At 38.4% G+C, this 124,563-nt stretch overlaps 2 protein-coding genes across 5 annotated transcripts in view; both read left to right on the forward strand.

Annotated features, from left to right (window-relative positions):
- PRRG4 (proline rich and Gla domain 4) overlaps positions 1-5,140 on the forward strand; it is a 19,545-nt gene extending 14,405 nt beyond the window's left edge. For both annotated transcript variants that reach the window (XM_055549259.1, XM_055549258.1), the window contains exon 6: positions 857-5,140. In XM_055549259.1, coding sequence (XP_055405234.1) covers positions 857-1,091 — 235 coding nt within the window. In that variant the 3' untranslated portion in view covers positions 1,092-5,140. The remainder of the gene's footprint in view (positions 1-856) is intronic.
- Positions 5,141-28,159: 23,019 nt separating this feature from the next.
- On the forward strand, positions 28,160-110,517 carry QSER1 (glutamine and serine rich 1). 3 transcript variants are annotated; one of them, XM_055549261.1, is made up of 13 exons: positions 28,160-28,294; positions 58,753-58,865; positions 59,267-59,428; positions 62,352-66,047; positions 81,836-82,158; positions 82,942-83,058; positions 83,657-83,790; positions 85,200-85,417; positions 90,090-90,227; positions 92,366-92,463; positions 100,708-100,860; positions 105,556-105,651; positions 106,907-110,517. In XM_055549261.1, exons 3-13 carry the CDS (start codon positions 59,332-59,334, stop codon positions 107,045-107,047), a joined length of 5,211 nt encoding a protein of 1,736 aa, XP_055405236.1. In that variant the 5' UTR covers positions 28,160-28,294; positions 58,753-58,865; positions 59,267-59,331; the 3' UTR covers positions 107,048-110,517. The 3 variants fall into 3 exon arrangements, with proteins under 3 accessions (XP_055405236.1, XP_055405235.1, XP_055405237.1); XM_055549260.1 differs by having other exon boundaries at positions 28,162-28,294; positions 81,830-82,158; XM_055549262.1 differs by lacking the exon at positions 100,708-100,860 and having other exon boundaries at positions 28,162-28,294; positions 81,830-82,158.
- Positions 110,518-124,563: the final 14,046 nt, after the last annotated feature.

The raw sequence follows: 124,563 nt of genomic DNA on the forward strand, positions 1-124,563 counted from the left end.
TCTTTGGCTGGTGTAGGTGACAAAACTTTGTGAAAAATGGTGGAACTTGAACTAAGCCATTTTTTTTTTTTTTTAATTAAAAAAATTTTTTTTCTAATTGTTAGGCTTGCATCCATGGAGATCAATGGGGAGTAAAGATGCTACCTTGGCAAGGGCAGAGAACTATAAAATAAAGCAAGGCTAGATTAAGGGAGGCCTTGAAAAGTAGGCACAGGAGTTGGAAGTTGATTCAGTAGAAAATAGACTTCAAGTTAGACTTTTGTGGAGAAGAATGATGGGATGGAAGTCCTGCTGAGGAGGGATGGACCAGGCAGCAGGCTGCTGGGGTAACAGAGGAGAGAGATGGGCATCCACTGATGTTATTACCTCTGTGGCATCAATTTCTTTAGCTTTGAGTTGTAGCGCCTTTCAACAAAGCCTGGATTTGGTTTAACACTATACTTTTGAGAAAATTTTAATTCAGGAATAGGGGAAAAAAATAATTCATGTGTTTTGGGTCCTTGTTACAGTATTCCAGACTCTGCTTAGATGCCTTACATAATCTTTCTCAATCCATAAAAAAAATCTCTGTTGATGTGGCTATTATTATTCCCATTTTACAGAGGAAGAAACCTGAGTTAGGGTACCTTGCCTTTGGTCACATTGCTATGAAATGATAGGATCCTGTTTCATACTCATGACTGACTTCAAAGCTCTTGGTCTTCCCACTAAACCAAGACTCATTCAGAGTTTATGGGTAAAATAAAACTTGTTATATTAATAAAGAAGGTTCAGCTTTGATCTAAATAGTTGGATTCTTAATATTGCTGTCTTAACCTAAAATATTGCCTTTCCTAAACCTCAATGCTCTATTTAGTTCTTCAGACATCTATGTAAGAAGGGGCAGACATACTCCTTCCATCATCTTCAGAAGACCAGAGGAGGCTGTCTTGTCTCCATCGCCACCTTCATTGGAAGATACAGGATTACCTTCTTATGAACAGGCAGTGGCATTGACCAGAAAACAGAGTGTTTCACCACCACCACCTTATCCTGGGCCAGCAAATGATTTTAGGGTATTTAAAAAGTCTATGTCACTCCCATCTCACTAAGCCCTCATTGTCTTGGTGATATAGGACATTCACATTATTTAAGTGGTTCTTTTCCCTGAACCAAAAAAGACAGGTCAATTCAGCTGTTTATGGCAAACTGTAGAGAATAAAGGAGAAATAAGCATGTGTTCTCTGCCACGGGAGTTCTGTCAGCATCTTTAACCTGAATTTTATCTTTATCAGCTGGATAAGGAATTTTGTATCCTTGCAGTTAAGAAGAGAGCACTGTTCTGTTCAAAAGAATCTGTTACGGATGTCACAGCTAGAGCTGGTGAACTGTCTGTATCCTTTGTACAGAAAATGTTGTGGATTTGTTGTTGTTGTTGTGTTAGTCGCTGAGTTATGTCCGATTCTTTGTGACCCTGTGCACTGTAGTCCACCAGGCTTCTCTGTCCATGGAATTCTCCAGGCAAGAATACTGGAGTGGGTAACCATTCCTTTCTCTAGGGGATCTTCCGGATCCAGGGATCGACCCAGGGTCTCCTGCATGGCAGTCAGATTCTTTACTGTCTGAGCCACCAGGGAAGCCCCATAGACTTTTTGTATTGAACACTAAAAGAAAAGAAAAAGAATTTCTAATTGTTAGATTATTCCAAGTTATAATATTGGACCTACTCTTTTTTAGGATTTCTTTTTGGTTGGAAATACTTTACAGAATCTGACATGTAAATATAAATCATAACCTTAACAAAATCAGTTTTTTATCTTTATTGCATAGCATTCACTATATTTTGCACATTTTAGTCATGAACTGTTACTATCAGTCATACTTTAATATGGGGGGGGGCAGTCAATAGTTTTCTTTAAAAAATAAACATTAGGGAGTTACTTCTTCAGAGAGAACATGGTTGCAATGGAAAGGATTTGCAAGGGTTGTTATACCATGAAGTAGATTATAGGCCTCAAATCTAGGAATGGAGCTTGATAAATTTGTGCATATTACCGACGAGTAGACATACCCATTTTCATTGCTAAGCTATCTGTATCTGACTATGCATAACTATTAATCTGGAAAATATTTCAAAGTTTATAAATAATAGTTTGAGAACCTAGAAGTAACTTACTTTTCTGCTATCAAAATAATATTGATTAAAGTTACCAGCAATCCCTTGCATCTTTTAATGTCTGGATACAGAAGATCATAGGTAATAATTTTGACCTATAGTTTGTATCTTCTTCTAATTCTGTATGTGACCAATCTCCCCTTACAAACATAATAAGAGTATAAGCTATAAACTTCTGGAATGAATGTGTGTGCACAAATTTATTTAAGTGTATGTGTATGTGAATTTGTTTCCTCTTTGCAGGAACTCAAAAAATAACATACTCCTGAGAAATAGAAAATTCTGTTCTTTATGCTTTTGCCAGGCATTGCTTTTTTCTATGTAATACCATTTATAAAATTGTATTTTGTTTTATAATTTTTAGAGAGATGAGATTAAAACTCACATGCATTTTGTAGTTCCTTCCAAATTAAATGTTTAAAAAGTATAAATCATTACACTGTGTTTGAGTGTATATCTCTCTTTTAAGACAGTGTGATCTTAATGCAGATGAAAGAAAGATCTTAATCATTACAGACTGCTAAAGACTTTATGTTTGTTATTTTCAGAGTCTCTTTGGTTACTTGTTGCAAAGAAATCATCTGGCAAAATTTGTTGTTGTTGTTTGATATTTCATTTTGTTTTAAATTAATTTTTATTGGAGTATAGTTGCTTTACATTGTTGTTTCAGCTTCCACTGTGCAGCAAAATGAATCAGCCATACATACATACATACATATATATATATATATCCCTTCCCTTTTGAACTTCTTTCCCATTCAGGTCACCACAGTACCTTAAGTAGAGTTCTCTTACAGTGTTCTCATTAGTTATCTATTTTATACATAGTAACATTTAGATATAATTAGGAAAAGTGGTCTTTTTAATGCCACCTACGTAACCTATAAAAATTTTACTATTAGTCATATATTGGCTTTACATAAGCACTTTTCCTCATATAACTTTGCCCTTATTTTAATCCTCTTTAAAAGATCAGAGGATCAGAGGCAGGACTTCCCTGGTAATCTAGTGGTTACGACTCTGCACTTGCAATGCAAGGGGCATGGGTTTGATTCCTGGGCAGGGAACTAAGATTCCACGTGTCACACGGCCAATAAATAAATAAAGCAAGCAAGCACCTAATGCTGGTTCTGAGGCTAATTAGGAAACAAACAAAAAAAAAGACTGGAAGCAAACTCTATCATTTTAGCAATCACTCTAAGGCATGCAAGGAGAACTTGCCCCAAATCTAACATGTTGGTAAGAGCTAGGTTTAGAATGAGCAAGCACACTTTTCTCAACCCTATCTTACACCTATAGAATTACACTGTCTCAAATTATAAAGTATAGACAGTTCTAAGTCTGTATGAGAAATGTATAGACATTTGTCATTTATATATAAATGTATATAAGAGCACATATTGCATATCTATGTTTTCTCACACATTTTTTTCTTAGGATGGATAAAAATATAAGATATAATTTATCTTTTATTGAATCACAATCTAAAATATTCCATGAACTTGTTTACTCCAATTGACTCACAGAAATCTTACTGTAAATCCAGCTTCAGGGCCTGTGACAACCCATCACGCAGCAGCAGCAGAGATTTGTCATATGCCATCACTTACTGTAAAACTATTGCTCTAACCTGAACAAATCTGGAATTCATCAAGATTATGAAATAACTGGTGTTTGTTGAGAATCCAATGTTGAGAATCCAATCCATACTTTAAATATAAAACAGAAAATGTGATAGAATCATAACCAACAAATACTTATGATAATTAAAAGGAAAATATTAATATAAAATTATTGACATGTATTTCTGTCCCATTCTCCCTTTTCTATTCCTTTTGTATTTTTGGTAGTGGGTTTTTTGGTTTGGTTAATTTGTTTTTGTTTGTGCTTCTTCCCTGAGTAACTGATTAGTGTTAACCATTAAATCTATCTTGACACAAACTTTATAGTTAATTAGACAGTTTTCCCCTCTATTACAATCAGGAAATGAATGTAATATGGGTATGAAAATGGAAAGTCACACAATCGTGTCCAACTCTTTGCGACCCCGATTGTAGCCTGCCAGGCTCCTCTGTTCATGGGGTTTTCCAAACAAGAATGCTGGAGTGGATTGCCATTTCCTTCTCCAAGGGATCTTCCCAACCCAGGGATCAAACCAGGTCTTCCGCATTGCAGGCAGATTCTTTATCATCTGAGCCACCAGGAATAAGACTAGAAAAAGACAAATACACATTTATAGGGTTCTGCCTTCAATAGGATAGATAATTCTACACAGAATATTCTCTTTATAAGATGAAAAAAATCAAAAAGAGCACAAACTATGTGTCAGAGTTTTGCATTTATTAATATTATGCCCTTTGAGTAAATACACAGAGTTCAGTGAAAATTCTCAGAACAATTAAAAACTAGAGCAATAGTGTTCTCTGTATCTGGTTTCCTGTTTGCCTATAAAATTCTAACAGTTTTTTTCTATTTCTCAGATAAGTTATGTGTATGTGTACTTTTCCTATACATACAAGTGAAGTTTTTAATGAGAAGAAGTTTGTCAGTGCTGTTTGAAAGCTTAATTTCATATTATTCGTACTGTTTTTATTCTAACTGAATGTATTAGTTACTGGTTGATTTGAAATATTGTATGTGGCATTTATACTACTAGAAGAATGTCTAGAATTTCTGTAATTTTTTAAAAACTAGATTATTTTGTAAATCCTACCTGTGTAGCATTTTGGAACATGTATGACATATATTGATACCTTTAACCTTCCGTATTGTGTTTCCTTCAGCATTTTTTTGTTGTTTAAAAATGTTTCCTTAACAGTTAGAAGTTTAAGGCAATTCAGTACTTATCAACATTTTCATTTATCTGAAAAAAGCAACTCACTTTTGAATGCATTTTTTCCTACATGCTTGATTATATTTTGGCTTTAATGGACTTCCTATTACAGATATTTTTTATAAATGTGAATAAACTTTATGCTAAGTAAATATTTGTTGCTTGTTTCACTGTTTATTTGAAGAATGTTTAATTCTTATTCTTCATATAATGGCATATAATTATGTGAACAATGCATTGCATGTTTTCAAAACAGTGTTTACAGCATGGTATTTGCTATATCTGTCTTTCACCTGGGGGTGGTAACTTTCTATTTAAACAGTTTAATTGCAATTGTGAAAGTGCTATTTTCCTTAACGCAATTTTAATATTTAATATATTGTTTGAGGCAAATTTATAATATATTACTGCTTAAAACTGAATTTACTTCTGTGACCTTTATCTATACATAAATTAAAAAAAAATTTTAATATAGTAAGGTTATACTAAATTATAGGAGTAACAGTACCTCCAACATAAGAGAAACACATTAAGTAATACTATGTATCATACAGATAAATGAACTCTGTTTTTTATTAAATATTACATTATGTTCAACATTTAGTCCTCCTTAAATTTTTTATCCAGTTGATTAATACATAAATGTTAATACTTTTGCTCCTTAAAATTACTTTAGTCAAAGGAATGAGAAGCCAAACTAGTGACTAGGAGAAAACATTTGCAAAAGATACATCTGATAAAAGACTTATCCAAATTATACAAAGAACCCTTAGAATTCAACAACAGGAAAAGGAACAACCTGATTTAAAATATGGGCAAAAGACTTGAACAGATACCTCACCAAAAAAGATGATTAGGTAACAAGCATATGAAAACATGTCCAACAGCATATCATTAAAGAATTGCAAGTCAAAACAACAAAGAGATACACACCTATTAAAACGGCCAAAATCCAGAACTCTGACAACATTAAATATTGGTTAGGATGTGGAGCAAAATGAACTCTCATTTACTGCTCATTGGAATGCAAAATGGTGCAGCCACTTTGGAAGACAGTTTGGCAGTTCCTCATAAAACTAAACATATTTTTACCATTTGATCCAGCAGTCATGCTCCCTGGTACTTACCCAAATGGGCTGGAAACTTAGGTCCACACAAAAACCTGCATATGGATGTTTATAACAGCCTTACTTATAATAGCCAGAACTTGAAAGCAACCAAGTTGTCCTTCAGAAAGGAAATAGATAAATAGTGGTAAATTTAGATAATGGAATATTATTCACCACTAAAAAAAAATGAGCTATCAAACCATAAAAAGACATAATGAAAACTTAAATGAACATTACTAAGCCAAAAGAGCTAATCTCAAAAGGCTACAAGCTGTATGATTACAACTATGACTTTCTGGAAATGGCAAAATTAGGAAGATGTAAGAAGATCAGTGGTGTCAGGGATTGGGTGAGTGAATGGGTGTGGAGGAGGAATAGGTGGAGAATAGAAGATTTTTAGAGCAGTGAAAGTACTCTATATGACATGGTCGTGGTGGATACAAATCATTATACATTTGTTAAAATGCACAGACAACTCCAAGAGTGAACCATAATATAATAGACTATGGACTTTAGGTAATAAAGATGTATTAATGTCAGTTTATCAGTTATAATGACCGTGTACCTCTATGACATGGGACATTGTTAGTGGGTGAGGTTGTTCATTTGTGAGGATGGGTTATATATGAGCTTTCTATATTTCCCATTCAATTTTGCTCCAAACTGCTCTAAAAAGAAAGATTATTAATTTAAAAAATACTTTTAAGACTAAAAGTTTCCTTAGGACCACTTGAAAGTTTTTTTTAAAACACTTCCTTATATTCTGTTGAAGAGTAGCAGGAAAAAGTGAATTCTTTTACTTAACGCTTTTATGTTATAATTAACAGTGAAATCTATAAGTAAAATTTCAAGGAATTAAAAAATATACCCTAGATTTTGACTGCTGTGACAAGATAGTGAAACAGACACAAACTCTAAAAAACAAGGTGAGATAGCCACATTTCATCTAAAGATAGAAACTTTCCTAACAGCTTAAGAAAGAGGACTTTGAGGGCTAAGATCATCGAGATTTGGAAGGTAAGGGTGATTAGAAATGCCCTTACAAAGTTAATGCAGGATTGTCAAGTCCATTACTGACTCGGCATATTTTTCTTACTCTTGGGCGAACTCCGGGAGATGGTGAGGGACAGGGAAGCCTGGAGTGCTGCAGTCGATAGGGTTGCAAAGGGTCGGACATGACTTGGCAAGTGAACACCACCACCACCAACAAAATGAGCTGGAGGTTAGAGGCCAACCTCAGCAGCAGGAGTCACTTGCAGCTCCTAGAAGCAGCCCGCAGTTCCTAGAAGCCACCTGCAGTTCTGGCCACATGGGATTGTTGCTTACTTCATCAAGCCAACAGAGAGATCTATAGATGGTGTCTGCTAGCAAATAAAGCCTTATATAATGTAACATAAATACAAGAGAGACATCCCATTATCTTTGCTACATTCTGTTGGTTAGAACAAAGTCACAGTTTCCACCTGCACTCAAAGGAAAGAGATTCTACAAAGATGTGAATACCAGGAGAGGTCATTGCGGATCACTTTAGGGTCTTTCCGCCATAAGCACCTATCACACGCCAATTCCTAGGCCAAACGCTTTCTCTACAATCTTTGATTTTGTACAACCACGTTAAAAGTCTCTCAGTTATAAAGTGTTAGGTTAACATGAGTTAACATCTAATCGGCTTCCCTGATAGCTCAGTTGGTAAAGAATACTCCTGCAGTGCAGGAGACCCTGGTTTGATTCCTGCAGAAGGGAAGGCTACCCACTCCAGTATTCTTGGGCTTCCCTTGTGGCTCAGCTGGTAAAGAATCTACCTGCAATGAGGGAGACCTGGGTTCGATCCCCTGAGACCCTCTGGAGATGGGAACAGCTACCTACTCCAGTATTGTGGCCTGGAGAATTCCATGGACTGTATAGTCCATGGGGTCCCAAAGAGTTGGACACGACTGAGTGACTTCCACTTTCACTTCTACTGATTTTATTCTTGCTTTTGAAAACTTTGTAACATCTCATTATTTACCATTTTCATTGATCTTTTTCATTTTCCAACAATTCCTAGCATTATATAGTTTTAAACAAATTATCAAAGGTAAAAAGAATGAGAACAATTTGAGAAATTGGTCCTATTCCTCTTAGCAGGTTAAGATACAGCCAAAGGAAAAGTAGCTGAAAAGAGTAGACCAAAAAAAAAAAAAGAGTGGATCAAAACCTTCATCCTTACATGCCCTTGAATGTTTACTCTCACATATGATTTATAATTTAGCTAATTGTGGGTCAAAAAAATCATTTTTCTTGGCATATTGTGGATATTGCTCCAACATCTGGCATCTAATTGCTGTTAAGATTATAATAATGCTCTGATTCCATTCCTTGACATATGATCACTTATTTCTTTTTTTCTCCCCTTAAACATTGAAAATATATTTTCTTACAATTCTGGAGGCTAGAAGTCTGAGATTAAAGTGTCAGCAGAATTGATTTCTTTGGCAGCCTCTCCAGCTGGCTTGTGGGTTAGACATCTCTGCTTTTACAGATACATAGTCCTCCCTATTCTGTGTCCTAATCTCCTCTTCCGGTAAGGATACCAGTTATATTGGAGTAGGGCCCATCCTAAAGACATTGTTTTAACTTAATTACCTCTTTGAAGTCCCTATTTCCAAATTCTATCACCTTCTGAGATATAATACAAAGGGTTAGCATTAAAAGTATAAAATTTTAACATCTGAAATTTTAGGAGGACACAGTTCAGCTCCTAACACTGCTCTCCCTGCTTTTGTCCTTGTTTCCTAAAGTCTAGTTTCCATCCTCTGGAAACTTTGAAATTTTCTTTTTATCCCTGGTGATCTCAAATTCACAGTTCTGGGTCTTTTCATTTATTGTTCATGGCATCCAATGCCTTCTTTTAATTTGAAGATCTATGCCCCCGAATTCTAGAGAATTTTCATGTGCAATTTTTTGCTTTCTTCTCATTTGTTTTCTCTACTTTTTGTGTGATTCCTAATGGTTGAATATTGGACTCTCTGGACCGATTCACTATTTTCAATTTCTTTCTCCAAGCTATTCTTTCTGCATAAGTTCTTTAACTTTTAATTCTATTAAATTTAATTTTTAATTTTAGATTGTCATGTTTTTAATCTCCAAGAGCATTGTTGGGGTTTTTTTTACAATTTTTTTTTACAATTATAACAACTTCAATGGTGTATAATTTACATGCCATAAAATGGTGCCCTCTTCAACTGAGCAGTTCCCCGAGTTTTAACAAATGAAGACATCCATGTAACCATCATCCCAACTGCAGAAAGTTTCCGTGCGTCCCTTTACTGTCAATTTCTTGACTTTTCAGCCTCAGGCTACCACCAATCTACTTTATAGATTAATTTTGCCTATAATTTTATGTACTAAATCAAATAATATGATATATATTCCTTAGTGTCTGGTTTCTTCTACTCAGCAGAATATTGTTGCATAAGCCAGTAGGTTATTCCTACTTATTGCTGAATAATATTTCATTGTACTAGTATATCACAATTTCTTTCTTCACCTGTTGATAAGTATTTGTGAATAAAGCTACTGTGAACATTCATCTGCAAGTCTTTGTGTGGACATATAATTTCAGTTCTTTTGGGTAAATACCTTGGAGTAATACTGCTGGTAATAGGTGGGTGTATGTTTAACTTTATAAGAAACAACCAAATTGCTTTTCAAAGTGATTGAACCATTTCACATTCCCAACAGGAATATATGAAAGTTCTGATGGCTCCACATCCTTGCCAACACTGGCTCTTCACAGTCTTAATTTTACCCATTCTGGTTGGGTACACCATGTTATCTCATAGTGGTTTTTTTTTAATGTTCCTTTTTTTTAAAAAATGGAGGATAGTTGCTTTACAATGTTGTGTGTTCATTGTGTTTTTAATTTGCAGTTCCCTGATGACTGATGATATTGGGTATCTTTTGAAATTTGTATGTGTGTGATTATCTTTTTATATGCTTATTAGCCATTCATATGGGCTTCCCAGGTGGCTCAGTAAAGAATCCACCTGCCAATGCAGAGGCGAGTTCAGTCCCTGGGTGGGGAAGATATCGTGGAAAAGGAAATGGCAACCAACTCCAGTATTTTTTTTTTTTTAATTTTGAATTGGAGGATAATTGCTTTACAATATTGTGCTGGTTTTTGCCATACATCAACACAATCAGCCATAGGTATACATATGTCCCCTCCCTCCTACACCGTTTGACTCCTCTAGGTTGTCACAGAGCACCTGATCTGAGCTGCCTGCATACAGCAAATTTCCACTGGTTATCCATTTTACATATGGCAATTCATATGCTTCCATGCTACTCTCTCCGTTCATCCCACACTCTCCTTCTGCCACCTGGGTCCACAAATCTGTTCTCTGTGTCTGGGGTCTCCATTGCTGCCCTGCAAAGAGGCTCATCAGTACCATCTTTCTAGATTCCATATATAGCATTCTCTAGGATCATCAATTCTCTAGAATCAAGAACTTTAGCATATAAAGTATGAAATGCTATTCACCACACATACAGTACTTGTCCTGGAAAGCAGCCGCCCACGTGCCTGCGCTCAGTTGTGTCCGACTCTTTTGCAACCCCATGGACTGTAATGCACCAGGCTCCACTGTCCACAGAAGTTTCTGGGCAAGAATACTGGGGTGGCTTGTCATTTCCTACTCAGGGGGATCTTCCTGACCCAGGGATCGAACCCACGTCTCTTGCGTCTCCTGCACTGGCAGACAGATTCTTTACCATTGGAGCCACCTGGGAAACCCTAGTGTTAATAAGCAATATTTGTTTCTCTCTTTCTGACTTTACTCTGTATAACAGGCTCTAGGTTCATCCACCTCATTAGGACTGACTTAAATGTATCCTTTTTAAGGCTGAGTAATACTCCATTGTGGGCTTCTTGGTGGCTCAGTGGTAAAGAATCTGCCTGCAATGCAGGAGACAATGCAAGAGATGTAGATTCAATCCCTAGGTTGGGAATATCCCCTGGAGGAGGGCATGACAACCCACTCCAGTATTCTTGCCTGGAGAATCCCATGGACAGAAGAGTCTGCCAGGCTACATCCATAGGGTCACAAAGAGTCAGACACAACTGGAGTGACTTAGCACGCATGCAATATTCCACTGTATATATGTACCACAACTTCTTTATCGATTCATCTGCTGATGGACATCTAGGTAGCTTCCATGTCCTAACTATTGTAAATAGTGCTGACATTAGGGTACATGTGTCTTTTTCAATTATGGTTTTCTCAGGGTATATGCCCAGTAGTGGGATTGTGGGGTCATATGGTAGTTTTATTCCTAGTTTTTTTAAGGAATTTCCATACTATTTTCCATAGTTGCTCTATCAATTTACATTCCCACCAACAGTGCAAGAGGGTTCCCTTTACTCCACACCCTCTCTGGAATTTATTGTTTATAAGATTTTTTTACGATGGCCATTTTGATCAGTATAAGGTAATTTTGATTTGCATTTCTCTAATAATGAATGATGTCAAGCATCTTTTCATGTGTTTATTAGCCATCTGTGTATCCCACTCCAGTATTCTTACCTGGGAAATCCCATGGACAGAGAAGCCTGGTGGGCTATAGTCCGTGGGGTCGCAAAGAGTCGGCCATGACTTAGTGACTAAACACAACAACAGCCATTCATGTCTTCTTTTATCAAGTATTCATTCAAATCTGCGTCCATTTTTCAATTGGTTTGTTTTCTTCTTCCTTGTGAATTACACGGATTCTTTCTACAGTCTTAATGTAAATCCTTTATCAGATATGTATTTGGCAAATATTTTGTCCTGGTCATGGCTTGTCTTTTCATGTTCTTAGGAGTGTCTTTCAAAAAGCAGAAGTTTAAAATTTTGATGCAGTCTAATTTATCTGTTTTTCTTTTATGTTATTTCATATGTCCTGTCAATAAATCATTGTCTGTGCCAAAACTGTAAAGATTTCCCTCTGTTTTCTTCTAGACATTTTATAGTTTCAACTTTTACAGGTAAGTCTAATTTTTATGTAGGTATGAAGGTAGGATTGACATTCATTTTCCTCCATTCAACTATGCAATTGTTTTAGCAATTGTTTATTTAAAAGGTTGTCCTTTCCCCACTTAATTATCTGAATTATCTTGGAATCTTTGTTGAAATCAATTGATACATTCGGGGCCCTCTATTAGGTTTCATTCACCTCTGTCTATCCCTGTGCCAATACTGTACTGTTTTGCTCACTATAGCTTTGTCGTCAGTCTTAAAAAGAAGTAGTATAAGTCCTCCAACTTTATTCTTTCCCAAAATTACTTTGGCATTTTCATGTATATTTGACTTATTTATTTATTGGCTGTGCTGGATCTTTGTTGCTGCGCTGGCTTTCCTATAGCTGCCAGGAGAGGGGGCTTCTCTCTAGTTGTGGTGCACGGGTTTCTCACTGCAGTGGCTTCTCTCTTTGCAGAGCACAGGTTCCAGTGCATGCAGGTTTCAGTAGCTGTAGCTCTCGGGCTTGGTAGTCATGGTTCCTGGGCTCTAGAGCATAGGCTCAATAGTTGTGGCACATGGGCTTAGTAGCTCTGAGGCATGTGGTATCTTTTCGGACCAGGGATCGAACCTGTGTCTCTTGCATTGGCAGGTGGATTCTTTACCACTGAGCCACCAGGGAAGCCCCACTATGTATATCTTAGAATTAACTTGTCAACTTCTAAATCAAAGTACTTCTGGAAATTTAGAATTGCATTAAATATATAGAAAATTTTGAAAAGAATCACCCGCAATGATTATGAGTCCTCCAATCCATAATATATTTTTCAAGCTATTGGAAATATCTCTCAGCAACATTCATAGATTTCAGTATGCAAGGGTTGCATATGTTTTGTTAAATTCATCCTTAAGCAGTTCATGTCTTTTTACGCTATTCAAAATGCTATTTCTAAAATTTAATCTTTCAACTTCTAGGTATGTATCCAACAGAATTAAAAGCATATTCACATAAAAACTTGTATACAAATATTCATTGCAGCACTTTTCATAATAACCAAAAAGTGGAAACACTCAAGTGTCTACCGAACTATGAATGAATATGCAAAATGTGGCATATCCATGTAATCCACTATTCAACTATAAAAAGGAATGAAATACTGATCGATGCTACGACACGGGTGAACCTTGAAAACATTATGCTAAGTGAAAGAAGTCAGACACAAAAGACCACACATATCACATGATTCCATTTACATGAAAAAGCCCAGAACAGGCAAATTCATAGACAGAAAGTAGATTAATGGTTGTCAAAGGCTAGGGGGAGGAGGGAATGAGAAGAGTTTGCTATTAGACATGAAATTTCTTTTTGAGGTGATATAAATGTTCTAGAATTAGATAGTGGCATTGGTTGTACAACTTATGAATATACTAAAACCCATTCAATTGAATACTTTGAAATAATGAATTTGTGAATTATACCTCAATTTTTAGAAACTGTATTTTCCAACTGTTTATTGTTACTGTATAAATATATGATTATTTTTCATTTATTGACCTTGTATACTGTAATCTTGTTAAATCCAGTTATTCTACTATTCCTTACAATTTTCTATGACATAATCATGACATTTGCATATAAAGAGAGTTTAAACTTTCTTTTTTTTCATCACCTTACTGTGCTGGGCTGAACTACCAGTATGCTGTTAAGAATGATGTGTTTGAGAGTTTGAAAGTAAATGTAATAAACGTTAGCATGATATAGCGTATTCGTTCTACGATTCTTTAATCTACTTCACGTCAAAAAAGCTAAAGCAAAAAAACACTGAAAACTATGTTCCCAACACTGTTCTAGGCATATATTGTTATTTAATTCTCTCATTACCTCTATGAGGCAGGCATTATTACCTAAGTAATAATTTACAGGCAAATATTTTACAAAAGAGGAGACTGAGGCACAGAAAGGTTAAGTTGCCTACTCAAGTTCACACAGTAAGCAGCAGAAGCAGTAACTGAGAGAAGGCAGCCTGGCTTCGGTCTATGCTCTTGGAAGAAATGGAGTAGCCATCATGGTCAACAAAAGAGTCCGAAATGCAGTACTTGGATGCAATCTCAAAAACGACAGAATGACCTCTGTTCGTTTCCAAGGCAAACCATTCAATATCACAGTAATCCAAGTCTATGCCCCAACCAGTAACGCTGAAGAAGCTGAAGTTGAACGGTTCTATAAAGACCTACAAGACCTTTTAGAACTAACACCCAAAAGAGATGTCCTTTTCATTATAGGGGACTGGAATGCAAAAGTAGGAAGTGAAGAAACACCTGGAGTAACAGGCAAATTTGGCCTTGGAATACGGAATGAAGCAGGGCAAAGACTAATAGAGTTTTGCCAAGAAAATGCACTGGTCATAACAAACACCCTCTCCCAACAACACAAGAGAAGACACTATACATGGACATCACCAGATGGTCAACACCGAAATCAGATTGATTATATTCTTTGCAGCCAAAGATGGAGAAGCTCTATACAGTCAGCAAAAACAAGACCAGGAGCTGACTGTGGCTCAGACCATGAACTCCTTATTGCCAAATTCAGACTTAAATTGAAGAAAGTAGGGAAAACCACTAGACCATTCAGGTATGACCTAAATCAAATCCCTTATGATTATACAGTGGAAGTGAGAAATAGATTTAAGGGCCTAGATCTGATAGATAGAGTGCCTGATGAGCTATGGAATGAGGTTCATGACATTGTACAGGAGACAGGGATCAAGACCATCCCCATAGAAAAGAAATGCAAAAAAGCAAAATGGCTGTCAGGGGAGGCCTTACAAATAGCTGTGAAAAGAAGAGAAGTGAAAACCAAAGGAGAAAAGGAAAGATATAAACATCTGAATGCAGAGTTCCAAAGAATAGCAAGAAGAGATAAGAAAGCCTTCTTCAGAGCTCAGTGCAAAGAAATAGAGGAAAACAACAGAATGGGAAAGACTAGAGATCTCTTCAAGAAAATTAGAGATACCAAAGGAACATTTTATGCAAAGATGGGCTCGATAAAGGACAGAAATGGTATGGACCTAACAGAAGCAGAAGATATTAAGAAGAGATGGCAAGAATACACAGAAGAACTGTACAAAAAAGATCTTCATGACCCAGATAATCACGATGGTGTGATCACTGACCTAGAGCCAGACATCCTGGAATGTGAAGTCAACTGGGCCTTAGAAAGCATCACTACGAACAAAGCTAGTGGAGGTGATGGAATTCCAGTTGAGCTATTCCAAATCCTGAAAGATGATGCTGTGAAAGTGCTGCGCTCAATATGCCAGCAAATTTGGAAAACTCAGCAGTGGCCACAGGACTGGAAAAGGTCAGTTTTCATTCCAATCCCAAAGAAAGGCAATGCCAAAGAATGCTCAAACTACCACACAATTGCACTCATCTCACACGCTAGTAAAGTAATGCTTAAAATTCTCCAAGCCAGGCTTCAGCAATATGTGAACCATGAACTTCCTGATGTTCAAGCTGGTTTTAGAAAAGGCAGAGGAACCAGAGATCAAATTGCCAACATCCGCTGGATCATGGAAAAAGCAAGAGAGTTCCAGAAAAACATCTATTTCTGCTTTATGGACTATGCCAAAGCCTTTGACTGTGTGGATCACAAGAAACTGTGGAAAATTCTGAAAGAGATGGGAATACCAGACCACCTGATCTGCCTCTTGAGAAGTTTGTATGCAGGTCAGGAAGCAACAGTTAGAACTGGACATGGAACAACAGACTGGTTCCAAATAGGAAAAGGAGTACATCAAGGCTGTATATTGTCACCTTGCTTATTTAACTTACATGCAGAGTACATCATGAGAAACGCTAGACTGGAAGAAACACAAGCTGGAATCAAGATTGCTGGGAGAAATATCAATAACCTCAGATATGCAGATGATACCACCCTTATGGCAGAAAGTGAAGAGGAACTAAAAAGCCTCTTGATGAAGGTGAAAGTGGAGAGTGAAAAAGTTGGCTTAAAGCTCAACATTCAGAAAATGAAGATCATGGCATCCGGTCCCATCACTTCATGGGAAATAGATGGGGAAACAGTGGAAACAGTGTCAGACTTTATTTTTCTGGGCTCCAAAATCACTGCAGATGGTGACTGCAGCCATGAAATTAAAAGATGCTTACTCCTTGGAAGGAAAGTTATGACAAACCTGGATAGCATATTCAAAAGCAGAGACATTACTTCGCCAACAAAGGTCCGTCTAGTCAAGGCTATGATTTTTCCTGTGGTCATGTATGGATGTGAGAGTTGGACTGTGAAGAAGGCTGAGCGCTGAAGAATTGATGCTTTTGAACTGTGGTGTTGGAGAAGACTCTTGAGAGTCCCTTGGACTGCAAGGAGATCCAACCAGTCCATTCTGAAGGAACTCAGCCCTGGGATTTCTTTGGAAGGAATGATGCTAAAGCTGAAACTCCAGTACTTTGGCCACCTCATGCAAAGAGTTGACTCATTGGAAAAGACTCTGATGCTGGGAGGGATTGGGGGCAAGAGGAGAAGGGGACAACAGAGGATGAGATGGCTGGATGGCATCACTGACTCGATGGACATGAGTCTCAGTGAACTCCGGGAGTTGGTGATGGACAGGGAGGCCTGGCGTGTTGCGATTCATGGGGTCGCAGGGAGTCGGACACGACTGAGCGACTGCTCTGATCTGATCTGATCTGATTCTGTCTCTTCATAGAGTGTATTTTTAGCTTTTGTTTCAAGGTGGAGGGTGGGGGAGGGCATGTAAGCTTTTGTTTGGAAGGATCACAGTTTTATTTTCTTTTTTCTTAAGCCCCAGCCCTTGTTTTACCCTTGTATTGGTAACTTTGGGATTGTCCCAGTTCTGATCTCTTTAACATGTTTTCAAGATGTAGCTTCACTTCTAGCACTTTTAGCAACATTCCTTCACCCTGCCTTGTCCCCTTAACCAATTCATAGTTAATGAGAAGACTGAATAACTAAGACTTGGGGACAGTCACTTATCAAAGGACATAGAGTCATGTATGTATGTGAGAGTTGGACCATAAAGAAAGGTCAGGGCTGAAAAATTGTTGCTTTTGAACTGTGGTGCTGGAGAAGACTCTTGAGAGTCCCTTGGTTAGCAAGGAGATCAAACCAGTCCATCCTAAAGGAAATCAACCCTGAATACTCTTGGAAGGACTGATGCTGAAGCACCAATATTTTGGCCACCTGATGCAAAGAGCCAATTCATTAGAAAAGACCCTGATAATGGGGAAGATTCAAAGCAGGAGGAGAAGGGGGCAAGAGAGGATGAGATGGTTGAATGGCATCACCAGCTCAATGGACATGAGTTTGAGCAAGCTCCAGGGGATGGTGAAGGACAGGAAAGCATGGCATGCTGCAGTCCATGGGGTCACAAAGAGTTGGACACAACAGTGATTGAACTGAACTGAACTGATTAAAACTCAAATTACAGCACTAAAATTAAGTAGTTATATCAAACAATAGAATAAGAATGTTCCCCCAAAGTGGAACAATTTGGGTGTAGGTAGTTTAATTGGGAGGCAGCAAGAAAGACAGAAAAGGGAGAAAGGTAGGACAGGAGGACAAATCAATGGCATATTATCAACAGGAAACAGGGGTCACTCGTGTAAAGACCACTCTCAGAAGGATGCAAAATACCTCCCATAGCAGTCCTCATGGAAGCTGGGAGGCTGGAGTACTTACCAGTGACTTCCATTCTTCACTGATTGAAGGTTTCTCCTGATGGGGAAATGCAAATTCCTCTACATTCTAGGGAGCTCCAGGGAGGCCTAAGAAAGCCGAATGTAGAAAGACACGTGGCTGTGTCCTGTGTTAGGTTGCTCTGTGCACAGCATAAGTCAGCACTGTCTCAGAGGTGAGCCAGGGGACTGCGATGTGGGCACCAGAGGAGTCTGCTACAACTTGTCAGGACCCATGGTTTCCCTATGAGTTTCTGAAGTTGTGAGCAAGCAGCCATGTTACATGACTAGCCAAAAAAAAAAAAGAAATGAGTATGCATAAATACAATAAAATAAGTATATTGAATAGTCTGTGCTGACTTTTTAAATTACAAAAATGTTCTCTGAGTGTGTGTGTGTGTGTGTCTACGTGTATAAACCTATGAAGGTACTATTTTTGTTCTTTTTTTATTCTTATTCTTTTTCCTTTTAATTCTTTAATTTTTTTTTTTTTTTTTTTTTTTTTTGCCACTCCATGCAGTTTGTGGCAGAGAAGGCTATGGCAACCCACTCCAGTACTCCTGCCTGGAAAATCCCATGGACGGAGGAGCCTGGTAGGCTGCAGTCCATGGGGTTGCTAGAGTCAGACACGACTGAGCGACTTCACTTTCACTTTTCACTTTCATGCATTGGAGAAGGAAATGGCAACCCACTCCAGTGTTCTTGCCTGGAGAATCTCAGGGACGGGGGAGCCTGGTGGGCTGCCGTCTATGGGGTCGCACAGAGTCAGACACGAATGAAGCGACTTAGCAGCAGCAGCAGCAGTTTGTGGGATCTTAGCTCCCCGACTAGGGATTGAACCTGCGCCAGTACCGTGGAATCCAAGATCCTAACCACTAGGCCATTAGGGGCCTCCCAGGACTGTACTTCTCATGTTCTCTGTTTGTTTGCTTGTTATTTAATTAATTTTTCTTGAAGTATAGTTGCTCTACAACACTGTGTTAGTTTCCACTGTATAGCAAAGTGAATCAGCTGTATCTATACATATAGCCCGTCCTTTTGGGATTTCTTTCCCATTTAGGGCACCACACAACACTGGGTTCCCTTAGTTATACAGTAGGTTCTCATTACTTATCTATTTTATACACAGTATTAATGGTATATGTATGTCAGTCTCAATCCCTCAGTTCATCCAGATGTTCTTATTTGCAGAACAGATATAGAGACACAGATGCACTTCTCGTGTTGATACATTGATGTCCCGTTCTGGCAGATGTGGGTGGAATGGGGTAGGACATTACGAAGGACAAGGGAATGTTTTCTGTGACTTTGGTCATTTACTCCCTGCTTCAGATTTTTGTGGCTCCTTATTGTGAGGAAGTATACTAAAGTAATTAAATGTTTGGGTATTGGGTCAGTTGTGGGACTATTTAAACATCAAAATAGATAAATATGGTAATGGACTATAATTTTGTGTTCTAGGACTCCCAAGATCATCCTCATATTCAATGATTTGCTGCAAGAACTCACAAGGCAGTGAAGTTGCTACACTGATGGTTACAGTCAGTTAAGATGAAAGGATATAGATTAAAATCAGCAATGGCAAAAGGCACATAGAACAGAGTATAAGCGAGGGAGATGAGGTAGAGCTTGAAGTTGTGCTCTGCCAATGGGGTCCTGGCGGACATTCGTCACATGAAGTACTGCCAATCAGGGAAGCTCACTTGAATCTTGATGTCCTGGGTTTTGGGGGGAGGTTGTTCACATAGGTGTGGCTGACTCCCTGGTGACCGATCTTAATTCCCTAAACCTTCAGGAAGTCAAGCTGATTGTGTGGTCCAAAGCCCCCACCATAAATCACACTGTTAGCACTACTCACTGGTGTGGTCCAAGGCCTCGGGTAAATAAAACCACTCCTGACAGGCAGGACATTCCAAGTGCTTAGAAGTTATGGCTCTGGAGCCTGGATGCTAAGTCGCTTCAGTCGTGTTCCATTCTTTGTGATCCTATGGACTGTAGCCTGTCAGGCTCCACTGTCCATGGGATTGTCCAGGCAAGAATACTGGAGTGGGTTGCGATGTCCTCCTCCAGGGGATCTTCCCAACTCAGGGATGGATCAAATCTGCATCTCTTACATCTCTTGCATTGCAGACAGATTCTTTATTGCTGAGCCACCAGGGAAGCCCCTGGAGCCTGGCGAAGGTCAAATCTTTCTTTGGAATATACAACATTTGGACAACCTGAACCTGCTGAGTTCATTCTGCACAATGCAAATCCACTGAGTAAAAAATAATTCATGAATTTATACTGAAATGGATAAACAGATAGATGGGTTGATAAACAGGAGATAAGGAAAAGTTCCTTTTTATAGAAGAATGATAACTAATGATTATGAAAGAAAAGATGGATTTAGAAAAATCACAATTCAGTAACTATAATAATAATTGCTTCAATCAAGAATCATCAGGTGGACTTCCCTAGTGGTCCAGTAGTTAAGACTGCATGCTTCCAAAGCATGCAGTCTTAACTACTGCAACGATCCCTGGTTGGGAAAGTTCTGCATGCATGCCATGTGGCTGAATAAATAAAGGTCAACAAAATTGAATATATCACTTTAAAAAAATGACTGTAGAAGTGTGTGCATGTGTGATTACATTTTTAAAAAGTCACCAGTGGATGCTATGGTGAGTTGATTGGTGGTTCCCCCAAAGATGTGTCCCTCTACTAATCCACAGAACATGTGAATGAGACCTTATTTGGGAAAAGGGTCTTTGGTGATGTCATTAAGTTAAGGATCTTGAGACGAGATCACGCTGGATTAACCAGGTGGGCCCTAAATCCAAAAACAAGTGTTCTTATAAAGGACAGAGGAGAAGACAGACATATAGAATGTGAAGACAGAGGCAGAAATTAGAATGAGGGAGCCAACCTAAGGAATGCCCTAGAAGCTGAAAGAGGCAAGGAAGAATTCTCCCCGAGAGCCTCCAGGGGAAGCACACAGCCCTGTAGACAGCATGATTTGGGGCTTCTGTCCTCCAGAATTGTGACACAAAAATATCTATGGCTTTAAGCCACCCAGTTTGTGATAATACGTTGCAGCTCTCATAGGAAACTAATAGAGATGCTGAAACCAGCGGTGAAGGAATGATGCTTTGGGAGTTTACAGTCTTAAAGTGCCAACAAAATATTACTATAAAAGAAAATATAACCACTCTTTAGTGGAGATAGGAGCCCCTCGTGGCTCAGACAGTAAAGAGTCTGCCTGCAGTGTGGGAGACCTGGGTTCGATCCCTGTGTTGGGAAGATACCCTGGAGAAGGAAATGGCAACCCATTCCAGTATTCTTGCCTGGAGAATCCCACGGACGGAGGAGCCTAGCAGGCTACAGTCCACGGGGTCGCAAAGAGCGACTTCACTTTCCCTTCACTTTCACTTTAGTGGAGGTACCTGGCAATAGCACTTTAACCAAGCTTATTGGGTTCAGCAGTCAAATATAGCTGGTTTGAAGCTCCACTTGTATTAGCGTCAATTTATATTAGTTTACATGATTTGGGCAGTTAACTTCATTAAGCCTCAATTTCCTGTAAAATGGAAATAATAATAATCAATACCCACAGTGTAAGAATATTTTGAAGATTAAATATAGTTATAGATATACTATAGTTTATAGATGAACTATAAAAAGCCCATAGCACAGGACCCAGCACATTCATATTTAGTACATATTGGCTACACTTTTTTTTCTTCCCCAGCAAAAGCAGCTGGACTTTATTGCAGGAGAACTCCAGAGGAGCAGGCTAAGTGAGGGTCTCTGCAGAACTCCATTGGCTGAGCAGGACTGACAGGTCTTGGATCTGTCTGGAAGACGGGAGAGGATCTATTCTGCAGGTTGGACACCCAGGCCCCGCCTACTTGGGGCCAAGGTAGGAAACAGCCTTTCCTGTTTTCCCCAGGGTCTCCAGCAGAGTGTCCACACTATGCTCAGAGGTGATGCAAACCTTCTTGTTGGATAGGTTCTTGTTCTCCTAGCTCGTTAAGGATATGAGTGACGCATTAGCGCAGGCTTCACTGGTCATGTCCGCGGAGAACTCATGCTTTGTTGGAACTGAAGAGGTGGCGGCAGTGGCATTGGCTTTCTGGCTCTCTACATTGGTTATTCTGATGAAAGTAAAAGTACAAGTGTTAGTTTCTCAGTCTTGTCTGACTCTTTGAGACGCCATGGGCTGTAGCCTGCCAGGCTCCTCTGTCCATGGAATTCTCCAGGCAAGGATACTGGAGTAGGTTGCCATTCTCTTCTCCAGGTGATCTTCTGCTCTAATTTACAGAATGAGGTTTAAATTTCCTGTAACCTATTCAGGGAGATAAAAGATACCATTCAATGATCGACTTGATCAGACCACACCCCTGTCTTTCCAGCCCATACTTAAAATGGGCTCTAACCCCCGACCTCTTGGTCTCCAATTATTCAACCTGGCTTCTTCCAGACCCCTATCAGCTAAACTATAGTCACAGAGCTCAAGAGATCATCTAATTCATAGCTCAGACCACTTCCTCTACCTGCAAAACTGATGATCAAGTAGGCTTCCTGAAACTCTGCTCACTGGAAGGAATGTGACTCATCGCTGTCTTTCAATGACATCTGTGGCTTCCAAAGAAGCAGGTATAAATGCAGCTTTTCTGACCCCATTGCTGTTTCCCTGGAGTGTAAGACAAGCAACATAGATAGCAGCCAAGGATGGTTGATAGGATCTAAGCCTCAGAGAAAATGACAGTGGGGCTCACTTCATTTCTGATTGTTTTTTTTTCTCTTTTTTTCTGCAGGATCTTAGTTCCTTGACCGGGGGCTGTGGCCACGAAAGTACCAAGTCCAAACCACTGGACCATCAGGGAACTCCCTCATTTCTGATGTCGTAATTTAATTTCTGATGTTGACCTAAGAGAGTGAAATCAGTTCTCCCCCAGCAAAAACAGGATTATAGTTCCCCCTTCCTATGCCAGAAGAGAAAGGAAAAATGGAAGATTAAGACTCCTCCCCTAATCAACCCAACTTGACCACAAAACTTGACCTTCTTGTATCTTTCTAAATAATGGTTAGTCTTTTTGTAACATTAGAATATATGGACTTACTGACTACATTTCAAATATGTCAACCCCCAACACCGCATTTCCCCACAAGCTAAAAAAACAAGGCTGTCTCAGTGGAGATACAGTTTCATTACTTCCTCCCGCAACTGAATGCCTCTATTAACCTAAAACAATCTGAACCCTGGGCTTCAGTTTCCTCAACAGCAGAATGAAGGTGATGAACTACTCTAAGCTTCCTACCAGTTTAAATACATGGTGATTTTCTAATGGGATGGGAGGAAGGTGGGAAATGTGAGGAGAGTGTCCATGGACACTTTTTTCTTTGGTCATGCCTTGCAGCATGTGGGATCTTAGTTCCCTGACCAGGGATTGAACCCTCATGCCCTGCATTGGGAGCACAAAGTCTTAACCACTGGACCACCAGATAAGTCCATCATGGACAGTTTCTGAGACATCACTAACTTATAGACAATAAAACTCAGAAGGAATTGAAGATGTGGGTGGGAGAGGAGGAAAGACTTTTAAGTGTAGGATCTTAATTCATCTTGCAACCAAGTTGCCTTTGTTTCCAGAAAAAGAGTATGTAAATGATTAAATGGAATTTCTGAATAGGTATTTAAAAAATTGTATTTGGATTAATTCATTCAATAAATATGTATTTAGAGCCTAATGTCAGGTGTAGCACTAAGTACCGAGAATAGAAGGATGAATTAAACACAACTCCTTCCTTTAAGGAACTCGTGATCTGTGAGAGAAAGTAGCAGATATACAACTAATCATAATGCAACAAGATAGTGTTAAATACAATAAATGCAATAGGCACCATAGAGCAACTGAAAAGGAAGCAATTGGTTTTGCCTTGGAATGATGAGGAAATGTCATGAAAGACATAACAGTTGATCTGGATCTTAAATTCCACAGGCAAAAAGTGGAATGAATATTTTTATTTAAAACAAGAACAACAAGGCTCACTGTTGACTTTTCAGATCAGATCAGATCAGATAAGTCGCTCAGTTGTGTCCGACTCTTTGCGACCCCCATGGATCGCAGCACGCCAGGCCTCCCTGTCCATCACCAACTCCCGGAGTTCACTGAGACTCACATCCATCGAGTCAGTGATGCCATCCAGCCATCTCATCCTCTGTCGTCCCCTTCTCCTCTTGCCCCCAATCCCTCCCAGCATCAGAGTCTTTTCTAATGAGTCAACTCTTCGTGTGAGGTGGCCAAAGTACTGGAGTTTCAGCTTTAGTATCATTCCTTCCAAAGAAATCCCAGGGCTGATCTCCTTCAGAATGGACTGGTTGGATCTCCTTGCAGTCCAAGGGACTCTCAAGAGTCTTCTCCAACACCACAGTTCAAAAGCATCAATTCTTTGGCGCTCAGCCTTCTTCACAGTCCGACTCTCACATCCATACATGACCACAGGAAAAACCATAGCCTTGACTAGACGGACCTTTGTTGGCAAAGTTATGTCTCTGTTTTTGAATACGCTATCTAGGTTGGCCATAACTTTCCTTCCAAGGAGTAAGCATCTTTTAATTTCATGGCTGCAGTCACCATCTGCAGTTATTTCGGACCCCAAAAAAATAAACTCTGACACTGTTTCCACTGTTTCCCCATCTATTTCCCATGAAGTGATGGGACTGGATGCCATGATCTTCGTTTTCTGAATGTTGAGCTTTAAGCCAACTTTTTCACTCTCCACTTTCACTTTCATCAAGAGGCTTTTTAGTTCCTCTTCACTTTCTGCCATAAGGGTGGTGTCATCTGCATATCTCAGGTTATTGATATTTCTCCCGGCAATCTTGATTCCAGCTTGTGCTTCTTCCAGCCCAGCGCTTCTCATGATGTACTCTGCACATAAGTTAAATAAGCAGGGTGACAATATACAGCCTTGATGTACTCCTTTTCCTATTTGGAACCAGTCTGTTGTTCCATGTCCAGTTCTAACTGTTGCTTCCTGACCTGCATACAAATTTCTCAAGAGGCAGATCAGGTGGTCTGGTATTCCCATCTCTTTCAGAATTTTCCACAGTTTCTTGTGATCCACACGGTCAAAGGCTTTGGCATAGTCCATAAAGCAGAAATAGATGTTTTTCTGGAACTCTCTTGCCTTTTCCATGATTCAGCAGATGTTGGCAATTTGATCTCTGGTTCCTCTGCCTTTTCTAAAACCAGCTTGAACATCAGGAAGTTCATGGTTCACATATTGCTGAAGCCTGGCTTGGAGAATTTTGAGCATTACTTTACTAGCGTGTGAGATGATGAGTGCAATTGTGCGGTAGTTTGAGCATTCTTTGGCATTGCCTTTCTTTGGGATTGGAATGAAAACTGACTTTTTCCTTTTAGTGCTGTCTAAATAAGACTTAAAGTGCTTCCCCAGTGGCTCAGTGATAAAGAATCCACCTTCAATGCAAGAGACACAGGTTTGATCTCTGGGTCAGGAAAATCCCCTGCAGAAGGAAATGGCTACCCACTCCAGTATTCTTGCCTGGGAAATCCCATGGACTGAAGAGTCTGGTGAGCTACAGTTCATGGGGGTGCAAAAGAGTTGGACAAGACTTACAGACAAAACAACAAGAGCAACAGATCAGATTTAAACAGCTGGGTTGGGAATTATTTGAAAGATAACATGAAAAGTTTGCAGTGTTGGGAGTATGTTTTCAGCAGGGAAGACGACATTCTTCATGTAATATCATTCAGTTCAGTTCAGTCGCTCAGTCGTGTCCGACTCTTTGCGACCCGGTGAATCGCAGCACGCCAGGCCTCCGTCCATCACCAACTCCTGGAGCTTACCCAAACCCATGTCCATCGAGTTGGTGATGCCATCCAGTCATCTCATCCTCTCTCGTCCCCTTCTCCTCCTGCCCCCAATCCCTCCCAGCATCAGGGTCTTTTCCAATGACTCAACTGTTCGCATGAGGTGGCCAAAGTATCATTAATTTTACCAAAAAGACTGTGATGTTTTATGATGTTATTTGTAGACATGTTGTAACATCAGAAATATATTTGCATTGACTTAAGGTAAACTAAATTTCACTTAATGGGCAAATAAACATCACATATGGTGACAGAGTAATATTATTTTAAAAATACTAAAATTTTCCCTTAATATTTTTTCTGATTTATGTGACATAAACAAACTACATAATGGTGTGAGGGACTATAAAGGTTTTATTGCCACTTGTTTGATATTGCCTGCGTAAGTTCTGAGTACCAGTTGTGAGTATCAAACTGCCATAAAACATTTATAACATGCCACTCCACTTTTCATACAGACAAAACTTTAGTGCTCAGAAAAATACTTATAACTTTGCTTTATTTATATAGATTACAGATCTCCAGTCAGAAGTAAGAAAAATAAATGTTGTATGGAATATTTGTTACTTCTCTGCAGGGTCTTAGGTTATCTGGCAAATTCCTTCTCCAAAGAAAACCTCAGAAAATGCATACTGGGATTAACATAAAATCAGCAAAGTCACTTGTGTCCACACATTTGAATTCATTTGTAAATAACGACTACTCTCTTCCTTGCTTCCCCACCCCGGGACAGGACTGCAAGCAGCACAGGTGACGAAAGACTTACAAAAAAAGGAATGAATAGGAACAAAAGGATGTAGGTGCCAGGAGGAAAACAGAATCTTCCAGGACAAAATTAATCTCAGAAGGAACAGCAGGTCCAAAACCAGGGATTACCGAAGTTTAAATTGCTTTTTGCATGGTGATCAGAGTTAATGTATCAGATTTATTGTCTTCTACGATGCCTGTCTGATTTGTTTAACTTTCATGTTAAGCTTGAGGGACAGATTTCTGTACTAAGCACATAAATAGGTGTTAAACCTGTATTGATTTTTTAAAAGGGTGATGGTCAATCAACTTCACTGTTATTAACTTTTACTTTATGCCTTAAGGACCAAATAGTGGTTTCTATGATTCTTGTTTCACTACTCATAAGTTACTAGAAGAAACAACAACTCTCACATACAATAGGGAACTGCAAATAATCTTTAATTCCCCTCCTCCCCCAAACAACCTGGACGCCGGACAGGAAACGTTTGGATAGAGTCCTGCTGAAGTTCCAAGCCTCAAACAAAAAACTCCAACACAGTTTGTGCACACTGAGTTTAAATTTATGGTAATTAAAGTCATCCAGATGGCGGCTGTATTAATCAATGAAGGGGCAGTATTCATCTTGGGACAGAAGATTCTGAAACCCAGAATGAGAAAAATCCCCAAGGTGGGGGTGGGGACAGTTAATAAGAGCCCCCAGGGAAAGGTCCTTTCAACGAGGGTTGGAAAAGAATACGTTTGAATTTGAATCTCTTTGAATATAAATCTCCCCTAACAGCAGGAAAAGGGTCCTCTAGCCCAGCAAGCTTTGGGCAGGAAGGGAGTAAACGGAACTGTAAAACAGTCTGCTCAGCTGTTTCTGGTTTGGGACGAGGCGCAGAGAAAGGAGTCGCGATCTGAGAACTGAGTATTTGAGTCACTCAAAATAACTCGAAGGGTCAAATAACGAACTCCAGGCAAAGCGTTGACAAGCCTCCCCCGCCGCAGCACCCCGCGCCGGGTTTCCGCTGTTTCCCCCTCCCTCGCGGAGGACACCCGGCAGGCGCGGCCCCTTCCCACGCGGGGCGCGGCGAGCGCCGACGGCTTCCCCTGGAGCAACCGAGGGCGGGAAGTCCGCGGCTCGCGGGCTAGGGCTGGCGGCCGCCCTTAGGATTCCCGGAGCTGGCCTGGGCCGGGCAGGCCTCAAGCCTTCTCCGCCCGGGCTGGCCTTCCAGAGGCGGCGGCGGCGGCAGCAGCAGCGGAGGAGGAGGCGGTCTCTGGCCCGCGAGCCGCGAGCGCGGGGCGCCGAGGGGAGGCGGGGCGAGGCCGCGGGGCGGAGGCGGGGGGGGGGGTGGTGGTGGTGGCGGGAGGTGCATCCTGGGAAATCCACCAACATGGGGCACAGCCACCGCCGCCGCCGCCGCCGCGAGTCCCGGCCACGGATGCCGCCGCTCCCCTGACGCCCAGCTGGGGCCTCGCGGCGCACCGCGGCGCGGCGCACCGCGGCCCGGCTCCCCCCGGCACAGACCGGCCAGCGCGCCCTCCGCTCGCTAGCCCGCGGCTATGTGAGGGGGCAGCTCCCTCCGCCGCCGCCGCCTCCTCTTCCTCCCCCCGCCCCCTCCCTCCCCTCCCGTCCCCCTTTCACTGGGCCCTAGAGGAGCCCCCACCGCAGCTCGCCCGCCCTCCGCCGCCCCCACGATGGACAGGAACTACGCGACCTCCGGCTTCGCCGACCCGCCGCCGCCGCCGCCGCCCGCGCCCCCCGCCGCCCCCTCCAGCGCCGCCGCCGCACCACCCCCCGCCCCCGCCTGGGCCTACGAACCCCGAGCCGCGGCCGCCGCCTCCAGCAGCAGCGGCAGCGGCGGTAGCAGCCCCAGCCTCAAGGCCAGGTAGGGAGAGTGGGTGGCGGGGGGTCCTGGCGGGCCCGGAAAGGCCGGGGATGCGTTTGGGGCCTTCGCCCCCGTGCAGCACCCCCCGAGGGTTCGGGTCGGCGGGGAACCCCCCCCTGCTCGTCTCGTTGCCCTCACCCTGCCGGGAGAAGCGGCTGCTAACTCCTGTGGGGTGGTTTCGGGGTGGGTGGGGGCGCCCGATGTGGGATTCGCATCTGGGGAGCGTGGGTAAAAGGGAGGCTTGGGCGGGAGTCGTGGGTCCCCGTCGCCTCCGCGTCCTGGGCTTCCACATGGTGAAGTTTGGGTTACTGGCTGAACTCGGCGATCAGGGAAACTCGGAACTCGTGCCGGGGGGCCAAGCGGGCCGCCGAGGAGTTCGGGGCAGTGACATTCCATTGTATTGTGACGGACAATGTGGTCTTGGGGGCCCCGGCGGTGAGCGTGAGGGTGGGGGAGGCGGGAGCGCAAGAGGCGCGGAGCCGAGTCCCTGACATTGGGGGACCTGGGGCGGGGGGGTGGTCTGTGCTGCTGGAGAATCCCGGGGACGTGGGGGCCTGCCAGGGGGCCCCGGGGATGCGAACGCTGCGCCTGGGCTGGGTGACATATGTTCGCAGTGGTGGCCAAGATGAAGCTATTTTTCTTCCATGCGTTCAAACTTACTCTTGGGTGTCCTCCTCTTAACAACAGCAGGAAGTAAGGAATCTCTCTTTGCCTTCTGTGTTTTGGGGTGACTAAGAGTTGGGAAGAAACCGGAGGAGGGGGGCGGTCAGTGAAGGCCGTAAAGGTTGAAGAACCGAAGCATGCTTCTCCATCTCGTTTCTGAAGCCCCGGCTCATTATGTAGCGTGGGGTTCAAGAGTTCATCTTTGCTCCAGCATGACCAAGGGAATCTAAAATGTTGACTCTTACTAGATGTTTAAGCTCGCGGGAAATGTGTAGTAGTGCTACACTGTGAAACGGTCCATTTGAATGATAACTGGAAGGCGTGGTTTGGTTTGGAAGATTTGGGAGCGGGGTGTTTTAAAGCCACCTCTGCCGAACAATGCAGAAATCTGGTAGGTGCAGCTTCTGATTACAAGGACCAGGGAATCCTGGGTTGCTAATGACTTCATCCTCAGCTACCAACAGGAAGCTTCGTGGCTTTATGATCTCATCAGATTTTTTTTATTATTGTCACAACAGAAGTGAACTTTTTTTTACTTTATATATATTACAGTATTCTAGGTTTTCTTCTTTTGTAGAAGTTGCACGTTCAGGATTTGGAAAGTATGTGCGAAGAGTAACTGGTTTTTGTCTTAGATAGTACCTTGGGATGATTGTTGAGAGAATGAGAAAAAATTCGTTCAAGAAAAGTAAAATATGCTTTCATAGAAAATTTAATGTCCTTTGTTCAAAAGAGATGGGGTTAAGAATATAATAATGTGATGTGCCAGTGTGGAGCTAAATGCCGAGACCTCGCAGAAATAGTCATAATTTTGAACTATATACAGTTTAAGGAGTTCATGAAAAATGTTTGGCACTTTTCCTTTTTATTTATTTATTTTTGGTGGTAATTTGACTTATCATTTTACAAGTAGCTTTTGCATATATACCATAATTTACAAATTAAAGTTACTTTCTCTTCAGTGAACAATGATAGGTGTTTATGCAGCATAGTTTATGTTTTAAATGACAAATGTTTTATTAGGTACGTGAAATAAATGCTATCTAGTTATTTCTGTTGTTTCTTTTAGCAGAATACTTCTGAGGCAAGGAACTAAAATCTACTTGTCATATTTTCCAAATGTTATTTATCAAAGTAACAAAGAATGACTTCCCAAACACATTTGAAAACAGTAAGTAGATTTATTTGGAACACATAATCTAAAAGGGATTTATTTTGTTTATTGAAAACGATTGATTCTTAAATGCTCAGCCCCTCCCCTCTTAAAATATATTTTGGGGGTGGAGTTAGCTAAATTATAGCATAGAAAATGCAGGCTTTCCCCCTCCCCCATGAACTCGCTTTGTTAACATCTTGTGTTAGGATCAGGCCATCTGTACAGGGCTACACACACTTCTTAATTGTACCTCATTTTATTCTGTGCGAGTGCTCTCTTCAGTTATATGAAAAATACTGAATCTGAAATATGCCCTGTAAGTCTGTAAGTATTGTGTGTTTTCAGAAGACTGTTCATATTTTTTATAACATTTTGAAAAGCTGTTTCATAATTCATGTATCAGTTGAATGTTTTTGTTCCCCCTTGTGGCAGTTTTTCTTGAAGGTGCAAATGAATACTGGTTGTGATGATGTGATGTGGATACTTATCCGCAAGGAGTTAGCCTGTCTGTCACCTTGTTTCCAGTAACCTATTCAGAAGCTAACAGATGGTAGTGACGTTCAGTTGTTACTGATATGGGATCTAACATTCTACTTTATGTCTTTACTTGGTCCTGAAATGAAACATTTTCATCAGCTGATAGGAAATAGCATGGTAAACATTTTTTCATGAGTTCCAAAATAACACTTTCTTGATATAACGGCTCCACAAGATACTAGGTATTTCCATTGGTTTAACAATTGAAAAATAAAGAGCTAATGGTAAAACTCTAGCATTTCACTTTAAATAGAGTGTATAGAGATTTCTGAATGTTTCTAAAATAGTTCTTGCTGGGTACATGGAAATTTCAGGGATAAGACCTGATTGTATATACATTTCCATTTGTTTGTCCTCTTAGTTTTAGGGACCAAATAAGCATATATCTTTATCTGTCACCATGTGGTTAGAAATGTTCTTTGTGGGGCTATTTTAGATACTCTAAATACCTTTGCATGTTTTTGGTTATAAGATAATCATCAGGAAGCTACAGACCTGCATCTTTTCTCTCCCTGACATTTGTGTCTTTGTACAGAATTGGAAGAGCATAGTTATGATAGATGTTGTGTTGGTATTTGAATATACACCAGAAGATGACTAAACAGAAATATTTTGTTTTAAAATAAAATTATATTTGTTTTGCCTTTTTGACTTGAAACAGTCTTTTTTGCCACCAGTTTTTAGAATTTCCTAAATAAATTATAAATTCATCCTGATTTTAGTATGGATGTAATGAGTGTGATAGGTTGTCCTTGCAAAAAACAAAACAGTGGTTAGTTTCTCCAGAAGTGGTCAGCTACTATATTAAGGACATTTTGTGTGCACGCTCACTTCCTTCAGTCCTGTCCGGCACTTTGCCACCCTATGGATGATAGCCTGCCAGACTCCTCTGTCCATGGGATTCTCCAGGCAAGAGTACTGGAGTGGGTTGCCGTGCCCTCCTCCAGGGGATCTTCTGGACCCAGGGATAGAACCCAGGTTCTCCGCGTTGCAGGCAGATTCTTTACCACTGGGCCACCGGGGTAAGCCCAAGGACATTTTGAGTAAGTTTTAAATCTAGCATTTTCCTCAAGGCTTTTGGGATAAGACCTGAAAGATCACAATTTGTAAGGAGTTGAGACAATCGCAAAGTAGTGAAAGGTTATTTGGAACAAACGTCTGTTGTTCGTAATTTCCCATAGAAACAATGTTGTAAGTAATTTGTAATATTGTAAGTAATGTCAGTTACTGACAACTTATTTGTGCTAGCTACTGTTTTAAGTGATCAATGCAAACACTATTTAATCCTCAAAGTAATCTTTTGAGGTAGGCATTGTTTATACCTTCTTTTTTAAGAATTGGAAACTGAGACATAGTGAGATTAATAAACTTACAGCCACATAGCAAGTAAGTAGTGGAGCAGGGATTTAAACCTGGGCATGTTTCATTACTGAACTGGACTACTTAGATAGTCCGATACTGTAATCTGCCTATGTAATGGATTAATGATCGTTTATAACTGGCCTGGAATCCTGACCATCATTAATATTCGTTCTTTCAGTGTTCTTTATCATTGTTGTCCATCTTTTTTCCTAATTGAAACATACTTCCTTTCATTTCCATAGCACTGTACTTTCTGACTTTCCTCTTTCCTCTCTGGGCTGCTGCTTTTTCCTGTTCTTCACTAGTTCTTAACTCTTCTAATCTCCACATACTGTTTCCTTAGGGTTTGGGGTTGATAGGATTTCTTGTCCATTCTGCGCTTTGTCCTAGGATATCACATCCATGCCCATGACTTAAAATACCATCTCTAGAGATGCCCATATACACATCTAAAGCCCAAACCTCTCCTGAGCATATAGTTGCGTATCCATCTACCTCTTCGAGCTTTCATTGGCTACGTAGCAGGAATCATCAGTGATGAGCTCATACTTTCCCCATCCACCCCACCTCTGCTTCTCTAGTGAAGCCTTTCTCAGTCACGCCTCTGTCCATCTAGTTGCTCAGGCCAGAACCCGGGAGTTGTGCGTGCTCTGTCACCAAACCTTGCTGACTTTTGTTTCATCTCTTAAATAATGTCATGGAATTGTCTACTTGGTGTTTCTGCTGCTCCAGCCTGATCCAAGCCACTATTATTTTTCTCTTGGATAACTAAATAATCTTAAATCTTTCCTTTCCTTCCTTCAGTTCATTCCTTTATTTTTTTTTAATGGAAGTATAGTTGATTTGGGGTTCCCTGGTGGCTCAGATGGTAGAGAATCTGCCTGCAATGTGGAAGACCTGGGTTCGATCCCTGGGTTGGGGAGATCCCCTGGAGGAGGGCATGGCAACCCACTCCAGTACTCTTGCCTGGAGAATCCCCATGGACAGAGGAGCCTGGCTGGCTGCATGGGGCTGAAAAAAGTCAGATGCAGCTGAGCACCTAAGCACAAGCACATGGTTGATTTACAGTGCTGTGCCAATCTCTGCTGAATAGCAAAGTGACTCAGTTTTACACATATATACATTCCATTCTTTTTTAAATATTCTTTTCCATTATGGTTTATCCCAGGAGATTGGATATAGTACCTTGTTATTTATCCATTCTAAATGTAATAGTTTGCATCAACCAACCCCAAATTCCAAGTCCATTCCTCTGCCTCCCTCACTTCAGTTTGTTCTGTTCATAGAATTCAGAGTGATTTTAACTTAATTTAATTTTTGGCTGTGCCGGGTCTCAGTTGTGGCACTTAGGATCTTTCTTGCAGTATTTGGGATCAGTTCCCTCACCAGTTATCAAACCTGACCCCTTGCATTGTAAGCGTGGAGTCTTAACCACTGGACCACCAGGGAAGTCCCAGAGTGGTTTTTAAAAACACAAATCTACCAGTTTGATCATGTTGTTCCTTTGCTTAGTACCTTTCCTTTGCTACTCCTACACCTTAAGGTCAAGGTTTTAAAAATCTGAAATGTGTTGTATATGGTCCGGCATTTACTGGTCCATTTAAAATTGCTTGGGTCATCCTAAATTGCTTTCTACCTAAAGCTCTCCTACACCCTGTCCCTTCCACCTATCTCTCACCCTTTTTCTATCTCCCAACCTGACTTCTTAAGGTATTTCATGTTAGAAACCTCCTGCCTTTCAACCTCTGCTCCCTGTTGTTCTGTGCAATGGTATATACATACTGTGTTTCAGCAAAATTCTTAGAAATGTAATTACATACCTATATGCTGTTTAGGTGGGGCTTCCCAGGTGGCTCAGTGCTAAAGAATCCACCTGCAATGCAGGAGACAGAAAGGATGCTAGTTTGATCCCTGGGTTGGGAAGATCCCCTGGAGGAGGAAATTGCAACCCACTCCAGTATTCTTGCCTGGAGAATCCCATGGACAGAGGAGCCTGTTGGGCTGCAGTTCATAGGGTCACAAAGAGTTGGACACAAGGGCTTTTGATGACAGACAATGGAGTTTAGTCTCTACGGCTCAGTAGGGAGCTTTGGAATTCGGATTTTTAACAGGCATGGTGATGATGATAATAGCAGCCCCAAAAAAGAGTTTTGATAAGATTAAACTGACAGTCAAGTACAGAATGCTTGAAGAAGTATCATTTCACTAAGATGTGAGGAAAGAGCACATGTAAATGTCCTAAGGCCAAAACAATTCTGGTAATTCCCTTTTCTGACTCAGTCTAACCCTAGATCAGTGGTTGTCAAATTTAAGAGTCCTTCAGAATCACCCAGCGGGCTTGTTGAAAGACAAGTTGCTGGATCTAACCCCAGAGTTGTTGAATCAATAAATCTGAGGTGGAGCCCAATAATTTGCATTTCTAACTAGTTCTTAGGTGATGCTAGTGATGTTTATCACCTTATCACCCTCTTCTTGCCATTCTTATCTCTGCTTAAAAATCATCTCTTCGTGAAGGTGTTCCCTTACCACAAAATCTCAGTGGCCCCACCCAGTTTGTCTTTTCATACCGTTCATGGGGTTCTCAAGGCACGAATGCTGAAGTGGTTTGCCATTCCTTTCTCCAGTGGACCACATCGTGTACGAACTCTCCACCATGATCCGTCCATCTTGGGTGGCCCTACACAGCATGGCTCATAGTTTCATTGAGTTAGACAAGGCTGGGATTCGTGTGATGAGTTTGTTTAGTTTTCTGTGATTGTGTTTAGTTCAGACATGAAACAACTGACTGGTTCAAGATTGGGAAAGGAGCACATCAAGGCTGTATATGGTCACCCTGCTTATTTAACTTATATGCAGAGTACATCATGAGATATACTGTACTAGATGAAGCACAAGCTGGAATCAGGATTGCTGGGAGAAATATCAACAACCTCAGATATGCAGATGACACCACCCTTATGGCAGAAAGCGAAGAAGAAGAAAAGAGCCTCTTGATGAAAGTGAAAGAGGACAGTGAAAAAGTTGGCTTAAAATTCAACATTCGGAAAACTCCATCACTTCATGGCAAATAGATGGGGAAGCAGTGGAAACAGTGAGAGATTTTATTTTTTGGGGCTCCAAAGTCACTGCAGATGGTGACTGCAGCCACAAAATTAAAAGACACTTGCTCCTTGGAAGAAAAGCTATGACCAACCTAAACAGCCTATTAAAAAGCAGAGACGTTACTTTGCCGACAAAGGTCTGTCTGGTCAAAGCTGTGGTTTTTCCAGTAGTCGTGGATGGATGTGAGAGTTGGACTATAAAGAAAGCTGAGCACCAAAGGATGGATGCTTTTGAACTGTGGTGTTAGAGAAGACTCTTGAGAGTCCTTTGGACTGCAAGGAGATCCAACCAGTCCATCCTAAAGGAGATCAGTCCTGAATATTCATTGGAAGGACTGATGCTGAAGCTGAAACTCTGGTACTTTAGCCACCCGATGGGAAGAACTGACTCATTGGAAAAGACTCTGATGCTGGGAAAAATTGAAGGCAGGAGGAGAAGAGGATGACAGAGGATGAGATGGTTGGATGGCATCACCAACTCGATGGACATGAATTTGAGCAAGCACCGGGAGTTGGTGATGGACAGGGAAGCCTGGTGTGCTGCAGTCCGTGGGGTTGCAAAGAGTCGGACACGACTGAGCGACTAAATTGAACTGAACTGAGCATAAGATATGGGAATTTTAGAGATGTTTACTGAGTGCCTATCATGGCTTTTGGAGCTTGGAATATATTAGTGAGCAAAACCTAGATCCCTGCCCTGATGACTTTTAAACTGGGTATGTGGAGTGAGACAGATGATAAATAATAAACATAAAACTTTGTAAATTTTCTGGTATTTTGGTAAGTGATACGAGAAAACACAGGGTAATGAAGAATGGAAGGTGAATGAGGAAGGCAATGTAGATTTAAATCACAGTCTAATTGAAACAGTGATATTTGGTAGTCTTTTGAAAAGAAGTATTTTACATTGAGAAACAGTACTTCAGTAAGAGAAACAGTACTTCAATGAGAGGTTCCCCCCACCCCCACCCCCAGTGATGCAAGTGAGACTACAAGCTTTGTTTAAAAACATATTGCCTACTCTTTTGCTAAACTTACATACAAAATGTCTTCCTTCTTTGTGAAATGTTTATCCTTTGTTGCTGCTGCTGCTGTTCTAAATTTTAGGAACATGCTAGATGACTTATTACCAGGATGTTACACAGTTTCTGAATTTCCCTTGGGCCAGTCTAGCTAGGCTTTTTCCCTCCTAGGCCTTTCTGCAATTAGGTTTTTTTTTTCTTTTTGTTCAGTAGTAAGCATGTGTTCAAAAATGTGTAGAGGTACTATATAACCTGAAGAGGTAAATGGGAGAGCATGGACCTAGTTTTAGCATATCCATTCATTTTTCTTTCGTTTTTTTTTTCCTAGAATCATGACCACAGATTCTCCGTTGACCTCTGTCTCTTTTATCTCTGAAAAAAGCATACCATTTTCCCATTGTTCCTTGAACAGCAACAAGAATGCTCTTATCTTGGGGTCTTTGGGCTGTTTCCTGTACTAGCACCACTCTTCCCTCTGATAGTCTGTCTATAGGGTTTTCTCCTGCACTTCTTTCGGTTCAAAATGTTGCTTTGTTAGGCCCCTCCTTGGTTCCCCTGTCCCCATCTGTACTCCACTTTATTGCTGTGTTGCTCAGTACCCTGCTTTAAGTTTCTTTGTAGCACTTGTCAGTCCTTGATAGTAAATATTTCTATATTGTTGTTTATCGTTGACTCCTATCCATTAACCCTTGGATGTTTCTTGACAATCCAAGTTGAGCTGTTTAGTCCTCCCCCCTTCCCTCTGCCTTCCTGAAAATATCTGTCACCTAATAAGTCTTAAATAGATATTGATCTAATAAAGAATATAGTTAATGCTGGAATACATTCTGCTTTGAGTTATTATCTAATATCTCAGAGTTTAAATTTGGCCTCCGTAAACTTACATTTAATGTAACATTAAAGTTACATTTAGGGATCCTGACCATGTAACTTACCCTATGTTTGTAGGCCTATAGGATATAACTAAATATAAAATAATGAAATTTTCGTATGACTTAAATGCCATCATTCTCATTACTGTGTGATCACTGATCCTATTTAAATAACTTGGGACCCGATTTATCTGACCTAGTGAAGCATGATAAACACAAAAATGTGGATAGGCTAAAATACTTTTGCTTGGATCTGCCTAAATTAGATGGCTTAACATTTTTAAACATTTCTTATATTGAGCAAACTGAATGTTGATCTGTTAGAACAGCTGGTACTATCCCCTTTTAAACAGACATTAAGTTATTGAAATAATTTGGTTTGGCTAAAGCTACATAAATAAGGTTTATTGGACAATGCCAAAGTAAGAGTATGAATCATTTGAAAGGATAGGGTTTAAATAGAACAGTGGCGATACAAAAAAAACAAGAGATGGTCTTTTGCTGTTAGTATCTTTGTATTACTTTTTAACAAAAGCAAGTTTGGGCCCAATGACCCTGACTTACAGCATAGAAGATGATGACTCCAGACTTGCTATTAAAAGCTAATCTAGGGCTCTCCTGATGGCTCAACGGTAAAGAATCTTCCCGCCAATGCAGGAGATGGGTTCCATCCCTGGTCTGGGAAGATCCCACACTCTGCTGAGCAACTAAACCTGTGTGCCACTGCTAGTGAGCCTGTGCTGGAGAGCCTGGGAACCGCGACTGCTGAAACCCATGCACCTTTAGAGCCCATGCTCTGCAGCAGGAGAAGCCACCGCAATGAGAAAACGGCTCATTACAACTAAACAATAGCCTCCACTTGCCACAACTAGAGAAAAGCTCGTGCAGCAACAAAGACCCAGCATAGCCAAAAAAAAAAAAAAATTATATGTATTTTTTTTTTAAAGCTAATCTAGTATACCAGCCAATTAGCATAGACCTATTGTGTGTACATCTTTTGTCCACTCAGGGCTTCCCTGATAGCTCAGTTGGTAAAGAATCTGCCTACAATGCAGGAGACCCTGGTTCGATTCCTGGAAGATCCGCTGGAGAAGGGATAGGCTACCCATTCCTGTATTCTTAGGCTTCCTTTGTGGCTCAGCTGGTAAAGAATCCGCCTGTATACGGGAGACCTGGGTTGGGAAGATCCCCTGGAGAAGGGAAAGGCAACCCACTCCAGTATTCTGGCCTGGATAATTTCATGGATTGTATAGCCCATCGGGTCACAAAGAGTTGGACATGACTGAAAGTTTTTCACTTTCATTGTGCACCTTGGGTTTCCCTGGTGGCTCAATAGTAAAGAATCTGCCTGCCAAACAGGAGACATGAGCTCAATACCTGGGTTCAAGCCCTGTGTTGGGAAGATCCCCTGGAGAAGGAAATGGTGACCCATTCCAGTATTCTTGCCTGAGAAATCCCATGGACAGAGGAGCCTGGTGGGCTACAGTCCGTGGGTTCGCAAGAGTCTGACATGACAGCGACTAAACAACAGCAGCAAACAGTTGTGCACCTTATGGACAATTAGCATCCTCATAAAGTATACTTCAGAATGAGTTTGTCTGTTATTCAGGTTTAATGAACACGTTTATTAACAAATTTTAAGTTACTTTAGCTTGTAAATTATGACACTGGAATAACATTTTATGGTATCTTTTTAAATTATTGTTTCAAAATATATACCTTTTCTCCAGTGTTCATTATAATTTCTTCTTCTGTATTCGCCTTTGTTTTGGACCAGGGATCTGTAACGTGAATTAGTAGAAGTTGATTTTTCTCTACTACAAACAGCAGCGGCATTTTTATTATGGAACATTTTAAACCAAACACATTTTAAAGCTATAATGAATCCATATGTATCCATTAGCCAGCTTCTACAGTTTTAGGACATGATCACTCTCCTTTCATATATGTCCATACCAACTTTGTCTCCCTACTTTGTATTTACTTTGTTTTATTTCAGAGTGAATTTCATGCCTTGTATGTGTCTCTTTCAGCCATATGTATGTTTCTGAAAGATAAAGGCTTGAAAATTTGTAACATAACCATAACATGTAGGATATTTTAAGGCAATATATAAATATTCTTCTTTGGTATCTGAAATCAATCTTAAAATACTATAAATAATATTGTACAATTGCAGTTGTATAAAATACTAGTGGTTTTATTATAAGTTTTTGGTTAATGGGCTTACAAATTTCGGGAAATTTCCTTAAGAAAAAATGTTGAGCATCTGGAAATTTTCTGATTACTTTTTAGTAAAATTTATAGGGCATGCCTGAAACTAACACAATATTGTAAATCAGCTATACTCCAATAAAAGTTTAAAAATTTATAGCAAAAGAAGAAATAGTATCGTATCAAAATGAAAGTTAAAAGTTTGGATTTTGATTCTCCTGAAAATCCCTTTCCCTCCTCAAAAATGTTGTTTATGGGGTTCTTGTACTAAACCAAAGATGTACAAATGTTTGTCTACAAAATTGTTCACAAGTGTGAATTATTGTGTGTGTCTGTAGAAAGTATATATACACTCTAGAATTAAGTGTATATCTTCAGGAAGAGTTTCCTTACTTAATGCCAGAAATCCTAGACCATGTTAATATTAGTGAACAAAATTATGATGATTAAGAATTCAGCTCTACTAGTTTCTCAAACACGGAAGAAATTTAACTTGGTGTAAGGGAAAGACACAAACAATAAGGTACAATAAAGAAATTAAAAATATTTCATAGTACTTATATGTTTGAATCATGGAGACATGGATTCTATTGTGTAGTATAAGTAACCAGCTCTGTGTGTTCCCTTTCAATAATCCCTTCCTAGCCTGAAATGAGAGGACCCACAGTCATTTTTGTCTGCCTCTTAAATGAATGTTAATTTCTGGACATTACAGATTGTTAATACACTGCAGCAGTTCAAATCACAAAATAATTTGCTTTGACAGATGTTATTTCTTTTAAAAGAAAAACATTCTAGAAAAATATTGGGATTGGAAAAAATTGGACCTGAAATGTTTTCTTTGTTCAAAGGAAAAGTCAGTAATGCAGGTGATGACAGAAATAAAAAAAGGAAGATGGGATGGAATATTGGAATTGTGTCCAATCAGGTCTTGGTGACTCTTGTCATCACACAGATAGCCAACCACATGCCACATTACTGTCACATTCAATTTATTTCCCGACTGAAGAAAAAGCGGAAGCTCTGAGTAGCCTTGACTTTGGCATCGTCTCTCTTGGGCATCTGTTACAAATGCCAAAGTCTGTCTCTCTTTGTTGTGGATAATATTTGGAACTGGTAGATTGGTCTTTGAATATGTTCTACTGCTCCACTAGGCAGGAAATACCATACTACTTATTTCACTTTCTTAGTGAAAAACAGATATACCTTCTATTTAACAAATGTATCATTTATACAACCTGCAGTTGGATTTTTTTGTAAAGATCATTAACAATGTATATAAAATTAAAACATTTACTTAATTCAAGAAATCATATTTGATTTAACAATAACTGGTACAAAGGACCAGTTGTACCTCCTTTATACCAGTTATCCGTCGGAGTCCTGCATGAAACATCATTTCTCTTAGATGATTCATTTGAGACCACTTCGATGGTGAAGGGCTCAATAGTATGGTTAGGAGTAGAATTAAGGGAACCAAAAAGGGATATTGAGACACTGAGTGAGTAACGGCAGTGTGAAGCCACTTCTAGGCCTATGAAGGGACACCAGTTACTAGAGCCCAGATGGAACTGTAGTTGTGAAAAGATGCAGCATGGCTGGAACCATGGTTGTGATACAGGGAGGGAATGGACAGGTAACACGCAGGCTTCTCTCTTCTGCTTTCTAATCTCCTACAGAACCTACGTCTAATGGCCCCTGAAGAGCCAAGGTGATGCAGTATACAGAAATTATGTATGTAATGAGATAGTCTTAAAAAAAAATTAAGGCCCAAAGAAGCTGTAAGATGATGAGCTCCAATCATTAGAGATAGTGATTGCAAGCCATTTGACTCCTCCAACACTTTCTAAAAAAAATTAACAGTTTTATTAAGATTTAATTTACATACCATAAAATTCTCCCACATATTAAGTATACAGCTCAGTAATTTTTAGTATATTTATATGACCAGTGTCACCACAGTCTTACTGTTTGAACATTTTCATTACCCCCAAAAGAAACCTCATTCCCCATTCTCAGCCCGAGTCCTAGGCAACCGTTAATTCATTTAATGTCTGTAGATTTGTTTTCCTGGACGTTTAGTATAAATGGAATCATAAAATAAGTGTTCTTTTGTGTTTGGCTTCTTTGCCTAAGCATAATGTTTTTGAGAGCCATCCCTGTTAGAGCATGTATCGGGACTTAGAAGTGCTTATAATGGAATAATATTCCATTGTTTAGATATAGCTTGCTTCCCAGGTAGCTTTAGTGGCACAGAACCTTCCTGCCAGTGCAGGAGACATAAGAGACGCAGGTTCGATCCCTGGGGCAGGAGGTTCCCCTGGAGAGGGAAATGGCAACCCACTCCAGTATTCTTGCCTGGAAAATCCATGGACAGAGGAGCGTGGCAGACTACAGTCCATAGGGTTGCAAAGTTTCGGACATGACTAAAGCGATTTAGCACACTTTTGGTTATTCCCTAGTTGATGGACATTTGGTTGGTGTCACTTTTTGGCCCTTGTGAATATTGCTGCTGTGAACATTTGTGTAGAAGTATTTAAATGAAAACATGTTTCATTTTCCTTGTGCAGGAAAATTCTACCTAGGAATAGAATTGTTGGGTCATGTGATAACGGTGTTTCACATTTTGAGGAGCTCTACCAGCCTTTTCTAAAGTGGATGTGCCATTTTACATTCCAACCAGCAACGCACGAGGCTTCTAGTTTCTCCATATCCTTGTCAACATTTGTGATTATACCGTTTTTTTGTTGTTGTTGTTCAATTATAGCCATTACTTTCCTGAAAAGTTTACTATTTTTAACACAGAGTTGTCTCTTCTCACATGATACTCTGCAAAGTCAGGTTCAAAGGAAAAGAGGTATCTTCTATCATCAACCACCTTATTATTTTCACTTTTTTTAAACTAAAGGACATCACAGTGGAATTATTCATCAGTTAGTAGCCAACTTCATTAAGCTCTACATCCCTTAACACTTGTTTTTAAAGCAGTTTTTAGTGAAACTTGGGGCTACTTATATATAGTAATGTTTGTATGAGAGGGTTGTTATGACAATAAAAGGTCTATTTGAGTTTAAGATTTCCTTTGTTTTCAGTTTTAGTTTGGGAACTGAGGGAAGTTTTGTAGCACGTAGCAGCTAGAGTCACCTTTGAAAAGTGTTATTTCTCACCCCCTTGCTTAAAATCCTTCAGTTGTTTTCCATTGCACTTGAAATGCAATAGAACCCAAACTCTTTATTGTACCGCACAGGCTTGTCGTGTTTGCCTCTGCCTGGGGTCACACAGAGCCGGACACGACTGAAGTGACTTAGCAGCAGCAGCAGCAGCTGTCTCTCCAGTGACTGGGTCTGCTGGCACGCTCCCCTTCCCTCAGTGCACTCAAAGCATGTTGGTCTTCTTTCAGCTGCTCTATGTACCTAGCTTGCCCACCTCAGGTCACACACAGCTCTTTCCTCTTCTTTTCCTGTGGTTCGGCACAAGGCTAGCTTACTGCCTGTCCCCTTTCCATGGAGACCTCTGCTGATTGCTGTGTCCTCCGTAAGTGTCCCACTCACTTCAGTCCTCAGCTCATTTCTCAGGGAGGATGTTCTTTGGGCAATTTCATCCAATTTCGTGACTTCAAAAATACCCAGATGGTAGTAATACCCAATTATTGTCAGCTTAGTTTTCTTTCCTGAGTTCCAAGTGGGAATGTTCACTGGCCCTGTTCCCACATTAACTCTTACGAACACCTCCTGTGCTGTGCTTAGTTGCTCAGTCGTGTCTGACTCTTTGTGACCTCAGGGACTGTAGCCTGCCAGGCCCCTCTTTCCATGGGAGTTCTCCAGGCAAGAATACTGGAGTGAGTTGCTGTTCCCTCCTTCAGGGGATCTTTCCACTCTAGGGATTGAACTCAGGTCTCCCCCATTGCAGGAGGATTCTTTACCATCTTGAGCTACCAGGAAAGCCCAAGAATATTGGAGTGGGTAGCCTATCCCTTCTCCAGGGGATCTTCCTAGCCCAGGAATCAAACTGGGATCTCCTGCATTGCAGGCGAATTCTTTACCAGCTGAGCTATCAGGGAACACCTTACCTCAAATTTAATGCATCCTCTGTCAGACTCCTTCAGATTTGTTCAGCCTTATGAGTGGTTCCCCATCATTCATGGTTCCTTCATCTTCCCCCACAAATTGTTGTTGGCCAAGTCTTGTCAGTTCTATTTTTCAAGAGTTCTTAGATGTCTTAACTATTTCCACTGTTCATTCTGTCCTTATCACTTTTTAGCTAGATTTCTGCAGTAGGATCTTGGCCTTTCTACTTTTAGGCTTCCTCTGTTCTTCACAGTGCTTCTCAGATTGTCCTTCTAAGAGTGATTCCCTCCTCCTGGTATATGGCAGAGTTGAGAGTGTATAGTGTGAAAAAATCCAGAGATGATGCTGATGAGCGTCCCTGGTTAAAAACCATTCTTTTAAAATACGAGTGTAATCATTTAGCACTGATTAAAATTCTTCAGATGGTCTTCGTTCCCTTGAAGATAAATGTGAGATTCTTATGTTGACATGTAATATTCTATAGTATGGCTCCTGTCTGACTCATAATCCCCATCCCTAGTACAACCATGTAGAATTACTTAAAGGTCTAATGTATCATCTTATTTACATTTCCAGGTCTTTATATTTGGTGGTGTTTTCTTCCTGAAATACTCTTCTTTCCTTGAATAATTTCTCTTCTTTCTTTCAGTACTCACGTGTCATTTCCTAGAGGTAAGCCTTATATTATGTAATGTTTGTTCATTTGTTTACTTAATGCCTTTTTATTTCTGTGTCTTCTAGTGCCTAGCATAATGCTTGGCAGTCATTAAATGTCAGTTGTATAAATGTATACCTCATCTTTTAAGTGCAGTAATAATAGCATTGATAGAATATGATGTGCCAAACACAATACTGTGGTAAATTATATATATATATATGCTGTGTGTGCTCAGTCATGTCTGATTCTCCGCGATCCAGTGGGCTGTAACCTGCCAGGCTCCTCTGTCCGTGGGATTCTCCAGGCAATAATCCTGGAGTGGGTTGCCATTTCCTACTCCAGGGGGTCTTCCTGTCTCAGGGATCGAACTCATGTCTTCTGTGTCTCTTGCATTGGCAGGTAGATTCTTTGCCACTAGCACCACCTGGGAAGCATATATGTATATACATATACATATATATATATATATGCTTTATCATTTACTCTTACAACCTGGAGAGTAATGAATGTGCATGTTGTTATTCACCGTAGTTTACAGTTAAAGAAACAGAGACTATCTGGTTAGCCTTAAGAATTTGTAAAGTACGGACATACAGAGCTGGATTTGAATCCTGTGGCTTATTTGCAAAGCTTGTGTGTGTGTTTCACAGCTATTACCAAGTTGTTTCATGGTTCATTAGTTTATTTTTCAAATTCACAATAAATAACTCCTTAATAAAGACTGATTCTTATGCTTCAGGTTTTTTTTTCTTTTTAAATTCTCAGGCTACAATTAGCTAAAATTAAAAAATATATATTTTATCTGACATATAGGTATGAGTGGGACAGACATGCTAGACAGAGTTCTCCATACACAGGTAACTCAGTGAACTCAGGGTTATCACTCTACTGTTTTGAAGATAGATTTTATACTGAAGAATACTGTGTGGGGCTTTCCTGGTGGTCCAGTGGTTAAGAATCCACCTTGCAATGCAGGGGACACAAGTTTGATCCCTAGTCCAGAAAGACCTCACATGAGATGAAGCACCTAAGCCCATGCTCCACAACAAGAGAAGCCATTGTAATGAGAAGCCCATGCACCGCAGTTAGAGAGTAGCCCCTGCTTACTGCAGCTAAAGAAAGCCTGACACAACAATAAAGACTCAGAACAGCCAAAAATAAATAAATAAAAATTAAAAAAAAAATACTGTGTAATAGATGAAGTAAAAATATTTAGTTTAACTCAGATTATTAGAAATACACAGAACAGGGTCTTCCCTGGTGGTCCAGTGGTTAGGACTCCATGCTTCCATTGTAGGGAGTGTGGGTTTGATCCCTGGTTGGGGAACTAAGATCCCACATGCTAAAAAACAAACAAAAGGAATACACAGAACATTAGGCTTCATAAATAGGAAAACTAGGATTCCATATGCTTTGCTGAAAGTCTTGACATATGTTATTTACAGAATCAGTACTGGAATCTGGGCCCCCTAACTTCCAAACCAGGGTTCTTATGTTTCTCAACTGGAAAAGTTAATACCTAGACTAAAACAATATTTTCCAAGTTAAAAAAAAATCTGTTTTTGTTATATTAGAATATATATATTTTCAATGACCAGGTTCTTTAACACAGAGAAGAAAATAATGTGACTACTTAAGGAAAAATCATTCATTCACTCTTAAGTAACTTATTACTTGTGTGCAAGTACTGGCTTGTTTACCTGGGATTTAACATATTTCACAGAACTTTTGCTAATTGATTTTAAAAGTTGGAATGTGTTTTATTTCTTAAGTATTATGGACATAAGAACATGCTACCCAAGGAGAATGTTCTTAATATGGGCTTCAGTAATTAAATTCATTGAATAGTGGCCTGGTTAGATCTCTGCTTTATATTGAAAACTCTCATACAATGCCTAGAATTAATAGAAGTCTCAAAAGTATTCGAGTTTTTTTAAGAAAGGGTTGATCTACTGGCTTAGTCCTTCATTTTTTATTTTCCAAGCTTTATCAGGATGCTGGGCAATCAGGTCAGGCAATCAGAGGTGATTGAGCTGTAACTTAAAGGTGATTCCTTTTCTGAAACAGAACATAGATTGTAATTATTTATGAGTTATCTACGATGTGCCAGATACTATTTTGGGTGCTGGGGTTATAGCAGTGAAGAAAGCAAAGGCCCTGTCCTCATGGAGTTTCATTTTAGTGGCTAATAGGCCAGCTAGTAAATAATGTCAAGTATTTATTAGTGCTCTGGAGAGAAAGAAAGCAAGAAAACAGAGTCAGGCAGTGTGGAAAGAGGACAGAGGAAGGATGTTGTTTTATATCAGATGGTCAGGGAAGTCTTCTGTAAGGTGAGGTTTGAGCAGAGATCTGAGGGGAAATGAGGTAAAACAGCTTTTTATGTTTAAGGAGGAGCAGCCAGAAGACCTGTGTGGCTGGAGTGGAGAATAGATAAAATTGGAGGTTTAAGGGAGCAACAGTTAGGTAACTTAGTGCATTGAGAATTATAAGAACTTTGGCTTTTACTAGAGTGAGATGGGAAGCCATTGGACAGATTTAAGCATAAGAGTTTTCATGTTTTGGCTTTACTTTTTTTTTTTTTAAACAGTATTGAACTTACAACACTGTGAGTTCCAGGTGTACAACATACTGATACAGTATTTCTGTACATTCCAAAATAGTTACCATCTGTCACCACACAGAATTAATATATTATTGACTATATTCCTCATGCTGTGCATTTCATCACTATGACTCATTTATTTCATAATTGGGAATTTGTACTTCTTAATCTCCCTCGCCTGTTGCACTCATCCCCCCTCAAGATGTACAGATGGCCAAAAAACACATGAAAAAATGTTTAATGTTACTCATCATCAGGGAAGTGCAAATCAAAGCACAGTACAATATCACATTACACCTGTTAGAATGGCCATTGTCAAAGAAACAACAAATAATAAGTGTTGGATAAGATGGGGAGGAAAGGCAGCCCTTATATGCTGTTGGTGGGAATGTCAGTTGCAACTACTATGGAAAACAGTATGGAGACTGCTCAAAATATTAAAAATAGAACTATCATAGGACTTCACTGTTTAAGGGAGTGACTCAGCTGAGAGTGGGGAGTGGGAAGAGTTAGGGCAGAAGCAGAGAGACCAGTTAGGAGATTATGATTATTCCTTGCTTGTTAAAAAAATGATTGAAATTTGCATGGATATATGGAAATAAGGCAAAACAAAAAACCAATACCAGAACCTCCTGATATTTAAATTATCTTGATCTTTATCTTACTCGTAAAAAGGTTTCCAGATTTGACTATGGCTTACAGCTTTTTCTTAGTGTAGACTATATTTTTGAGAGCCCTTTTTAAAAAAAAAATTTTTTGGCTGCGCCTCTCAGCTTTTGGGATCTTAGTTCGTGACCAGGGATTGAACCCTGGCCTTCAGCAGTGACGGCGTGGAGTCCTAACCACTGGACCACCAGGGAATTCCCCGAGAGCTGTTTTAGAGTTTCAGGTAGTACGGGGTTCCCATATACCCCCTCGCCCAGTTTCCCCTATTATTAACTTCTTATATTTTTATGGTGCATTTATTACAAGTAGTAAACTGATACATTGTTATCAACTAAAATCCATAGTTTGTTCAAGTTTCCTTAGTTTTTGGGTAATGTCTTTTTTGGTTCTCCAGGGATACCACTTTACATTTCTTTAACGTTATCTCAGTAGATACTTCTTTGCCATCATAATTTCTCAGACTTTTACTTGTTTTAATGACCTTTATATTAATAGTTGTGAGAGATACTGGTCAAGTATTTCATAAAATGCCCTTCTCTTGGAATTTGCCTAATGTTTTTTCATCATAATCAGAATGGAATTGTGGGTTTTCCAAAGGGAGATGGCAGAGTAAAGTGTTATTTCATTACATCGTAGTAAGAGTACATCTTATCAACATGATTTATCACTATTGATGTTGATCTTTACCAACTGGCTGAGGAAATGTTTGTCAGGTTTCTACACAGTAAAGTTACGGGGTTTTTTTTTTTTTTTTTGGTCCTCTTTTCAGTACTGTCCTCTTTGGAAGAAAATTGCTATGTGCAGTCCATTGCACATAGCACATTGCTGTGTGCAGAGTGTGGAGTTATGGTCTACCTCCTTGAATGTAGAATTGCTGCACAAATTATTTAGTATTCTTCAAGGGAGATTTACATTTTGTCCTGTTTCTATTTATTTAATTTTATCAGCATAGACTTGTAGATATATATCACTTAATTTTCTTCGGTCAGAATGTTCCAGCTTTGGTCATTGGGAGCTCTGTCAATTTGCCTCTTTGTCCCTTTCACATATCCCCATAAATGTAAGGTTTTTTCCCCCTCTCTCTGTTTGTTTGGTCAGGAAGAAAATGCAAGGATGCTCAACATCTTTAGGTAAATGAAAATCAAAACCACAGTGAGGTACCTCTTCACATATACAAGGATGGGTATTATAATAAAAATTAAAAAAACAGACAATAACAAGTATCAGCAAGGGTGTTGAGAAATTGCAACACATTAAATGTTGTTGGTGGAAATGTTAAATGGTATAGCCAGTTTGGTTGCTGCTGTTCCTCAAAATGTGAAACATGGAGTTACCATAAGACCAGAATTCCACTCCTAGGTATATACCCAAGAAAATTAAAACTATCCATCTGGACAAATCTTTAATGAATGTTCGCTGTTGTTGTTGGGTTGCTAGGTTGTGTCTGACTCTTTTCGACTCCGTGGATGGCAGCAAGCCAGGCTTCCCTGTCCTTCACCATTTCCTAGAGTTTGCTCAAACTCACGTCCGTTGAGTCACTGATGCCATCCAACCATCTCATCCTCTGTCATCCCCTTCTTCCTCCTGCCTTCAGTCTTTCCCAGCATCAGAGTCTTTTGCAGTGAGTCAACTCTTCACATCAGGTGGCCAAAGTATTGGAGCTACAGCATCAGTCCTTCCAGTGATTTCCTTTAGGATTGACTGGTTTGATCTCCTTGAAGTCCAATCTCTCTAGCCAGCACCTCAGTTTTAAGGCATCAGTTCTTCTGCACGTAGCCTTTTTTATTGTCCAGCTATCACATCCATACATGACCACAGGAAAAACCATAGCTTTGACTATACAGACCTTTGTTGGCAAAGTAATAGCTCTTCTTTTTAATACTTTTCTAGGTTTGTCATCACAACCTTGTCTAACTCAATGAAACTATGAGCCATGCCATGTAGGGCCTCCCAAGACGGATGGGTTACGGTGGAGAGTTCTGACAAAATGTGGTACCCTGGAGAAGGGAATGGCAAACCACTTCAGTATTCTTGCCTTGAGAACCCCATGAACAGTATGAAAAGGCAAAAAGATAGGACACTGAAAGATGAACTGCCCAGGTTGGTAAGTGCCCAGTAGTTTACTGGAGAAGAGTGGAGAAATAGCTCCAGAAAGAATGAAGAGGCTGAGTCAAAACAAAAACAACACCCAGTTGTGGATGGGACTGGTGATGGAATTAAAGTCTAGTGCTGTAAAGAACAGTATTGCATAGGAACTTGAAATGTTAGGTCCGTGAATCAAGGTAAATTGGAAGTGGTCAAATAGGAGTTGGCAAGAGTGAACATCAACATTTTAGGAATCAGTGAACTGAAGTGAACTGGAATGGACAGATTTAATTCAGATGGCCATTGTATCTACTGCTGTGGGCAAGAATCCCTTAAAAGAAATGGAGTAGCCCTCATAGTCAACAAAAAGAGTTCGGAATGCAGTACTTGGGTGCAGCCTCAAGAACGACAGAATGATCACTGTTCGTTTCCAAGGCAAACCATTTGATATCATAGTAATCCAAGTCTATGTTCCAACCACTGATGCTGAAGAAGCTGAAGTTCAACGGTTCTGTGAAGACCTACAAGACCTTCTAGAACTAACACCCCAAAAAGATGTCCTTTTCATCATAGGGGATTGGGATGCAAAAGTAGGAAGTCAAGAGATACCTGGAGTAACAGGCAAGTTTGGCCTTGGAGAACAAAATGAAGTAGGGCAAAGGCTAACAGTTTTGCCAAGAGAATGCACTGGTCATAGCAAACACCCTCTTCCACCAACACGGAAGAAGATTCTACATATGGTCATCATCAGATGGTCAATACCAAAATCAGATTGATTATATTCTTTGCAGGCAAAGATGGAGAAGCTCTATACAGTCAGCAAAAACAAGACCAGGAGCTGACTGTGACTCAGATCATGAGCTTCTCATTGCCAAATTCAGACTTAAATTGAAGAAAGTGGGGAAAGCTATTAGACCATTCAGGTATGACCTAAATCAAATCCCTTATGATTATACAGTAGAAATGACAAGTAGATTCAAGAGATTAGATCTGATAGAGTGCCTGAAGAACTAACTATGAACGGAGGTTTTTAACATTTTACAAGCGGCAGTGAGCAAAACCATCCCCAAGAAGAAGAAATACAAAAGGCAAAATGGCTGTCTGAGGAGGCCTTACAAATAGCTGAGAAAAGAAGAGAAGTGAAAGGCAAAGGAGAAAAGGAAAGATACATCAATCTGAATTCAGAGTTCCAGAGAATAACAAGGAGAGATAAGAAGGCCTTTTTAAGTAAACAGTGCAAAGAAATAGAGGAAAACAATAGAATGGGAAAGACTAGAGATCTCTTGAAGGAAATTAGAGATACCAGGGGAACATTTAATGCAAAGATGGGCTCAATAAAGGACAGAAATGGTATAGACCTGCCAGAAGTAGAAGATATTAAGAAGAGGTTGCAAGACTAGAAAGAAGAATTATACAAAAAAGATCTTCATGACCCAGATAGCCATGATGCTGTGATCACTCACCTAGAGTGAGACATCCTGGAGTGCAAAGTCAAATGGGCCTTAGGAAGCATCACTACGAAGAAAGCTAGTGGAGATTACGGAATTCCAGCTGAACTATTTCAAATCCTAAAAGATGATGGTATTAAAGTGCTGCACTCAATATGCCAGCAAATTTGGAAAACTCAGCAGTGGTCATGGGACTGGAAAAGGTCAGGTTTCATTCCAGTCCCAAAGAAAGGCAATGACAGAATGCTCAAACTACTGCACAACTGCACTCATTCACACACTAGAAAAGTAGTGTTCAAAATTCTCCAAGCTAGGCTTCTTCAACAGTATGTGAACCGAGAACTTCCAGATGTTCAAGCTGGTTTTAGAAAAGGCAGAGGAACCACACATCAAATTGCCAACATCCATTGCATCATAGAAAAAGCAAGAGAATTCCAGAAAAACATCTACTTCCACTTCATTGATTACGCTAAAGCCTTTGACTGTGAGAATTGCAGCAAACTGTGAAAAAATATTAAAGAGATGGGAATACTAGACCACCTTACCTGCCTCCTGAGAAATCTGTATGCAGGTCAGGAAGCAACAGTTAGGACCAGACATGGAAGAACTGACTGGTTCCAAATTGGGAAAGGAATACATCAAGGCTGTATATGGTCACTTTGCTTATTTAAGTTACATGCAGAATACATAATGCAAAATGCCAGACTGGATGAAGCAGAAGCTGGAATCAAGATTGCTGGGAGAAATATCAATAACCTCAGATATGCAGATGATACCACACTTATGGCAGAAAGTGAAGAGGAATTAAAGAGCCTCTTGATGAAAGTGAAAGAGGAGAGTGAAAAAGCTGGCTTAAAATTCAACATTCAGAAAACTAAGATCATGGTATCCGGTTCCATCACTTCATGGCAAGTATATGGGGAAACAGTGGAAATAGTGACAGACTTGATTTTCTTGGGTTCCAAAATCACTGCAGATGGTGACTGCAGCCATGAAATTAAAAGACGCTTGCTCCTTGGAAGAAAAGCTATGACCAACCTAGACAGCCTATTAAAAAGCAGAGACATTACTTTGTTGACAAAGGTCTGTCTAGTCAAAGCTGTGGTTTTTCCAGTAGTCATGGATGGATGTGAGAGTCGGACTATAAAGAAAGCTGAGCGCCAAAGGATGGGTGCTTTTGAACTGTGGTGTTGGAGAAGACTCTTGTGAGTCCTTTGGACTGCAAGGAGATCTAACCAGTCAATCCTAAAGGAAATCAGTCCTGAATATTCATTGGAAGGACTGATGCTCAAACTGAAACTCCAGTACTTTGGCCACCTGATGGGAAGAACTGACTCATTTGAAAAGACCCTGATGCTGGGAAGGATTGAAGGCAGGAGGAGAAGGGGATGACAGAGGATGAGATGGTTGGGTGGCATCACCAACTTGATGGACATGAGTTTGCACATGCTCTGGGCGTTGGTGATGGGCAGGGAAGCCTGTTGGAGTTCATGGGGTCACAAAGAGTCAGACATGACTGAGCAACTGAACTGAACTGAGGTTTGTCATAGCCTTTCTTCCAAGGAGCAAACGTCTTTTGATTTCATGGCTGCAGTTACTATCCACAGTGATTTTGGAGCCCAAGAAAATCAAGTTTGTCACTGTTTCCATTGTTTCCCCATCTATTTGCCATGAAGTGATGGGTCTGGATGCCATGATCTCAGTTTTTGAATATCGAGGGGTTTTTTTGTTTTTTTGTTTTTTTTTTTAGTTCTACGAGTTTGTTGCTAGCAACCCATCTCCCTCCACCCTCATGCATGCATGCTCAAGTCATGTAACCCCATGGACTGCAGCCCACCAGGCTCCTCTGTCCATGGACTTTTCCAGGCAAGAATACTAGAGTGGGTTGCCATTTCCTTCTCCATTGAATGTTGAGTTTTAAGGCAGATTTTTCACTCTGTTGTTTCACCTTCATCAAGAGGTTGTTTAATTCCTCTTCGCTTTCTACCATTAGGGTGATGTCATCTGCATATCTGAGATTATTGGTATTTCTCCCAGCAATCTTGATTCCAGCTTGTGCTTCATCCATCCTGGCATGTCACATGATGTGTTCTGCATAGAAGTTAAATAAGCAAGGTGATAATATACAGCCTTGATGTACTCCTTTCTCAAGTTGGAACCAGTCAGTTGTTCGTGTTTATCAAGGTGTAATTCATAATAGCCCAAAAGTGGAAACAACCCAATGTCCATCTGTTGATGAATAAACAAAATGTAGTAATTGTGCTCTGTGCTAAGTTGCTTCAGTTGTGTATGATTTTTTGTGACCCTATGGACTGTAGTCTCTGTCCATGGGATTGTCTTTGCACGAGTACTGGAGTGGGTTGCCATTTCCTCCTCCAGGGGAGTTTCCCCAGCCAGTTATTGGACCTGTGTCTCTTAGGTCTCCTGCATTGGCAGACGGTTTCTTTGCCACCTGGGAAGCCCAATGGAATATTATTCAGCCATTAAACAAAGTACTGATATGTTCATGTTGTAACAGGATGAACCTTGAAAACATGGTGAGTGAAAGAAGCCAGTCACAAAAGACTGTGTATAATATAATATGATTCCATTTATTTGTGATGTTGTGAGTGGGCAAATGCATAGACAGAAAAGTTAGTAGTTGCCAGGGGCTGGGTAGAGGACGATATACAGGAGGTAATGCTAATGGGACAGGTTTAGTTTTGCAGCACCAAAGTGTTCTAAAGTTGGATTATGGTGATGAGTGAATCACCAGATATTTAACCCCAAGTATTTAAAAGAACTCTGAAAAAATAAATAAATAAATAAAAGAACTCTGATTTGTACACTTTAAAAGGGTAACCTTTTATATATCAATAAAAGTGAAAGCGAAAGTTGCTCAGTCGTGTCTGACTCTTTGCCACCCCATGGACTATACAGTCCATGGAATTCTCCAGGCCAGAATACTGGAGTGGGTAGCCCTTCCCTTCTCCAGGGGATCTTCCCAACCCAGGTCTCCTGCATTGCAGGCGAATTCTTTACCAGCTGAGCCTCAAGGGAAGCCCATATATCAATAAAGCTGTCATTAAAAAAAAAAATTAGAACAAAATATCAAAAATGAGATACTTAGGGATTTATAATTTAAAGAATTATACAGTAAATGCTACAAAAAAAATTCTAAGAAGAATTAAAGACCAAAATAAAGAGATACACTCATCGATTAGAAGGCTCAGTACTTTTAAGATGGTAGTTTTCCCCAACTGATGTATAGAGTTCATGTACTGTTTTTTTAAAAATTGACAACTGACTCCAAAATTTCTCTGGGAATATATCGCATGGCCAAAATAATTTTGAAAAATAACAAAATTCCAAGATTTGTACAACCTGAATCATTTATCAGACTGTGTGTTATTGACCTAAGAACAGACACTGATCATTGTAACACAGTAGTTAAGAACAGAACCACAACCATGGCTAGTTGACTTTTTTGGACATGGGTTCAAATAGGTTCTGTAGGTAAAGAATAATCTTTTTATTTTTTTCTTTTGCTTCACTGTGCAGTATCTGGGATCTTAGTTCCCCAACCAGGGATCAAACCAGTGCCTTCTGCAGTGGAAATGCAAAGTCTTAACCACTAAACTACAAGAGAAGTACCAAGAATAATCTTTTTGATATGTAGTACTGGCACAACTGGATATCCAAATTAAAAAAAAAAGAATCCCATGCTGTACCTCATACCATGTGTAAAAATGAACTCCAAATGAATCATAGACCTAAATGGAAAAATTAATACTGTAAGACTTCTTGAAGAAAATATAGAATACATTTTTGAGATATTAGACTTGGCAAAGATATCTTAGCTATGACATCAAAAGTACAATTCATAAAATAAAAAAGTTGTTTAGCTCTTCTGCAATTTTAGGAAATTTTAGGAAAATGAAAGCCACAGATTGGGAAATAATGTTTACAAAATATGTTTCTGACCAAGGATTTGGTTCCAGAATATATAGGCAACTCCTAAAACTTATTAATAAGAAAACAAACAACCAAAAAAAGTTTGAGAAAAATAAGTTGAGTAGATAGTTTACCAAAGAAGGTTTCTGATGCTCAACATTGTTAGTTATTAAGGAAATACAAATTGAAATCACCGTGAGGTACCACTGCACACCAATTAGAATAGTAAAAATTTTTTTAAAGGAAAGGAAAACAAAGAACTTACAATACTTAGTGCTGCTGAGGATGCAGAGTAACTACCAAACATACATCACTGATGGGAATGCAGAAAGGTGTAGCCACTTTAGAAAGCAGTTTCTCTAAGGTTAACCAAGTTTCCAAGCAACTCAGCCATTCCCCTCCAGTGGTGAAATGAAATGAAATGAAAACTTACATCCAGACTAAAACTTAGGTACATATTTTTAGCAACTTCATTCATAATTGCCAAAGCAGAAAAGAACTCAAAGGTCCAGGAACTGATGAGTGAATTTAAAACCACCAGCAACCTTTGGTACATCTATATCAGGGAGTCATACTCCACAAGAAAAAACAATGACTTGCTGGAAGTGGGCACGCTCTTTGCCTACAGAATGTCAGCTTTTTCCTTTCCAGTGCTTTGCGCCTTGCTGGGAAATTCTGAGAGTGAAGAGGAAGTCATCCGGGACATTGCCAGACAGCTTGCCCAAATAGCATATGGAATCTGCCCAGGGCTCATGGACGACCCGGCTGTACAGATTAGGAATGAGAGCCTGTCAGAGGAGGACAGGAGTATCTATTTGTTCAACAGATACAAAGATTTAGTTATGCAAGATGAGTAAGTTCATCATTCATGAACAGATCTTCTGTACAACATGGTGCACGTTGTTAACAATACCGCATTGTGCGCTTTAAGTGGGCGGCTCTCATGTGAAGTGCTCTTACCACAGTAAAATCAGTTGGTTAGAACTTTAGCCTGGAAGAAAACATTCACAATACACATATCTAACAATATGGATCCAGACTATATTTTAAAAACATCTTAAAACCCAAGATCGCTAACAACGCAGTTTTTTTAAACAGCCAAAAATTTGGACAGACTTCACCAGAGAAGCTAAAAGAATAGTCACATGAGAAGATGCTCCTCATCATTAGTTATTATGAAAATGCAAATTAAAACACAATGAGATACCACTTTACCTACCTAGAAAGGCTAAAATTCAGAAGACTGAAAAGATCACGTGACAAGGATGTAAAGCAAAAATGTAATGTTGATTAATAACTGATGCTAATGTAAAATGGTACACATACCTACCTAACGACACAGTAATTCCATTTCTAGGTATTTAACTTGAAGGAAAACATGCCCTCAAAAGACTCGCATACACATGTTCATAGCAGATTGATTCATAGTAGCATGTAACTAGAAGCAATCCACATGTTCATCTGTAAGTGAACGGATAAACATAATTGTAGTATCTTCAGATAATTTAAGCAAAAGGAATGAACTACTTATGTATGCAACAACATGAGTGAATCTCAAACATTATGCTGAAAGCTTTTAAAGCCCTGTACAAAAGAGTATAGACTATGATTTGGGACAAGCAAGCCTAAATTTTAGTAACATTAGGCTTCTCAGTAGTTATCTGGGGCCAGGAGAGAGTTGAAAAATGGATTGACTGCAAAGGGACATGAGAAGCCTTCTGTTGTGATGGGAATGTTCTACAAGTTGGTTGGGATTATGGTTATACTGGTGTATACGTTTATCAACAAATGTGTACATACTGAATTGTACACTTAAAATAGGTGCACTTTATTGTATGTAAATTATATTGTACCTTAATAAGTTGATTTTAAAGTTTAAAATAGATTTTAAATTAATCCTAAAATTGAATCTTCAAACTAAAGCAAAATCTAACTCCTATATATCTAATTAATAACATAGCCATACAAGTAATTTACTTAACTTTTGGATCAATATTCTAACTGTATATACTTAATGGGACATAATTTTTAGACAAAAATATATTGTGAACAAATACTTTTACTTGATGGTTTTGTTTTTGGTAAAGGCTGTGTTAAAGTATTTTTGGATAAAACTAATAAGTAAATCTGTGAGTGTAAACTGGGATTCTGACTGTAGGAAAAGGAAAATATGTGTGAAATGTAGGAAGATGAGGAATGCTATATTGGATTTGAGTGAAAGTTGTCATTATGCACTCATCATTTTAAAAAGACATATATTTCTTAGCTTTGTCCACTTAAGGGGCCTAAAAGCAATGACACCTCAGGCATTGAATATACTTGACACACAGATCTTGGTTTCAAAATGTCATTGCCCACTAAAAGACTTCTTCTAGAAATGGTTGACTTCATGTCTGGTACAGAATATAAAAAAACAAGATGAACCTGAAACATCTTGTGCTGGAAGGTAAGAAGGTGTCAGAGCACCATGGAGGACATGTGACAAGGAAACAAGATTGAGGGGACAAAGTGAATATCATGTAGATAAGAGAGAGAGCAGGGGGAAATGCTCGTTTTTATAGAAGAATGCTAACTTTTAAATATTGAAAGTACTGTAATTAGAGCACTACTGTTCTAATCTCCAGTGCAATAATTAAAGATCATGAACAGTTGGTGTCTGAAACCATTAGCTGTTGGGACAAGGTATTGACACTGGCTTAAAAGTTAACACCTGCCAATTGTATATTAATTCTGAAGAGAAGAAATAACTACATTCAGAGGTCTGACACTTCAAGTTTATTGACACTGGCTTAAAAGTTAACACCTGCCAATTGTATATTAATTCTGAAGAGAAGAAATAACTACATTCAGAGGTCTGACACTTCAAGTTTAACATCGCCAGTAATGAGACAAACTGAGAGTATGTGTGTCCTCATGAGATGCAACGATAATTACAAAGCATCTTTATGTACTTCTCATGAAGAAGCAATCAGACAAATCTGGTATTTGGGATAGTACAAGTACATTTCAAGTACATTCAACTGACTTGGATTCCTCAAAATAAAAAAAAAAATCCATGTCATGAAGTCAAGGCAAAAGGGATCTGGAATTAGGGGCAGAGTGGAGACACTATTCTAAATGTAGAGACATAAACAAATATAATATTGAATTTTGATTGCATCCTACAAACAGCTTTAAAATTGTAAACATTTTGATAACTGAGGGACATTGGAATCCGACCTCTGTGTTAATCACATGCAATAGTGACAGCATTAAGTTTTCTTCAAGTCTGGTAATGATATTTGGTTATGTAGCTGAATGTCCTATTCCTAGGAGATACCACTGAATTATTTAAGAATACAATTTCATGACATCTGCAAGCTATTTTCAGGTAGATTAAAAGAAAAGCATATGTGTTATTTATAAAGATAAAACAAGTATAACAAAATGTTAGCAGTCTTCAAATCTTAAGTGACAGGTATATAGATTATTCCTTGTTCTATTTCGGTTTTTCTGTGGGTTTAAAATATTCAAAATAAAAATCAAGGGGAGAAAAATACCTTGTTCTGAATTACTCTCAAAATGTATAAGCTTGAAATTTTCGAGGAGAGTTACTGGGAAATAGTGTTAATTACCAATTCATTTGAACTATCTGATATTCCAGAGAATGTTAGAGGGACTTTAGAGATGATCTTGTCTGGGTCCCTTATTCATACAGGTGAAGAAATGAGTCTGACAGTAATAGAGTCACTTACTGAAATCATATGGTAAGCCAATAGTAGTTGTCCTATTTTCCAGGATATTTGTTGCTTTTCCCACTGTGCCATGTTATTATCTCTTCCCCTAAAAGGACTTAGTTGGAGATACAGTTAAATTAAGAAAAATACAATGGATCATTTTTTCTTCCTAGTATGTCTTCAATAATTTCCCCTGCATTTTGACAGTGTTATGAGACCATGTTTGATCTCTTGATATATAGGTCAGGAATTTAGTGAAAGATGTATGCTTCTTTTGATAATTGCCTTCCTAGAATTCTTTTGATCATCTGGTTTGAGCCGTGTGTTTTTTGTCATTTATTTTTTTTATCCTCTAGTTTAAGCTATGAAGAAGGACATCCCTCAAACTCTGAAACAGACCTCCTTCAGAGACAGACTTTTGCAGCCTCTCATCAGCTTCCTGGATATGCTGCCACACCTCAGCCAACTGGTAAAAATTCTGCTGTGAAATATACCCTGAATCGGGGTGCATTTAGTGAATAAGAAGGAAAATCAACTTTCACATGTTGGGTTATGAAAGTGTACAGGACAGAATGGTTCCATGGGAAATGTTAGAATGAAAATGAGATTAAAAGCTTTGTCTTTTACTAATAGGAAATAGTTATATAGTTAATTAGTAGGGAAATCTTTTTTTCCTGCATCTCTATAGATTTTAAATTATAACTATGCTTAAGCAAATTAATACTTGTTTGCCATTCAAAATGAAGCAGTTTAGGGTTGTAGTACTTAGGGCCTCAAATTTCAGAGATTCCTTTTAAAAATAGCATCAGGAATATCCTTTTATGTTAATATATATTTTTACTTTGGGATACATTTTATCTTCAAATGTAGGTCTTTCTGGAATATTTGATACTAGTGTGAACAATGCCAGCACTAACACAAAAGAATCTTCAGTGATGAATTTTCTCTCTGCTGTTGAATCCCGAACTGCTCAGGCTGCTTCTTCAGGAACTACTCTTTTACCACAATTCAGGGCCCCATCCTGGCAGACAGGTGATTCTTTGTTTTCAGAATTTTTAAGTCCTATAGAAATCCTGCTAAAAATTCAATTTTTATAGTCTTGTCATGATGGTAGTGTGGCTGAGAGTGGTGTTAATTATTGATTTTCCAGTGAACTTTAAAACCTGGAATTTTTCACTATTTTAAAGTGGATAAAATTTAAGAAACTGTTACTAGCAGAAATTCAGTTTTAGCACTCTGTTGACAACTAACAAGTTGAAGAAGGTAGGTAATTGTTAAAAGGTAAATCCTAGATATAAAGTTTTTACCTGGCAATTTAAGTAGTCACTTATTTACTTGAGAGAAGAAAAGATTAAATTTCTTTTCCTTATCCCCCATTTTACCTTTATAGAGGTATAATTGACATATAAACTTGTAAGATATTTAGAGTGTACATTGTGGTAATTTGGTACATGTTTGCATTGTGAAAGAATTCCTCCATCTGGTTAATTAACACGCCTATCACTTTACATGTTTATCTTTTTTGGGGAAGTTGGTGAAAGATTAAGTTCTGTTTTAGTGCCTTCAGACTGGATAGGTGGTAGAGTAAAAAGCAACCTTAGAACTGATTTCGTCATTAGTTAGGAAAGTTACCTTAAGTGAATGGAATAAGTTATTCTTTAATAAAAGCTAGCACAAATTGATGTTATTATATTATGTGCTTTTCTATTTTATTTTTCTTATTTCATTTTTCTGTTACCCCTTGAAATTGTTTGTGTATATTTTTATTTTTTGCAGGATGACAGATTAGTTTTTTTTTTTAAGGTTTCATCTTAAAAACTGTAGTTTTAAGTAATAGCTGTTGGAAATATTTTATTATTCTGATGTAGATTCTATTAATACAGCTGTCTTTTCCGTATGTCTGAGAAACTTCTGCTTCTAAAGAAACAATGTGTTAGTATGGCATAAAACAATATTTTTTAAAAAAATTAAAAAATACAATAGCTTTATTTATTGCTTCCTGGAATAATTTTACATTACATATATTTAGTTAATTCTAAGCATTATTTATTGTTTCAAGAGTAACTAGATGTTTTCTGTCCTTGTAGTTGTAATACTCTTGATTGCTGCCCGTCTTCTGGGATCGTAGTTCCTCGACCAGTTAAACCTGGGCCCCAGCAATGAAAGATCGAGTCCAAACTGTTGGACCACCAGGGAATTCCCACTTTTTTGACATTTAATGGAAAGAAGTGAAAGAAGAATATTTTTGAAAAGGGCCAGAGAACCTTTTCCCCTCTATTTTTTCAAAATGGGGAAAAAAAAATTTTAATGGAAGCTCACTAAAAAAATACGTAAATAGGCTTAGAGATTGAACTTACCATTACAGGGGAAAGGCGTGGGGGTGGGGGTGGGGGAGGGATAAATTGGGAATTTGGGATTGGCATGTATACACTGCTATATTTAAAATAGATAACCAGGAAGGACCTACCATACAGTACAGGGAATGCTGCTCAATATTCTGAAATAACCTAAATGGGAAAAGAATTTGAGAATGAATAGGTACATGTATAACTGAATCACTTTGCTATACTCCTGAAACTAACACAACATTGTTAATCAGTTTTGCTCCAACATAAAAATTTAAGAAATGGAAACAATTAGGGCTTCCCTGGTGGCTTGGTGGTAAAGAATCTGCCTGCCAATGCAGGAGACATGGGTTTGATCCCTGATCTGGGAAGATCCCACATGCCGCAGAGCAAATAAGCCCGAGAGCCACGACTGTTGAGCCTGTGCTTTAGAGCCTGGGAGCCACAACTGCTGAAGCCCATGTGCCCTAGAGCCTGTGCTCCGCAACGAGAGGAGCCACCACAGTGAGAAGCCCACGCACGGCAACTAGAGGGTAGCCCTTGCTCCCCGCAACTAGAGAAAAGCCCACACAGCAGCGAAGACCCAGCACAGTCAAAAATAAGTAAATTAAGGAAAAAAAGAAACAGTTAAAAGGTATATAAAATGAAAAGTGTTAGTTCCTAACATAGTCCTGCTTTTTAGAGAAGAGTTAATAGTGTTTACTCTTTATTGATATCTTTGTACATCAAAACTTTTTTTGTATTTTCACCTAAGCAGTGTTATAGCAGCAGTATTATTAGGATATGCCATAATTATTTTACCAGTCTCCTGTTGATGGACATATAGGTTGTTTCTACCTGTTATTCACAATAACTGTACTGAGTATCTTGTTTGAATCTTTGTGTCCACTTATTTCCATAGGGTAAATTTCCATAGATCTAAATTTCTATAGGAACTTTTGGATCATAAAAGGTATACATGGTTTTACTTTGGCTGTAAGTGGCTAAACTGCTATCCTGAAATGTTAACGATCTCTTCTTGACAGTACTTCATTAATTTCTGATCAGCTTTTTGTGATAAGCGTGCATCTATTGTTATTGGAAGTTGTTCATAGGAAATCAAAACTTGAAATGCAAGGATTTTTAAAAAATACATGTATTTTGATGAAAGAAACTTTGCAGTGTTAACCTCACTATTAGTTTTAGATATATTTATTACATTAAATGTAGGGAATTTGGTTTCAGTTTTAATGTTATGAACATTTTAGTTTGTTCATTGGTGTTTTGCATGGGAATGTCAGGGTAAAGTAATCACTAAAGATGATATATATATTTAGTATTTTCGTAAGTTTCAAATGATTTATCTGACTATATGTATAATCTCATGTTTATATAACAATAATAGAAATGGATTGCTGATACCTTTGTAGTTTTGTTTTTGCCTTATAAAAACTAGCTATTTTGAAATGTATTTTTTAGAATTTCTATGCAGAACTAATTTGTCAGACTTTGCAGTTTTAAAGAGATTTTGATGGATTAAAGGTTATGTAAGTTTTATAAGTCTGAATTATGAGAACAGGTAGAAGTGTTTGTGCTATAGCTGCATAAGTGTATTTGTTTTCTTTTCACAGGTATGCATTCCTCAGCACCAACTGAGCTGTTTGTTACTGGACCTTTGCCAACCACTGGAACACTTCCATCCCCTGCCGTCCCTGCTTATCAGCATCCTACCACCTTCAGCAATAGAAACTTTGCTACCACCTCACCTTTGGTGCTTCAGGATTCAACTTTTAACACTACATCAAATGGAATTTTAAGTTCTCATGATCCTTTGCTTCAAATCAAGACTTCCCAGGGAACTGTTCCAACTGCTTTGACATTTGAGCGCCTGGGCAGTTCTGCGATAAGTAACAGCATACCACCTCAGTCTTCAACGTACCGCTCAGCTCAAGAGTCTGCACCCCATCTTTTACAACCTCAGTTTAGTTTGTTGCCTTCAGCACTTGGTGGAGCCCAGCAAACTCCTCAAGCCTACGGTTCAACTCTCTTTACTAGTCCTACTGCTTCCATTGAAAGAGCTCTTCTCCGAGAATGTAGTGTTATTAAACACCATCAGCGGCCTTCAGGTACCCAGTCTATTCAGACACAACTGACTGGTTCACAGCATTCCTTACACAGTTATCTATCAAATGCAAGTGGGGTTAATTTTCAGGAAACAAGCAGGCAGTCATCTTTATCCTGTAGCCCAATTGGAGAGTCTACTCAGGTGAGCAGTGGAGGATTGCAACAGAAGCCCTCCCAGGTCTCAGTGGAACTTGCTCAGTCCTATTCATCTGCAATTCCATCGTCAGGGTATCCTCCTACTGCAAAAGTAAAAAGCTGTTCTACAAAACAACCACTAGCATCAACCAAGTCCCCCAAACCTCCAAGTATAATTCCTCCTGTGCAAACACTAAGCTATTCCAAACCTTTACATAACCAGAGTTCTGTAATATCAGGCCAAGCACAAATTTATTCTACAGCGCAGCTACCAAGCCTTTTATCAGTTAGTCAGTCTCAAAATTATGGTTTAGTACAGCCACATAATGTGCCATCTATTGTTCATTCACAGGTTTATAGGTCCAGCAAAGTTGAGAAGTTGCCATCCTTGTATAAAACATTGACTTTCTCTGGCTCGTCTCAGACTATAACCTCTGAAAATTCAACACTTAATTATTCTTCTAATCAGCAAGAGGTGTTATCTTCGGTTACAAATGAGAATTACCCTGCTCCAACAAGAGATCCATCTTCAGATAGCCAGTCTCAGAGTTACTCATCTGGTCATTCTCAGGGTTTATCACCAGTTAGCCAGACACAGGTTAGTTTTTCATCTCAGTCACAAGTTTTGTCAGTTGTTAGTCCTTCAGAAAGCTATGCTTCAGGTCAGTCCCTCACATTAACAGCCCCTTCTCTTTCTTATTCTTCTGCCTCTCGGGCTCAGAATGTGCCAGATGCTAGTCCAACTCAGAATTTTATTTCTATGCATTCTTCCCAAAATGCTCAGACCCAAGGGTCATCATCTCCCCAGTCCCAAAAGTTTTTGCCTGCTGTCCAGTCATCATCTTTTGCGACCTCAACTCACTGTCAGACCTTACAGAATAACCTACCTTCCCCTGATCCAAAGTCTTACGCTGAAAGAAAACTTGACTCAAATGTTTATACGCCTTCAAAACAAGAGGATGATTTTCCAATGCAAGACTTACAGGTATTACAGCCACAAGTATCTCTTGAGTCATCAACCTCAAGGATCTCTGATGGGGAAATGAACGTTCCAGAGTCAGCTTATAAGGTATCAAAGGCAGATGACCGATATTCTCAGAGCATAATCAGAAGTAATTCCTGTCTTGAAGATCAGGTGGTTGGTATTGCTCTACAAGGGTCTAAAAAAGAAGAAAACATAGTTGGTTCAATGTCACAACTTAACCAACAAATTGGCCAAGTCAATAGTTCTGCAACCCTTGATATTAAGAAGACAACTAATTTAATGCAAACTCCCCAAATACGGTTGAATACTAAAGACCTAAACCAGCAGCATTCTCTTATACAGAAGGTACATGAAGCCAAGGTCCAGGAGCAGCATGATCAAATAATTAATGCCTCATCTCAGATTCAAATTCCAAACAATGCTTTAGGGCACGGCCATCAGGCATCTCTTCCTAATACACACGTCCTTTTAGATTCTGCCTGTGATCTACAAATTCTTCAGCAGTCAATACTGCAGGCAAGTTTAGGACAAATAAAGACATCTTTACAAGTACAGCGTGTTCAAAGTCCTCAACAATTAGTGCATCCTTTCCTTCAAATGGATGGTCATATTATTCGGAGCAATGGCGAACATTCTCAGCAGCAACTCCATCCTCAAAATTCTGAAATTATGAAAATGGACCTTTCTGACTCTTCAAAACCATTACAGCAACATCTGACAACAAAGGGCCATTTTAGTGAAACAACTCAACATGATTCAAAGAATCATTTTGTTTCTCTTGGATCAATATGTTTCCCAGAGGCAATGCTCCTCAGTGATGAGAGAAATATTTTATCAAACGTAGATGATATCTTAGCAGCTACAGCAGCAGCTTGTGGGGTCACACCTTCTGATTTCTCCAAGTCAACTTCAAATGAAACCATTCCTGCTGTTGACGATGGTGATTCTAAATCTCATTTTCAGCAGTCATTGGATGTTGGGCATGTGACATCAGATTTTAACTCCATAGCAGCTACAGTAGGAAAGCCACCAAATATAAATGATATTTCCTTAAATGGAAATCAAGTTACTGTAAACCTTTCACCAGTACCTACTCTTCAGTCAAAGATGACTCTTGATCAACAACATGTTGAAGTACCTGGTCAAAATAAAGCTTCTAAAGTAACTTCACCAGTGGTCGGACCAGGTCATGAAGTGCAGGAGCAAAGTTCTGGTCCATTCAAGAAACAGTCTGCAACCAGTCATGAACCTGAAGAAGACAGTGAAGTTGCTGTTGATAGTACATTAAATAATAACAGAAATCAAGAATTCGTTTCCAGTAGTAGGAGCATAAGTGGAGAGAGTGCTACATCGGAGAGCGAGTTCGCCTTAGGCGGCGATGACAGTGCTGTGTCGGCGAGCTCCTCTAGGAATACGCTTGCGGTGTTGGCCATGGCCCCGCCTGGGGAGACAGTCAGTGTCAAGATTGAAGAGGAAAACCAAGATTTAATGCATTTTAACCTCCAGAAGAAGAAAACTAAAGGAAAAGGGCACCCTAAAGAGGAAGACAACAGTCATCAGAAACAGCTGAAAAGACCTGCCCAAGGCAAACGCCAGAATCCAAGGGGAACAGATATATATTTGCCGTATACTCCCCCTTCCTCGGAAAGCTGCCATGATAGTTATCAGCATCAAGAAAAAATGAGACAGAAGATCAAAGAAGTAGAGGAAAAACAACCAGAAGTCAAAACTGGATTTATTGCCTCTTTCTTAGATTTTCTGAAATCTGGGCCCAAACAGCAGTTTTCCACTCTTGCTGTGAGAATGCCTAACAGGACTAGGCGACCAGGAACACAGACCGTTCGTGCATTTTGTCCCCCACCACTTCCAAAGACTGCAGCTGCGACCCCCGCACCTTTAGTGTCTGAGGCTGCGGCTCACAGTCCGTCAGAAAAACTGGACAACGAGCTTAAAAACTTGGAACATTTATCTTCGCTTTCTTCTGATGAAGATGAGCCTGGAGTATGCAGTCATGATCTTTACAAAAGCAGCTCTACCACCTTAAATACTTCAGACGCTACTTCTGATAAAAAGAAGAAAACAGGTAAAGTTTTAAATTTGAAGTTCATAATTATGGCTTTCTGGGTTTTTTTTCTGGCTCTGGAACAAGTTTTATGCTTTCTTAGCTTGAAGCAAGTCTACAATTTCTCAAGACAATGCTTAGGCAGATATCTTAGACTTATTTTTTTAAATGTTCCCTGCCTCTAGGAAAGTTCTGAGTTTTAGACTGGGTAGTTCTGGGTTTTATTCAGCTTTTTGTCACATGCAACATAGTTTACATAGTGCACTATCCAGATTTTTCTAGTCTGAGACATCTTGAAGTGGCTCATGGATATGGGACATTATATTGTGGGCCATGTTATATATAAACTGGCATATTTTCTTTGTATGCTAATTTTACCTAAAAAATTAACATTTAGCTACTAAATTGGTTATTTTGTGTGCAGCATGCAGATTAATATAATTAAGTCAAAACTTTAAAAATTTTGCACTGGTTTCATACTATATGCCCAGATCCTTAGGTGTATGTTTCACTTTTCTCTGTAGCTAAGGGAGCATTTTAAGGAACTGTTTTGAGAAGCATTGTCTTATGTAAACAATTGTTAAGCAGTATAAAAGTTATTGTTTTAAAGAACATGCTAAGGAAGAAATAACAGTCAAATAGCTACCACCTCTGTGCTAGGAACTATTAGCAATATCGTGAGATGTGCTTTGTTATCTTCAATATACAGATGATATAACAGACTAAATGAATTGTCTGGGCCCATACAATTAGTAAATGACAGAGTTGGAATCCATATTCAGGTTTAAATCATACTCAGGTTTATCTGGTTCTAACATCTGTATTCCTGCCTACTGCTTGTGTATGAATAGAGAGTTAAACCTTGTTTTGTGATGTACTTTTCAGCTTCTCTACAGATTTGACCATCTTTTTAACTAATAAAGTGATATGAAACAGCCGGTATCCCAAATAATCTATTAACATAAATGTCTGCTAATATATTTGTCAGCAAAAGTTTTAAGTCTGCTAAAACATTTCTGAAGAATTCTCATTTTGTTATACAGGGAAATTAGCATACTGGAAAATTATTGTTAAAGTCAGAAAATAACAGATGTAGCTAATCACAGTAAGGTTTTACATTCTTCTCCCTCAATTCAGAATACTTTGCAATTATGTTATGTTCCCTCTTATGTTCTTAGAGCAAATCTTTTATAATCTCTGTTATAAAACATGAATCTAGAACTAGTTTTTTCTAGACGACTCTTATTATCTCATTTTTAGTTAAAACCACCACCATCAACCTGATCCTTATTAATAGATCTTTGAAGTTCTCCCTTTACGCATTGCCTCCTCTTCTGTGAGGACTCATCATCTCTTGCTTGGGCCTATTGCAACAGATTTCTCATTAGAATCCTTCCCATCAGTCTCTGCACCTGTCCATCTTCCATATTGTGATCACATTTATCTTTATAAAAAAGAAGAGTCAGTTCAGTCCAGTCGCTCAGTCGTGTCCAACTCTTTGCGACCCCATGAATCGCAGCACACCAGGCCTCCCTGTCCATCACCAACTCCTGAGTTCACTCAGACTCAAGTCCATTGAGTCAGTGATGCCATCCAGCCATCTCATCCTCTGTCGTCCCCTTCTCCTCTTGCCCTCAATCCCTCCCAGCATCAGAGTCTTTTCCAATGAGTCAGATCTTCGCATGAGGTGGCCAAAGTACTGGAGTTTCAGCTTCAGCATCATTCCCTCCAAAGAAATCCCAGGGCCGATCTCCTTCAGAATGGACTGGTTGGATCTCCTTGCAGTCCAAGGGACTCTCAAGAGTCTTCTCCAACACCACAGTTCAAAAGCATCAATTCTTCGGCACTCAGCTTTCTTCACAGTCCAACTATCACATCCATACATGACCACAGGAAAAACCATAGCCTTGCCTAGACGGACCTTTGTTGGCAAAGTAATGTCTCTGCTTTTGAATATGCTATCTAGGTTGGTCATAACTTTCCTTCCAAGGAGTAAACGTCTTTTAATTTCATGGCTGCAATCACCATCTGCAGTGATTTTGGAGCCCAGAAAAATAAAGTCTGACACTGTTTCCATTGTTTCCCCATCTATTTCCCATGAAGTGATGGGACCGGATGCCATGATCTTTGTTTTCTGAATGTTGAGCTTTAAGCCAACTTTTTCCCTCTCCACTTTCACTTTCATCAAGTGGCTTTTTAGTTCCTCTTCACTTTCTCCCATAAGGGTCATCATCTGCATATCTGAGGTTATTGATATTTCTCCCGGCAATCTTGATTCCAGCTTGTGCTTCTTCTAGCCCAGCGTTTCTCATGATGTACTCTGCATATAAGTTAAATAAGCAGGGTGACAATATACAGCCTTGACGTACTCCTTTTCCTATTTGGAACCAGTCTGTTGTTCCATGTCCAGTTCTAACTGTTGCTTCCTGACCTGCATACAGATTTCTCAAGAGGCAGATCAGGTGGTCTGGTATTCCCATCTCTTTCAGAATTTCCCACAGTTTATTGTGATCCACACGGTCAAAGGCTTTGGCATAGTCAATAAAGCAGAAATAGATGTTTTTCTGGAACTCTCTTGCTTTTTTAGTTGCTCAGTCATGTCCAATTCTTTGCGACTCCATGGACTGTAGCCCACCAGGCTCCTCTGCCCATGGAATTCTTAAATCAATTATTAATTCTCTGCTTTTGAAATACTTCTTGGTGCTCCATGGAAAAAAATTAAAATAATGTGTAAAAGTTCTCCCTTTCCACGTTTCACTCTTTGCTCACTCTTGCCACTTCCCCTCATCTGTGTCAGCTGAGTTTCTCATTGTTCCTTGGACCTGTGAGCGCCTTTCAGAATCAAGCTCCTTTTGAACAGGTTTTTCTCTCCCTGGGTCCTCCTCAGTTTTTTAGTCCAGTAGATACTTTTTGTTCTCCTTGAAGACCCTCTTCAAAATCACTTTGTGAAAGTTAACTCCTGGCAGAATTAGTGCTCATATCCTCTAAATTCCCACAGGTCTTAAATCTTTCTAAAGGGTAAAAGTTTTAAATTTCAACAAGTTCTGACTTATCCGTTTTTCCTTTTATGCTTTGTGCTTTTTGTATCCTAAGAAATCTTTGCCTAACCCATAGTCATAAAAATTTTCTCTTGATTTCTTCTAGGAATTTTAAAGTTTTGCATTTTGTATTTAGGTCTGCTGCTGCTGCTGCTGCTAAGTCGCTTCAGTCGTGTCCGACTCTGTGCGACCCCATAGACGGCAGCCCACCAGGCTCCCCTAGGATCCCTTTTAATTTGGGGGATGGTGGTATAAGATGTGAGGTATGGGTTGAAGTTTTGCACATGGACGTCCAGCTTTTCCAACACATTTGTTGAAAAGACAATCCTTTCTCCATTGATTGCTTTTCACATCTTTGTCAAAAATCAGCTGACCATGTTTGTCTTGTTTTTTAAATTATGTAGGTTTTGGGTCCCTCAGTCATGTCCACCTCTTTGTGACCCCCATGGACTATACAGTCCATGGAGTTCTCCAGGTCAGAATACTGGAATGGGTAGCCTTTCCCTTCTCCAGGGGGTCTTCCCAAGCCAGGGATTGAACCCAGGTCTCCCGTATTGCAGACGGATTCTTTACCAGCTGAGCCAAAGGGTACTTTGATAAGTGTGACACTGTCTTAATTGCCATACCACTGTGTGCTTAATCTTTCAGTCCCATGAACTGTAGCCTACCAGGGTCCTCTGTCCATGGGGATTCTCCAGGCAAGAATACTGGAGTGGGTTGCCATTTCCTTCTACAGAGGATCATCCCAATGCAGGGATTGAACTCGCATTGCAGGTGGTTTCTTTACCATCTGAGTTACCGGGAAACCCTTAATCAATTGCCTCATAATTAATTTGGAGAAGGCACTGGCACCCACTCCAGTACTCTTGCCTGGAGAATCCCATGGACGGAGGAGCCTGGGGGCTGCTGTCTGTGGAGTCACACACAGTCGACACAACTGACGTGATTTAGCAGCAGCAGATTATAAAAATTCAGTTAAACTTTATATGTTGATGTTAAATTTGCACAACTGATTTAAATATTTTTTTAAATGGGAATTCCTGGGCAGTCCAGATGGTTGGATGGCATCACCGACTCAATGGACATGGTGGACTCCGGGAGTTGGTGATGGACAGGGAAGCCTGGCGTGCTGCGGTTCATGGGGTCGCAAAGAGTAGTTCACGACTGAGCGACTGAACTGAACTGAACCAGTAGTTAAGACTCCGGCTTCCCCTGCAGGGAGGCAGAGAGCACAGGTTCACCCTCTGGTCGAGTAGCCAAGATCCTGGAGTGCAGCCAAAAAAAAAAAAAACAAACCAATAGATTCTTTAAAAATTAGATTCCATAGGGTTGTCTATGGAGAAAATGATGGCAGAAAAAGCATTTAGTTTCATTGATTTTTCTCCTTTGTTGACAGTTTTATTGATGTCTGCTATTTTCATTAATTCCTTTTTCAGTTTGATTTTAGTTTATTATGCTCTATTTTTGTCTATTTTCATATGGCAGAAGCCTAAATTGTTGGTTTGAGACTTCTCTTCTTTTTTAAAAAAGATTTTTTTGATGAGGATCATTTTTAAAGTCTTTAGAATCTGTTACAAAATTGCTTCTGTTTTATGTTTTGGGTTTTTGGCCCTGAGGCATGTGGGATCTCAGCTCCCCAACTAGGTGTCAGACCCACACCTGTTGTATTGGAAGGTGAAGTCTTAACCACTGGACCGCCAGGGATGTCCCCTCTATTTTTTTCTGCTGCTGCTGCTACCGCTAAGTCGCTTGAGTCGTGTCCAACTCTGTGTGACCCCATAGACGACAGCCTACCAGGCTCCTCTGTCCATGGGATTTTCCAGGCAAGAGTACTAGAGTGGGTTGCCATTTCCTTCTCCATTCTTTTCTGCTCTAAGCACTTAATGTTATGAACTCCTGTCTAAGCCCTGCTTAGCTATATCCCACAAATTTTATTTTTGTTATTTGCTTTTTTTCTTTCAAGTTTTTCAGATTTCTTTTGGTGCTTTCTTTTTGGTCCATCAGTTATTTAGAATCATATTTCAAATTTTTCGGATATTTGGGGATTTTCCAGACATCTGTCCTTTATTGATTTCTGCTTTGTATAATTTCAGTTCTTTTAAATCTGTTAAGGTTAGCTTTATTGCCCAAAATATGGCTGATCTTGATTAATGTCCCAGTGTACTTTAAAAGAAAATTGCATTTTGCCGTTTTGTGGATTGTTGTATAAATTTCAGTTAAAGCAAATTGGTTGTTAGTGTTGTTCAGATTTTTTATCTCATTACTGATTATCTGTTTACTTGGTCTGTCAATTACTGAGAGCACATTTCCTGTGTTTCCAAATATATTTGTGGATTTGTCTGTTTTGTTTTTCGTTTCTATCAGTTACTGCTTTGTGTATTTTGAGCTCTGTTTTTAGATGTGTACACATTTAGGATCATTAAGCCTTAGTGAATTGACCCTTTTATCAGTATATAATATCCTTCTTTATCCTTGGTAATAATCCTTATTCTGAAGTCTGCTTTGTTATTATAGCCACTCTAGGGTTCTTTTGATGGGCTGCATATATCTTTTTCCATTCTTTGACCTATCTGTGGCATTATGTTTAATGTGAGTATTTTGTAGACAGTACATAGTTCAATTTTGTCATTTTTTAAAACTCTAATCTCGTAATCTCTGTCTTTCAATTAGTTTGTTTAGACCATTTACATTTAATATAATTATTGATATAGTTCAATCTTTCATTCTTTGTTTCCTGTTTTCCCTCTTTGTTTTTGTTCCTCTTTCCTATCTTTAAAAAATTATTTGAACTCTTTACTATTTTAAAATTTATCTCTGGGTTTTTTTTTTTTTTGGCTGTATCTTTTCATGTTATGTTTTTAGTGGTTGACTTACTGATTACAATCCACTTGGTTAATATTTTTACTACATAAAATGCCAAAACCTAAAAACCATAGAGCTCTCTTTACCCTTGCTCTTATATATATTTGTCTTGGTGAAAGCCCTGATAGAGAAATAATTTTTGCTTACAACCATCATACATATTCTAAATAATTTAATAGGAACAAAATAGTCTATTATATTTACCCAGATATTTATAATTGCTCTTGTACTTTCTTTATTCCTCATACTCCATGTTTCCCTCTGATATCATTTCCTCTCAGCCCAAAGAAGTATTCCATTTTTAAAACTTTTTCTTTGACTTTCAGTCATGTAATTATTTCTCTGGATAAGGTTCATCCTGTTTGGAGTTTACTGAGCTTTTTGAATCTGTAAAATGTGTATCTTCTCCCAAATTTGAGAAGTTTGCAGGCATTCTTTTTTGTGCACCAAACTCTCTTTCCTTATTGGACTCCAGTGACATGAAAGTAAAATATTTTTATATTATTCCTCAGTTTCCTGAGTTTCTGTTTATTTTTTCAATCTTTTCTTCCTCTCTGTTCTTCAGATTTTATCATTTCTATTGGTCTATCTTCAAGTTCTTTGACTTTTTCACCTTCTCAATTCACTACTGAATCTACCCAGGGAGTATTTTTTATTTCATGTATTTTCAAATATTCTTTTCAACTCTAAAATTTGTATTTGGTTCTTTTTTCTAGTTCCAGTTTCTCTGCCAAGAACTTACATATCTCCATTCATTTCAAAAATATGTTTATCTTACCTCAGGGAGCATGGTTATGATAGCTGTCTTCGAGTCTTTGGTAATTTCAACATCTGAGTCACCTTAGAGTGGCATCTGGTCGTTATCTTTCCCCTTTGAAAATTGGTCACATTTTTCTGGTTCTTTATATATTGAGCAATCTTGAATTGTATCCTGCACATTTTGAGTACAATACTGTAAGATTCTGGATTTTGTTAAAATCTTCTGGAGAATATTGGTTTGCTTTGTTTTAGCAAGCAGTCAGACCTTAAGTTCTATCTCACCTTTGAAAAGTGGTGGTCTGATGTTAGTTCAGTTTTGAAAGCCTTTGCTCTGCTTCTTTGGATCTCACTCAGCAGTTAGTCTGAAACTTGGATGCACGGTAGACTTTGTTATAGTTTAGGTCTCAAAGACTTGGCTGTACTAGTTTGGGTCTCTTCTGCATATTTGCAGTTTAAGCATGAAACTAGGATTTGTGTGGGTTCATTCCCAGAGTTAGAGGATACCACTCTTCAATTCTCTCTTCTCTGGGAATTTCCCTATATGCCCAACTCCCAGGGTTTCCTTTCCTAGTCATTTGGACTAGAAAGCTGGAATTTTCCTTGGACTTTTTAAAAACTGCCCATGCTTTACTATGATTCTGTGTAACTGGGACTGCCTCTGGGGCAGTGCAATGAGAGAGGAGGAAAAAAAAGAACAGGTAATTTTCCTACACATTGTCCCTCAGCTTTATTGAGATATAATTGACATACAACATTTTCTACTCTTCATGCCATAGGAGCTCGTGGCCCATCCCGGTTCCTCTGGTTCTCCAAAAAGACAGGAGTTTGTCCAGGTTTACGATGTTGGGTTTACTGCTTCTGTGTTGCAGCTCTGTGACTTTGGTTGCCTTTGGGGCAGGGCTGGGAAAGAGAAAGAGAAGAAAAAAGAAATGGCATAGCCTCCACATACTCTCACCTTGCATGGGTCTCCTTTCCCCACTCCTCTGTCCAAAAAGATAGATTTTCTTGGGGGTTTTGTTACCTGTGTCCTATATAGTTCTGCATAGGGGCCATCCTCTAGACCTGCCAGGTGATAAGAGGAAAGAAAATGAGGAAACATCTTTCTCTATATAAAGATTGTTATTTCAGTTTGGCCTTCCCTTCCCAATCTGCCTGTAGTTACCAACTTTTCATAGTCTTCCAGTAGTTCCATTTTATGTTTTCTCCAGCGGTTTTAGTTGTAATAAGTTGGTCTAATGGAGTTATTTGATCTTAGTTGGCACCAGAAGCCTTTCATGAATTTTTAAAAATTTATTGTCTTAAAAATTACAGTCGTTATTTCTGATCTTCAAACTATTCTATAATGGGCTAATAGAAGCCCCTTGAGTGTTTTGATTTTGATTGTGATTACATTGAATTCATAATTAATTTTAAGGGAGAATTGTTATCTTTACTACACTGTCTTCTCATCCACTTATGGAATGTAATGTTGTTCTACTTACTCAGATCTTACGTCTTTTAATATCTTACCATTTTTCCACATAGATAATCTATATTATAGTCTTAATAGTATTTTTTTAGTATTTTAAATACAATTTTCATGATACTGTTCTCTCATTAGTTACTGATAATGTATGGCATTGGTTGATTTTCATGTCTTCAGTGTGTTTGGTATTTTTGTTTAAATTTATTTTATCTATTTATTTTATTTTTGGTTTCACTGCATCTTTGTTGCTGCGCATGGCTTTCTCTAGTTGCAGTGAGCTGGGGCTGCTCTTAGTTGTGGTACGTGGTCTTCTCAGTGTGGTGGCTTCTCACTGCAAAGCATGGCCTCTAGGCACATGGGCTTCAGTAGTTGTGGCTCGCAGGCTCTAGAGCAGGGACTCAGTAATTGTGGTGCAGGGGCTTAGTTGCCCCATGGCATGTGGAATCTTCCTGGACCAGGGATTCTTATCCTGGGAAGTCTTGGCATTTTTGCTGAATTTTTATTTTGACGGTTTTTCCACCTGATTCTCTTGCATTTTTAAATAGATAATTGTATCTTCTAAAAATAATGGTAGTTTATCTTTCTCTTTCTGTGGGGGTAATTTATCTTATTGGCTCAGGCCTCTGTTGTTTAATGATGGCAAGCATCCCAGCGTTCTCCTTGGTATTTAGTAAAATACATAGTGTTGGAAATTATTTGTCAGTTTCTAATATACTGTACTCTTTAAGAAAATGTCCTTCTCTTTTGAAGTTCTTAAAGTTATTTTTTTTTCCCATTACCAGTAAGCATTAAATTTTGTCAGATGCTTTTTTGAGTTTCTTCTGAAAAATCTGCCTTCTTTTTTCCCACATTAATCTGTTACTTGATTTCCTAATTCTGAACCTCCTTTTTAAAATTTCTGCCATGAACTCTGCTTGGTCATGATGAATCACTTTAGTCCATTGTAGGATTTAAGTTGCTAGTATTTTGTTTGGGATCTTTACACCTAGATTCATAAATGGGATTAGTGTATAGTGTTTTTGTTCACTTTTGTTTTCAGGAATTTGCTAACCTTATAAATTAAATTAGGAAAGCTTTTATATTTGTTTAAATTTGAAAAAGTTTGCTATATATAACTGGGATTTGGTGGAACTTTCTAAGAATACATCTGGGACTTAACAGTTTTTTCCTGATAGTTTAATCTATCTGGGTCAGTTTATTTATTTATTTTCTAGTAAAATGATTTCTCTAATTTAGATTTTAAAATTTGTTGTTATAAAATTGTACATAGTGTTTCCTCAAAAGTTTTCAGTCTCCTCTGTTCTGCAGTTTATGTTCTCTTTCTTGTTTTGATTATTATTTGAGTCTTTTTCCTTATCAATCTGTGGAACAATTGCCTATTTAATGGTTCTTTTTAAAGAACCAGAGTACTTTTTTTTTTTTTTTTTTTTTGCTCCTATCACTTTTTACTCACTTTTTCTTAATTTCTGCTTTTATCAGTTCTTTTTCCTCGTATTGCCTGGGTTGAATAATCTCTCATTGGCCAGTGTATTTTTTTGTTGCTTTCTAATGAATGGGATTGAAGTTGTAAGTTCCCCCAGCCCGCCACCACACTGTGGCTTTATTCCTCTGGCTTCTTTGTTATGTTTCTCACTCTCCTTTCTAAACGGTTTGTCATTTTAGTTTTGATTTCCTTTTTAACCCAATAATTATTAAGAATAGTGGATTTTTACCTGTTTCCTAGTAGGTTTTTGGAGCTTTTGTTGTTTTTTTTCCTTTATTACTATTAATAATTTATAGCCCTGCTGATAGTCCTTTATTATTAATTTATGGCCCTGTTCTATTGTGGTCAAAGGAATATGGCTTAGGTAATGCCTACATTTTGAAATTTATAGAAATTTTGTTAGTAGCTTGGTAAATGTCAATTTTTATAAATGTCCCATGAGTATCAAGTGCTAATAGATTTTATTGGTAATATTGTTCAAAGCCTTTATATCTTTATTTTTTGTTTAATAGAATAAATGACATTAGGTTATTTAAGAAAAATGTGTATATATGTTGCAGGTATAATAAATGATAGATCTGGAATTTGCCTTAAACTATCCCAGCAGGTATAATAGGGGTGACAGAAAAATAAAAGAGGTATATCAAAATGTTTATGATTGTTACAGTTGGGTTATGGTATATGAGGGTTTGTATTCTCTAATTTTATGTATGTTTGAAATTTTTAATAAAAATTTTTTTTAAATCCTCCCTATACTTATTTGTTTTTAGATTGCTTGATCTGTTGATTCCTGAAAAAGGTGTGTTAAAATATCCAACTATGTTTTATTGCTTTTCTAATACTGTTCCCTTGATGTTTTAAACCCATATAATTGGGTGCATAAAATTTTACTACAGTTATATTTCCTTTTATCATAATAAAATCTTTTTCACATTTCCCATTTCTGTTTTTAATATTGCTATAGTAATCTTATTGTTAGCATTTTTAGTATATTTTCTATATCTCTGTTCTTTCAGAACATTTTTTCTTGGGAGATATAACTTACGTGTGTGTGAGTGTGCATGCTCAAGTCACTAAGTCATGTCCGACTCTGCAGCCCCATGGACTATAGCCCGCTAGGCTCCTCTGTCCTTGGGATTCTCCAGGCAAGAATCCTGGAGTGGGTTGCCATTTCCTTCTCCAGGGGATCTGCTGGACCCAGGGACTGAACTCAGGTCTCCTGCATTGCAGGCAGATTCTTTACCACCTGAGCTGCCAGGGAAGCCCCTCATAACTTATGTATGAAAATACAATACATATAAGGAAAACACACACAAAAATTTCATAAATTTGAAAATGTGGATATTAAGACATATTCCCTAACCACAATGCAGTAATTTCATAAAAGAAAAGCAGAAAGAAAAGACAAAAAGATTAAAAAGTAAGTTTTTCTTCCTAAAAGTTCTAAATAACTTCTGATAACTTCTGAATAACTCATGGGTTTAAAAGGAAATTAAAACTGAAATGACAAACCACTTAGAACAGTGGAGCATTATATTTTGAAACCAGTGGAATGTGCCAAAAGTGAGTGAGGCAAAGAAGAAAGTTTACTGTGTTAAATGCTACTCATTGGAAAGCAAGAAAGTTCAAAAATAGAGTATTAAAGTAGATCCAGGTCATAATCTGTAGAACTAAACACTGTCTGATTTGGATGGTAATCACTTCCATGCTTTTCTAATTTTACCACATGTGTCTGTATCTTCTTTGGCTCATTTTAAAACTTCTCATAAAGGACATTATATAGTATTGATAAGTTTTTCCTTTCACTAATTTGGAAGCTATTCTTTCTATAAAATATTTTCCTAACTTTTTTATTATGGAAATTTCAAACACAAAGTTATAAAGATTGATATAATTAAACCAGTTTATGCCTCATTGAGTTTCAATAATCAACAACACATGGTCAGTCTTCATTCTTACCCCCTAATGACTGTGATGAAATATTTCTGTTCTTTTCCTGATTATAATAGGGATTACAGTATGCATTTTCACCTCCTCGAAATCTGTTAGTATCTTATTTTTCTCTTGAACAACATAAAGACTCTGAGCATTAAAACTCCATTTTATGCTCTCACTTTGCCCCACTCTTTTTATTGGTAGATAACCATGTATTTTAATGTTTGTTTGTTTGTTTTTCCTTTTTGGCCATGACACAGCTTGTTTCCTCAACCAGGTATTGAATTCAGGCCCATAGCAGTAGAAGAGAGGAGTCCTAACCACTGGAGTACCAGGGAATTCCCCTGTGTATTTTAATTCTATCCTGTTTTCTAATTAATACTCAATAAGAAATAGTTTTTAAAATAGTCAGTGATTATTTAGTTTTATTTATACATTTACCCTGGTAGCCCAGCTGGTAAAGAATCTGCCTGCAATGCAGGAGACCTGGGTTCAATCCCTGGGTTGGGAAAATCTGCTCGAGGAGAGCTTGGCAACCTACTGCAGTATTCTTGCCTGGAGAGTCCCCGTGGACAGAGGAGTCTGGCAGGCTGCAGTCCATGGGGTCACACGGAGTGGGACATGACTGAGCAACCAAGCACACATACATATACCATATTGCCCTCCATTCTTTCCTTCTCTTTGGGATGACTTTGCTTATGACTAAAGCGTGTCCATTACAGTTTCCTTCTCTGAGAGTCTGCTGGTGGCAGTATCTCTGTTTTTGTTAGATAGCTATGTGATTTGTTTTGCCATGTAACTTAGAAACAGTATATTTTTAAAATTGAGTGACATTGGTATAGTAAAATCTCCTTTATTCCTTAATTTATCTATTATTTATAAGAACAGTGTTTCCCAGTTTTTATATCAATAAAAATGAAGGATAAAAATAAAATTGGTTATAAAACCTATGTCAATATGTAATATTCACCCATGAATTCATAAATGAATAATTTTTAAATCCCATATCCACTCAAAAGATGCATTCTTTTTACGTTTACATTTCTTTTATATTACACTGGAAAAACATTACTTTGGATCTACTATACAAGCATTATAATGTTAGAAATGTTTAATATAGAGAACCTTCTGGTCACAAGACATAAAAAATTTTTTTTTCCATTTATGTACATTTTTGATGGGCTTCCCTCAACATGACTATGTGTTGAAATAATACTTTGGATATATTGGATTACATTTTTGAGGAAGAAAGCATGATACATAGTTATAGTAACATAAAAATATATTAGAACAGGGGACTTACCTGGTGGTCCAGTGGTAAAGAAACCACAGTTTCCTTTAAACGCAGGGGACAGGGGTTTGATCCCTGGTTGGGGAACCAAATCCTATGTGCCTTGGAGAACCTAAGCCTGCTTGCCACAACTATAGAGTCCTGTGTGCCACCCTTAACATTTTGAGAAGGGGCCAAACTGTTTTCCAAGGTGGCTGTACCATTTTACAGTCTCTCCATCAAGGTACAAGGGTTCTAGTTTCTCTTCATGTCTGCTAGTATGTTTTTTCTGTATTTTTAGAGCCATCCTAGTAGGTTAGACTGCGAGACTGCAGTTAACTACTAAAGTTGCATTGATCTAACGCAACTGACATATAGTGTTGGGTGGTCTTTCATGTGCTTATCGACAATTTATATATCTTTGGATAAACAGGTCTTACTCACTTTTTAAATTGAGTTATTTGTCTTTCTTTTTGAGATTTAAGCATTCTTTATATATTCTGGATACTAATATCTGGCAGATGTGTGATTTGTAAACAGTGTTTCCCATTCTGTAGGTTATCTATCCAGTTTTGTGATGGCATCAGCTGTAGTACAAGTTTTCAATTTTGGTCAAGTCCAACTTATTCTTTCTTTTGCTCCGTGTAAGGTCATGAAGCTAAGAGGTTTATAATTTTAGCTTTCACATTTATGACTATAATCTGCTTTCAGTGAATTTTTGTATATGGTATGAGGTAGACATCCAGCTTTATTCTTTATTCCTATCCAGTTGTCCCAGTACCATTTGTCAAAAGGCCTTTTCATGCTTCCCCCATGGAATGGTTTTGGCATCCTTGTTCTCTGTAAATATAGAGTTTACTTCTGGAGTTTAATTCTAGTCTTTTGATCTGCATATCTATCCTTTGCTACTATCACACTGCCTTAATTACTAAAGGAGTAATTAAGTTTTGAAATTCAATTACTGTGGTATGATTTGGAGTTTCTGAAATGTGAGCCCTCCAAATTTATTCTTCGTTTGCAGGATAATTTTGACTGTTCTGACTCTCTTGCTTTTCCATATGAATTTTAGGAGTAGTTTGTTAGTTTCTGGAAAAAAAAAAAAAAATCAGCTAGGATTTTCATAGGGAATTTTGTGCTGATTTCTTTTTTTTTTTTTTTTTTTTTATTTTGGTCATGCTGCACAGTATGGGGGATCTTAGTTTCCTGACCAGGGATCAAACCTGTATCCCTTGCAGTAGAAGCCTGGTATCTTAACACTGGGCCACCAGGGAAGTCTCTGATTAGTGGTTAAACCAAGCATGCATTCCTGTGATAAAACTCACTTGGTCATGATGTATACTGGAGTGGGTTGCCATTTCCTTCTCCAGGGATCTTGCTGATGCAGGGGTTGAACCCATGTCTCCTACATTTTCTGCTTGGCAGGCAGATTCTTTACTATTGAACCATATTGAGTATATGGGAAGCCCATATACTTCTTTTGTATGTTGAAATATTTGTTCATATTTTGCTAGAGATTTTTGTGTTTGTATTCATAAGGGATAGTGGTCTATAGTTTTTTCATGATGTTTTTGTCTAGTTTAAGTATTGGAATAATATTGGCCTTGAATGAGTTGGGAAGTATTTCCTCTTATCTCTCTGAGTTTATGATGGATTGGTATTAATTCTTAACTGTTGATAGAACCCACCTTTGTACCCATTTTGACCTGTGCTTAGCTTTGTGGGATGTTTTTAATTTCTTTTATTGTTTTGTTGTTGGTCTATTCAGATGTTCTCTTTCTTCTTGAGTTCTTTTGACAGTTTGTGTCTTTCTAGGAATTTGTCCCATTCACCTCAGTTATTTGTTGGCATACAGTTTTTCATATTACTTTATGATCCTTCTTATTTAGCTTTCAGTGCTGTTTCAAAGTATTTGAGGGGTGTTGTTTTGTTTCCCACATTCAATTGGCTTTTCTTCTTCTAGGCCTTCACAGCTTTGGTTGGCTGACCCTTGTCTTAACATCACTTTTTTGTCTCTGTTCTTTTAGAGATATTTTTGTGCTACTTAAATGGAATGAGGTGTAAGTTTAGGTTGATGGAGGTTCTCTTTCTAATTGTCATCCAGATGTTAAGAAGTTAACAAATGCTCTTTTTTTTATTTTTATTTTTTAATTGGTGGATAATTGCTATACAGGGTTGTATTGGTTTCTGCATACAGCATTCTGCATACTGTTGAATCAGTCACACACACACACATATATATATGTATGTATATGTATGTTCATATATCCTCTTCCTCTTGAGCCTTCCTCCATCCTCCCACATCCTGCCTCTAGGCTGTGGCCTGGCGCAGGCTGGGCTCCCTGTGCCACACGGCAGTGTCCCACTAGTTGGCTGTTTCACACATGGTGGTGCATGTATGTCAGTGCTGCTTTCTCAGCCCATCCCACCCTCTCCTTCCCCCGCTGTGGCCGGGTGCCAGGCTGGCTCCCTGTGCCACACGGCTGCGGCCCACTGGTCGCCTGTGTCACACATGGTGGTGCGTGTATGTCAGTGCTGCTTTCTCAGTCCATCCCACCCTCTCCTTCCCCCGCTGTGGCCGGGTGCCAGGCTGGCTCCCTGTGCTACACGGCAGCGGCCCACTAGTTGGCTGTTTTGCACATGGTGGTGCATGTATGTCAGTGCTGCTTTCTCAGCCCATCCGCCCTCTCCTTCCCCCACTGTGGCCGGGTGCCAGGCTGGCTCCCTGTACCACACGGCAGCAGCCCACTAGTTGGCTGTTTCACACATGGTGGTGCATGTATGTCAGTGCTGCTTTCTCAGTCCATCCCGGCCTCTCCTTCCCCCGCTGTGTCCACAAGTCCATTCTCTGCGTCTAAGAAGCATTCTTTAATTTCATTGTTTCAAACAGTTTGATGGCAAAAATAATAGTCTCTTTGTAAAATGTGCAGATTTTACTCAAAGCAAATAAATGTTTAATATTTTGTATTGCTAATTTGCATTTGCTTGATCTAGTTACAGAAGCCACGCAGGTGGCGACTGCTAGCACAACTGCCATTGCTCCTGGCACTGCCGCTCCTTCCTCCACCGCTGTGGGTGCAGTTAAGCAAGAAACTCTGTACTCCACTCCATCTGCAGTAAAGACCCCAGAAAATATAAACTCTTCAGAGCCCCCAAAGTCCATCGAACTTGACGGTCTTCCTTCAGACCAGTTTGCCAAAGGACAGGACACTGTTGCCATAGAAGGTTTTACAGATGAGGAGGACCCAGAAAGTGGAGGAGAAGGCCAGTACAGAGAGCGTGATGAGTTTGTGGTAAAGATAGAAGACATAGAGACTTTTAAGGTAATGTGAATGTTCCCAGGTCTAAAGGTCCTTGCATCTTGTTTAAGTTGTGAAGAATTATGAAGTTTGGAGAAAATGGTTATTTATGTAATTTAAAAATTTAAAGAAAATAATAGGAATATAATGTGAAAGTAGCATTAGACTATTTTTTTGTAATTCCAAATTGTAGAATATTACAATTTCGTGTAAGAAATTTTAGCAGTATTAAGAACACTTATTTTGGGGGTTTTGTTTGCTTGTTTTTTTTTTTAATTTTAAATTTATTAAATTTTTTAATAGAAGGATAATTGCTTTGCAGAATAGTATTGGTTTCTGCCAAACATCAACATGAATAAGCCATGTTTGCCTGCTTTAATATTATTTTTAATTGCAGTGGAGAGAAATGGCATTAAAAAATACAATGAAGAACATAACATTTAAATTATCCATATTCCTTCCATTCACAATTGTCTGTTGTTAGTATTAGCATATTTATTTCTGGTGGTTTTGAATATGTATGTACTGTATGTAATAAAATTGCAGAAACAATGTATCATTAGCGGAAAACTTTCCAATAGCTATAGAAAAGGGTAGTGGGCTACTTTGTATATTTGTACTCCCTGTTTCTGGAAGAATTTAAGCAGAGACTGAATAGCTGATGTATAAGAATTACTGCGAAAGTTCAGCTAGGTAAAAGATAAAAGGTTGAACTAGAGAGTTCTTTAAGATTCCTTTCAGCTCTCTGAGTCTATAAATCTAGAATATATTGCTAGTTTTTATAAATGTCGTTAATTCTTCTTACAGGAGGCTTTAAAAGCAGGAAAAGAACCCCCAGCTATTTGGAAAGTACAAAAAGCTTTATTACAGAAGTTTGTTCCTGAAATTCGAGATGGGCAAAGAGAATTTGCGGCTACAAATAGTGTAAGTAAAATGCTTGTTTACATTAAGCTTCCTATTTTTTGACAGTGATCTTGGGTAAAATACAGAATGATATAAATTTAAATGTATTGTTTAATGTATTTATATTGAGCATCTATGATATATTAATAAGTAGCGTAAAATTTGAACTATAGAGTATATGATGCTCTGATTTTAAAATAAAATTAATATATAAATACCAACTACTTAAATGGCTTAACTCTTTTTTTTTTTAAATAATGGAAAGGATTTAACATTAGTGTGGGAAGAATTCTGATGGACCTAGAAACACTTACATTGATTATTCTGCCAGTCAAGTATCCTGATTTACCAAGAAAACTTATAGAATTATTCCTTTTTACTTGAGTAGTTGTTTAATAGCATTGATCAAGTAAGCATCTGACGATTAGCTGAAGAAGACTGTGTCTGTATATAGGCTTGCAGTTCAGAATGAGGCTGGGATCATTTTTATTGAGGGTGCAATTAGCCTGGCCTGAGCTGCATTTTGAAGGATGACTTTATGACAGTCTATCATGACAACAAGGGAATATTTTATGTACAGAATGTACAATTAAGTAATTCAAAGTGCTTCTTTCCTTAGTACCTTGGATATTTTGGAGATGCAAAGAGTAAATACAAAAGGATATATGTGAAGTTCATTGAAAACACTAACAAAAAGGAGTATGTCAGAGTGTGTTCCAAAAAGCCAAGAAATAAGCCTTCACAAACTATCAGGTATTTATTATTTTATGTAATATGTTTGTAATAATTATTGGAAAACTTGTTATTGGTGATATACAAAGAATTACATCAATTAAAGAGACTGATTATTTTTTTCCATTATATACAAGTCTGAAAATCATTGCTTAATGTCATAAGTGATTCCTTTTGAAGTAATGAGACAGGAATTATAAAGCCTGTGGCTACCATGGTGGGGTGGATGCCTTTTTCTTCCCTGAGTCCTTTTGGTGTCACCCTAGTATAGTGGAAAATAATCAGATTTACAGTCTAAAGATTTGAATCCATCTCTTTATGACCTAGATTAATATAGCATTTCTAGGGACTTCTCTGGTGATCTAGAGGTTAAGATTCCGTGCTTCCACTGCAATGATTGCAGATTTGATCTCTCTCTGGTCAGGTAACTAAGATCCTGCACATGGTACAGCAAAAAAAAAAAAAAAATTGAAAAAAAGATAACCTTGCTTAGCTCCCTTTTTTTAACCTAAAAGTAAAATGAAAATAACGAAATGTCAAATTTAAAATAAGAAAAAACTGTTTAAGGCCTGTACATTACAACTACATTAGAATTGTCATCATATGTTAATGTGACTCTGGCTTGTCTGGAGCATGAATTTGGAAAACCATGAATTTGGAAGTGATGACCCAGCCACATTCTCTTTAATGATATTCTCAATCTAGTGCTCAGAAGATCTAGTTAATGAAGATTCCAGCTTATTGGACACAGCCACTTTATCTCTATGATGGAATTTATCCTCTCCTTCAAATCTCCAAAACCAGGGCACAGCAAATCTTACTTCGGGGACTCTGGCACAGGTGCAGCTGAGAATCCATATCAAAACCTGGCACCACCAGAGCCTGTGAGAGTTCTGATGTTCCAAGCTAGATGTGACTAGAAGTCCATTGGTCATCTGCAATACAGCCTCATAGTCAGGAAAAATGAGTTCATAAAGGGAAAGGAGTGGAGGGAGAGAGAGAAATAATAGGGGTTGAATTAATCTAGTCCCTTACTAACTGAATATGTTGAATGTCAGTGTTAAAGGGTGTATTTCAAGAGAATTTTGGAGCAGTCACCATTGGCCACGTGTAGGGCTTAGACTTTATTTTGGAGGTATTGGTGAGTTGATTAAATTTTTTTTCACCAATGTTTCTCGATTTTCTGTTTATTTTTAATTAAATTATTTACATAAAAAATTTTATTCTAAATTTTTATTTAATTATTTACTTTATTTAGTCAAGTTGTGTGTCCTATGGGATTTTAGTTCTCCAACTAGGGCTTGAACCTGCACCCCCTGCAGTGGAGGTACAAAGGTCTAACCATTGGACCACCAGGGAAGTCCCTCATTAATTTATTTGAATTAGACAAGATTTCAGTGTGTTAATGAAGTCTGTTTGTAACATTGCAGAACTGTTCAGGCTAAGCCAAGTAACAGCAGTAAAACTTCTGATCCTCCAACACCAAAAACTGCAACAACAAAAGCCCCTTCCATGAAACCCAAAGTTAAACAGCTAAAAGTAAAGGCTGAGCCACCACCAAAGAAAAGAAAGAAATGGAAAGAAGAATTTTCATCATCCCAATCTGACTCATCTCCTGAGATCCACTCTAGTAGTAGTGATGATGAGGGTGAGTTCTTCATGAAATGAATACCTTGATAATTTGAGATTTGCTGCATTAATGGAGAGGAACAATGATGCTGACAATTCAAAATGTATTTATTTTTCCTTAATTAGGTAATTTAGCTACCTCATTAAGTTCTGCTTAGGCATATATTTGCCCATGACTAAGCTAAGTAACTGTGCCTTAGTTTCTCTTTTATAAAGTGAAAACATTGAAATACATAGCAGTTATTTAACATACTTTTTGACCTTAGAACCCTTGCACACTGTTAGAAACTGTTCAAGACACCAATGAGCATTTATGTAAGCTCTTTATATATTGAAATTAACTTCATTATAAATTAAACCTGAGACAGTTGTAAAACAGAAATGTACCAGGAAAAATCCATCAGCCATCAAACTTACTGTGTAACATTTACAAGACATTTTCAGCAGTTCAGTAGTCCAGGGCAGAGGCAGGCAGCTCCTACTGGTGGGCTAAATGTGATCTGCAGCCTATGCTTAATAAAGTTTTATTGGAAAACTGGGAATTATTTACACGTTTTCATAAGTTAGTTTCCCCTCACGGTGACCGATTTGAGTAGTTCTTACAGAGAGCATATGACCATTAAAGTGCCAAATATTTACCATCTGGCCCTTTACAGAAAAATACGCTGACCCCTTATTCTAATAAGGTAGTCAGAAAAACATGAAAGGATGACGGAAGGCTGCATATGCCATGCTAAAGCTAAAAAGCTTGGGATTCTGTAAGCAGAGGGGAATCCTTGGAGGGATTTAAGTAAAAAAACAAATGGTAAACTCTGAATTTTAATTATGAGACATCATCTGTCTGTTCAGTCGCTCATTTGTGTCCGACTCTTTGCAGCCTCATGGACTGCAGCATGTCAGGCATTCCTATCCATCACCAACTCCCAGAGCTTTTGAGAAATTCAAGATGTATTCTTGGCAGAACTTGAATGATGAATTGCGTTTTGGGGGTACTGTTGAGGTTGATGTCTAGGATGGTTTCTGGTATTACAAGTATCATTGCCTGGGAGCTGATCTTAGAGATTACTTGGATAGAAATAGAATTATAATAAAAATTATTTGGTAACAGAAGTTTGCTTTAAATGTATTATTTTAAAAAGCTACTATGAAGTTATTTAGAAATGTTTGTAAAGTATCAGAATTTGTAAAGAAATTTAGTGCTTTGAGTATGCATGGAAGGCATTATATATAATTTCACAGTTAGCATTCCTGCTTACTGTTTAGAGTAGAGAAGTTAAAGTTCTGCTTTGCACTGTTATTTATACAGCTTCCTCAGATGACAATCAAGTTGAAAATTTTCTTTCACTGATAATCTGAATTACCACTCGGTGTCACTAGTAGGCAAGCATTATTAGTGCTTCTTAAAAAGAAGGAAATATGATAATAAACATAGTTTTTAGGCTGGTGGTTTTTCAGACTATTTGTTTCAAGACTTCTTTATAATCTTCAAATATATTGATGATTCCAAAAGACTTTGTGCGTGTGTGTGTGTGTGTGTGTGTGTGTGTGATTTGTATCTATGTATATCACCAAGTATAAGTTAAAACAGTTTTAAAATATTTTAAATAAACCCATTATTACATAAAAGGGACTTGGCTATAGCTCAGATGGTAAAGAATCTGCCTGCAATGCAGGAGACCTGGGTTTGATTCCTGGGTCAGGAACATCCTCTGGAGAAGGAAATGGCAGTATTTCATTGAACACTCCAGTATTCCTACCTGGAGAATTCCATGGACAGAGGAGCCTGGCGGGCTACAGTCCATGGGGTCGAAAAGCATCGGACACGGTTAAGTGACTAATACACGTTACATGTTAATGTAAGTTTTTTAAACAATTGTGTTGAATTAGAATAGGATTTTCATATTCTATATTAGGTTTTTTATTAAATGTTATTTTGGTTAAAGTATGTGCAGAAGACCTGGACTCACGTTAGGTATGTAGTTAGGAAAGAGGAGTATTTTGATTACTTTTTCAGATAATTATGGATATTTTTCTCTTGATACTCAAAGGATTTTATTTTGTAAACTTGACAAGTGGTAGTTTCTTCAACTTTTCATGCTTGTTACGTTAAAATCTGTTTTACCCTTTGAAGTATCTTTCATCCATGAATAACTTCATAACATTTTTTGGGCCATGTGAAAATATTTGTTAGCTTGTTGATTTTTTTTTTTTTTTTTCATTTTTTCCCCACATTTTAAAATGTGGCAAAATATATATAATATAAAACTTGCCACTTTTAACCATTTTTAAGTGTACAGTTCAGCAGTATTAATTACAACCTGTTGCAAAACCTCACAGCTATTTCCAAAACTGCTTAATCACTCTAAATAGAAACTTAGTAACTGTTAGGCAGTAATTCCCCAGTCTCCCTTTCCCCCAGCTGCTGATGATCTCTCATCTATTTTCTGTCTCCATGAATTTGCCTGCTCTTCACGTCTCATATAAGAGTGGCTTATTTCACTTAGCATAATGTTTTTAAAGTTCATCCATGTTATATAACATATGTTAGAACTTTTTAGTTTTTATGACTGAATGCAATTCCATTATAAGTTTATGCATTGTATGCCCTTATCTTTTTATTCTATTGATAGACACTTGGGTTACTTCCACATTTTGGCTGTTGTAAATAATGCTGCAGTGAACATTGGCGTACAAATATCTGTTAAGTTTGTGTCCTGGTTTTCCAATTATTTGTCTACTTAAGAGTGGAATTGCTGAGTCATATATTTTATGTATTTAGCTTTTTGAGGAACTGCCTAACTGATTTCCACAGTGATTATACTATTTTACATTCCCACTAACAACACATAGGTTTCCATTTTCTTCACATCCTCACCAACCCTTGTTATATTTTGTGTCGTGATTATAGGTATTTTAGTAGGTGTGAAGTGATATCTCATTGTGGTTTTGATTTGTATTTTCCTAATGACCAGTGATGTTGAACATCTTTTCAAGATTTGAAAATATTTTCTCCCATTCTGTAGGTTGATACTTCACTTTTCTTTTTTTAGTATATGTGCTGTGGAGGTGAGCCCTGTATTTCAGTTTTTGATAATGTCCTTTGATGCACAAAATTCAAAATTCTGATGAAGCCAAATTTATCTGTTTTTTTTTTTCATTGCTGTTGTTTTTAGTGTCATGTTTGTAATCCATTGCCAAATCCTAGGTCATGAAGATTTATCCCTGCGTTTTCTTCATAAGAGCCTTGTGGTTTTGGTTTTCACATTTACATAATAAATTTTTGCAGTATTAAAAATAACATTTTTAATATTACCACTAATTTCATCAATGAAGTCTTGAAATGGTCGTCAGGCTCACAATGGTGGAAATAAGTTTTCCGAAATTCTAATTTTCACTTAGAACCTCAGTTTTATCGTTGGCAGCAAATACTGCCAGTTGTTTTCCTGGTAGTGACAGGTTCACTTCTTTAAGAAAATGTCTGCCAAATACTGAATAGGGGTAGGGTATCTGTTATTTTTTAAGTAAAAATGGTATTCCCGTGGAGAAGGTGGCTGGTTCATCAAACAATTGAATGGGTGCTCTTCCTGGAGATGACTGTCATACATCATAGCAGAGGTGCTTTATATATACCTCTCATTTCATCACACAGTTTTAAGACATTTACTCAAGAGTAAAGATTTAATACAATTAAATTTTTACTGCTTCTTCAAGGATTATTCTTAAGTGAAATCAGTGTTGGGGGGTTTTTTTTCTTCAAATTCATGACCGTTAGATGACGGTCATGGCAGAGTACATGGCTACTAGTACAGTTTGGGGTCAGTGTCTCGGTTCATGCTAGCAAAGGCCCACAGCAGTTTTACCCAGCATTACTTTTACAAATGTCAACAGAGTGACAAAGGTATATAACATCTTAATGTTATTAGGAAAACAGTTTGACATCAGAAACCCCTGAAAGGGTTGTTGGGCAAACCCCAAAGGGTTTGGACCAAACTCTAAGAACCCCTGTTAAAGGTTGTGATGATGGTTCTATATTTGAATATGAAAGTAAAACTTAAGGCACTCCTCTAATCTTGCAGTTCTTACCATTGAATTTGAGTGAAATTTTTTTTATACAGATTGTGTTTACATTAAACATTTTTTAAATATGTCTTGACTCTAGACCAGAATTTTATAGTAATTTAAGTGTAGAAGTAAAAAGAAGAGATATGTATATGTTAACTCATACATTAGGTATTTTATGGTTTCTTTACTAATTAAATACTAGAAAAACCATCCAATTTTGAAGTAGCACAACCTCGCAGTGGATGTCTGGTAGGGCCAGGGGAGGGGAAACAGGTCCCTACAGGACAGATGTTTCCAAATGTTGGGCTGGTGTTGGACTTCAGAGGCACCTGGGAACTTTTTTGAAAGTGTAGCATTTAAGCTTCATTACCACTCCAGATTCATTTTAGTAAGTCCAGCAGTCTGGTTTTTTTGTTTTGTTTTCAAAGCTCTCCAGTGATTGTGATAGGCACAACCAGCTTTGAGAATCTCTCATTCGAAGTGTTTTTAAAAGCAGAGTGGGAGAACCTTGACTTTGAAGAAGTTTTATCTACAACCATTTATCTGCTTGTAGGTAACTTGCTGTTGGGTAACGTGTTTTTAAGTTGTCAGAAAGGAATATTTAATATTTCCTCTTTTCTCCCTCCCAGAGTTTAATCCTCCAGCTCCTTTTGTCACTCGTTTTTTGAACACAAGAGCAATGAAGGAAACCTTTAAGAGTTACATGGAATTGCTTGTCAGCATTGCTTTGGATCCTGACACAATGCAAGCCTTAGAGAAGAGCAATGGTACAGTCTGCTAAGTAATACTTTCTTGGCAGTACTTTCCAGATCTTTCCCATTCTTCTCTGTTACTTATATGTTTAATATGTGGTTTTTGTGATATATCCTATATGTTGTCAGTAAACTGTTGATATATTGGTTCTATAAATACAGCTTTATATTTCATAGGGTCATAGCCTTTCATGAATTGCTTGAATAGTTGAACAATTTTATATTAAATATATTTTTATTGATTTCTACTCATGAGAATACTCCAGTATTCCTGCCTGGAGAATTCCATGGACAGAGGAGCCTGGTGGGCTACAGTCCATGGGGTCAAGAAGCGTCGGACACGACTAAGTGACTAACCACCGACTAGTTTCTTTAAATCCTAGACTCTTTTTCATCCTCATAACATTTCACTAAGTATCTATATTATGTGGAAGGTCCAGATTTCAATCAGTTTTTATATTTCTGTTTTCTAATAATTGGAAAGATGAAGCAGATAACAGTGGTATAAAGATTAAATTGTATATTCATGTCCAGTAAAAGATACATCACAGACTAAATATTTTCTAATCAGTTAGTAGTAAAACCATAAATGCCTTGAATTATATTTATTAATATTATTCCTTTTTTACTCTTTCTTTAGTAACTTTTTCTTCTGGTATATAGGGGTGACATTGACATGAAATAAGCTGATAATTCGTATATCTAATGTTGCTCACTAATATTTACCCTTCAGCTACTACAGCTTTCACTGGGGACAGTTAAGAGAATGAAAGGATTAATGAGCCAGTTTCCATTATCCTTCTATCAGAATGAGTTGAACAAGTGTAAGATCAAAAAGATAGTAACAATGAATAAATAGTAACAATATACTTCAACAGCAGTGCCTAATGATATAAATTGTTTTATTATTTCCATATATACTTTGACATACATTATTCCCCATAATCCCAGAACAACTTAGCCATTTTTGGAGTAAAGACAATGAGGCTCAAAAAGGTTAAGTGACTTGCTTATTAAGAGCTCACAACTTGCAAGTAGCAGAAAAAGGATGACATCCAAAGTCTTCTAATTTCTAGTCTTGTTTTTTTGATCATATAATCAGAAACAGTAACAAAGAGCCTGCAAATGTTTTCTCTGTCAATCAGAACTCTTTGCATCATAAAATACACATTTCTTAATAGTGGTCATTTCTGGGTAGTTGTATTTTAAATGATTTTTTCCCTATTATATTAAAAAATTTTTTTTCTCCATTTAAAATGAAGGGTATAGATTTTAATGGTTATATTTCAAAACAACCCACAAATGTTTAAAAGTTGTTTTTGTAAAATGTCAATTTTGAATAGACTTAATCACTGCTAGAAAGATAAAATGAAAGCTGTCAGGTATGTTGTGGTGACTTTGAACAGCATTCCTTACTGAGGGCTTTTTCTTCAACTTGAGGAAAGTATTCTTTTGCTGGTGTCTGGTTGTGTTTATTTTCCAGATATAAAGAGTCATTTTATTTAGCTATGGAATTAGTAACCAGATTCTGAGGGTTTATACATACATTTTCAGAAAGGTCATTAAAGATAATTAGTATTATAAAATGTTACTATGCTGATAAATTTTTAGTAACCTAAACTATTTACTACAGCACCAGAAGTAATTAATTTATACTCTGAATGTATTTTTTCTTCTAAAATACCTATTTGGACTCTTTCCTTGTGTATTTGAAAGTGAATTTTGACTATTTTTTCTTGCCCCCTACTTATCCTTTGCCCCATATATAGTGAATTAAGAATATCACACTCAGTATTTTATTTAAAAATTTTTAATGATAAATTTATGATTTGAAATATTATTAGTGTTCACTTGGTAAATGAAGTCTGGAGAGATTAGGCAGTTTGACCATTTGTTCATCAATTCTAATGCTGGGGTTAAAACCCAGGACTTCTGTTCTCGCATCATAGTATGCTGCTGCTTTCTCAGTTAGCTATTGTAAACTTTTTCTTAAAGCTAACTTTTAAAAAAACCTTGTGTGCAATATTTTTAAATCAATACTTTACACCATGAATTTAATGTCAGTCTATTAATGTTTTGTGGAAAAGCTGTATTTCTAACAGGTTTTATGTTGATAGTTCATCCTGTTACAACAAATTCTTATCTTGTTTTAGATGAGCTACTTTTGCCTCATATGAAAAAAATAGATAGCATGCTGAATGATAACCGAAAGAGACTTCTTTTGAATCTTCATTTGGATCAGTCATTCAAGGTATTTCCTTCACATGGTTTATCAGCAAACTCAGTGGCAATTATAGTCCTCGACATAACAGGAAAGAATATTTTGGAAGCCATTCTCAGTTTTATAAAGTTGTCCACCCAACAAAAATTTGATTTTTATTCATTATGAGTCTTGTCTGAACATGTCTTTTTACTTTATTAAGTACATTCTTAACGTTTATCATTTGTTTTTCTTTGCTTAAATTCATTTTTCAGGTTTTTATGTTCATCTTTTGTTGTTTTGTCGCTAAGTTGTGTCTGACTGTTTTGCGACCCCATAGACTGTAAGCCACCAGTCTCCTCTGTTCATGGGATTTCCCAGGCAAGAATACTAGAGTGGGTTTGTCATTTCCTTCTCCAGGGGAATCTTCCCAACCCAAGGATCAAACCTGCATCTCCTGCATTGGCAGGCAGATTTTTTTACCACTGAGCTGCCTGGGAAGCCCTTATATTCATGTAGTATTCCTTATATATAATATTATAATTTTCAAATGTTTTCAAAAATGCTTCCCTTAAACTACTGTATTCCAATCTTGTTTTTCTTTTAAGCCTTTTTTAAAATTTCCCATTTCATTTACACTTAGAATTGGCCATAGCAGTTATCAAAATTCCCTTTATTTGCCTGGTTTACCCAGTGTCTAATGAAAAATTGATCTTCATATAATGGTAGGAGATATTATACATCTGTTAACATATCTTGGCACTGTAAATTGGTTTTTGGTATTACCAGAAATTCAGTTAAGTCCCTCAGTCATGTCCGACTCTTTGCAACCCCATGGACTGCAGCATGCCAGGCTTCCCTGCTCATCACCAACTCCTGGAGCTTGCTCAAACTCATGCTCATCAAGTCCATCTATTATCAGAAATAGAGAACAACAAAAAGCTAATCTAAACTCAGAAAATTTATCATAGAATCTACTGAGTAATCAAAAATTTTCCAACTTTTCTTATTCAAAGTGTAACATGTAGCATCTAGAATCATTTGATTACATCTAAACTCAAGAGAAGTGTTTTTTAATACATTTGTATAGCTTTTTTATAAACAGTCTTTATTTTCGGAGCAGTTTTAGGTTCACAGCAAAACTGAACAGAAAGTACAATTTCCATGTATCCCCTGCCCCACACATGAATAACGCCCCCGTTACCATCGTCTCCCACAGAATGCTACACTGTCACAACTGATGAACGTGCACTGACACGGCACGGAACCGAAGTCCGTAGTTTGCCTTACAGTTCATTCTTGTGCATTCCATCAGTTTGGACCAACATATCCACTATCATAGTATCTATCGTACAGAGTAGTTTCAGTGCCCCCAAATCCTCTGCTTTGTCTTTTCATCCCTTTCCCTCCCCTAACCTCTGGCAATGACGGATCTTTTTACTTTTACTCCATAGTTTTACCTTTTCCAGAATGTCATATAGTTGAAATAATATGGTATGTAACTTTTTCACATTGGCTTCTTTCACTTACTAATACTCATTTAAGTTTCTGCCATGTCTTTTTCATGGCTTAGTAGCTCATTTCTTTTTAGCCTGAATAATACTCCATTGTCTGAATACCCCACAGTTTATACATTCACCTACTGAAGGGCAACTTGGATGCCTCCTAGTCCTGGCAATTACTGCTGTACAGTCTTGTGTGAAGGGTTATGTGCAGACATAAGTTTTCAAGTCCTTTGGGTGATTTGTATAGCTTTCTCACATCCCTGTTTTATTTGAACTTCATGTAAAAGTGAAGATCAGTTTCATCTTAGGTAGGTGAAAATTAATGCTCTGAGATTGATTTAGAGGTTGTAGCCAGTTAGTGTGTGTGTGCTCAGTTGTGTCTGACTCTTTGCAACCCCAAGGACTGTAGCCCACCAGGCTCCTCTGTCTATGGGATTTCCCAGGCAAGAATACTAGAGCGGGTTGCCATTTCCTTTTCCAGGGGATCTTCCTGACCCAGGGATTGTACCCACATCTTTCAAGTCTCCTGCATTGGCTGGCAGGCAGGTTCTTTATCACTAGTGCCACCTGGGAAGCCCTGTTAGAGGTTGCTGCTGCTGCTAAGTTGCTTCAGTCATGTCCGACTCTGTGCGACCCCAGAGACGGCAGCCCACCAGGCTCCCCCATCCCTGAGATTCTCCAGGCAAGAGCACTGGAGTGGGTTGCCATTTCCTTCTCCAATGCACGAAATGAAAAGTGAAAGTGAAGTCACTCAGTCGTGTCTGACTCCTAGCGACCCCATGGACTGCAGCCTACCAGGCTCCTCCGTCCATGGGATTTTCCAGGCAAGAATACTGGAGTAGGGTGCCATTGCCTTCTCTGGATTAGAGGTTAAATGACACCAAATTCTACTAGTCATCCTATAATCTTCACTGACACACACTTCAGTTCAGTGCAGTTCAGTTGCTCAGTCGTGTCCGACTCTTTGCGAACCCATGAATCGCAGCACGTCAGGCCTCCCTGTCCATCACCAACTCCCAGAGTTCACTCAGACTCATGTCCATTGAGTCAGTGATGCCATCCAGCCATCTCATCCTCTGTCTTCCCCTTCTCCTCCTGCCCCCAGTCCCTCCCAGCATCAGAGTCTTTTCCAGTGAGTCAACTCTTCACATGAGGTGGCCAAAGTATTGGCGTTTCAGCTTTAGCATCATTCCTTCCCAGGCCTGATCTCCTTTAGAATGGACTGGTTGGATCTCCTTGCAGTCCAAGGGACTCTCAAGAGTCTTCTCCAACACCACAGTTCAAAAGCATCAATTCTTCAGTGCTCAGCCTTCTTCACAGTCCAACTCTCACATCCATACCTGACCACAGGAAAAACCGTAGCCTTGACTAAACGGACCTTTGTTGGCAAAGTAATGTCTCTGCTTTTGAATATGCTATCTAGGTTGGTCATAACTTTCCTTCCAAGGAGTAAACGTCTTTTAATTTCATGGCTGCAGTCACCATCTGCAGTGATTTCGGACCCCCAAAAAATAAAGTCTGACACTGTTTCCACTGTTTCCCCATCTATTTCCCATGAAGTGATGGGACCGGGTGCCATGATCTTCGTTTTCTGAATGTTGAGCTTAAGCCAACTTTTTCACTCTCCACTTTCACTTTCATCAAGAGGCTTTTGAGTTCCTCTTCACTTTCTGCCATAAGGGTGGTGTCATCTGCATATCTGAAGTTACTGATATTTCTCCCAGCAATCTTGATTCCAGCTTGTGTTTCTTCCAGTCCAGCGTCTCATGATGTACTCTGCATAGAAGTTAAATAAGCAGGGTGACAGTATACAGCCTTGACGTACTCCTTTTCCTATTTGGAACCAGTCTGTTCTTCCATGTCCAGTTCTAACTGTTGCTTCCTGACCTGCATACAGATTTCTCAAGAGGCAGGTCAGGTGGTCTGGTATTCCCATCTCTTTCAGAATTTTCCACAGTTTATTGTGATCCACTCAGTCAAAGGCTTTGGCATAGTCAATAAAGCAGAAATAGATGTTTTTCTGGAACTCTCTTGCTTTTTCCATGATCCAGCGGATGTTGGCAGTTTGATCTCTGGTTCCTCTGCCTTTTCTAAAACCAGCTTGAACATCAGGAAGTTCATGGTTCACGTATTGCTGAAGCCTGGCTTGGAGAATTTTGAGCATTACTTTACTAGCATGTGAGATGCGTGCAGTTGTGCGATAGTTTGAGCATTCTTTGGCATTGCATTTCTTTGGGATTGGAATGAAAACTGACCTTTTCCAGTCCTGTGGCCACTGCTGAGTTTTCCAAATTTGCTGGCATATTGAGTGCAGCACTTTCACAGCATCATCTTTCAGGATTTGAAATAGCTCAACTGGAATTCCATCACCTCCACTAGCTTTGTTCGTAGTGATGCTTTCTAAGGCCCACTTGACTTCACATTCCAGGATGTCTGGCTCTAGGTCAGTGATCACATCATCGTGATTATCTTGGTCATGAAGAAAAAAAAAGACACACACTTACAGAGGGGAAAAAAGAAATTCAGAAGTTAGTAAGATAACCAGTGCTAAGAAGTTGTTCTGCTCTCTCCTAATCCAGTATTTTCTGTTTAATTGCTGTCTTCAAGTAAAATAGTTTGTGGGGAGATACTGTGTTTTCTGCAGACAATGAAATATTGTCAGATTATGTTCTGTGAATGTTACTAAATCTTACAAATGACCAGTTTTGGCTAACCATTTATTTTTATTTTTTTATGATGGTTGTATTCATTATAGTATTTTTTTTTAACTTTATTTTTAAACTTTACAATATTGTATTGGTTTTGCCAAATATTGAAATGAATCCGCCACAGGTATACATGTGTTCCCCATCCTGAACCCTCCTCCCTCCTCCCTCCCCATACCATCCCTCTGGGTCGTCCCAGTGCACCAGCCCCAAGCATCCAGTATCGTGCATCGAACCTGGACTGGTGACTCGTTTCATGCATGATATTATACATGTTTCAATGTCATTCTCCCAAATCTCCCCACCCTCTCCCTCTCCCATAGATTCCATAAGACTGTTCTATACATCAGTGTCTCTTTTGCTGTCTCGTATACAGGGTTATTGTTACCATCTTTCTAAATGCCATATATATGTGTTAGTATACTGTATTGGTGTTTTTCTTTCTGGCTTACTTCACTCTGTATAATAGGCTCCAGTTTCATCCACCTCATTAGAACTGATTCAAATGTATTCTTTTTAACAGCTGAGTAGTACTCCATTGTGTATATGTACCACAGCTTTCTTATCCATTCATCTGCTGATGGACATCTGGGTTGCTTCCATGTCCTGGCTATTATAAACAGTGCTGCGATGAACCTTGGGGTACACGTGTCTCTTTCAATTCTAGTTTCCTCAGTGTGTATGCCCAGCAGTGGGATTGCTGGATCATAAGGCAGTTCTATTTCCAGTTTTTTAAGGAATCTCCACACTGTTCTCCATAGTGGCTGTACTAGTTTGCATTCCCACCAACAGTGTAAGAGGGTTCCCTTTTCTCCACACCCTCTCCAGCATTTATTGCTGGTAGACTTTTGGATCGCAGCCATTCTGACTGGCGTGAAATGGTACCTCATAGTGGTTTTGATTTGCATTTCTCTGATAATGAGTGATGTTGAGCATCTTTTCATGTGTTTGTTAGCCATCTGTATGTCTTCTTTGGAGAACAGTCTGTTTAGTTCTTTGGCCCGTTTTTTGATTGGGTCATTTATTGTTCTGGAATTGAGCTGTAGGAGTTGCTTGTATATTTTTGAGATTAGTTGTTTGTCAGTTGCTTCATTTGCTATTATTTTCTCCCATTCTGAAGGCTGTCTTTTCACCTTGCTAATAGTTTCCTTTGTTGTGCAGAAGCTTTTAAGTTTAATTAGGTCCCATTTGTTTATTTTTGCTTTTATTTCCAATATTCTGGGAGGTGGGTCATAGAGGATCCTGCTGTGATGTATGTCGGAGAGTGTTTTGCCTATGTTCTCCTCTAGGAGTTTTATAGTTTCTGGTCTTATGTTTAGATCTTTAATCCATTTTGAGTTTATTTTTGTGTATGGTATTAGAAAGGCTAACCATTTTAGAAATGTTGAACTATTTCCCTAAAGACCTGTGTTAAAATAAAGCCATCACTTGGAATTTAGTATACTCAGTAGGTATTTCAGTCTTATGCAGTAGTTTATGGTGGACAACTGAAAAATTTTCATATTCTTGTTTTCATAGAAAAAACACAAAATTTCTAATTTTGAAATTGTAGTTAATGTAACTGTAAATGGTAATAGTGATGTCTATGATAGATAATTTTCATTTATAGCAATTTGTATGTCAAAGCCAAAATATACACACAGTATTAAAAGTTAGAATGATGTGATGTAAAATACTACAAATCACATCAGATCAGTCGCTCAGTCGTGTCCGACTCTTTGCGACCCCATGAATCGCAGCACACCAGGCCTCCCTGTCCATCACCAACTCCCAGAGTTCACTCAGACTCACGTCCATCGAGTCAGTGATGCCATCCAGCCATCTCATCCTCTGTTGTCCCCTTCTTCTCCTGCCCCCAATCTCTCCCAGCATCAGAGTCTTTTCCAATGAGTCAACTCTGTATGAGGTGGCCAAAGTACTGGAGTTTCAGCTTTAGCATCATTCCTTCCAAAGAAATCCCAGGGCTGATCTCCTTCAGAATGGACTGGTTGGATCTCCTTGCAGTCCAAGGGAGACTCAAGAGTCTTCTCCAACACCACAGTTCAAAAGCATCAATTATTCGGCACTCAGCCTTCTTCACAGTCCAACTCTCACATCCATACATGACCACTGGAAAAACCATACTTTGACTAGACGGACCTTTGTTGGCAAAGTAACGTCTCTGCTTTTGAATATGCTATGTAGGTTGGTCATAACTTTCCTTCCAAGGAGTAAGCGTCTTTTAATTTCATGGCTGCAGTCACCATCTGCAGTGATTTCGGACCCCCAAAAAATAAAGTCTGACACTGTTTCCACTGTTTCCCCATCTATTTCCCATGAAGTGATGGGACCGGGTGCCATGATCTTCGTTTTCTGAATGTTGAGCTTTAAGCCAACTTTTTCACTCTCCACTTTCACTTTCATCAAGAGGCTTTTGAGTTCCTCTTCACTTTCTGCCATAAGGGTGGTGTCATCTGCATATCTGAGGTTATTGATATTTCTCCCAGCAATCTTGATTCCAGCTTGTGCTTCTTCCAGTCCAGCGTTTCTCATGATGTACTCTGCATAGAAGTTAAATAAGCAGGGTGACAGTATACAGCCTTGACGAACTCCTTTTCCTATTTGGAACCAGTCTGTTGTTCCATGCCCAGTTCTAACTGTTGCTTCCTGACCTGCATACAGATTTCTCAAGAGGCAGGTCAGGTGGTCTGGTATTCCCCTCTCTTTCAGAATTTTCCACAGTTAATTGTGATCCACACAGTCAAAGGCTTTGGCATAGTCAATAAAGCAGAAATAGATGTTTTTCTCGAACTCTCTTGCTTTTTTGATGATCCAGCGGATGTTGGCAGTTTGATCTCTGGTTCCTCTGCCTTTTCTAAAACCAGCTTGAACATCAGAAAGTTCATGGTTCATGTATTGCTGAAGCCTGGCTTGGAGAATTTTGAGCATTACTTTACTAGCGTGTGAGATGAGTGCAATTGTGCAGTAGTTTGAGCATTCTTTGGCATTGCGTTTCTTTGGGATTGGAATGAAAACTGACCTTTTCCAGTCCTGTGGCCACTGCTGAGTTTTCCAAATTTGCTGGCATATTGAGTGCAGCACTTTCACAGCATCATCTTTCAGGATTTGGAATAGCTCAACTGGAATTCTATCATATAAAACATTTTATTTTTAGAAATATTTACTGCTATTTCCCATGATGATTTTGATAATTTTAGGAATCTTAAAGCCTTTTGAAGTTAATAGTGTTTTTTTTTCTCTGAAATACATTTTTTTCCAATCATCTTGAGCATCTTGTTATTAGAGACATCAATAAATTTTCTGCTTTCATCTCCATCCCATTGTTTCTAAATTTAGAATCCATTTTTGTCTTTAAGTTCTATTTGTTATAAGGAGTAATTTTGGGTCCAGAATTTTTCAAACCTGAATGTGTTTTATATGGAAAGCACAAAAGTGTATAGTAAAAGCACAAATAATCTAAGAAAGAGATGAAGCTAGAAACTAATAGCTCATTCTGGTAGAGAATGCCGAAAGTTCTGTTGTTTCTATTAAATGAAACAGTTCACGTCTACACTTTTGCTTTAAAAATTAAGTTATTTGTTTAAGAAATGTACTGTTGAGGGGTCACAGTACTAGGTGCTTGGGAACCGATACAGAATTTGGAAAAGAGTGACCTTGAAGGTTGAAACTGTTTATAAACAGTTGAAACTTACAGCTGTCCTTTCCCTTGACTTGAAGCCTAGGAGACAATACTAAAAGGAACACTTTGCCTCATTCAGAAGTCCCCACAGTGTCACATGCTGTTGGTTAAATCAGGTTATAATGTTGGCTCATACCCAAGGGGTGGGGAAATAGGTTCTATGTCTTGATGGGAGGAGCTACCAAGAATTTGTGGCCATGTTTAACACCCCATGTGTGTTTGTGTATGTATGTACGTATATACTGTATATATTTACCACACCCCATCAATAACCCCCACATATATTTTTCGTGTATATATGTATATGTATGATTATACTTTTATATTAAAAAAATAAATTTTCAATAGCTGGAGGTAGTCAAGCTCATGTTGTTCTAACATCAGTTATTCTTGCTTTATTCTCAAGAATGCCTTGGAAAGTTTTCCTGAACTAACAATAATTACTCGAGACTCTAAAGCAAAAAGTGGGGGATCTGCTATGTCTAAAATCAAAATGAATGGCAAAGCTTATAATAAAAAAACTCTAAGAACTTCTAAAACAACTACTAAATCTGCACAAGTAAGTATATATTGATTGATGTAATTACAGATTTTTCACTTGTTAATATAAATCCTACTTAAGACATTGAAACAGGCAAGTTTTTTTAATTTTAACTTTTTTAAACGATGAAAGTATGATAACATGTTTACAGGAGACTTGGAAAATACAGAACAAGGTTACATATAGTTCTACTATATATGACAATTATTTTTTAAGTAGATAAATTAAGATTTTTAGTTGGAGTTTCAATATCAAACTCTCAAAAATTAATAGAATCAATATACAGAGACGTAGAAGAATATAGTAGACCTGAAAAGCACTGTGAACCAATTCAACATAATTAAGATTTATTCAGTTTTCACACAACAGTAGGATACAAATTCTATACAAGTTCCCATAGGCTATAAACTAGGAGACACTGCCACATATCTAGGGACATAAAACAGGGTGCAAAAACTTCATGGTCTAAAGGTATTGAAATCATACAGTTTTTGTTTTCTTATTACTGTGAAATTACGTTAGAGATCAATATCAAAAGATATTTGAAAATAACCCATGTTTTTTCAAGTGCAGTGTGACATTGACTGAGAGAGATCTTTGACTTAGCCATCGAAAGTCTCAATAAAATTGGACTGAGCCAACAGGAATTTGCTATATGGCTCAGGAAACTCAAACAGGGGCTCTGTATCAACCTAGAGGGGTGTGATGGAGAGAGAGAGATGGGAGGGAGGTTCAAAGGGGAGGGGATATATGTATACCTATGGCCAATTCATGTTGAGGTTTGACAGAAAACAACAAAATTCTGTAAGGCAATTATCCTTCACTTGCTCAAACTACCGCACAATTGCACTCATCTCACACGCTAGTGAAGTAATGCTCGGAATTCTCCAAGCCAGGCTTCAGCAATATGTGAACCGTGAACTTCCTGATGTTCAAGCTGGTTTTAGAAAAGGCAGAGGAACCAGAGATCAAATTGCCAACATCTCCTGGATCATGGAAAAAGCAAGAGAGTTCCAGAAAAACATCTATTTCTGCTTTATTGACTATGCCAAAGCCTTTGACTGTGTGGATCACAATAAACTGTGGAAAATTCTGAAAGAGATGGGAATACCAGACCACCTGACCTGCCTCTTGAGAAATCTGTATGCAGGTCAGGAAGCAACAGTTAGAACTGGACGTGGAACAACAGACTGGTTCCAAATAGGAAAAGGAGTTCGTCAAGGCTGTATACTGTCACCCTGCTTATTTAACTTCTATGCAGAGTACATCATGAGAAACGCTGGACTGGAAGAAACACAAGCTGGAATCAAGATTGCCGGGAGAAATATCAATAACCTCAGATATGCAGATGACACCACCCTTATGGCAGAAAGTGAAGAGGAGCTCAAAAGCCTCTTGATGAAAGTGAAAGTGGAGAGTGAAAAAGTTGGCTTAAGCTCAACATTCAGAAAACGAAGATCATGGCATCCGGTCCCATCACTTCATGGGAAATAGATGGGGAAACAGTGGAAACAGTGTCAGACTATTTTTCGGGCTCCAAAATCACTGCAGATGGTGACTGCAGCCATGAAATTAAAAGACGCTTACTCCTTGGAAGGAAAGTTATGACCAACCTACATAGCATATTCAAAAGCAGAGACGTTACTTTGCCAACGAAGGTTCGTCTAGTCAAGGCTATGCTTTTTCCTCTGGTCATGTATGGATGTGAGAGTTGGACTGTGAAGAAGGCTGAGCGCCGAAGAATTGATGCTTTTGAACTGTGGTGTTGGAGAAGACTCGTGAGAGTCCCTTGGACTGCAAGGAGATCCAACCAGTCCATTCTGAAGGAGATCAGCCCTGGGATTTCTTTGGAAGGAATGATGCTAAAGCTGAAACTCCAGTACTTTGGCCACCTCATGCGAAGAGTTAACTCACTGGAAAAGACTCTGATGCTGGGAGGGATTGGGGGCAAGAGGAGAAGGGGACGACAGAGGATGAGATGGCTAGATGGCATCACTGACTCAATGGACGTGAATCTGAGTGAACTCTGGGAGTTGGTGATGGACAGGGAGGCCTGGCGTGCTGCGATTCATGGGGTCGCAAAGAGTCGGACACGACTGAGTGACTGATCTGATCTGATCTGGGACTGAAAAAAAAAAACAGAGTGATTGCAAGGAAGAAAGCATTTAAATGAGAAGTTAATAATAAAGATACTTTAAACAAAGTGTCTTATATTTGAAAATTAACTTTTAAATGATGGGTATATCTAAGAAGCTATAGCAAGGAAAATTAGAAAATATTTGTAATAGAATGAAAGTGAAAAGAGAATTTACCAGAATTTGTTGCATGCAGCTGAAGCTGCTCAGTGCAATTAAATACAATATGGAGTCTTGACTAAGATATGAAAACAAATAATGGACACTAGCATAAACTTTTGTGAAATTTGGATCATGGAAAAAAGAAGAGAGTTCCAGAAAAACATCTATTTCTGCTTTATTGACTATGCCAAAGCCTTTGACTGTGTGGATCACAATGAACTGTGGAAAATTATTCAAGAGATGGGAATACCAGAGCATCTGACCTGCCTCTTGAGAAATCTATATGCAGGTCAGGAAGCAACAGTTAGAACTGGACATGGAACAACAGACCAGTTCCAAATAGGAAAAGGAGTACATCAAGGCTGTATACTGTCACCCTGTTTATTTAACTTCTATGCAGAGTACATCATGAGAAACGCTGGACTGCAAGAAGCACAAACTGGAATCAAGATTGCCGGGAGAAATATCAATAACCTCAGATATGCAGATGACACCACCCTTATGGCAGAAAGTGAAAATGAACTAAAACGCCTCTTGATGAAAGTGAAAGTGGAGAGTGAAAAAGTTGGCTTAAAGCTCAACATTTAGAAAACTAAGATCATGGCATGTGGTCCCATCACTTCATGGGAAATAGATGGGAAAACAGTGGAAACAGTGTCAGAGTTTATTTTGGGGGGCTCCAAAATCACTGCAGATGGTGACTGCAGCCATGAAATTAAAAGACGTTTACTCCTTGGAAGGAAAGTTATGACCAACCTACATAGCATATTCAAAAGCAGAGACATTACTTTGCCAACAAAGGTCTGTCCAGTCAAGGCTATGGTTTTTCCAGTGGTCATGTATGGATGTGAGAGTTGGACTGTGAAGAAAGCTGAGCGCCAAAGAATTGATGCTTTTGAACTGTGGTGTTGGAGAAGACTCTTGAGAGTCCCTTGGACTGCAAGGAGTTCCAACCAGTCCATTCTGAAGGAGATCAGCCCTGGGATTTCTTTGGAAGGAATGATGCTAAAGCTGAAACTCCAGTACTTCGGCCACCTCATGTGAAGAGTTGACTCATTGGAAAAGACTCTGATGCTGGGAGAGATTGGGGGCAAGAGCAGAAGGGGACGACAGAGGATGAGATGGCTGGATGGCATCACCGACTCGATGCACATGAGTTTGGGTGAACTCCGGGAGTTGGTGATGGACAGCGAGGCCTGGCGTTCTGCAGCTCATGGGGTCGCAAAGAGTCGGACACGACTGAGCAACTGAACGGACTCAAAACAAGCAAATATTTTACTGTGTTGTTTTTAAATGTGGAGTGTGTTCAGGAGGAATGAGCACCTCCCTGGTGTAGGGAGCAGGATCTCATTCTTTGTTTTTCTCCATTGCTTAGCACAGTATCTGGCATATAGTGAGTGCTCACAAATTTTCTAAATGAGACTGATAATTATTCCATGCATATATTTTTAATATTTTTGTATGTCATTGAATATAAATGCATACAGATAAATGAGTATGCACATATTACATAAGAATCAGTATTCCATATCTGTAAAATTATTAAACTTGGAATTCGTTTATTTTCAAACATAGTCTTAATTTTTTGCCATTTCAGAAAGCAGTTTAGCAACATAGCGATTACCCATCAAAAATGTGTTTTGTAGAAACATTCATAAATACATAAAACCACATGCCTTTGCTCATTGTAGAATTGTTTGTAAGAACAATTCCAAATACATATCACCAGCGTGAGACTGAATATAGAGCTACCCAGATAATGTAATACTGTGTACTTTTTAAAAAGAAGAGAGAGATTCAGTCTTTCAATAAAAATTTTTTTACTTCTTATAGCTTCCCAAATATAGTTCTAAGTATTAAGAATACAACAGTGAAAAATGGTCCCAAATCCTTGCCCTCAATTTCTATGAGGGAGTGAGGGCAGTCCTTAATAAATTGAAAGATATTCAAGTTTTGTTTAGGTTAAAAAAGTTATGAAAAATAAAATTGTGGAATAATATGTACAGTATGATCTCCTTCCCATTATAAAAATTAGTGTTACTAATATATGTTATACATGGGGGAAGCATGGAAGAATATATTACATGCTGTTAACACTGTTTACCTGTGAAATAAGACATTATAGAATTCTTTTACCTTATAAGTCATCTTTTATGTTTACTGTTTAAACTTTTCTATAATGTTTAACTTTCTGGAAATAGTATACTTATATGGAGAAAAAAATAATAAAGATTTTAAAATATGATTTAAATTTTAATTTTGAATAAGCATCTTGTCCATATTAATACATATTAATACTAGCCATATAAGTCTTTTAAGATTTCCATTGAGAGTTTTGCTGTAACATTTTCATAAAGGTATTCTTAGTTCAGATGCTCCACGAAATAAATGTGTATAAATTCTTTTCTTTTAATAGGAGTTTGCTGTTGATCCAGAGAAAATACAGTTGTATTCTTTGTATCATTCACTCCATCATTATAAATATCATGTTTATCTGATATGTAAAGATGAGGTAATTACTTTTTTTTATCTTCTTAAAAAAGAAATGTATGTTTTCCTGAGGTTTAAGAAGATTGTAGCTACAATATTTTTATATGCAATTTTTAAAGGTTGCATTCCATTTACAGCTACTACAAAATATTGGCTCTATTCCCTGTGTTATACAATGTATCCTTATAGCCTATCTTGTACCCTTAGTGCATACCTTCCACTCTCTGACCCCTGTATTGCTCCTCCCCCCTCCCATTGGTAACCACTAGTCTGTTCCCTGTATCTGTGAATCTTCTGCTTTTGTTGTTAAATGTACTAGTTAGCTGTAGTATTTTTTTAATGCCTTAAAGAGAATTGTTAGAAATAATTTTTAAAAATATATGTCTATGCTCTCTCTGTTAAATGCTGTGCTCAGATTAATCTGAGGCTCATCGCTTCTCATGGGACCTGTGAGTGGTAATGTTTTTGAGCTCTTATATTTGTTCTACATTGCCATGATAAATGGCACTTTATTGCGTTTTCTTCTGTCATAATGTATAATCATCCTGTTTAATTAATTCATTTCAGTCACTGCTTTGAATATCTTTGCTGTCCTCTTTATCACCAGAATGACCTTATCCCAATTAATTGCAGAGAAATGGGGGTTTTGTCTCTTGGCATGAAGAAGTGATAGTTAAAATTTAATTGTATCTTTTCAGTATCATAATTTAAGTTGCTCAGAAATTATATATGACCATACCACTTGATGAATGGAATATAAGGATTAACCTCAGGGATTAAATGGTTGTACACAGTAACCTTTTTTGACAAGCATTATCAGTTTTTTAATTTAAAAGGGTTAAGTGGGCTCAAAGCTGTACAATCATGAATTTTATAATGATCTGGTATGGGAAAATGTGCATAAATCTAAAATCTGTCTAGCAAAGGAGAAAGTAAATACGGTCACACAGCATATGTTGGCTATTTTTACAGTGCTCTGGAATGCAGGAACTGACCCCAAAATTTGTTATTCCACTTTTAACGCAATTGGATGGAATTGAGAAGGTTTGAACCACTTCTAGCCTTCCTCCTTCCCCACTTGAAGCCAACAATGATAGGATTAGACCACTCAAATTTATACGAGATAGTCATTCTCTGCAGATGGAATTTTTTTGAAAAATTAGTATTTGGCAAATTTTTAAATCCTCTTTTCATTCAGGATAGAGAAACAGTGAGCCCTTGTGAAGAGCTTATAAAGTGATAAGTATAAACTAATTTGGTATTTCTTTTCATTTTAGATTTCTTCCGTGCAGAAAAAAAATGAAGATTTAGGACAGGAAGAAATTGTTCAGCTTTGTATGAAAAATGTTAAATGGGTAGAAGACCTATTTGAAAAATTTGGAGAACTTTTAAATCATGTACAGCAGAAATGTTCCTAACATTGCCACAAAAATTCCATCTATTTTCTGGCACTAATGAGATGGCAGAGGCAGGTGGTCAAAGTGGGGGTCTGGAGACCTCAGATAATTGAATGTCAAGCAGTGGTCTTGTGTAGGCATGCCTGCTTTGACCATGAACTTGCATCATAGCCTCTGCTAAAGGACAGTGGTGCTGCCAAGGAAGTCAGTCCTTTGGAAATGAACCTGAATGTCACCATGTTTTTATCCTGATGAATGATTTTTCTATTTTGTAAACCATTGGGAAACTGAGTTTTATTTTCGGAAATGTTTTTTGACAAATGATGAAGCATGCACTAAACATAATTTTTCTTTATTGCTAGAGAGATAACACTTAAGTAACTTGATTATTTTTTTCCTGACTCTGACCAGAATGAACACCAGAATGAAAGAAAAGTGGCAGAAATGTTTATCTTCATGTCTGACCACAAAACGGAAAGTATTGTACATTATGTAAGCAGATCTGGTGTGATATGACATTCTGTATGAGAATATCATCAGTTTAAAAATGTAAAATTCAGAAATGGCATTCTGCTTTATGAACTTTTACTCTTAACATGTTCAGGAAACTGGATGTGGAATTGGTGCAATTCTATGACTGCTTTTTGTGTCAAATTATATGGTGATGAAAAAACAATGACATACTATTTTCCCTATCTCAAAAGAAAAGTATTTTCCTTTATACCATTTTTCCTTTGGAAAAATTTTCAATTGTACATTTTATTTCACTAATAGTTGTATTTTTCACAAGGAAAATGTTGTGGTTATAATTATGTTTGATGTATCTGTACTACACATTTCATTATTTTCAGTAAATCTTATTTAGTTATATGTTGAATTTCTATTGTAAATGTATCTTGAGGTAACCCTGTTTGTTTATACAGATTTTCTTCAGTGTTTTCCAGAATATGCATTCAGTACTAGAATTAGTTTAGCTTTATAAATGGGGTTGTGTTAGACACTGCAGTCATTTTCTGATTCATGAAAATAAATTTCTTAGTAAACTAGCACTTGGTTAACTGATTTGTCAAGAGTAAAATTATCCACATTCTACATTTTGAAGACTAAAATGTGTAATTAGACTGCATGCGGTGTTAAACACAGCCGACCTGACTCTTAGAACTGGAAGTGGTGGAGTCCTCCTTTTGGTGCCTTTCCAACCTTTATACATGCTGTTGTAGCCCTCTTTAGTTGGATAGCTAGTGTTTCTTCAAGTAGTTTAGCTGAGACCGTGAATGTATTAGGTTCAACATGACCTTCTGTTTTTATTTGTGTTTGCCAACAGGATGCCTTATTTGTTTGAGAAAAAATTTTTTACTAGTGTCCTTCTAAGTGATCTTCTTTTTTAGGATTCTAAAGAAGTTGTTAATCATCATACTCGTGTTTATTTTACCACCATTTAGTGCCTTAAGTCCTATCAAAAAAGCAGTGTTACTGCTCAGTGCCCAAGTAAGACATGCTTACGTGGCTGTTGCTGTTGTCTTTATTTTGAGTTAACAGGCCAACTTCTTACACTTAAAACCTCAGTAAATTGGCAAAGAATTAAAGGTAGCATGTAATTTGATTTGAGAATCAAAGTAGCATTGGGTGGAAATGGAGTATTTGAGTTAAACTTACATATTTATTTCTGATGGTTATCTTATTGAAAGCAATAATCCTTAATCTAACAATCCTTATACCTGCTGTTAGACAAGATAATCATAGAAATTCCACTCAAGAATTAAATGTTCCATTTCTGAACATTTAGGCAGCTTATTTTGAAAGCAAAAGTAACTTATTAGATTCATTTTGGCTAACTCCAATAAGAGAGTATCAGCACTGAGAGCAGCAGAAAATTAATTTCACCAAGTGGAGAAGAGTAGGAAGCAGCCATATTTCTTTCTGATACTGACTCTGGACAGAATTGGTTTCTTTCATTTCCAAAGTGCAGAGTAGAGAACTACATCATCTAATGTAGGGTTGTAAGTACACATCTTTATGTTACTTCCCATAGCTTATGCCTGAATCATTAATGATTTAAACATTTTTAAAAGCCATCCTGCGTTTAGGTAACTCTTGAAGTACAAGTTTGAAACCACTAGCCACATTTCCTTCATCATAAGGCCCATGGAAAACAGAGACATTCCTTGTTTCCTGTAGAAAATAATTCCATTTCTTTTTCAACTGCAGTTGCCCTTCAGCTGTTTGCAGTTGTATTCATATTAGAAAACAAGTGTTTTCATTAAATCGGAAGCCAAGTCTATGATACTGCCTGAAGGAAACTCAGTTACTTTGCACCGTCTTCTCTCATTTGATCCATATAGCATAGGCAAAGACATCCAACTCAGGCCTTAGTGAAGTGGGACTGTCACTATGACATCCATACACAAGTCCTTTCTTTGTATGAAATTGAATAGATACCTAGCTGGTTAGCATTCACATTCCTTCCCAGGGAGTTTGAAATGTGTAATATAGAAATAAGCTTAGGTTGTAGATAGGGTCCAAGAGAGAAAGCACATGTTGCCACAATCCAGGAAAACGTTTTTAAGAAAGAGTGGATTTTCGTACCTACAGAAACCTAGACACAATTTACTATTTTTTAAAAAATTGTTTTGTTTTGGTATTTACTCCTAGTTCAGATTAGTGGTTAGAGAAGGGGCCTCCTTATTCCCATTTTCATGACGACCTAGTTTCTACTTAATTGACCTAATGAAGTCATAAATTTATAATGACTTATGAATTATAGTAAACAATAGAAACTACCCACTTTTGTATTATACTATCAAATAGAAAACAATGATGAGATAGAAAAATCTAAATTTAAAATGGCTTAGAAAATATTCAGATTATCTTCAAATTTCTAAATTTCATCTTATTTCTAAAACAAAATTATAGGTAAAAATTATAGGTGACTCATACATCCCTTACTGTTTTTCAAAGTCTCAGTTTCCTTTTAATATATGTATTTATTTTTGTTAAAGCAGCTATTTTCCAACCTGTGACTTTGGAGATACACCCATAAAACTAATATGGCAGCAGGGTTATTGAATCAGCTTTGGGTCCCAGAAGTTGCTTCAGATGTGCACGTTGTGAATTTTTTTGTATCTATAGAATATAATTTTGTTTTAAACTGTAGTTCCATCTATTTCTCAGAAATACTTTTCAAAGAGTGAAAAATTCCAGGATATCTGCTTCTGTGTCAGTTACACTTGACACATAACTGCACAAATGAACAATGTACACTATTAGTTGTACATTAACTTACATGTACGACTTCTGGCATCTGTGTTCACAAATGCATGTTTTCGCAAATCACCGTTATTTATAAGTGACAATAATTGAGGTTAAGGTTACAAAGAAACCTGCATTTGTAGTCCAGAGTTTTAAGTGGTCCATAATACAATGTACGGAAATGTGAAAGACAATTTTGTATATTTGTTTGTTACTAACGCAGATCATTAAAATGAAAACAATTTTTTAAACAACAAAATCAGAATGTTTTGGGGTTTGGTTCTTTTGTTTTTAAGAATTGAATACTGAGGTATTGTATTATTCATGTATCATCATGTTATAGATTCAGGACACATTATGAAGTCCTAAATAATTAGGTGCAAATGGTAAAGGGCCCACCCATCATTTTCTCAAATGATTAAGTCAGTATTTGATGAATTATTCAGCTTCATCTGACAATATCAGAAAGTACTTAGGATGTTCTGTGTTGAGATTTGACTCTCAGCCTTTCTCCTTCTATAAAGAAGTATAAATTCTGTAATTTCTAAGTTTTATTTGAAAACAATGCATAGCTAAAAGCAATTGCTATTATCCAGATACTTTTAATTATCTATGTAAACTGTTGAGTAGGTAAAAAAGGATTTTGTCTTGACTGATCCTTTACTTTTCAAAATAATAATATTTTGCCTTTACTTTTATGTAAATATTTTAAAATGTTAAGTATTTCAATGAAAAACATTGTCAGCATATTTGCTAGGTTTTAATTAGTTTTGATTATAAAGCACTTTTCATTCCTTGGTTTATTTTACACAGTACAGAAATAAGACTTTATCAAAAAAGTTTTAGATGTGTCTGACTCTTTGCAACCCCATTGACTGCTGCACCCATCTTTTTAAAGATACACTTTATATCTCAGAGAAGCTCTCTTAAACTCAGTTATTTAAGGTGACCTTCTCAAGGAAAATGTGAAAGAGGATACTTCTTTGTACAAAAAAAAATTGAAGAACATGAAAAATATATTTTAAAAAGATATAAATCACTCTCTACTTAATCTTGACATCAGCCTAAAACATATTCTTAATTTTCAGTAAGGGCTGGGTCACAAGATTTAAGCCTTTATTATTGCATTGTCCCTTTTTGGTGGTATGGCTTTAAGTAAATTCCTAAATTTCAGAGACACTCATGTTTAAATAAAAATCGAAAGACACATTCCTAAGTGAAACAAATTATCTGGATTATTGATCAACTTAGGTTACATATGTATCTTTCTTAGGTTAGCGTGAATAATTTAGAACTGACTGGTTTCAAATGAAAGGAAGATACAATTACCTATTAGCCTATTGTTAAGCCTTATCTATTTTGTGATGTTAATCAGTAGTTAAAAAATTGTAAGAATAGCTTATGTTTTACTTAATTTACCTATGATATAGAGTATATTGTTTTCCCTCAAATACAGATTTTCTTTTTATTTTGCTCCTTACAGTGTTTAAAATAAGGCAAAAATGAAAATCATTTAAGACATAGAGTTGAAAATAATGGACATAGTGGAAATATTTTCTTAAATTGCAGCCAAAATTATCTTTCTCCTGTCCTTCCCCTCTTTACAGCCTTTCCATGACTTTTCATTGCCTTTAGCCCAGACTCTCACAGTTTACAAAGAAAGAACAATTCTTTCCCCATTGTGGCACAGGCTTAAGGAACATGTAGGTTTTTCTTGTGTTCATGTTCCCTCTGCTAAACTATTCATTTCAATCTTCAGATTTCACTTTAACATCATTTTTGTTTAATCAGAGTAGGTTGGGGGTTTTTTTGAAGTATAATTTATTTACAATGTATTAATTTCTGTTGTACAGTAAAGTGACTCAGTTATATATAAATATACACTTTTTTATATTCTTTTCCATTATAGTTTATCCCAGGATATTGAATATAGTTCCCTGTGCTATACAGTAGGATGTTGTTGTCCATCAACTCTATACGTAATAGTTTGTATCTCCTGACCCCAAGCTCCCAGTTTCTCCCTCCCCCACTCCTCTCCCCCCTTGGCAATCACAAATCTGTTCTCTCTATGAGTCAGTTTCTGCCTCATAGGTTCATCTGTGTCATATTTCAGATTACATGTATAAGTCATATCATATGGTATTTGTCTTTCTCTTGACTTAATGTGATAATCTCTGGTTGCATCTTGTTGCTCCAAGTGGCATTATTTCATTCTTTTTATGGCTGAGTAGTATTTTGTTGCATATGTACGTACCACAACTTGTTCATCCATTCATCTGTGGATGGACGTTTAGGTTGCTTCCATATCCTGGCTATTGTAAGTAGTGCTGCATAAACACTGGGGTGCATGTGTTTTTGAATTATGGCTTCTTCTGGATATATGCCCAGGAATGGGACTGCTGGATCATATGGCAACTCTAATTTTAGTTTTTAGCCTGTAACAATTTACATTCCTACCAACAGTGTAGGAGGGTTCTCTTTTCCACACCCTCTTCAGGATTTACTGTTTGTGGATTTTTCTTGTTTTTTTATTTTTATTGAGGTATATTTGATTTACAATGTTGTATTACTTTCAGGTGTACAGCAAAGTGAATCTAGTACTCATATATATATATATGTATATACACACATATATATTCAGTTCAGTTCAGTTGCTCAGTCGTGTCCAACTCTTTGGGACCCCATGGACTACAACACACCAAGCTTCCCCGTCCATCACCAACTCCCAGAGCCTGCTCAAACTCATGTCCGTCGAGTCAGTGATACCATCCAACCATGTCATCCTCTTTTGTCCCCTTCTCCTCCTGCCTTCAATCTTTCCCAGCATCAGGGTCTTTTCAAATGAGTCAGTTCTTCCCATCAGGTGGCCAAAGTATTGGAGTTTCAGCTTCAGCATCAGTCCTTCCAATGAATATTCAGGGTTGATTTCCTTTAGGACGGACTGGTTGGATCTCCTTGCAGTCCAAGGGACTCTCAAGAGTCTTCTCCAACACCACAGTTCAAAACCATCAATTCTTCAGTGCTCAGCTTTATAGTCCAGCTCTCACATCCATACATGACTACTGGAAAAACCATAGCTTTTTAATATGCTGTCTAGGTTGGTCATAACTTTTCTTCCAAGGAGCAAGCGTCTTTCAATTTCATGTCTGCAGTTACCATCTGCAGTGATTTTGGAGCCCAAGAAAATAAAGTCTGTCATTGTTTCCACTGTTTCTCCATCTGTTTGAAATGGAATGATGGGACTGGATGCCATGATCTTAGTTTTCTGAATGTTGAGTTTTAAGCCAGCTTTTTCACTCTGACTTTCATCAAGAGGCTCTTTAGTTCCTCTTCGCTTTCTGCCATAATGGTGGTGTCATCTGCATATCTGAGGTTATTGATATTTCTCAGTAATCTTGATTCCATGTGCTTCATCCAGCCCAGCAGTTCATATGATGTACTCTGCATATAAGTTAAGTAAGCAGGGTGACAATATACAGCCTTGATGTATTCCTTTCCCAGTTTGGAACCAGTCTGTTGTTCCATGTCCAGTTCTGATGGTTGCTTCTTGACCTGCATACAGATTTCTCAGGAGGCAGGTCAGGTGGTCTGGTATTCTCATCTCTTGATGGATTTTGTTGTGCTCTAAGGCTTTGGTGTAATCAATAAAGCAGAAGTAGATGTTTTCTTGAAATTCTCGATTTTTCAATGATCCAGTGGATGTTGGCAATTTGATATCTGGTTCCTCTGCCTTTTCTAAAACCAGCTTGAACATCTGGAAGTTCATGGTTCACGTATTGCTGAAGCCTGGCTTGGAGAATTTTGAGCATTACTTTGCTAGCGTGTGAGATGAGTGCAGTTGTGTGGTAGTTTGAGCATTCTTTGGCATTGCCTTTCTTTGGGATTGGAATGAAAACTGACCTTTTCCAGTCCTGTGGCCACTGCTGTGTTTTCCAAATTTGCTGGCATATTGAGTACAGCATTTTAACAGCATCATCTTTTTAGGATTTGAAATAGCTCAATTGGAATTCATCACTTCCACTAGCTTTATTCATAGTGATGCTTCCTAAAGCCCGCTTGACTTCACATTCCAGGATGTCTGGCTTTTTTAGGTGAGTGATCACACCATTGTAGTTGTCTAGGTCATGAAGATCTTTTTTGTATAGTTCTTCTGTATAATCTTGCCACCTTTTCTTTATGTCTTCTGTTTCTGTTAGGTTCATACCATTTCTGTCCTTTATTGTGCCCATCTCCTATATATATATATATATATATATATATACTTTTTTAGATTCTTTTCCCATATAGGCCATTACAGAGTATTGAATAGAGTTCTGTTTGCTATAAATAAGTCCTTACTAGTTACCTATTTTATATATAGTAATGTCTGTGTGTCAATCCCAGTCTTCCCATTTATCCCTCCTACACACTTACTCTCCCCAGTAAACATAAGTTTATTTTCTACATCCATTCCTGTGTTTTGCAGATAAGTTCATTTGTAGCTTTTTTTTAGATTTCACATACAAGCAGTATCATATGATATTTGTGTTGTCTGACTTCATTCAGTATGACACTGTCTAGGTCCATCCATGTTCCTGCAAATGGCACTGTTTCATTATTTTTATGGCTAAGTAATATTCCATTCTATATATGTATGACATCTTTATCCATTCCTCTGTTGATGGGCATTTAGCTTGCATTCATGTCCTGGCTATTGTAAACAGTGCTGCAATGAACATGGGGGTGTATATATCTTCAAATTATGGTTTTCTCCAGAAAATGCCCAGGAGTGGGTTTGCTGGATCATATGGTAGCTCTATTTTTAGCTTTTTAAGGAATCTCCAAACTATTCTCCACAGTGGCTGTACCAGTTTACATTCCCACCAATAGTGTAAGAGGGTTCCCCTTTCTCCACACCCTCTCCAGTATTTATTGTTTGTAGATTTTTTTATGATGGCCATCTGACTAGTATGATGTGATACCTTATTGTAGTTTTGATTGCATGTCTCTAATAATAAGTGATCGTGAGCATCTTTTCGCCATCTGTATGTCTTCTTTGGAGAAGTGTAATCAGACTGGGTTCTAACACTCGGAAGCAGATCATATGCCCTGTGACTCCTCTAGTGTAGGGTCCACCACACTGAGTTGCGGGTGCCTGACGCATCATCTGATACGAGGGCCATGCGTGTTGTCTTCGCCACTGCCTTCCTAGCATCTAGTGCAATATTTGGTCTAATTAAATATTTGATGAATAAATAGACACATGAAAGGAAGGTTACAGGGAACATTAAAAAGGTAAAAACAGTATACAAATTTGTGCAAGAAAGGTATTCATGATCTTAATAAGCAATAGCAATTGCAACATCACAAGAAAATTACAGTACCAAGCATTGGTATAGTAGGAAAATTGCTGGTATTTTATGAAAAAGTGAAATGTAGCAGGCATAATTTTCCCCATTTTGCCCTCATGCAGAGAGAGTCCAAGGATGAGGACTTCATGTTCCTGACTTTTGGGCTTGAGACTCTCCAAGACAGAGTAACTAGGGAACAAAGTCCTGGTAAAAGTAAATGAATATTTCTGTGAGATGTACTCACAGTGAGCAAACACCCCTTGGAAGGAAGGTTCATAACTTGGGGAGGGTCAGGGAAGGCTTCATGGAAGCAATAATGATTAACTGGAGCCTCAGAGTTTGGGAGGACTTTTAAACGGAGCTGGCTGAAGAAGGCAAAATAGTTTGTATTCAGGAGAATGATTTTGTTTCAGTTCTGCCACTAAACTAGCTCTATCCTCAGGCGTGTCAGGTGAAACCTAATCTGGATGTTTCCTCATCCTGAAAGTAAGATAAGGAAGTCTTCTAAAGCTGTTACTGTTCTTTGATTCTGGATAGAGAGACGACCCGGGTTCGATCCCTGGGTCAGGAAGATCCCCTGGAGAAGGAAATGGCAACCCATTCCACTATTCTTGCCTGGAGAATTCCATGGACCTAAGAGCTTGGTGGGCTACAGTCCATAGGTCACAAAGAGTCGGACCTGACTGAGCAACTAACACACACACACACACACACACACACACACACACACACTGTAATGTTGGGAGGAATGCAAAGTGCTTGAGTCTGGCAGCACCAAAAGAGAGATACAGCAGAATAGCGAGAATGGCCTTACTCCATTATTTAGTCTTTTACCAGCAAGACTTCTATTACAATCATTAAGTAGGTATCTTATACACACACACACCTGGCAGTGCTTCATTCATCTTGTGACACTAGCATAATACTCGGAGAAGGCGATGGCAGCCCACTCCAGTACTCTTGTCTGGAAAATCCCATGGACGGAGGAGCCTGGTGGGCTGCAGTCCATGGGGTCGCGAAGAGTCGGACACGACTGAGTGACTTCACTTTCACTTTTCACTTTCATGCATTGGAGAAGGAAATGGCAACCCACTCCAGTGTTCTTGCCTGGAGAATCCCAGGGACAGGGGAGCCCAGTGGGCTGCCGTCTATGGGGTTGCACAGAGTCAGACAAGACTGAAACGACTTAGCAGCAGCAGCATAATACTACGTAGAATCATGTCTGATGTCACCAGTCCGTTGTGAAGTACTTAAGATCTGTATCCACAGTCTTCATCTTGATCTCTTCAATAGCACAGAGACTTTTCCACAATAGACACTTAATAGGTATGTGTTGAGTAGATGGGTGACTGTATAAATGAGGATTTCTTTGGAATCAGTTTAATGTGTTTTCAAGTTGACTTCTAAGTAGTTCAAAATGCTATATTGTCAGTGATCCATCCCACTTTATCTTTAAAATAAAACATCTCATATAGAACACATCGTTTACATGTCACTGAGTTCTCACTCAGTGCTTCTCAACAGACAAGAGTCCATTCTTTTCATTCTTGTATCTAACTTCATTTACTCTATGAAAGGAAATGGGCTATCATCAGAGAATAGCTGTCTTTAAGCAGTGAAGCAAAAGAAATTAAAAACACTAGCAACAAAACAAAGAACCTGGGTTCAGAACGAATTTTTAAAATTAGCCTTGTTTACACAGACTCTTTACCAATGACTGAGAAAACCGTTGATGAGCCAATCAGCAGAAATTCTTTCCAATGCCAGTTGTTCATTGAGCTCATTATAAGATAATGTTATTTGACTAAAGTAGAAGTAAAGAAGGTAAGGTTTTTCATAGCCAACACTAATGCAAATACATTAACATTACCAAAGGAGTTTGCAAATAATTAGCTATCAAAAAGATTATGTATTAAAGCACCATTCATGAAGTGTTGTAAACCAAACATTTGCCTTTTTTTTTTTAAGTATGCCCGTTCTGATTATGAGGCCTTGCTTGGTGGTTCAGCGGTAAAATAATCTCCCTACCAAGGCAGGAGACACAGGTTCAATCCCTGGGTTGGGAATTGAATCCACTGGAGAATGGAATGGCAACCCACTCCAGTATTCTTGCCTGGGAAATCCCATGGACAGAGGAGCCTGGAAGGCTACAGTCCATGAGGTCGCATGAGTCAGACCTGGCTTCACGACGACCACCACTGCTCATGAACATGCTGCCATCCAAGTGAGAAAGACGAGAAGCCACTGACTGGAGGCTGAGCACCACTGCGTTATTCTTGGGCTGCCGTCACAAAATACCATCGACTGTGCGGCTTAAACAACAGAAACTTATTTTTTCCCAGAACTCCCAGATCAAGGTCCAGCAGTCAGTTGCCAGTGAGGGCTCTCTTCCTGCCTTCTCACTGTATTCTCAAATGGCAGTGAGAGCCATTTGAGGCATTGTGATGGTCTTTTATTCAGGCATGGAAACCAACATGAGTGCCCCTCACTTATGACCTCACTTAACATTAATTACCTCTCAAAGGCTCCATCTCCAAATCCTACCACGTTGAGGGTTAAAGCTTCCACATATGAATTTGGAGGGAGAGATAGACTGAGTCCATAACAACCACTGATGTATCAATGAAGGGACAGAAAAGATGAAAACTGGCTCTGCAAATAGTCATTACTGATTGTCTTAAACTTGTCTCTGCTCTAGTAGGAAGCAAGAACACAGTTTGTATACACCCTTCTCTTCTGCTGTAGGATCTTCGGAGGTTCACAATGGAACTCCCTTAGCACAGAGATCAAAGACTTGCGTCACTTGAGTCATAGTCTTTGAACTTCACACAGGCAATGATGTCCTGTCCATTACTAAACAAGCGTTACCTTTCTCCAGTTCTCTTCTTCCACTGTCATTTTATTGCTCCAAACCACCATCAGCTGTCAGGACTACTACAGTAATCGATGAATTGCTGTTTCCACACCGCCTTCCCATCTTGCTTTCCTTCCATCCATTCTCCACAAAGTAGTTATACGTCTCCCCTGTGGAAATCCTTCGGTGATGTTCACTGTGGTTAGGATAAAGGCCAAAACTTTACTGGTAACCTCCACTTTCAGACATGATGGAGTAACAGGGACCAGATATAACACTGCCTTATAAAGGACAAAGTTATGAAAATGGTTTTCAAACATTAAACAATAGGCAGCACAGTGTAGTAATCCTCAGGGAAGGGGAAAAAAATAAGTTGAGCCCTTTAATCGTCCTAGCTTACTATCTGGGAAGTTTTTAGGACACCACAGGAACAGTGAACCCAGAGCCTGTAGGTCTCACTAAATTAAAGAGAGAAACCTCAGATGCTGGGGAGACCTAGGCAACTAGAATTTACAGAGTAGAATATACCAGAGGAGAGAAAGCAACCTAATATAGGCATAGCATTGCTAAAAGAGAAAGGTAAACAAAAAAATAAATGATGGCTGAAGTTTTCCACAATTTAATAAAAATTACAAACCCAGGTGGTGCTAGTGGTAAAGAACCTACCTGCTAATGCAGGAGACATAAGAGACAAGGGTTTGATTCCTGGGTTGGGAAGATCCCCTGAAAGAGGGCATGGCAACCCACTCCAGTATTCTTGCCTGGAAAATCCCTTGGACAGAGGAGCCTGGAGGCTACAGTCCATGGGGCTGCAAAAGGGTCAGACATGACTAAAGCGACTTAGCACTCACACACTCACAAGCCCAAGGGACTTTTCTGGTGGACCAGTGGTTAAGACTCCATGCTTCCACTCTAAGGAGGGCAAGTTCGATCCCTGGTCAGGGAAATAAGATGCTGCATGCAGCACTGCATGGCAAACAAACAAAAAACAAGCCCAGGATTAAAAAAAAATGTAGAAACCTCACATTAAAGCACATCATGATCAAATTTCTTAAAGCCAATGATATATGCTGCTACTGCTGCTGCTAAGTCACGTCAGTCGTGTCCAACTCTGTGCGACCCCCATAGATGGCAGCCCACCAGGCTCCTCCATCCCTGGGATGCTCCAGGCAAGAACACTGGAGTGGGTTGCCATTTCCTTCTCCAATGCATGCATGCACGCTAAGTTGCTTCAATCATGTCTGACTCTGCGACCCCATGGACAGCAACCCACCAGGCTCCTCTGTCCACAGGATTCCCCAGGCAAGAATATTGGAGTGGGTTGCCATTTCCTTCTCCATTGATATGATATATAGACCATCTTAAAAGCAGCCAGAGGGAAAAGACACATTACAAAAGAGAAAGATTGATATGACAGCAAAAATTTTGTCAGAAACAGTGAAGTCAGAAAACTGGAATATTTCTAAAGTATTGAAAGTACTGTCAATGTACAATCCTATACCTAGGGAAAACATCCTTCAAAAATAAAGGTAAAAATTTTTTTAGACATACAAAACTTAAAAATTCAACAGCAGAAAACCATCCCTACAGGAAAAGTTAAAGGCAGAAGATAGAAATCTGGAACCATACAAAGGATTGAAGAACATTCGAAGTGGTAGCTATGTGGCAGGGGGAAAAGAACAGGAGATTGTATTAATTTTAAAGTCACTTTAAAGGAAAATTATTGAAAACAAAATAACTACAATATATTATGGCATTTTATAACATATATAGAAGTAAAATATGTGGTAACCATAGCCCAAAGGCTGAGGAGAATGGGAAAATTAAGTATGTTGTTGGAAAGTTCTTATACTATACCTGAAGTGATATAATATCATTTGAAGTTAGGCTGTGATAAGCTAAGGATGTACATTATAAATCCTAAAGAAATCACATACACATACATATATACTTAATAAACCAATAAAGGAAGGGAGACAGAAAGTACAAAGAACAAATGAGACATATAGAAAACAATGGTAATTGATATGTTCATTCTCTGACCACAATGAAGTTAAAAATAATATCAGAAAAATATCTGGAAAATTCCATACATTTATAAGCTAAATAATACACTTTTAAATAACCCCTAGTCAAAGAAGTGACAAAATAAAATATTTTCAACTAAATTAAAAAGATAACATCAAAATATGTTGAATGTAGCTAATGCAGTGCTTCCAGGAAAACTTATAGTATTTTAAACTAGGAAAACTCTAAAATTGATGATCTAAACCTCCTTCCTTCTAATTAAGAGATTAGAAAATGAGGAGCAAATCAATCCCAAAGTAAACAGAAAAAAAGGAGCAGAAATTATGAAATAGAAAATAAATAATAAATCAAGGAAACCAAAACTGAGTTATTTGAAAAATGAAATTGATGAACCTCATGCTGGAATAATCAGAGGACAAAGAGAGCTATTAGCGATAATGGAAATGAGAGTGAAGGCAACTCCACAGTAGAGCGATCGTATAGACATTAAAAAGAGTAAGGAAATGATCATGAATAACTTTATGTCAACAAATTAGATAAAGTGGACAAATTCCTTGAATAGAAACTATCAGCTCATTCAAGAAAAAATAGATAACTTGGAAAAAAAATTTTTGTGTATTGTGTTTATGCCCTGTAACCTGAGAACTTATTTGTTCTTATCATTTTTTAATGGATTTCTTAAGATTTTCTATATAAAAGATCATATCATTCACAGACAGTTTTACTTATTCCTTTATAGTATTGCTCCCTTAGAACACCTAATACAATGTTGAAAGGCAGACTTCTTGTCTTTTCTCTGATCTTAGGGGAAGCACCCAGTCTTTTATTGTATAATATGCCATCAGCTCTCGGGTCACTCCTCAGGAAGTGGTTTGGGGTATGCCCACAGTCATGCTGAGATAACAGTGGTTTTGATAGAGTCGTCTTCCTGTCTTTCCTGGGACACACCCAGGCGTTACACTTCACTAATTTCCAGCAGATGGTTCTCGTGTTGTTAATTTATGACTGGGCATAAATTGCTGTTCAAATTACTCCAGTCAAGGCTCATTTGAAGGGATAGTTTCTGCCGTCAATGTTTGATATTTGTTCTGACTCCAGGAGGATTCCTCCTGCTTTTTGTTTGTTTGTTTGTTTTAGCAGTACCCCAAGGCACGCGAGATTCTAGTTCCCTAACCGGGGATTGAACCCACACCTCCTGCAGTGGAAGCACAGAGTCTTAACTACTGAACCCCCAGGGAAGTCCCCCTCCTGCTGTCTTCTTTCGGGTTCTCTTCTGAAAATTCACCAGACTGCAGTTTAGCCTGTATCTTGAATCTCTGTATCCCTGCACTGTCCCTGTGAATACTCTTAGCCTTGGTCTTCTCCGTGGTCTGCTGCTAATAAAGTCGGTTCCTTTAGTAATTATTTTTTTATGACCTCCTTCTACTGCCAGACACTGTCTCTGAGCCAGGCATCTGAAAATGGGTGGGGCATGATATGGCAAGCTGCTCTTTAAATAACACCCTCATTCTAGGAGCTGGGTGTTTGTAGGGGTGTGGAGGGCAGCTGCATGGTGTCCACTTGGCTTGCCTCTCCTGGCATGGAACTACTGCTTTATAAAACAGGGCAAGGATGCTCAGGATCTCAGTGTTGTCTGAATGTCACACTCAAGGTAGAGCCTACATTCCATGAGTGGGAACTGGGTAGAAGGCAGTCCCCACCCCTCAACCACATTCAACAAGGACTTAGCCTCAAAAGAGGTAGTTAGGGACTTCCCTGCTGGTCCAAGGGTTAAGAATTCTGCCTGCGAACACAGGGGACATGGATTCGATCCCTGATCTGGGAAGATTCCACATTCCTTGGGGCAACTAAACCTGTGAGCCACAACTACTGAGCCCATGCGCCCAGGAGCCTGTGCTCCATAACAAGAGAAGCCACTGAAATGAGAAAACTGCACCCCACAATGAAGAGTAGCCCCCACTTGTCGCAATTAGAAAAAGCCCACAGGCAGCAATGAAGACAGCGCAGACAAAAGCAAATAAATAAAAATTAAAAAAAAAAAAAAGAGGTAGTTAGGGGCAGGATGAGAAACGCTGATGTTTTGCTCCATCTAGAAAACCCTCCTACTGGAAGCTGCAGGGATAGGGAGCCCTGCAGCTATGGGGAGCACTGTCTCTGCCTTGCTGAGTTGGGAAGGAGGGAGTAGTCTTGGTTGAATACCACAGATTCTTGTTTTTCTTACTCAGTTTTCATACATTTTCTTGAATAGATGTTTCTTCTTTTGTTGTTTGTGTTTTGCACCGTTCCTAGAGGCTTGAGGTGGTTGGGTTTTTAAAAATGATTTTCACCACTTTCGCTGGTGAGCGGGTCAGTGGAGCTCCTCTTACTATCATGGAACCTCCAGCTGCTTAAATTTTTAAAAAGATGTTTTTGTGCAAAAATGCAATGGTCCAGAAGAGTCTTTGTATAATGTTTGCATTTGATAAAAAAAAATAATAATAATTAAATAGGAATCCCCTAGCAGTCTCGTGATTAGGACTCTGCTCTCACTCCTGTGGACCGAGGTTCAATCCCTGGTCCAGGAAGTAAGATCTTGCATGCTATGCTGTGTGGCCAAAAATAAAAAACAAAAAAAGACAAACTTGTAATATAATTTTTAAATATAAATTATATATAATGTATGTATAATACAAATAATTTTTTAAATTTAGATTAGGGTTTTTGAAGGTATTATATACATGAAATAGTAGGAAATATATTTTTCTTTTATCTTTGTTGTACATTAATCCTTTTTTGTGCTCCATTTTTTTCTCATTACATGCAATATTTACAAATATTAATCTTAATAGAAAAGGGGTTTGTATTTTTTTTAATCAGAGAATATAAAAATCTTCCTTCAACTGCGAATTAAGCATTACTCCAAATACACATGTTGGCATGGTTAGTTTATTATATATTAAGACTATAGGAAAGTGATTTACTAGCTACATTGTATTCAGTTCCTTAAATAAAAGAAAGATTTTGTCACTGGATTTAGAACTGCTTGTTCTGAACTTTGAAGTCACAACCTAACTGTCATCCCTAACTCATTGTTTATCTAGCTATGTATGCTGTTAAGGTCCATGCCCTAAGTGCCGTGAGTGTATTTGTTTTATTAAAATAGATGATTAACTTAGGGGGCATACTAAAATCCCATTCATCATAAACAATTGTTTTGATTAACCGGAAAAAAATATTTACAATTCATTACCTAGTTTATTAAGCACCCACTGTGTGTTAGGTGTTCTGCTTTTGAGATATACACAGCAATAAAAAGTAAGATGAAGATAAGCCAAGATTTATCGTTAACTAGTAGTAGAAGTACAAATTATCTGTTGTACTTGGATACTTGGAACATTCATCCTTGGCCCTTTAAATGACTTGGGCGCATAATATAACACAACATAAAGAAGAATGAGATTCATTAAGTATATACTATATGCTAAACATATACTTTAATAATGCTTAACTATCTGATATCTCACTTAATCTTTGTAGCAGAGCTATGTAGCAGATACTATTTTGTAGGCAAGGAAACTAGAGAAATCAAGTAAATAACTCAAAGTTATATGGTGGAGCTAGTATTTAAATGCAAGTCTTGTGACTTCAAAGCTCACTGTCTTTTTAAAACTTTTTATTTTGGAGTGTAGCCGGTTACCAATGTTGTGACAGATTCAGGCGAACAGCAAAGGGACTCAACCATGCATATACATGTGTCCATTCTCTCCCAAGCTCCCTCCCATCCAAGCTGCTGCATAATATTGCAAAGCTCACTGTCTGAACTGTAAAACCAAGGTCCTAATTCAATACTACCCACAATTGGACAAACTCTTGAACAATAATTTGTTCAAATAGTAAGTACCTAGCACTGAGTGAGTTAATATACGACAGGAAATGTCACTGACAGTAACACAGACATATCCTTGAAGATATATGCTACACTAATAATTACCAAGCTCTTCGTATTAAAAATCTTTTTTAAAATTTTCTTGGCTGCATCTTGTGGCTCCCAGGTTCTTAGTTCCCCGACAAAGGATTAAACCCATGCTCTCTGCTGT

The sequence above is a fragment of the Bubalus kerabau genome, chromosome 15 (assembly GCF_029407905.1).
Source record: "Bubalus kerabau isolate K-KA32 ecotype Philippines breed swamp buffalo chromosome 15, PCC_UOA_SB_1v2, whole genome shotgun sequence".
In the NCBI taxonomy this organism is placed as follows: Eukaryota; Metazoa; Chordata; class Mammalia; order Artiodactyla; family Bovidae; genus Bubalus; species Bubalus kerabau.

Bases quoted from the DNA above. Each gene is read 5' to 3' on its own strand.
- QSER1 (XM_055549260.1), top strand. From the start codon at position 59,332: ATGAATTTTCTCTCTGCTGTTGAATCCCGAACTGCTCAGGCTGCTTCT. The intron at 90,228-92,365 runs GTACAGTCTGCT...ATCTTGTTTTAG, and splicing joins AGCCTTAGAGAAGAGCAATG to ATGAGCTACTTTTGCCTCAT. The intron at 100,861-105,555 runs GTAAGTATATAT...TTCTTTTAATAG, and splicing joins CAACTACTAAATCTGCACAA to GAGTTTGCTGTTGATCCAGA.